Source organism: Malaclemys terrapin, chromosome 4 (genome assembly GCF_027887155.1).
Source record: "Malaclemys terrapin pileata isolate rMalTer1 chromosome 4, rMalTer1.hap1, whole genome shotgun sequence".
In the NCBI taxonomy this organism is placed as follows: domain Eukaryota; kingdom Metazoa; phylum Chordata; order Testudines; family Emydidae; genus Malaclemys; species Malaclemys terrapin.
Window position 1 is genome coordinate 145,378,266 of NC_071508.1, and position 144,179 is coordinate 145,522,444.

The 144,179-nt window shown below is 44.3% G+C and overlaps 1 protein-coding gene and 2 long non-coding RNA genes across 8 annotated transcripts; 2 read left to right on the plus strand and 1 right to left on the minus strand.

Moving 5' to 3' along the window:
* Window positions 1–11,510: 11,510 nt before the first annotated feature.
* Window positions 11,511–13,563, minus strand: LOC128837371 (uncharacterized). The gene is made up of 3 exons (XR_008444933.1): window positions 13,450–13,563; window positions 11,952–12,066; window positions 11,511–11,597 (listed from the first exon to the last, which is right to left on the minus strand). It is a non-coding gene; the product is annotated as an uncharacterized LOC128837371 (long non-coding RNA).
* Window positions 13,564–16,950: 3,387 nt separating this feature from the next.
* On the plus strand, window positions 16,951–114,702 carry FERMT2 (FERM domain containing kindlin 2). 6 transcript variants are annotated; one of them, XM_054025604.1, is made up of 18 exons: window positions 16,951–17,128; window positions 17,718–17,855; window positions 18,452–18,620; window positions 55,893–56,126; window positions 79,968–80,102; window positions 91,541–91,573; window positions 92,009–92,234; window positions 92,336–92,438; window positions 92,857–92,964; window positions 96,647–96,781; window positions 98,849–98,898; window positions 103,585–103,709; window positions 106,384–106,490; window positions 106,811–107,032; window positions 109,636–109,656; window positions 110,221–110,345; window positions 110,745–110,886; window positions 113,374–114,702. In XM_054025604.1, the coding sequence occupies exons 3-18, from the start codon at window positions 18,464–18,466 to the stop codon at window positions 113,545–113,547; spliced, it is 2,097 nt and encodes a 698-aa protein (XP_053881579.1). In that variant the 5' UTR covers window positions 16,951–17,128; window positions 17,718–17,855; window positions 18,452–18,463; the 3' UTR covers window positions 113,548–114,702. The 6 variants fall into 6 exon arrangements, with proteins under 6 accessions (XP_053881579.1, XP_053881578.1, XP_053881581.1 ...); XM_054025603.1 differs by lacking the exon at window positions 17,718–17,855 and having other exon boundaries at window positions 16,952–17,128; XM_054025605.1 differs by lacking the exons at window positions 16,951–17,128; window positions 17,718–17,855 and adding an exon at window positions 18,035–18,057.
* Window positions 114,703–123,853: 9,151 nt separating this feature from the next.
* On the plus strand, window positions 123,854–126,493 carry LOC128837397 (uncharacterized). The gene is made up of 3 exons (XR_008444935.1): window positions 123,854–124,084; window positions 124,972–125,129; window positions 125,224–126,493. It is a non-coding gene; the product is annotated as an uncharacterized LOC128837397 (long non-coding RNA).
* Window positions 126,494–144,179: the final 17,686 nt, after the last annotated feature.

A 144,179-nucleotide genomic window follows, 5' to 3' on the forward strand; every position in this document is an offset into this window, starting at 1 on the left:
ACTGTTTGTGTCATTTGTGTTTTTATATGGAGCTCTACTTCTCCCTTCTGCAAGTCCCCTCCCAATGGAGCTATCCTGCAGGACCTAGGGTCCCTGGGGCTGGGTTTCTCCAGCCCCAGAACCAGATGAACACACACACACACACACACACACACACACAATAACAGAGCAAGTCTGAGCGGACCGGGTCAATCAGCACTGTCAAGCTGACCCCTTATATGTCTCTGGCCTCACTAGCTGGAGGAAGCAGCACTTTCAAGCTGTCTCTCCTTATATGCCCCTGGGCTCCATGGACTGGGTCAAGCAGCACTTTCAAGCTGTTACCCTTATGCGTCCCAGATTCAGCACGTCCCTATCCCCACTCCCCCAACACAATTGTACTGGCAGTAACCTACTCGATGAGCAAACCCCACAGTATTTTGGGCGCTGCAGGGATCTTTAGCTTAGGTCAAAGAAGCGTTGCTGTAGAGTGAATGGGGGAAGCTAAAAACACAAACGAGTAAAGTTCAGCAAGAGAGAGAGAAGCAACCAACTTAACCATAAAAGTTATTTATTGAATACTAATGATAACTACACAAGGAGAGCTAAACCAACATAACATATATGATTAAAGGTTAATACCTAAGGTAGAAAGGAAAACAGAGAGAAAGAAGGGGGGATCTCACCCACTCCATGAGGTTTGAACTGGTCGGGGTTCCCAGGTGATGGTGGTAGCGGAGGGTCCTGAATGCTGGAGACAGGCAGAGCCCCCAGCACGATCAGTCAGAAGAAGATGGAGTCCCAGTGGAACTGATGCCTAGTTTGGATCTAAGCATCAGAACCCTGACTAGAGGGTGAGTAGGGATTTTTGTAGAGAAATTACAATGGTTGAAGGGAGAACACTAGATTTGTTTATAGGTAAACTGATGACTCAAGGGTTTTCTTTAGACTAGACAATAGGAGCTGATCACTCTTGGCTATGGGTGGTGTTTTCTTCCAGGGAGCTCAGAATGCAACTAGGCTGCTTCAGTATTTGGATATCAATTAAGGATTCATTACTAGAATTGGTCTGATAACTGCTGAGCTGGGTGTGTGTGCAGGTGTAGGTTCATTAGCATCTGGAGCAGAGATTCCCATGATGCAGTGCTTCCCTGCTTTTTCTGGTCCCAGAGTTCAGTGCGGTTCTGTGTTCTCCATTCTGTATCTAAATTGAGATGTCTTCCTGTCCCATCTTTCATGCAGATGAGGATAGGGGAGTTGTCTCTGCTCTCCATTCTGTATGCTAATGGAGATGTCTTAATCTTGTCACCCTTGTCAGGAGGGATCTAGGTGTGTCTCCCTACGCCCTTCACTGCTCTCTGCAAGTTTTTTCCTCTGATGGGTTTTCCTTTAAGCAGAGGCTGGGGGAGGGGGAGGGGTGTCTTTCATGAGTCAGGCTAGATACTGCACCCTGGTTCCCCAAAAACACAGAGGTGTCTGGTATCAGTCTAGGACAGTGGTGGGCAACCTGTAGTCCGCGGGCCGCATGCAGCTCGTCAGGGGAATCCAGTGGTGGGTCGCAAGACAATTTGACATTGACCGTCCACTGGGAGCACTGGGGGAAGGTAACTTGGGCAAGAGGCGTCGTGCTCCTCAGCAGGAGTCTCCAAGGGGTTTATCACAGGGTGGCTGGCCCTTTAAGGGGAGCTGGATGCAGCCTCACTGAATCGGCTACCTCGGCAGACTGATCAGCCAGGGATCAGGTGATTATAAAAGCCAGCGAGTAGGCCTGTTGGGGAGATTGCTGCCAGGAGCAGGCAGGATCTGGTAGGAAGCCCCTGTGTCAAGGTTGGGGGAGAGTACTACAGGAATCAGGCTGGGGCCTGGCACCCCGTCATGTCAGGCCCTGGAGTATGGTGACTCTCTCAGACACGGGACCGGTAGAGTGGGCACCTGTCGGGAATCTATCGGCCCCCTGCAGAAGATCCCAGGCTAGCAGGGAAGAGGTGACAGATGTGCTGAAGTGTGTTAGTTGGAAGGAACGAAGCTGAAGCTGTGAGAAAAAGGGCCTGATCCAGGCTTGGATGTGGTGCTGCTGGGGAGGCAGGCTGGCCCCTGTAGGGATCCACAGCAAGCCACAGTGTGAGGAGATCTGTGAGGCAAAATCAGAGAAGGTGCACGTCACCCCTGCCGCCGCCTCCTGCATGAGGGCTCGTACAGCTCGGGGATGGCTGGTCCCAGCTGCAGTTGATACTATAGTGCCAAGCATGGGATAACCACCTAGGGAGACACATCTACAGCAAGGCATTCCCAAGTGCCTGGTCTGTGAGCTGCAATGTGCTGCTAACCGGGTGCCCTGGTATTCAAGTCCTCCTCGGAGACCTACGAGCTGTGAGTTCAGAAGCATGGCAGAGAAGGCCGATAGCCACATGCTGAATCTGGTCCTGCAGTTGTCATAGTTGGCTGCAAATTGCGGGGACTTTCCCCATTGCTGTATGGCAGTAGGATGAATGGAACAAAGGGATAACTGCCATGCTCTAGGCGTCCTCTTCAGCTGAGCTCACGGCGTCTTCCAGCATGGAGGGAGGAAAAAGCCCAGATGCGTCAGTGCCTCAGGAGGACTACCTCTTAACGGAGCTCCTTCCCTTACAATTACCACAAACCTTCGAGAGTTTTACAGATCAGTAGCGCAGGCCCTTTAAAATGCTCTGTAAATGGGGGGCATCTAATTTCTGCCTGTTTACGGCTTTGGAAGATGAACATCCTGGCCAGATTTTCCAGGGGCTGGTCCTCAGCCCCAGTTAAAGATGGCCAGGACTGGTTGGAGACTAGAACTCCTGCCTAAAGGAAGGGGGCCAATTACCATTGCTTTGCAAACATGAACTCATCCGACCGGGCAGTGATGTGCTGCCAATATGGTAACTTCCTACAAAAATGTTCACTTTTAGCCTAAGATACCCCAATGTATTCGGGACATATGGGCTGCAAAGGGGGGGTGGGGATAAGGGACTTGGGAATCATCCCAAACCAGCTGCCCCCAGGAGCTCACTTCTGTCCAGCACATCACTGGACCTGTGAAACTGGCCAATCTTTTAAACCATTTGTCTAAGGCCTGCAGTTCCCATTTTGAAGCAAGTGAAACAATATTATTGAGCAAACATGGTTAGTCTGCTTATGTGGCATTTTAATGTTAGTTTTCTAAACATCCACACTGCAGAGCATGTTTATTCTGTTAAAAAAAACGGTTTTAGTCTGTTCTGGTGTTACAGTGCAACCTGCTGAACTTCCAAACAGTCACTTATTAACTCTGTCTAAAGGGGAAGGTTTCCCAATTCAATAGCCAGGGTTCTAAGTTACATAAAACCTTAAAACTGAAGACCCCCACAAACTTGTGTGTGTCATTTGAGATTAGTGGTTATATGAAATTAATACGGACAATGATTTGTTAAAGGGGCAGCACTGTCAATGCTTTTAAGAAGAACAATAATCTTGTGGTTAAACCACAGGACTGGAAGGCAGAAAATCTGGGTTCTTTCCACAGGGGGCTTTGCTGCAGGCTTCTTGTAGACTTTAAGTCAATCTAATCCTCTCTGTGCCTCTATAAAAGTGGGGATTGCAATACCTGCATCATGGACGGCTGCTATTGCCTTCGGTTACTTACATTTCTAAATCGCTCTGGGATCTCTGGATGAGGGGAATAACATTGCAAAGTATTAAAAATAATCTTTTAGTATGAATCCCTTTCACTTAGATGGGCCATTAATAATGTGGAAGCTTACAGCTGAAATGTGTCTGCAAATCAAACTGGTCTCCCTGCAGCCTGGCTTGTTTGCTATGCCTGGGCAGTTAATTTGCTTGCATGCTACATTACATGCGCAGAGGTGACCTCATCCTGCTCCTGAGCTGGGGCCTACATGAGCTCTTTGTTTTCTTTCCAGTCCTTAAAGGAACAGCACTTCTCTCAGCTGAGCCGCTCCTCCAGTGGTTTATGCTTTTGGCTGCTATACCCCCACCAAGCAGCCGTGACTGTGATGGAATATTTCAGTGCTGTTAAATGAAAGAGGTGGAGACAGATTAACAACCTCTGCATTTGCTCTTGGTTTTTGGTTCAACTTTTGATTTGAATAGGGTTACGACATTAAAGGTTTTTAAAAAGAGGACACTCCACGGGGCCCTGGCCCCGCCCCTTCCCCGCTCCAACTCCGCCCCCTCCCCTGAGCGCCCCGCATTCCCTCTCCTCCTCCCTCCCAGCCACGCGAAAACTGCCCGAGCGCTACCGGCTTCACGGTTTGCCGGGCAGCCCCCAGACCCTGCGCCCCCCCAGCGCAGCCAGAGCCCGGGAGGGGAAGCGCCCGGCTGGGGGCACAGGGTCTGGAGGCTGCCCAGCAAACCGTGAAGCCGGTAGCACTGGGGCAGCTCCGCTCTTCAGCTGCACAGCTGAGGTGTCTGGGGGGAGCTGGAGGCGGATTCCCCTGCGGCGGCGGCTGCAGCTCCCCCCAGACACCTCAGCTCTGTGTAGATGAAGAGCCGAGCTGCCCCAGCGCTACCGGCTTTACGGTTTGCCGGGCAGCCCCCAGACCTCCAGACCCTGCGCCCCCAGCCGGGCGCTTCCCCTCCCAGGCTCCGGTTGCGCTGGGGAAGCGCCCGGCCCGGGTCGCAGGGTCTGGAGGTCTGGGGACTGCCCGGCAAACCGTGAAGCCGGTAGCGCTTGGGCAGCTCGGCTCTTCAGCTACACAAAGCTGAGGTGTCTGGGGGGAGCAGCAGCCGCCGCCGCGGGGGAATCCGCCTGCAGCTCGCAGCCTGCCGGAGCCGCTCAGATAAGCAGGGGACTGGGGCAGGGATGCCAGCATTTTCCCGGACATGTTCGGCTTATTGGCAATTCCCCCCGGATGGATTTGAGCACCAAAAAGCCGGACATGTCCGGGAAAATCCGGACATATGGTAACCCTAGATTTGAAATGCTCACATGCATATTTGTTGATTCCTCACCTGCCCTCAAATACCAGAAGCTCCATTCCCCATCACTCTCCCATGCCCCCCTAAAACCCAAATGACATGAATCCTCAGATCCCCCTCCCACATCATACCGGGCTCTGCTCCAGTCTTCTCTTGGCCAGACTCCAGCTCCATGCAGCAAAGGACCCTTCCTTATCATCTGTACGACTCCTTGGAAAAGTGACTGGTGGCCCCTCACTCTGTTGATGCTCCTGGAGATCTGAGGTAGCCCATTTGGGGCCTAAGCTAATATCCACTAAAGTCACTGGAAAGACTCCCATTATTAAGGTGAGTGCTTGGAGCCTGCTTCCCCACCAGTGCTGCAGGAGACCTCCAGTGTGAAATGCATAGCTTGCTATGGAATCCTAGCATGATCCAGACATGCCTAGTTCCTAGAGGAGTCCAGGAGATCTTCACCTTCCTCACAAGATCACCTCTTCATGATCAGAACAGGAGGGGCTTAAAAAGCCACCAACTATATCCAGTGCAGTGGCAACAGGAAGAAAAGTGACATCATAGATGAAGTTCCCCGGGGGGACGGGGGAGACAAGCTTTGCAATTAACACCCCCAAAGAAGCCAAGGTCAGTAACTGCACCACCATTCCTGGCATGCATTGAAAGAACATCTTAGAACCTAAATGTTTGTTCCTAATTCTTCTACGGAGACCTCTTAAACTGAGGAATTCTACAGTCCTTATCCCATGGTAAATGTTGGGGGAGTAGGGAATAGTTTTGTTAATGCTGTAGGACGTTTTGCACTTTCAAGTGGTACTTCCCATACTGAGGAATTTTCCATTAACCTTCTATCTTGTCTATTTCAGCCTGAGTATTATGACTGCAGGACTAATGGCTACGTGTACAAGTATGAAAAGCTTGTGGAAGCCTCTGCCACCCTTCTGCATGTGAGGGTGAGATCTGGACATCATGTGCCCCCTTCTTGCAGGGAGGTTCTGAATACACATTGAACATCAGACTGTAGGACAAATGTAACAAGGAGTCCCTTGAAGGGACAGATAAGGTGAGCCTCTGGTGTGGTCATCCCTCTCTGTATGTGGCTCCATCCCTACCACAGATGGGCCTGCTCCCAGTCATGACAACAATTTGCTCTGGAATGCACCAGATTGCCTCAGGCATCAGGTATTTTCAAAAGCACTGATGGGGTGAATGGGCCTCCTGGAGTCGCCTACAAGGTCTCCACCCCTACCCCACCTCCAGATTACACAACAGGACAGTGTGCTCCACCATGGATTTGCCTATCCAGCAAAGATAAACATTTCCAGTCAGTGCAATTACTGATAGAAGCTCGTCTGCCTCCTTCCTTGATTACAGCCAGGAAAAAGCATTTCTGTTTACACAGGGAAACTGTCCCCAAGTCCCTAGTTTCTCTCCTCTGCAAACACAGGCGCCCTACTAGACAAGGTTTATCACTCCTTAAGGAGACAGGGTTTTGGAGGGTTTTTTTGTGGGAGACACTTGTTAAAATAGCAGAAGCCCGACTCTGCACACACCAAAGATCAAAACTGAGACTTGGATTCTGGCTTCAATGAGAGCTGAGCCCTGAGTCTCTGGGAACAAACCCTAGGCTTGGCTCTCCCCAGAGCTTCCTTCCAGGTGATTTGTGTAAACAGTTTGAAACAATTATTACATGACAGTCATCAGCCTAGCCTGAAGCTAAATGCATGTCCTACAAAGGTGGGTAGCCTGCTAACAACCCAGGGAAAACTCCAGTCAAGGGCTAACAGTGTGAGAAAAAAGCCCTGTTTGGAAGAACTTGGGCAAAAAGCCCATCCTAGAAGAATGTGGGGGAAGAAAAGTGATAAAGGAAAATGTGGTTTGGTTTAAGTGTCTTGGCTCTGCTTGCGTGTGTGCTTTTTAAATTGCCGTGCTTAATAATGTCGGCATTTAAGTGGACACCAAGATTTTCATGTTCACAACTCATTACAAATAATAGATGGACGGGAGGAAGGTAGGGTGCAAATCCCACGGCGATGGGTGCTGGATCTGATAGACTAGAACTTTACTTCCCTTGTTTAGCTGAGGCTGTTTTGTTTTTGCAATGCTGGTGAAGAATACTTCGGTGTTTGCTCCCCTGTGAAGGCGTGCAGAGCCTCTAGCTGCTATCACAGCATTCTCACTGGAGATGGTTGAATAGCATTTATGAATAATGTATTTGATGCATTTTTTTTCCCACTGGCTGCCCAACAAATTGTTTACAAATAGATGTTTTCCACTATTTGGTCAACTCTTTAGATAGCAGAACAACAGTCAGCAAATGACTGGTGAAGTTTTTTTGCTGATGGTCGGTGAATAATTATATTGATATTTTTTCCAGTCATCCAGTACTGTCAACTCCAGGAATTTTAGTGTGCAGCTCACAATAGTTGGTATTTTTTCTTACATCCACAGGAGCTGGGTCTTTAAGTTTCAACTTTGTTTTTTTAAAAGTCAGATAAAAGGAAGCCCTTACGGCTGTGGAAAAAGCTTGAAACTGTGACGGTCATAGGTGCAAAAATAAGAAAGCAAACAAAAAACATCACTTTTTTTTAAAATGTGGGTTGGCATTTCTGCTGACCTTCCAGCTTTAATTCCAATCAGCCACCCTGTAAGGCATTCTTGGAATCAGCTTTGAGCTGCATCTCTGCTACAGTATTTATCTTCTCATAATAAATGGCCATGACTGGCATTTAAACACTCCCTTTCAGGCAGAGAGCGCAACAAACTGATTTCATAGAGGGATTACATCATCAAAATGCAGCTCTCTCTGGGGTGGAAGATGGCAGCCTTTACGTGGTTGGTGTAGCAAGAATACACAATAATGCAAGACAGACTTTGAAAAATATTCCATAGTAATAACTGTCGGTAGACAGAATGTGGAATTTAGCCAGAAAGCAGAAGCGAACACCCCATCTACTATGGAGAATTCCATGGAGGTTTTTTAATAACCGCAAAGTGGTGAGGGCCTCAGTTTTGTATTTCAGCCTAGAGCCGGCACCTCCATTAGCAGGATGCGCTCTAATATCTGACAACTTAGAGCAGTGGTTCTCAAACTGTGGTCCAAGGTGGCTGGTGAAACAATGCTGGCTCTCCTCCTAGATCCCAGCAAAGAATATACAAATACCATCTTAATATTACTTTTCCAAGTAAGTCATTGCTGTAGTTTCCCTGGAGATGTTATGGTGTTGTAAAGAGGGGGAAGGCAGTCCTAGGGGACTGTCAACAGGAGAGGAATCTGTCCACACAACAATCTCTCTGAAGAGATGGTTCACTGTTAAAAATCCCTGTGCTATATCATTGGGGCAGTGTTGCAACCTGTTCAAACATCAGCACCACTTCCTGCAGCATATGAGGAGATCATTTCTGATCTGAGAGGACTCTTTATTTAGCAGACAAGGGCATAACAAGACCAGTGCTTGGAAACTGAAGCTAGACAAATCACATACGAGGTGCAATTTTTAACAGTGAGGGTAATTAACTACTTGAACAACTAGGGAGGAGGTGGAGTCTCTCTCATTTGACATCCTTACATCAAGGCACAGTGTCTTTCAGTGCTCACACAGAATTTGAGCTTAATACAAGAACCAGTCGGTGAGATTCTTTGGCCTGTGTTATGCAAGAGCTCAGACTAGATGATCATAATGGTTCCATCAGGACTTAAACTCTGTGATTCTATGGGCTGTCCTTTGAGAGAGAGTATCAATCACGTCTGACCCAAGGTGGTTTGGCTGAAGCCCACAACTTGACTCCCTTCTGGGAAATTGCAACAGCCCCACTCTCTAGCATTCGGGATTTTGGAGCTAGTGTTGGAAGTGCAAGCTCACATAGTTTCCATATGACAGCACATGAAAGACAAAGGAACTAGACTGAAGATTAACTTCGACAGTAAAATGTCTGAAAAATCTAAACTAAGTGTAGCCACTAGAGCTGTTCAAACTATTTGTTATGAACAATTTATTGGCAGAATTTGGTCCTGTCTTCTGTTCAGGAATTGTCCACGACAATTTGTCAATGTTTAACACACTGTTGAAGAACCTGGTTGGGTTTTCATGAACTGTCTGTAGCAAGCGATCCTTTGGATATTCAGTATTTTGAAGTAGGTATTTGGTCGTCAGAAGGCATGGTTTCTGTTCCATTTTATAAACAATGGTGATGCCTGAAGAAACCATTAGAGCTTTGAATGAGGCAGGCAGAGCCCATGGGGCCCTTTTGTGGTGAGAGCTGTAGAAGATGAGAAGGCCTAGGAAACGTTGGGATATTTAAAATATTTTCCTGACCTATTGCATGAGAGAACGTATTTGGCTGAAGCACTTAAGTTCTACTGATGAGATCTTACTATATACAAGCTAAGCATCATTATTATAGCTATAGATTCATATTTAAATATAACTGAGCTCCTTCCTAAGGAAGACACCAACCAGATTTATTGTCTAATAGATTTCACACTTATTTTTCTTGTGTCAAAATTATTATTAATGATTTGTAATACAGTGGCATCTAGGGGCACTTGAGATCAAGGCCCTGTCGTGCTACACACTGTACAAAACACTGTAAGAGACCGTCTATGTCCTAAGTAGATAAACCAGACAGGAAGTAGCATTATTCCCATTTTACAGATGGGGAACTGACACTTTGCAGAGATAAGTGATTTACCCAAGGTTACACAAGAAGCCTGTGACCAAGCTGGGGCTAGAAACGAAATTTCCCACGCCCCGTCCAGTGTTTTAACCGCAAGCCAATCCTTCCATTCTGTTACAGTGCCCTTGAATAATTATGTATGTAGGCAGAGCAGTGAATGCGCTTGAGCACAAGAATAAAAGACTCTCCCCTAATATTCAGGTGAACAAAAATCAGTCATACAAACATCTGTGAAATGGTAAAGTATAAAGCGGACAAATCTGGCTGGACCAAATGAGCTCTCGTGTTCAAAAATTTGTCACTATTCACCAGCTCTTGTCAGTAATACTATGAACTTCTGGCAAGTACTCTCATGCCAGACAGTCACCAGGAAATAGATGGAGCGATTTCCTCCCTCTGCCCCCCGTGCAAGGTTTAAGAGTAGGGTTTTCATATTACTGGTTAGCTCTGTTTATATGCTGCTGCATTCCACCCTGCAAGGTGTTCCAGTCAATCACAGGGACAACGGCACTCAGTTCAACCGTGTGCCAGTGCTGTTGAAAATAAGTGGGCAGCAGACTATAAACAGGCTGCAGAGATCATCTGGGCTCACAGAAAGCAGGTTTTGCAATCTGAGGGTATGTCTACACTACCCACCGGATGGGTGGACAGCGATCGATCCAGCGGGGATCGATTTATCGCATCTAGTCTAGATGCGATAAATCGAGCCCCGAGCCCTCTCCCGTCAACTCCTGTACTCCAGCACTGCGAGAGGCGCAGGCGGAGTCGACAGGGGAACGGCAGCAGTGGTGAAGACACTGTGGTGAGTAGATCTAAGTATGTCGACTTCAGCTACATTATTCACGTAGCTGAAGTTGCGTAACTTAGATCGATTTCACACACACACACACACACACCCAGTGTAGACCAGGGCATAGAGTACTTGGACAAGGCAGTAATTCCCTTGGAGGGAAAGGAACCCTAGCTCTCAGTGGTCAGCAGGGGCATTGTTAGGGGAGGAGGGCTGGGTGGAATATTTGAGGGACAGGGAGCAATGTAGCAGATCTGCTAAACCACTTACAGCTGCAGAATTTTCTTCTATTGATTCTCATTCTATCTGATTGGGGTGGGTGCTATTATTCCCATGCCTAAGCTCTTTTTACTTGCTACTCTTCCGAATTTACTCTCAGTATTACATTTTTTTTTCAAAATGTTTCCGAGGGAAGAAAGTAATGGTTGAAGCTAATTAAATGAAGTCTGTAAAGCACTCTGAAATCCTCAGATGGAAGGTGTTATGTAAGGGAAATATAAACACACAAATGAAATGATTATAGGAAGTAACACATTACAAATGCAAAAACGCCACGGAGAAAAAGCTTGCTCCTGTCTTCTCCTTTCTAGGATTTTTCACAAATGTTGCCTTTGCTGAAGAGTAAACTCAGCTCAGATAGAAAGGCAACAATCTAGAGTTGGGCGAATAGTGCAGTGTTCATGAACATTCCTTAGGATTCGAAACAGCGGTTTCCTTTGAGCAGGTCTGTGTCCTGTTAAATTTGCTACTTATGAACATTTGAGCAAACAAGATTTTGGGTTGTATTGTTTATAAACAGAAAAGTGGGCTATATTTATCTAACGAACCAATTGTTGCAGAGTCCAACCAGCGCCAGCGAGGATAGCTGTTTTCTAAATAAAACTGCCCGCAGAGTCACAGAGAAAGCATTCTACTTCGAGTTGCAGAAAGAAAAGGCAGAAGTCCACAAGAAGTGTCAGGCGTGGGAGCTAAACTGAAGGCAGATCTGGTAGGTATCATTTATGTCTAAATCTCGGTCCTGTGCTTCGGCACCTTATTTGGCTATTGCTGCTTTTCAAGAGCGAGCAGTTGTTAGGAACAGGGAGAAGAGCTCACAGCTACTTTACTGCTGCTGACGCAAGTGCCTCAGCTTTAAATTTTCAATCTTGCTTTTGAGTTTCAGTAGAGGATTTGAGATAAGACTGACTGCATATCTAAGCTCACATGGTTGAACAACAAAGTTCTAGGAGGAAAGGAAAAGTATTAGGGAAAATGTCATACAACAGCTCTATGCAAGACTAAGTTATAAGACTGTACAGATCAGAGCTTTGTCCAGTTTCATTCAAACAAACATGCAAAATTTGTACCGGAATACAATGGCCCATCCATACCATAGTATGAAGCTGACAAGGCTACAGCATTATTTGCTTCAACAGAGCTACACCAACTCAAGATCTAGGCCAAATTTTTAAATTGACACTATCCCATGTGTAATAACTATTACCCCAGTGTTTTCAGTTTGGAGCAACTCAACATAATGCAATGTTTCGAAACATCTAAATGTTAAAACAAATGCTCCTTTTTCTTAGTCACTCACTATGTAAACAAAATTCTGCAAGTCTCCGAACAAAGCAGAGGGCTAGGTACACAGACCTTGAGAGGGTTGAGGATGACTTGTTTAGAGGCTCCCAGAAACCACAGTTGTTGTAAGGCTACAGGGGAAACAGGAAAAAAAAGTTATAAACCTATATGGGTTTGTCTACACTGCATCGGGGAACAAACCTCCCAGCCAGCCTGGGCCTGGACTTATGTCAGCACAGCTTGCACTAGCATGCTCAAAACAGCTATGCAGACATTGCTTTAACGTTGCCGTTTGGGCTGCAGCTTGGCTCTAAAGCCTACCCCACAAGCTAATATCAAAGCACCATCTACGTCTTTTGTTTAGTGCGCTGGTGTGAGCCCCACCACCAAAAGGCTGTGGACTCGGCCTGTGTGGTGCGCTCCGAGATGCTGTGTAGACATATCTTACATGACTAATTTTTGTAATAGTAATAGTAAAAATGCTATAACAGATTAAAGCCTCTATTATAGGGCTTGATCCTGCATCCATTCACATCAATGGAAAAACTCTGACTAACTTTAATGGTGCAGGATGAAGTCCACACTCCTTTAGAAAGTATATTCTCTAGGAAAGGCAAGATCTTCTTGGAAGCTGGTGGGGACAAAGTTTTTGGACACAAAAGGACCTTTGAGAGGTGTCTGAGTCCCTCCCTTCTCCTGTTTTCTCTTATGAAGAACAGCGCAGCCTAAAGCCCATCAGTCTGACATCCTGCTAGGGTCACCCCAGACTATATTGCCTAGTTAGTAGCCTTGTTGGGACATGTGTATCATTGGATGGTGGAGTAAAGGGAGCAGAGAATTTCTTTTTTTTCGCTTTCATGTCAATTCAAACTCTAATTTAAATACAGTTCCTAGTTTATAGAGTGTTAGGCCAGAAGGAACAATTAGTCTAGTCTCTCCTCCTGCATAACATGGGCCATAGATAGAGCCCTGCACAGATACAAAATTTGTATCTGCATCCAATCCACAAACATGGTCTGTGGATATCTGCAGATTTGCAGGGCTCTAGCCATAGAATCTTATACTAAGGTGAGGTTTTTGCCTACTAAGAAATAGTTTAAAAAAATTATTTTCCTTATACCCCTCCAAGTCCTCTAGGAATGACATCTAGATATCATTATCTGTTATATGTTTACAGTTTCTGCATATCTGAATTACTGAATACATGTATGGGGGGACATGTGAACCGCTCCAAGACAATACATGCTGAAGGTTGTGCCATATGTTGTATGAAACATAATCTTCTAAAATACAGATTTGCACAATGATCTCTGATCTGCCATGAATTTGAAGTAATGATAATTTGGCTATTCTTATACCTAGGTATATTAAGATTGCCTAAATTATCCACGGATGCCACACACAGAGAAAGGTGGGAAAAATTTCTTAGAGTAGGAAAGTGTTTCTACCCACCCCAATTGCTCACAATCCAAAAACAATTTATCTCACTCTTTAAAAAAAGAAAAGAAAGTCACCTTTAGAGCTAAGCCTAAGCATGGAAAGTTTCAGCTCCAAACATTCTCCCTCTCCGTCCCAGCAATTTATGACCAACTGAAAAAAGAAGAGGGGTCTATAATGCAAAAATCTGATCTATTTTATATACATTTTAAACAATTAGAAATTTGATCATTTTATTTTTTGAAAACTGTTGATTTTGAAAATGGAAAAAAATAATTTAAAAAAAAACCTGCAGAAAATGAAAAACTGGTTAATTTAGAAATAAGAACAATGGCATGAGCATGCTTTCAAAATTCCCACAAACACAAAATAAAGTTTCAAGCAGCTCTATAGAAAAAATACCCTTTTGGGATCAGCCCACAAAACCACTTCCCTCTCCTCTCTTAAATCCTTCCTGCAGATAAAATTCTGCCACACACTCACAGGAAACTAGTTTAGGATTTGTCTAAACTGCTTGAACTACACTGCTATAGTTAAAGCAGTACAACTCTCCTCTTATGACAGTTATAATGGTATAAAAATGCTTACACCAATATCACATTTCCACACAGGAAGACCAATAAGCTACATCTTTATATGGATATGACTGTGTTCACAATAGGTCTGTACTGGTATAACTTACTTAAAAAAAATCACAACCCTAATATATGTAGTTAGCTCGATATAATTTTCCGTTTATTAAGCCTGCAAAGTTTAAAAGTCTGTAGGATCTGGGCCTAAGCCATCTACTTACTATTTCACTTACTTATCACATGATTGACTAGGGTCATCTTTATGAGGGAGGTACAGAGGGGCATAAAAGACCACTAGATTTGAAGGTGGGAAATGCTGTGGCGAAAGCAGAGAGGGCTAACCTGTGAAGGGAGGATGATCAGAGGGAAATCTAAAAATAAGCTACAGCGAAACACGCAATTCATCACTCTGCTTGCGTACTACATCCCTTTCCCTTATAGTTTGTCGTTTTTACACTGTAACCTCTTTGTGGCTGGGACCGTCTTCCTCTGAGTTTGGAAAGCGCCTAACTTACTGTGGGTGTCCCCACAATGTGCATAACAATAAAAGTGAATCCAGTTTTGCTTATGGTCAGTTTCACTTTCAGCTCCCACTTGCTGTAGCCTGCAACTTTCACACACCACCAGGTGGGCACTATTTGTTTGCTTCAAAACATATTTCCATTGGAATTTTGTGGGAATGCTGTTTTTAAGCAACTGTGTTAAAGTACAAACTGAGGAAGGCAGTTTGTGTTGCTATAAGGTTTTCTAAAAGCAGGTCCTTGCTTAATTTAAAACGGGGGCCAAATGGGAAGCAGACAATTTGCCTTTCACCCTCATATTTTTCAGGCAGTCCTTTATTTCCTTGAAAGCCAGGTTGTCACGCCAGTCCGTTGGCAGCCTAGACTGGTCGACATTTCAGTCCATCACAGTCCGCTTCCCGCCGCCGGTGAGAGCCTGGGGCGGTCCTTTCCCCAACCTGAACGACATGGCTGGGGCAAGGGAAGTGGAGCAGGCTGGGGCCGGGTCTCTCCACTTCCCACCGCTGGTGCCGGTGAGTGCGGGGTCGCTGGGGGAAGAGGTGGAATGGGAGCGGACCGGGGGTGGAGCAGGGGGGAAGGGTAAGAGGCAGGGTGGAGGGAGTTGTCCAGGGCCCCATGTCCCCCTCGGGGATGGCCCTGCCCCTTGCAAGGGGGCCGGACGAGGGATGGGGCTGGTGCTGCCGCGTATGCAGCACGCAGCTGCCTAGGGCACCATGAAATCCCAAATTTCATGGTGCCCTACACAGCTGCGTATGCCTAAGGACGGCCCTGGATCTGGCAGGGGGCGGGGCTGGCAGAGGGGGAGAGAGAGAAAGAGTAAGGCAGCCTGCAGGAGTGCTGCTGCCAGCAGGGGGCTGGTGAGTGCTGCAGGGAGTGGGAGAGATTGGGTCAATGGGTAGGTTGGGGAGGGAGGCTCTGGGCAGTGAGTGGATGGGGGGTACTGGGATTTAGAGCTTTGCTGGGGTGCTGCACCACCGCCAGGTTTTAGGTGGTGCTCAGCTGCAGGGGTTGGGTCCAGCTGCCAGGCCCCACACGAGGTGGGAGGGTGTCCAGGTCCGACTGCGGGCTGCCTGGGGTCCAAACACTTGGCCCTGCACGGTAGGGTCCCGAGGTCTGGCTGCCTGGCCCCACCCAGTGGGGTCCCAGGGTCCAGCTGCCAGACCCCATGCAGCAGGGACCAGGGCTCTGGCTGCCTGGCCCCGTGTTGCAGGATCCTTGGCTCCGGCTGCCCAGCTCCAGGGTTTGGGTCCAGCTACCGGATGCCCGGCTCCGCACTTCCGGGTCTGGACAACTGACCCTGCACAGCGGGGTCCCAGGGTCCGGCCCCGCATAGGGGTCTGGTGTCTGGCCCCTCTGCAGGGTCCAGCGTCCAGAGGCCCAGTCCCACTTGGGGGTCCAGGTCCCGGCTGCCTGGCTAAGCGCTCTGTTCCTGGCCCCACTCTTGGCGGGGGCGCTAGGCATAAGGGATTGTGGAGGGGACGGGGGAGGGAGACAGGGACGACACACACTGTGGTTCTCAACCTGCGGCCCACAGTGGTAAACAGGTTGAGAACCAGTGCTCTGAGTGGTTGGAAAGCACCAAATAACCACACTGTCCAGGCACAAAGAGCACATACCACAGCCCCCACGCCCCACCCCAACGTCCTGCTTCCCCACAACCCCTCTCCTCTGCCCCACACGTCCCTGTCCCCTAACTGGTCCTCTGATCCCTTTGCTCCCACTTTCCCTTGTCAACACTTCCTGGAGAGTCCTGCATGTCATCTCTCCCTCTCCCCATGATCTCCCAAGTCCCCAACATCCCCCTCTACCCCCTCCCACAGCCCTCATGACCCTCCCAAATCCCCAGCACCCCCTTCCCTTTTCATTCCCTCTCATAGCCCCCATGGCTCCCAAATACCCACTGCCGCCTCCTCCCGTCTCCTTGCATTCCCCTCACACAGCCCTGTGACACCTCAAATCCCCAACACATGCTCCCCATGCCCCCTTTCATTCCCCCCACAGGCCCCATGGCCCCCATCTCCGCCCTGCTCCAAAGCCCCCACAGCCTCCATGACCCCCATCATCTTCCCCTATTCCCCCCCTCTCCCACTCACTGCCCCATGCCCCCCACCCCCATTCCCCCTTCCTGCCCCAACGCCCCCACCCCCACAGCCTCCATGACCCTCATCCCTTCCCCTATACCTCCTCACTGCCCCTGTGACCCCCACACCCCTATGACCCCCACCCCCACACCCCCTCTCTGCCCCAAAACCTCCATGATCTCCACTCCCTGCCCCAACGCCCCCATCCCCACGGGTCCTTCCAGCCCCACAGCCCCCGTGACCCCCACTATGCCCCTTCTCCCCCACAGTCCCCATGACCCCCCCCCCGCAGCCAGGCTCGCTGCCCGCCGCGGGCGGGCCGGGGGTCCCAGGCCGGCCCCTCCTGCAGGCCCGGATGTTGGCTCCGCGCCCCGCGCTCCGTCCTTCGCTTCCATAAAAGGGCAGCGGCTCCGCGGCATTGGGCTGGAGCCGCCCCCCGCCCGCAGCGGCCCCTAGGCAGCGGCTCTGGGGGGCAGGGGACGCGGTCGGGCGGCGCGGGGAGGAGGAGGAGGGACAGCCCCGAGTAGCTCCTGCGGGACCGGACGGCCCGGGCCGAGCCGGGCTGCAGGCGCCGAGCCGGAGGTGAGCCGCGGCCTTTGGAGCCGAGGGGGGGTTGGAACCCAGCCGCAGCCCGGCCCTGGGGCCGCTCGGTCCCCTCCCGCCATTGGAGCAGCCGGGGGGTGTGTGGGGTGGGGGGGCACTGAGGGGGGACCCCATTGGAGGCAGTGTGTGTGGGGGGGTGGCAGTGTGTGTGGGGGGGTGGCAGTGTGTGTGGGGGGTGGCAGTGGGAGGTGGCCCCATTGGAGGCAGTGTGTGTGTGGGGGGGTGGCACTGAGTGGGGACCCCATTGGAGGCAGTGTGTGGGGGGGGGTGGCACTGGGGGGTGGCCCCATTGGAGGCAGTGTGTGTGGGAGGGTGGCACTGGGGGGTGGCCCCATTGGAGGCAGTGTGTGTGGGGGGGGTGGCACTGGGGGGGACCCCATTGGAGGCAGCCGGGGTGTGCGTGTGGCACTGAGGGGGACCCCATTGGAGGCAGTGTGTGGGGGGGGGGCACTGAGGGGGTCCCCATTGGAGGCAGCTGAGTGGTGTGTGTGTGGCTCTGAGGAGGGCATACACACACACACCCGTGGGAGCCCCAGGGCTTTACCATTTCCCTGCCCCCATTATGCAGTATAGGAGGATTTGGGACTCCAACCCAGTGTCCTGCCTGTGGGTACATACTTAGGCACGCACATCCCTGCTGCTGCATCAGCTTTATTGGAGTTTGCTGCCTTAAACAAAGCAATTTCTAGCAGCTCTTCCAAAGAGGGTGAGTAGCGCGAATAAGTAGCAAATGAGGGAAATCCAAGCAAGGGGTTAACAAGTGTTTGCCGGTCACGAAGGAGGGGGGGGGGGGAATGACTGCACAATGGAGCGATGAGAGGCTTGGGAGTATTAAGGAAGACCTAGGAAAATGCTAGTGACTCCTGTGATGCAGATGTAAATCTGCTGGAACTGTTTTCTTATGCAGTGTAGGACAGATAATCCTGCTTCTCGCTCTCTTCGGCTTGCATTTTTGTTACTGTATTTGTGTAGTTGGAAGTTATGCACTTGGTGGCAGTCAAACAAAATGTGCTTTCTGCACCCGTGTCCATTGCATAACTCAGATTTTTTGTAAACGGAACCCTGTTGTGAGCTCTGATGTTTCTTTGCAGCCCTGGGTGGGGAGCTCCAGTTCCCTGGGCATGTATCCCTTCGCACAGATTTTCTTTTCTCTCCTTTGCTTTGCAATTTATCGTGACGAGATTAAATGATATTTTTCCATTAGGGAGCGCTTACTTTCTAGATTGTGCGGGAGGGAAGAGACCCATCCCCTGAGCAAGCCCTTCTGTTGGCTAATGAATGCCATTTCCTTTGCTCTCACAGGAAGAAGGAACGATGGCTTTGGACGGTATAAGGATGCCAGATGGCTGCTATGCAGATGGGACGTGGGAGTTAAATGTCCATGTGACGGACCTGAACAGAGATGTTACCCTGAGAGTCACAGGGGAGGTGCACATTGGAGGGGTTATGCTGAAGTTGGTGGAAAAACTTGGTAAGTTGTAATTAGGGGAAAAGGTGTGGCTCTCCATGTAGCTGAATGGCTCTTCTCCATGCATGGAGGGGTTTACACATCTCTGTCACTTATGGAACAGACTTTTTTTTTTTTTTTTTTTTTTTTGTAAATCTGGTTACCAAAGCTCAGGTGTGTGGTTGGTTTGTTTGTTTTTTTAATGAGAAATCTGTTGTAACTCAAGTGTTGTCTATAATGAAAATGGCCCAAATTGTTTTTGTTCAGAATGCATAGTATTTACACATACAAGTGAACATTAAACTGTCATTTTACAAGTGAACCATATTGGTGTATTTTAAAATCTTAATATTGCAATTAATTTTTGCATCTCTTAACTCTAAGTATCTCAAAATAACTTAATGTGCCCCTGATCAGCTGCTTGATTTCTCTCAATCGTTAATCTGCTAGCAAACTTTTTGATGCAAAGAATTGGGGGAAACTTATTGTAGATGTGTGTGCATTCCTGTGCTCTGTATGCTTAACACACTCTAAGAGGTAGATTTAATTTTGTAATTTTAAGGTGCTGAATACATTGTGAAATGCGTTTGAAGTATTAGAGATCAAATCTACAGGAGAACGTCAGAGTTCTGAACTGACCAGTCAGCCACACACCTCATTTGGAACTGGATGTATGCAATTCAGCAGCAGCAGAGACTGGGGGGGGGGAGCAAATACAGTACAGTATTGTGTTAAATGTAAGCTTAAAAAAAGATTTGACATGGTAAGGAAACTGTTTCTGTGCTTGCTTCATTTAAATGAAGATGGTTAAAAGCAGCGTTTTTCTTTTGCATAGTAAAGTTTCAAAGCTGTATTAAGTCAATGTTCAGTTGTAAACTTTTGGAAGAACAACCATAATGTTTTGGTCAGTGTTACGGACATTTCAGTGTTATGAACAACCTCCACTCCCGGGGTGTTCGTAACTCTGAGGTTCTGCTGTAGATGAAAGTCCATTCATATTACAATTAGAAAGTTCACTTGGTCCCATATTTGTTATAAATCATAGTACTTTGCAAGGTATTATTAATATTACGTGCTTTGAGTGGGGAGAGAGGTCTGTTATACGTGGGGTTTTGTGGTATGTTTAGGCAAGTAAATTGTCTCAGATTATGAAACCCTATGGTAAAAGGCAGACGAGAACATTCTATGACTGGGCTGGCAAACCTTTAATGAGAATTTTTTTGGGATGTGTTTGAGACAAGGTGGGTGCAGTAATATATTTTATTGGACCAACTTCTGTTCTTGAAAGATACAAGCTTTCTGTTGTATGCAATTATTAAGCTTATTAAAGTGTTCGTTCTTTTCTGCCTGCTGGTATTTTGAAGGGGTGGGGCAGCATTTGACTAGTTTTGACTGTTCTGGAGGGTTCCAACTACACATGGTTTGAGTAGTAGTACATTAACTTCTAGGAAATTTTTGTAGACTGTTTCCTGGTTTTATAACTAACACTGATCCAATTTTTTGAATTAGACCATATCCTGAGGCTTTTCCAATTCTTCTTCCCATTAAAGTCCGCAGTTAGGGTGCTGGTGGGTAGCGACAACTGCCTGTAATGCTGACCAGTGTTGCGTTGTCTTGTCTTGTTTCCTGGAACTCCCCATCTGTTTGTATCCATTTGTTGAGTCTTGTATTATACTTAGATTGTCAGCTCTTCGGGGCAGGGACTGTCTCTTCTGTTTGTACAGCTCCTAGCACAGGGGTGGGCAAACTACGGCCTGGGGGCCGCATCTGGCCCTCCAGGCATTTTAATCTGGCTCTGAGCTCCAGCCAGGGAGCAGGTTCTGAGGCTTGCCCCGCTCCAGCACTTGCCCTGCCCTGCGCTCCAGATGGGGAGCGGGGTCAGGGGCTTGCCTCGCTCCATGCAGCTCCCGAAAGCAGCAGCATGTCCCTCCTCTGGCTCCTATGTGTAGGGGCAGTCAGGGGGCTCCGCGCGCCGCTCCTGCAGCTCCCATTGGCTGGGAACTGCAGCCAGTGGGAGCTGCAGGAGTGGCGCCTGTGGACAGGGCAGCGCACAGAGCCGCTTGGTTGCACCTCCGCAAAGGAGCCAGAGGGGAGACATACCGCTGTTTCTGGGAGCTGCTTGAGGCAAGTGCTGCCCAAAGCCTGACCCCCTCCCACGCCACAGCCCTGATCCCCCTCCGAACCCCATCCCGGAGCACCCTCCTGCACCCCCAACTCCTCATCCCCAGAGCCTGCACCCCCAGCTGGAGCCCTCCCACACCCCAATCCCCAATTTCGTGAGCATTCATGACCCGCTGTACAATTTCCATACCCAGATGTGGCCCTCAGGCCACAAAGTTTGCCCACCCCTCTCCTAGCACAAGGGGTTCCTGGTCCATGACTCCTAGGCTGATGATACAGATAATTAGGAGTAAGGGTTGCAGTAGTCCATTCAATTCAATAGAACAGCTCAAATGAATAAAGGTTTCAATTAGGACCAAATCCTCCAGGATCAAATGGAGACTAATATAGAGGGCAGCATCACAACATCCAAATAACCTTCAATTTCACACCTGGACAAAGGGCCCATTTGTGTGGGATACACTAAAAGGAAAATCTGAACCAAGAGGCGTAGAATAGCTGGTTGTATTTCAAAGAAGAAATGAGCTTTTGTATACGGGGTGAATGCCATTTTACAATATACTGTCTGTGAAACTAAATTTTTTTAATGTTGAACTTTCTGCCTTAGTAAGAATCTCTGAAATCTAATAGTCAAAATGAAGAGCTAGGTACATATTGTGAAACTCTTATCAGTGGCCCGCTTTTTTCTCAATATGGTTGAGGCAGATTAGTATAATCGTTCAAAGAAAATATTAATATGAATTGTCTGGCACATGGCTATGGTGGTCTAGTCACACTTAAACAGATCTGCATTGCTTTTTTTTTTTAATATATAAGCCATCCTGCACAATACTAAGATTTTCATACTGATATACTAATGGTTTGAAGTTGAAGGAAGGAAAAGGCAGATATAAATATATTTGCTTCAAAAGGAAGCAAGTGTTTGCATGAAGCATTCTTGTTCTTGAAGTAGCTTTGGCTCTGTAGAAAGTTTCAATAAGCTATTTTTGTGCCCTAGCTACCCAGGGATCTACTGAAGGTGACTGCAGCTGTTTTTAGGACTCAAAAAAAACCAGTCAATTAGCTTCTAGAAAACCACTGACTATCATGTAATGAATAAATAATGTTTCCCTCTATCTTTATATTGCATTGATTAGAATGGTTATAAACTTACAAGAAAGATAGAAAGCTGTTTAAATACAATAGAATGATTTAAAGCCTCCTATTCAGGAAAGCCAAATTGACTTCTGTGGGGCTATTCATGCTTAAAATTCAGCACATACTTAAGTGCTTGGCTAAATTGGGATCTAAAATCAGTAACCTCACTGGTTGAAGTGATTCAGAACATGCATAGCTCAAGCAATGAGTTGTCTTGTGTAAACTGCATTTTATTCAGAACCACAGTTTGGGACAGAGGCGTAGCGAGCGCCCTCTGTACCCTCCCACCGGAGGGGGCCCCGCAAGGAAGGGGGCCCCTAAAAGAGGCAAAATAAATACCGTATTCCAGTTTCTGCATTGTAAGGGGCCCCGCCCGGACATATGTTCAGAGCAGGCCACCATTTGGAAGGGGCCACGTTCTTTGTTGCTACGGCCCTGGTTTGGGAGGGGAAAAAAAAAGTGGAAACTGCCATTTTTCTGACCCCAGAGAAAGGTATGGATTTCATATCTGAACATGGGCTTATTTCTGGAGGGTGCACATACACCCATCTAAATAATTCTACTCCAACTCTGATGGTCACACCCTTCAGTCTTTTTTTTTTTTTTTTTTAGATTGTCTTCTTCCTTCCATCTCCTTTATAGCTTGGCTAAGTAACAACATATTTAGCTCCTTTAATCATTCTGCAAGTCAGTTCTTCTAGCTCACCAACTCTTCTTTGAATTCCCTCCAATTTGTCAGTAACTTTCTAACCATGAGGTGCACAGAACTAGCTGTGATATTCCTGGTACAGTCACAGCAGGGAGATACAGAAAAGGCACTAGTGCCTTTCTGTTCTGATGTCATTGCTTCTCTGCGTAGCGTGCTCACACACAGTTGTATTGGCTTCCCCAGTCCCCCTTGCTCATAGTAAGTCTATGCTAGCCTGTCCACTATCAGCCCTTGGTTTCTTTCAGTATTATTTTTTCCTAATGCCTCCCTTCCAATGACTTATCTGTATCTTGGATTATTTTCCCCCCAGATGTATTAGCTTACATCTTTCCAAGTTAAAATTCTCATCATGTTATGCCCATATTTTTAACCTCTGCAGGTTCTTTTTTAATTTCTTTGTCTTTGCTGGTGTCTGCAACATCTCCAATGATCGTAACATCCAAATGTTCGTAACATGCTTTGAAGTCCTTCCTCCAGATTGGTAATGGAAATCTTAAAGGGACTTCCTCTGCTTAAAAAAAAATCACATTCTGTATGAATATTTTGAGGCTTCTGTTATGAGTAATGTCTAAAATTACTATACACTGTCTTATCTGTTTTCCAGAGTCTTTTGGCTTTGTGTATTTGACAAGGCTTTTGTCTAGTCACTTAGCTGGGAGAAACTGGTTCCCTAATCCCGCAGTTGGACATGAAAGTGGATTCTGATGCTCACCCAGAGTTCCACTGAAGTTAAGGAGGCTCAGTATGGGTGTAGGGGCGCACCCACCCAGTCGATCCAGTTACAGGATGGGAGCCTAACTGAAAAGACTTGTCTAAACATCAGCAACGGAGCAGAACTAAGCATATTGTCGTCTTTGAGGAGCAAGGTAGGGGAGGAAAGTGTCTCTTCTCTTCTGCTCAGCAGCTTGGGGAGGAAGGTTGCAGAGGCACCATATTTATATCTGACCACAACTAGTGGGCTCTTGATAAGTCTTTGATAAGAACTTTTGTTCTTTGTGGCTGAGAGCAAGGTTCGTGCAGAGTTTCTTGGTGAAAAAGAAAACGGTTTGTAATATCTGGGAGGTCTGTATGTGTGCTTGAATTTTCACCCGGGTTCTGTCTTGGGGTGGGGGGTGGAGTAGAGGATTCTTCTCTTTCTTATTAGCTGAAAACCTGTAGGTCCTAGTGCCTTGTGTAAATTCATTCCTTGCCTGCAAGTATTGTGTGACTATTTTCAAATCTGAAAAGCTCACTGGGAGTATGCACAGAATAAAAGCTAGCTGCCTTGTTCCAGGCAATGATTTAAAAAAAAAAAAAAATCCAAGCAGCAGATGAAGATCCTGGTTACCCAAATGAATTACAACAGTTTGCTTGCCTGCTATTAGTGGCCCCCACTTGGATTCAGTCATCTCTGTAATGTGAAACATGCCATGTTTTTGGCGAAGTCTTCTCTGCAAAATAAAATGAAAATACTGACCCTTTAAGAATACCAGCATTTACTGCCTAGTCCAGACTATAATATGCTTCTAACCAGCTCTATAAATACTGGGTAAAAGCATAAATTGTAGTACAGTAAATGTGTCCATTAATCTAATCTTATTGTGACACATTATGCATAATCATGCAACTGTTGATTCAGCATATGATACTGGGTTTTATTAAATAATAGCTTATACCAAGTTGAGCCCTTGTCACAAATGACCGCGAAGTCCAGTTTTAGGCCTAGCTGTGCTTTTTTAATGGATTTGTATCCATCCTGTTTACAAAACGTCAGTTTGGTAAACCCCTAGAATACTAAAAAAAACCCAATCTAGAATGTCTGAAAAAGCTGTCCTCTGCTAGGAAACAACCCTGCACAACTCTTCTCTCCGTGCTATAAATATTGCATACTGATTCTTCAGTTTACTAGAACCATGATTTCTTTGTGGAGGCTGGGACTTGCTGTCAAAATGGCAGGAAACTCATGCTGGCCACTTTTTCAGTGGCTTTTGAGAATCGTGCAGTACTTCACTTTCTGCATATAGTTAAGCTTGGTGTCAGTGAGTGCAAAAGGGGAGGGAAATGAACAAAGATTTGAGACAACTTAATGATGCACTTAAAATACTTACAAATTAAAACTTTCCCAACTGCAAATGCATGCAAGAATCTTTCAGGGATGGCTCAAAATGAGAAGTATAATTAATGGATAAATTATATGTCCAGCAGAGACAGGAAGTGGACAAGTCATGTTTGGCAGATGTGATTTAAGACAGATAACTTAAATGTACGCTGATTAGATTTATAAACTATACTTACAGAATTGTGCAATGAAAAATTGTTGGGTCCCTACTCTTAAGGTTATGACAGTGAGTCTGTGTGGAGGTACATGCATGTTAGAATCAGAGGGTCTGTGTTTTGGGGTGGGAATGCATTAGCAGTGTCTAATAAGTTTGTTTTGTTTAAAAAGTAGGGTGTGGACTAAAGAGAGCTGTCTTTGGAATTTTGGTGCTTTTTTGGGGTTGAAAGTAAAGGGTCTAAACTTGAAATCCTGAAAGTATTTCTCATTCAGGCAGACAAATGTGATTAAGAGGATAATCCTGGGGGTGTGTATGTGTCTTTATGTATGTTGTAGTACCTCAGTCTGTATGGACATCTTGGGTCTGCATCTGCCAATGTGAAGTTGAGTACCATGCTGTTGACTGTGTAGTGGCTGTCATTTTGGTCAGAGGGAAAGATAAGGTCTTCTAAGACCTCTGCTTTTTGTGCATCAGGACCATGGTTTGTAGAAGTATGGGACACTTTTTTAAACCCGGTGTTCTACCTTGGCAAAATTTTGCCCTGTCTCTTCTCTTGATGAGTTGTCAGTCTCTGGTGTGGTGGTCGCTCCTCACTGGTGCTATATTTGTGCAAGGTTGTTTCCAAAATGAGTGGTGGTTAAATGTAAAACATTCTGTCTGCGTAACTGGTACTTTTTGGGTGCCAAAACTTTGAAATGTGACCTCAATTCATGAAATCCATGGAAAAATACAGCGGAGAATCTGTTCTTTGGAGATAGAACTTTGTTCTTTTTGCATATTACATTGCCAGTAAGTTTAGCTATACCTCTTTAGGAAGATCAATTGTGCAATTCAAAGCATTAGCCTACTTTGTGTCATGTTCATTTTTGTCTTAATGGAGCACTTAGAGGGTTATCAATAAAACACCAAGAAAGCGCAACATTATTGATTTACCAATTTTGTGTTTGAGGTTTTACAGTACTAGATAAGTGCTTGCAAATATTAAGACTTAATTCAGAAGATTGTCTTGAACTTGTAATAAATCCCTTTTAAACAATTATTTAAGATTAATAATAAAAAACAAATCTGAACTGATCACACAACAATTTTTCTGTTGCATAGGTTACAGAATACAATCACAAATTATTCAGTCTTTTCTATTTTTCCATATATGTACCATTTATTTTGAATTTCTATAAGATGACTTAAGGATAGTTGGGTGATCAAGTGTACTTTCCCATAATACAAGAGAGGGGCACTCGAAATCTAAAACAGAACAAACATAGTTTTCCCCTTTATAGCCATAATTTCCTTGTACATTGGTAATCTGCCCTGGTGGAATGAGCCAAAGCATTTTTTCAATAAAGATTAGCTGTTTCTAGGGGCATGTCTACACTTACTTCTGGAGCGATCAGTCCAGCAGGGGTCGATTATCGTGTCTAGTGAAGACATGATAAATCGATCGCCGAGTGCTCTCGCGTTGACTCTGGTACTCCACCGGCGCAAGAGGCGCAGGTGGAGTCGATGGTGGAGTGTCAGCGGTCGACTTACCGCAGTGAAGTCACTGCGGTAAGTAGATCTAAGTACACTGACTTCAGCTACGTGACTAATGTAGCTGAAGTTGTGTAACTTAGATCAATTCCCCCTCTCCCTCCATCCCCCCCCAGTTTAGACCAGGTCTAGGAGTAAGAGCATCTACATTTTTTTAACTTTGGACAAGTGGTGGTTTTTTTTTTTTTTTTTGTTACAAGAGCTGCAAACGTCTTACTTTTGGTCATAAGCTGATCATCAGCTTAGTTTTTAAAGCAGTTTCCTTCTGACCTAACAGTTTAGTCAGACCTTAAGACTGATATTGTGTACCTAAACATCTTGTAGATATACATCAGTTTTCTTTATATGAGCCCTGTAGATATATTTGCAAAGAACTGCTTATGTTCTGTTTGAGGCATAGTAGTAAGTTGTCTCAGTATAATGTGATAAATGGTTCAACGTGCTAAAATTCCATAAATTTCCTTCCTAAACAGGAAATGACTTGTGCAGTTTGGCATGCTCACTCTTCAAGCCGTATTTGCTGCGAAACACAATTCTAGCTCTTGAATCTGTCTTGAGCAAAAAGCATTCCTGAAAGATTCAGTACTTGTAGTGATTTGGATTTTCCTATATATTTTCATCTCAAGAGGTCACTTTTTAAATAACCGTGGTTAAAATGGTCTGTCAAGATGTATGTTAATGACCACAAAGGACACCTACCAAAGGCCAGGAATGGAGGACCAAATTAGTCTTCTTTCAAAAACTGCCCATTATGAGGGCAATGGTATCTTCTAAATATTCTTTAAACTGTCAGGTAGCACTTAAGCAAACAATTTTTGCTTTCAGGCAAGAAAAAAACCACTATTTCTAGACCATAATGGCCTTAATATAAAATGAATTTTAATATTGCCAACTAATTATCTTTACTTCTGACCCATGGTGAATCTCTCCCTTGAATTAAACACTTCAGTTTTTGGTATAAACAAGGCAGGCTTTATTTTTATAACCACTAAAAGAGTGAGATGAGAAAATGGAAGTATATCTTTAATGTAATCAGTTAATCATACATGCTTAGGGCTAGATCCTTCACATGGATCCAGGTGGGGCTCCCACACGGAGCCCTTCTGATGACTTCAGTGGACGGCCTTGCAGGCACAATGATTTGCATAGGCTATGAAGTGGGCTACTTGAGGCTGATGAAATGGGCATTTACCCACGAAAGCTTATGCTCCAATACTTCTGTTAGTCTTAAAGGTGCCACAGGACCCTCTGTTGCTTTTTGCATAGGCTATGTTCCTTAAACCCAGACTTTCTTACCACAAGGGGAATTGTTCTGCTATGTCCCCAAATGTCTGAGAAACTAAAAAAAAAAAAGGCGTTCAAAGAACGACTTAGCTTCACAAAGCTATGAAATTTTGGCAAAGCTATTAATTGACTTCACCAATATATTGCAGATGTCTATATACAACCTTTAAGTACCTAAACCCAAACCTGTTTATCAATCTGTCCTTTTTGGTTTTTGTTTTTCAATCCAAGTGGAGCCAAACAGACTAAAAGAAGTGCCTCAGAGTTTAGATAAGGGCCTCTCCTCCCTGTACCACCTGCAGAGGTGGGAGGAGAATTCCCACAGATCTCAGTTGTCTGCTTGTATTTGGTTCATTTTATTGTTAGCAAGATATCAAATGCTATCTATTTAACTTCAAATTAACTGCTTGCTTGAAGCAATGAGGTTTTGTAGTTTCCCTTCAACATAAAGCCTTGCCGGATTAGAAAGAAAAGTGGGAGCTGGTTGGCTTAAATAGGTTGCTACAGTCTCTCACGAATACCAAAGCACTAGTTTGTTATACCACAGACAGGAAATTGTTGGGTTACAGTTTAGACCCAGCCCAAATCAGTAGTTTCCTCTTAAGACTTTCGAGTTTCTGTTTTACGTAATGTGTTAGTCTGACTTATTTTAGAAATAGTTTTTAAAAAACCCTCATTAAAGCAATCCATGTTCACATACTTCCCTTTTTCTCCCTAGCCACTGGCATATCTAGCCATTGCATTTTCCAGCTTTCTAGTTTACTAAAGCACAAATTTCTATCAAACCTGCAAAAATACTAAGATTTTTATAGGAATACTGTAGTGACTGGTACCTTTTTTAAATAGTAGTTAGTGTTGCCACTAAATACAGGAAATGTGTGTATTTCATACCTTTCTGTGTGTTTAGAAATGTATATCAAAAATATTTCATTAGGGGACCATACAAATACCTCTATCTCGATATAACGCTGTCCTCGGGAGCCAAAAAATCTTACCGCATTATATTGAACTTGCTTTGATCCACCAGAGAGTGCACAGCTTTCCTTCCCGCCCCCTCCCCCCCCAGTGCACTGCTTTACCACGTTATAGCCGAATTTGTGTTATATCGGGTTGTGTTATATCGAGGTAGAGGTGCACATTTGTACCTAGATATGTATGTGGCTGGAATTTGTTTAGAAATTATTGAAGTGTAGCTATCTCCATTGTGGCATACTCTTTGATAATTTGATTAATAAGGATTTATATTTAATCACTTTTTAGATATGTATTAATATGGCTTGTTCAGGACAGCTATTTTGCTGATGCTTCATCATATAAGATGTCATGCTGGAAAGTAAATTGAAATGCACATCCACTGATAGTGGGAGGAAAAACTAACACTAGACTGCAACGTCCCTTTCCACACCCATGTAAAATCTGTTTCTCCTTCAGTCAACTGAGATGCAGACTGAGACAAAGTTTGTCTGGAGTCTTTATCCATTCATGGTTGATTTTTAACATTGACTTGTTTTCCCATGGAGTTGTGTGGGGGAGAAAGAGTACTTTAATTCTTCTGGGAGTTGGGTGGGGGGGATGTTTGACACGAACACTGTTCTACAAACTTCCCATTACAATTTCACTGGTAGCAATGGTTTGAGCACCAGTGTAGACTGGTTCCTAGTGTGTGAACTAGAGCTGGTTGGGATTTTTTTTTTTTTATATACTAAATGTTTATTAGAAAATGCTGATTTAGTTGAACTGAAGCTGTCCTTGTGAAAAGTTTGGTTTTGATGAGTTTTTGTTTTTGAAGTAAGTGGGGGGGGGGGGGGAAAGAGGGGAGAAAGGGAGTTGTTGAAACGTGTCCTGCTTCAACACATCTAAATGAAAAAGTTAAGGGGTTGTTTGGTTTGGCTTGGTTCAAAATGACTTTGCATTTTAAAATTTAACTATAAAGAGAAAAAAGTGTAGGTTGACCCAATCTGAAATTTCTTTTAATATGTGAAAACTTCCAAGAGTTTGACTTTTCATGGGACAAAAGTCTCAATCTTAAATTCTTGTGCACTGAGAGAACCATTTCCCACCAAGCTCTAGTTTTTCACCATTGCATTGTCAAGACCTGCTCTGACACTGTGGCAAAGATGCTGGTAGCAGCCTGTCCACAGTAGCACTCTGACTGTTGCTACTTTGAGTGAGTGCTAGGAATTGCAGGCGACTTGAAGAAGACTTGCTAGTGTCCATGTAGACCGCAAGATTGACATTCTCCTATTCACAGAACCGTAACAGCCTGGGCAGCAGCATTGCAGTCTTTCTGCAAGACAGTGTAGGGCACACAAAACAGTGGTGGTGTAGGTGAGAGAGCTGCTTGCTCTCCATAGCCATTCAGTCTTTGGCTTCTGAGAGGTTGTGTTACAAACACCACCCCTGTCTCTTGGGAACTTTATAGATCAAAAATCAATCTAATATAAACTATTAAATATTAATCTGTACTAGCTGTTTTTCTGTCAGCATGTATGCACTTTCTGGGAAGGCTTAACTGCTTAAATTTAAGTGAAATTTGAAAGGTCACAATCTTACTGAACTCCACTATTGCTGATGTTACATAGAGCCTGATTTAAAATAACATCCAACTTCAAAGTTTGGGCTGGAACATCACTACTGCATTGGCACAATATAAAGGCACGTTAAAGGACCAGTTTGTACTATAGACTTTACAACAAGTAACACAAAGAACTTGGTGCTGTGCTAGATTTGTGGGCTTGACAGAGATCCAGAAGAGGGGTGGTGGTGCAAAGCTATGTTTGCACCATGTTTGTGGCTCCAGATTTCTGAGCCAGCTAGGAACCACCCCCTGCTGAAGACCATTCTAACTTATGCTTAGCTACCTGCAGCCCCAAGAGGCTTTTTCAGCAGCCAAGAATAGCTATAACTGAGAAAGGGTCTGGCCGCACCTCCTTTCCCATGTCATGCCCCCATTGAGTTACCATGCCCACCCGAAGAAGACCTCAGCTAAAGTTAAAATGCACAACAATCTTCTTAGCAAACTGGCAGGCTCGTCATGGGGTGCTCGTGCTCCAACTTTGCAGATGTCAGCTCTTGCCACTTCGTATTCGGTAGCAGAGTACTGCAAACCAGTTTGGAGTCGATCATCCCACACCAAACTGGTGGTTACACGGTTACATGCTGCCATGCATATCATCTCTGGCACCCTGCGTCCGACTCCACTCCCATGGTTCCCAGTTCTGAGCAATATCGCTCCTCCTCACATCAGACGAGAGGTTGCCACTGGCAAGTTACTGGAGAAAGTACGCGCCAACTCCAGCCTGCCGCTGCACAATGACCTTGTTAAACCACCAGCTGCACGTTTGCTGTCACATCGCCCATTACGGTCTCATCCGCCACGCCAGCATGTTAGGGCAGAAACATTCTTGCCGAGAGGAATAGATATTTGTTATAATCCCCAACCAGTCCCTCCTCGCCAACCCCACAATTTGCCTGCCTGGTTTTGACCTGCCCCGTCGCCAATGATTCCTGTTGAACAGGTTCCGGACCGGGCAAGGTCTCTGTGTCGCTGGGGCCTTTGTGACAGCCCTTTGTGCAGCTGCGGCGCAACACAGACGATGACGCGCATTGTAGATGAATGCCTGCCAACTAGGTTCAGCAGTGGGCTAGAAGAACTGCATCACGCCACTGAAGATGCCATCGCTTGTCTAGAGGACTGTGCCACACGCTAAATAAATACACAAATAACAAAATACATGGGTTTTTGCAAACCCTTGTATTTTCTGTTACTTGTATTTGTCTCTTTAAAAAAAAAAAAAAAAAAACTGGATAAATGGTTTTTTAATTCTTGACAAAACATATTTAACAAGATGACCAACACAGGTTAATGATCTTTATGGCTCTCTTTATGTGATGTGGTATTTGTATTTCACTTCTTTACAAGTAATGCAAGAGTGTATTGAACCAAGACCTGTTAGTGTCTTAGTGAATTTGATTTCCAGATGTGAAGTGACTAGTCCTTTAACATGCAAAAAATGTTTCCTTTCTATAGCTTATTTTTAAAGTAACCATCATTCTCGTTTGAATTTACCCTCTTCCTCCCTCCAAAAAGAGAAATTGTGTGCAACTAATGTACCTAAATGTACTGATAAAGCTTCTCATCAAAGCCTGTGTTTGAAGTACTGTGTGAACTGGCTCATTTAACTGGCAGTAGAATACCGTTCTGTTACAGTGTGTATTGTAACCACTAATAGAAAGCAGTTTATTGAAAAGCAGCATTTGAGCTTCCTTCTACCAGCTGTCATTAGGCTGAAAATTATGATTTTTATAAACCGTGGCAGCATTGTGACATGTCAGAGATTCAGTATTCATTTTAGCATCAAAATACCTGTCCAGTTTTAAAATGGATTTTTCTATTCAATATTTTTTAAACAAATTTTTCCTCTTCTGCTTCTTAAAGCATTTCTGACTGTGAACAAAGGTATTTTGTGTGCTCCCCAGCTGTGTGCACAAAATGTTCAACACAAGTACATACAGTGTAGGCATGTGATAAAATTCACATCCATTTTTAGAAAAAATGGTGTGGCTTACAATTTTGATGTTTTGTTCCCATATGCTATGGTCATAAATAATGACACTTCAGCAAGGTGATAGTTGCATACTTGTTACAAAATGTCAGGCGGGATTTTTCTTTTAAGCTTCTAGCCTTGGCGGTTATAGATATACACTTCACAAAATGCATAGGTTTACATTTTTGTTTGGTCTACAAACGGAGTATAAGAACAACATCAACAAGATCGGGGTGGGCAATAATTTTCGCAGGGGGGGCCACTCCACGATTTTTGCTAAGTTGTCACAGGCTGCACATTTCTACTATATTAATGGAGGGGGTGCGGAGTGTGGGAGGCAGTTTGGGTGCAGGAGGGGAGGGGGTTCTGATCTGGGGCAGAGGATGGGGTGCAAGCTCTGGCCGGGAGGTGCTTACCACAGGCAGCTCTCGGCCGGCGGTGCAGTGGGGCGCTCAGGCAGGCAGCCTGTGTGCTGTGGCCCTATGCCACTCCTGGAAGCGTCCGGCTGCTGGCACCGTGGCAAGTCTCTGTGCGCCCCTTGGGGGGAGGAGGGCAGCAGGTCTGTGTGCTGGCCACCCCCACAAGTGCTGCTCCCATGGCTCCCATTGGCCGGTTTCCGGCCAATGGGAGCTGTGAGCACAGTGCTGGGGGCAGCGTGCGGTGCCGCCTCCCCTTTGCCAGCCAGGGGCACGCAGAGACATGCCAGCAGCCGGCCGCTTCTGGGAGCAGCATGGGGCCACGGTAGGCAGACAGCCTGCCTGAGTGCCCGGCTGCACAGCGAGACTTCTAGCAGCCCAGAGACCGTGACGGGTCAGCCAAAGAGCCTGGCAGGCCAGATAGAAATGTTAGACTGGCTGCATCCAGCCCACGGGCCATATTTTTTCCCACCCCTGAGCAAGACCGAAATCCGAATCCTGACATTTGTCACAAGTAGCATTAAGTGCTTTGTTACAGAACTGTGTACAGTGTGGACTTTTTTAAAATCAAAATTTACTTTTCTACTGCAGATTTAAAAAAAAAAAAGTTTCCAAAAGACAACTTAGAACACACGAGATGAGAAATATATTTGCTATATTGTAAATGTTGGCAATCAACCTAAATGCCACGTTGAGCTACTAAAGGCTAGTCTACAATTGAAATGCTACAGTGGCACAGTGGGGTTCTCCCATTGGCATAGCCAATCCTCTGCCTGAGAGGCAGTGGCTAGATCAAGGGAAGACTTCTTCTGTCTGCCTAGTGCTGTTTACTCCAGAGGTAGATCAGCTTAACTATGTTGCTGGGGGGAAGGGGGAAAAGGGGGGGGTGGATTTTTCACATCCCTGAGCTATGTAGCTGAGTCAACTTAACTTTTGAGTGTAGACCAGGCCGCAGTTCCGAGGAAATAAGAAGAATGGGGAAGGCAAGCGCTGCATTTGGCAGACTCAAAAACATCTCCCTCAAGACAAAAAACTGTACAAAGCAATTGTTATCGTCATAACATATAGCAGTGAGACGTGGCAACTTACCAAGAAAGATAAACTAAAGTTGGATGCATTTAATCACAAATGTCAGAAGAATATTGGGAATAACCTATAGAGATAGGAAGATGTATGAAGAAGTCAGAAAAATTACTGGACAAGGTACCCTCTCACGATTAATCTACAAAAGAAGACATCAGTGGCTGGAACATGTGCTGAGAATGGAAAAAGAACCCTTCCAAATACCACCCTTGAATGGAAACCAGAAAACGCAAGAAGAGAGGAAGACTGTGAATAACAGTTCTGAACAACATCAAGCACCTCAACGTGAAATGGGAAGATTTGGAGAGAAGGGCAGTTGACAGGCAAGGATGGCAAATGTGGGTAGCCCAATCTGTGGCAAAGCACGGGATGGTCTAAGGTCTGGGCGCAGTAGTAGTGTCCTCTCTAGGTAATCCGACTGCTCAAGAATTAAGGTGCTCTACACACTGAGTAAACATATTATCTTACTCCTTGGGTAGTCCCATTGGTACTACTTGAGTGAGTTAAGGGTATTACAGTCTGGCCCTATTAATAATAGTGATTGCTCTCTGGTAACAGGTGCATGCCTTTAGTCAAGCAGTGATTACCTTTGTCTTACTAAACTACATGGCTCAGATAATAGTGAGAATTTGACTTTTTTTTTTTTTTAATTTCTGATTTGACATTAACTTATCAAACTATACTCTATGAAAGCAACATTTTGTTAGATTTTAAATTAAAAATTCTCAGTAGCTTGTTTTAAGTATTTGAGGTTATTGGACAACAGTATTCCACACACTTGTTTGTGTGTGGTGGTTTTGTTTTTTTTAATTGCAAATACAACTTATGACACTAAAACTTTTCTTGTGGCAGTTCGGGTCACTTGGCTAGCTCTGCATTCTTAGTAGCATGTTTGTTTGTTTGTTTGTTTGTTTTTCTTTTCAAATAAATTGTTGGTGATACAGAATCCGTGAACATTAGGTAAAGGCAGAACAGGTTTCAATAAGCTGACTAAATAAGAAACTGCAAGTGGACTTTTCAAGCTCTTCTTTTGCCACCTGTTCTTGTTCCCTGATTATTACAATTTGAGAAGCCTGCTGTGTAATGAAGTAGTCCAAAATTGAAAACACTCGTTCTTCACCTGTGGCAAAGACCAGTGCAGGGGAAAAGCTGGTTTCTCTCCTGCAAACTGCATTGACCTGTCTGGCCACTGATATCCATCAGTTCAAAGGTTTTAGTGATCATCCAAGAAATAGATATGGTTGCTTGAGGATGGGGTTTTAGTGTGCATTTTTAAAAATATGCTTGGGTGATCAGTAACACTTCTCTTGCATCGTGGCATTTATCTCCTTCTTATTTAGACTTCTTCTTTGATACTATGGGTTGAGAATCTGAGATTGAAGAAATGAACAATCTCACTTCACTTACTGCTTGTGATGTAGACTTGTCCTTGGGTACGTCTTGCTGCAGAGTCTCCTGAAGTTCCTTCTGCATTTCAGTAGTAGCAGTATAACAGCTTTCTGTTTAGTAGAGCTGGTCAATAGTTTTTGAAAACTCAGTGACCAAAAAAAAAAAATCTGAAAGTTTTTAACAGATCTGTTTAGTTTGGAGCCTATTTCAACCACTTTAGACAATCTAATCCACATGTCTTCCACACTTGTCTCTAGTTCTGTGGTTTATTACTTTGGCAATGACTGTATCAAAACCGAGGGCGATGTTTCAGTCACAAATTGTCAGACAGGCTAGTTCTTAAACTGTTCAAAATGCTCGCTCACTAAATTCCACCACACAGTATATCTTCCGATAGCTTCACTTAGAGCAGATAGGTAAAAGCATTCTAATTACGTAAAGTCGACTTTAAATATTCTACAATTTCATTAAAAATGTTCTTTACTGGAGTATCAAGATTTTTGGCTAAAGATGTCAAGTAAGCATTGCAGCCACATGCAGTGAGTTTCATGCTTTGTCATTGGTCTCTACAAGATTCTTCTTTTCTGCCACGTTTGCAGGATTATTAACATCTGCGCCCATACTAAACAATTCTGTTGTTACTTCTTTTGAAGTGAGCATATCCTGATGTTTGTCAAATGTACATCCTCATCTCCTGTTATTGTCACATTTGTACAAACTATTGAACTATGATGGCGATAATTAAATATTTTATGATAGTGCCCAAAAGGCCCTTATTGGGATTGGATCCCCATTGTGCTGGGCAAGAACAAGAATCATTCTCAGTATCCCTCCACCCATTGAGACTTGAGTCTTTCTTTCCCCTTTGGAAAGCTTTTGCAAATACCTATCTCATTGTCGTTGTGTGCTGCATCCAGCAATTCTATATGAATAAGAGTCCTGTCCTGGCACTGCGGACCGCACTGCACCCCAGAAGCAGCCAGCAGCAGGTCTGGCTCCTAGGCAGAGGCTCATGGCTCTTGCCCTCAGACACTGCCTCCCCCCTCCAGTGTTTAGAGTGGGGGCAGCGCGCCTAGGAGCTGGACCTCCTGCTGGCCACTTCTGGGGTGCACCGTGGTGTCAGAACAGGTAGGGACTACCCTGGCAGCACCACCGATGGGACTTTTACAAGACCAGAGCCACCGCAACCCAGTGCCTTACATTTCGTGACCCACCACTGGGTCCCAACCCACAGTTTGAAAAACACTGCCCTAGGTGTTTCCATATCATAAATCCATCCCAAATGCCTAACTTCATCCAATAATAACTAAAAATATAATCTTCGGATTTGACACTCATGCTTGGTCTCAGCCCAAAGGGGTTTTGAAATACACCTCTACCCCCATATAACACTACCTGATATAACACAAATTCGGATGTAACATGGTAAAAGCAATGCTCCGGGGGGGGGCTGCACACTCAGGTGGATCAAAGCAATTTCGATATAACGCGGTTTCACCTATAACGCAGTAAGATGATTTTTGGCTCCAGAGGACCGTGTTATATTGGAGGTGTAGTTCAGTTATACTGATTGGGCTCTTGGTGGTAACATGACGAAAATGTGATTGCATTTAAAAAAAGTTGTCTCCAAGATGATTCAAATAGGTTTTCAAGCATCTGATTCTTTGTGGATTTGGTAGTCAATGAGGACTTTGTACCTCTGGCATATTTGAAGGAATTTGGCTTACAAAGGTAATTGAAATATGAGGCAAAGGAAGTACAGAATTTTGTTCAAATGGTGGTTTATTTATTTATTTATTTTATTTTTGCCCATAGTACAGTAAATCAACTTGCTTATTGCTTTACTACATTTGTCTACAGAGTATGTTAGCTCAAAATGAAAGTTCAGGTCCAGTTAAAAGATTAGCATCTCCGTGTCCAAGGCGGTCAGTCAGAATGGTTGATTGTCTGCACATCTCCACTCACGTTATGAAACTCAACCCTCTGCCATATCTGGTAATCTTTTAATGACAAATTTCTAATCTTCAGAGAGAAATTTTAAAGATGGATCCATTCCAGTAACATCTGTATAAACTTCACTCTTCATTAAAACCCACAAGTGAAAGGAAAGAGCCCAGCAATATTTAAAAAGAACTATTAATATTTAAATATCTTTCCTAAAGTCAATAAAAATGTCTACACTAATCACCAAAAGATCCAGACTTCTCACTGACTGAAACAAGGTCTTCATTAGCATTCTTGGCATTAAAATGTTTCATTGCTACTACCAAGCCGTGCATCTCTGTTGCACTTTTCACGTGATATGTAATCATTTCTACACACGCACGCACAACCGTACTGTGACTTATTGATGTAATACTGTTTTTAAAAAATAAATTTTCTGCAACACCTATGTAAAAACAGTTGCTTTTGATAAGTGTTAAACTGTTTTCACTCTAGATCCAGAATTATTCACTGTTCTAGTTTGTTCTGCATCTTGTAATTCTTTCCAGCGTACAGTGGCTACGTGTGCTACTAACAACTAGCAGGGCTTCAGCTCCTGGTTGTCCGGAGGTGTTCTTTCCCTTGGATCTCTTGCAGCAAAAATCCATCTCTCCCCCACACCCCACCCCACCCCAAACAGCTACATGTCAGCGCTCTCTCAAGTAATCTCAGTAGAAAGAGCCTGCAACTCCCTCTCGTCCCCACCCCATTTCCATTCCATGCATGCAAAAACATCTCTTCTTCTCTTCCCCCCCCCCCCCCCCCCCCCCGGACTTCTCAGCAAGGACTGTACACAGTCTAGGCAGCCAACTTGCCTTGTTGTTGTGTTTTTTAATATTTAAAAAAAATAATAACCCACCCCAAAACAACCTGCATTACATATAATGCAGGTATTGGACTAGGTCTTTGATCAAAAGGTACTTGAACTTTTGAAGTCAAAATGTATCTGATTTGTCGTCTGATCCTAGTGAATATCTTCAATATTTATCTTGGCTTGTGGCCTTGAATGTTGTCCATGAACCTTTAAAATATTTTAGGAAAGCGGCAGTAATTTTTTTTTTTAATCACTGCCTCTTCAAGAGCTAGAGTAGAATTTTTACCTCTTAGAATAAACTTTCCATCTAGCAATACTGTTACTAATTACAAGCCATCCTTGTTCCTTCAGTTCATGTGGGTGACCAGATGTCCCGTTTTTAAAGGGACAGTCCTGTTTTGGGGGATTTTTTTCTTTATGTAGGCATCTATTACCCTCCACCCCCTGTCCTGTTTTTTCCACAGTTGCTATCTGGTAACCCTACGTTGGAGCTGACGCTAAACTTCCCTGAGACTTCTTAGGGACCTCTTGGCAAAACCCAAAGTTATAAAAAGGCACAAGCCCAGCTTAAAATTTAAAAACACAAAATGTTAAGATACCTTTTGAAGGCATCCTACTTCAGAGGACTTACTCTTCCCTCCTGTCACTATCCGTACATAAATTGGAATTGCTGCATCACTTAATTCTGCCTGAAATGATATAAGAGAGTCTAGTTTTAAAAAAGCACTCTCGCAATACATGCAAAACAATCCTTGCGTGGATTGTACTGTAGTCTCTATCAAATATAAGGTGTAAAAGTGATTTTTTTGAAATTATTTTTAAGTGGAAATACATAAGGCTGGGTAGCATAACTTCATATATGTCCTTTAACTGCCTCTGAATAAAGGCCCTGATCATGCAACTTGACTCATGTTTGTGGACCTCTGTTACTTCATGGAGCCCCACTAGAAGTCAGTGGAACACCAAGGGATGCAACAGGCTGCAGAAATGGGGTTGAACGCACGGGTCCTCTTTGTGAGAAGCCTTTGCCGCCTTCACATCCCACAACATTTCCAGGTCATAGAGCAACCAGGCCCCTGCTTGTGCCATTTCCTCCTTCTTGTTTCCTTACTACTCCATATGGAACAAGAGGAGGCTTGTGGAGTTTCCAATCCCTGTGTGCTGGCTATGCTCATGGAGGGGATGAGCCAGGCCCATTTGTAGGGTTACCATTCGTCCGGATTTACCCGGACATGTCCTCCTTTTGTGTGCTAAAAATAGCGTCCGGGGGGAATTTGTAAAGCACTCACAATGTCCGGGATTTCCCCCTCCCCTGGCAGAGCAGAGCGAGCGGCTGGGAGGGCTGCAGGAAAGTCCCGGGCTGGACTCCGGAGCAGCTTCCTCCTCCCACCCCCCCCCTCTGCATTCTGAGCCGGCCGGCAGCTCCTCCTCCTGCAGCCCGCTCCGGCAGCCCTGTGCAGGGCCAGGGACCGGGTTTTGTGTTGTGCTGGGGAGCTCAGCCATGTGTCCGGCTGGCACAGAGCCCAACACCCTGTTCTGAGCAGCAGGGTAAGGGGGGGCAGGAGAAGGGACAGGGAGGTTCTGGATGGGGCAGTCAAGAAACGGGTGGGGGCTTTTGGAGGGGAGTGGAGAAAGTTTTGGGCAGTCAGGGTACAGGTAGGGGGTAGGGGTCCTGGGGGGCAGTTGGGGGGGGGGGTCTTAGGAGGGGGCAGTTAGGGGACAAGGAACAGGGAGTCTTAGGTAGGGGGTGGGGTTCTGGAGGGCAGTTAGGAGCAGGGGTCCCAGGAGGGGGCAGTCAGGGGACAAGGAGCGGGGGGTAGGGGGCTGGGAGTTCTGGGGGGGAGCTGTCAGGGGGCAGGAGTGTGGAGAGGGATCGGAGCAGTCAGGGGACAGGGAGTAGAGGGGTTTAGATGGGTTGGGAGTTCTGGGGGGGGCTGTCAGGGGGTGGGGAGTGGTTGGATGGGGCGTGGGAGTCCCAGGGGTCTGTCTGGGGGTGGGGGTGTGGATAAGGGTTGGGGCAGTCAGGGGACAAGAGGCAAGGAGGCTTAGATAGGGAGTGGAGTCCCGGGGGGCAGTTAGGGGCAGGGGTCCCAGGAGGGGGCAGTCAGGGGACAAGGAACGGGGGGAGGGTTGGGGGTTCTGGGGGGGCGGGAAGTGGGAGGGGCAGGGGCGGGGCTAGGGCAGGGCTCCTCCCGTCCTCTTTTTTGCTTGTTGAAATATGGTAACCCTACCATTTGCCTTGGTCACTGAATACTTATGAGAATGATTGCAGCCAATCCACAATTCAGATATACAAACTCTGTTGAATGCTAATATAAATTGACATTCCTCTGACTTCTGAGGCTGATTAGACTGAGTACAGTGATGCTTTCAAGGGCAGATCTGGTACATGGTGTTCAGCATTTGTGAACACTGGAATCGGGGAACCCATAACCTTTTCTAATGTGAATTCTGTGGACAAATAATTGGGCTAAGACTCTGGCCACTGCAGTTTTTTGTTTTTAGATTGGGATTTTGGGAACGACGGCTCTCTTGGCTTTTGTCTTGCAACCTTTCTAAATTTTTTCACTCAAGCTTGGAAGTCAGTGGTAGGGGCAGTGAAGGGAAAGTATTATCTTAACTAAATGTATTTGGGTTTTATTCTTAGCTATTAGAAACTTTTTAAAAAGTGCTATAACACATACTTGCAGAGATTTTGGCACATACTTATTCAAATGTATACAGAAACATAGTTCACAATGGCATTTTGTTCAAAAATCCCGTAAATGATTTGGGTGGTTAAACTGTCTAATGGGTTCATAGTATAGCAGTGGTTTCATCAGAGGCCTAGGCGTAAAATGGAACCTAGTGCTACTCTGCAGAAATGGCTTCCTGAGGTAATATTCATGGCTATTGCAGTTTCCTGTTATCTTATTCCACATATCAATATAGTGGAGGTTAACAGTTTGTTAGACACAGCATGCATTGGCGGGGAGGGGAATGGTATTTCTAGCCCCTGCTGGTTGAGATACACCTCTACCCTGATATAACGCGACCCGATATAACATGAATTCGGATATAACACGGTAAAGCAGTGCTCCGGGGGGGGCTGCGCACTCCGGCAGATCAAAGCAAGTTCGATATAACGCGGTTTCACTTATAACGCAGTCAGGCTTTTTTTTTTGCTCACAAGGACAGCGTTCTATCTGGGTAGAGGGGTGTGTGTGTGTGTGTGTGATATAGATAGATAATATATATTTTTTTAATCACACAAAAGTAAGATGTTCCCATTTTAAATATGGGATGTCCTAAAACAATGAGAAAATTGTCTGTTTAATGCAAGACTATTGTATACAATTACTGAGAAGTCATGAATTTTCAGAGTGCCTGTCAAATAACATTAATACCTTCTATAGAAGGAATGAAAATATATCCTGTTGAACTGGAGAGGAAAGGTTTCTTTTGAGTATATACCATGGCTCTCTAAACCTCTGACAAGGGGCGTAAATTGGCTGATGTAAATTGTTTTTGAACAGTTAGTCTTCCTGGAATAAATAGAAAGCTCTTTGCATATATTGATTGTAGAAGAGTGAGGCAGTGGCCTTCTTTTTTTTTTTTTTTTTTTTTTTTTTTTTTGTGGGCCATACAAGGGAATTTGAGTAACTTAGAGTTTAGTTCTGGAACCATGCAAACTAATGAACCAGTCAATATAACTTTCAAAACCCTTCTAAATCTCTAAAGTGCCACTAGTAGAACAAAGCTTTTTACTTTCATGGTAGAAATATTCTTGCTCCTTTTTTTTTCCCACTGCAACTATTGGAGCTGAAGATGACTTTTTAAATGCTATCTTAATTATGATATTTTGGTAGCTTATACATGTACCTCGTTCAAAAAATTAGTTTAATTTTGAAATACCTGCAAAGTGTACCCAGTGCGTTCAGGTTTCTCCATTTATATCTGCACTCTGAGTTTAATGTTGTACATGATTTTAATTCTGGGATTGGCAATCTAGGTTTATTTTTCTACTACATGAATTGTGAATATGAAATAGTTCTATCTTAAATCCACCACTGTCTGTTCTCATTGAGATGATGGATGGGCTAGCATGCCTATGATTGCAGTGGCAGACACCAGTATGAATTAATAGCCAAGGACATATTTTTAATATTTTATGCAGTAAACGGTCACCTTTTTGTCCTCCTGTCATAATGTTCTGCCCTTGGGGAGGTCTCTAGAACTACTGTGGGAATTGTAATGCTTGTCACATTTGAAAGGCTATTAGAATATATCTAGGTTTCAAGATGAACAGCAACAAAGTCTACCACTGATTCTGTTGTTTTGCTATATAAAGATGGCCTCAAGTCTTTTTTTTTTTTTTGTGCCTCTGTTCAGTTTTCCATCCACAAGGCTGGTCTTGATGGGCAAAAAAATCTTCTTTTTTTGTTTGTGTGGATGTTTTTGTTCTGGTTTTTTATCCAGTTGAGTTTAATAGGATTTGAAAAGCCACAGGAACAGAACCAGCTAATGCAGATTGACACTTAAGTTTAACCCAAGGGTTTCAAACACGTGGGCCGCATGCCCACCCCCGGGATTGCCCCCTGTGGCAGTGCAAGCCCCACGCCGCTCTCTGAAGCAGCTGGCAGCACACCCCTTCGGGCCGCGGGGGAAGGGGAAGGAGGCAGAGGGCTCCTACATTGCCTCCTTCCAGGCATGCCCCTCCCCCCCCCGCAGCTCCCATTGCCCGGGAACAGGGAACCGCAGCCAATGGGAGCTTCATGGGAGATACCTGGAGGAGCAGCACACGCACAGAACCCTGAGCCCCTCCCCCAGGGGCTGCAGGGACATGGTTCCAGCTGCTTCCTGGAACAGAGCAGCATGGGGCCAGGGCAGGCAGGGAGCCTGCCCTGGCCCCGGTGCATGCCGCTGCCACCCCGCAGCTGCTCTAGGTAAGCGGTGCTGGGCTGGAGCTCGCACCCTGAACCCCTCCTGCACCCCAACCCCCTGCCCTGACCCCCTGCCACATCCTGCACCCTAACCCCCTGCCGCATCCTGCACCCCACACACCAACTCCCTGCCCTGAGCCCCTGCCACACTCTGCACCCTTTCTGCACCCTGTGGGGGAAGGGGTTGGAATGGGGCAGGGAAGGGGTGGGAAGAGGTGGGATGGGGCCTAATGGAAGGGGTGGAGTGGGGACGGGGCCAGAGGCAGCAACGGGGGGATGTCAGTGATGCGGCTCTCTGGTCAATGCACTAGTCCTCATGTGGCCCTCATGGTCATTTGAGTTTGAGACCCCTGGTTTAGCCTGTCCTTTTAATGGGGTTTTCAAGTTAACAAACTATGGGGCAAAGAGAATGGGGATCTGGGCTGGATTAACCATCATCAGTGGGCTCTAGGCACAAACACGTCTGGGGCCCTACCTTCTAATATAAATAACAAACAGCAATACAGTATACACACAGCTGCTAAGTCTGCTTGCCAAGCTAGACAATCAGAAAAGGAATTTCAAAAATTCATGGGAGGGGGAACTTCCAGGCTCCTGTGACCCCCTGGGGCAGTGGTATTCACAATTGTGACCAGGTGGTGGTGGTGCATTGTTGTAATGTGGCACTTACATGGGTGGATCTTCTGGGAGCTATTGCTCATCCTGCTGCTCGAGGTGCAATTAACCATGATGGGGGGGGGGGGGGCGAGGAGGGAGGCAGCTGGGCTGAATTTGAGTGGTGTTGCTGCAGGCTTGTGCACCAAGTGGCATTGCCAGTCAAGTCAACAAAGTTTCTTTCTTTCAGTCTGTGCACAAATTTGCCCCCTTCCCCCTCCAATTTGGACCATAGGCACGTGTCTTAGTTTCCTTTTTTTCCCTCTCAAGACATAACCCCCAGACATCTCGGATCCTTATTTTCTCCTGTTTTCTGGAGAGCTCCAAAGAACTAGAATGAGTAAGATATCCCACAGTACGCTGGAACCTGAGATGCAGCTTCCGCACTTCTCCCTTGAGGGAAAGAAGAGAGGCTGGGACTTGAAACGCTCAAGTTTCAGCCTACTGTGATGTCCTGTTCTTGCTCAAAGTCTCTAAAAGAATCATCCAATAAAATGGAGAAAGTTAAGACCTGAGATTCCTTTTAATGCAGGAAAAGAAGCTTTGTTTTTTCCTTCCTTCCCCTCACCCCTCCCAACTTTGACCCAGTCTCCTCAGTAGCGTGGAACATAAGTGGGTCTGCTGTTTTGAGCACCTTCAGTTACCAGCTGGGGGTTCTAGGTATCTAAAATCTGCCCAAGAGGCTGTGCATGGTTGAACCTGACTTTGCCGCACTCTCCCTTGAAATTACTTGGCTAGAAAACTGCGATAAAGCAGTCTTCTAGCCAATTGCCCATTGAAGACAATTTAACGTTTCTCTTTGCTAGTAAGACAAATGGAAACAACAGGTATGCCCAGACAAATCACATGCTCACAATCTGAGCTCACTCTAGGGGTATCTTTTTCCTAAGAAGGGCATGCTGAAGGGTTATCTTTCTGTCAGACAAGGCCTTAGCACAGATGTCCTCTGTTACAAACTTTGGATGATGCAAGTTACGCTGATGTAAAGCCGCTGCAGTTTGCATATTGCTTGTATGCTGGCACACTTATCAGGAGTCCTTGTCGGTGCACAGTGCAGTGTGCCAATATGCAACCCACCTCTGGGAAGTTTTGGCAATGCATAGTGGGACAGAAACCAGTCACACAGGGGTGACTAGGAGCAAGGGGTCAACTTCCCAGTATGCAGCTGTCTTCATCCCATGTCTTCTATATCTCATAATTTTTTCCGCTTTTTTTTTTTTAAATCCCATGAACCCATGCAGCCCTCCTTTGTCTCCGCCATCTCTGACAGAAGCATGGAGCCCGTACACTATTGTCATAGGGTCACAAGCACAGAACGCATGATCCTCAGTATCTGCAGAGCCATAAGAAGAATTGAATTGGCGGGAAACATGTGACGATTTCTTGGAGGACAGATTGCTGTGGGACATAGCAAGAACCAATTAAAGGTTGTTGGTGAGGTTGATGGAGCAGCTGCAGATGGTGGAGTGCTGCTTCTGGGCCTGAGAAACAAGCACTGACTACTGGGATTGTATTGTATTGCAGGCTTGGGTTGATAGGTAGTGGCTGCAGAACTTTTGGATGCACAAGGCCACAATTCTGGATCTGTGTGCTGAGCCTGCCACAGCCTTCCAGTGCATAGTAGATGGGGAGCAATAGGTGGCAGGTCTTCCCCCGTTTTGGCACAAAACCACTTTGCCAGAGTACATCAACAGAGAGAGAGCTACTTTTCTATGGCTATGCAAGTGTTGATGGCTAACTGACATCAACAGTGGTTGGTCAGGGAAAGGGCATGACACTCACATCTTTTAAGAAGACAGAACTGTTCAGAAAGCTGCAAGCAGGGACTTCTTTCCCAACCAGCAGATTACTATGGGTGATGCTGAAATGCAAATAGTGATCCTGGGTGACCCAGGCTACCCCTTGCTCCCCTGGGTCAGGAAGCTGTACGTGGCCACCTCGACCATACTAAGCAAAAGAGTCAAGTACTGGCTCAGCGGGTGCAAAATGACAGTTGAATGCTCTTTTGATTGACTGAAGGGAAATCTGGCATTGTCTAATCACAAGATTCGATCTCCGGGGGGAGGGGGGGGGAATTCCCAATGGTTACAGCTCCCTGCTGCGTCCTGCATAATAGCTGGGGGGGGAGTTGCTTCTGGGTTGCAGGGTGGAGGTGGAGCAGCTGTCTGCTGAGTTTGAACAGCCAGACACAAAGGCTGTTGGAGCTCAACGTGGAGCTGTACAGCTCTGGGAGGCTTTGAAAGAGCACTTTAACAGTGAGCCACAGTAACGTGTTGTGGTGTAGTGCCTCTCGGCTCTCTCTGAGGGGTGAAAACATGACCTACCTGGCCCTGGTGGTTTGGGGCCCGTTAAGAATTGTAGAGTGCTTGGGGTGCATCTATGAGTATAACGCTGACCACGTACCTGTTGATTTTGAGGTGCTTGCTGTACATTTATGATTATTACACTTTGTCACTGAACCTATGAGTTCTCACTCTGTACAGTAACAAGTCAGAAGGGGCTTTCAGAACTGCTAGGCACTCTGCAGCATGTGTTGTGAACTAATAAAGATTAACCATTTTCCAAATAGAATTTTACTCCATAACAAAACCAGTGCAAAGAAAACTCTTCAATTTAAAAGCACATCCATTTAAAAATGTAAGTTCTGGTCACTAATTTATTGAGATGGAACATTCATGTTCATCTTACGTACACACGCTCACCTGTGAAAACCACGGTTGCTGTATATGTGACGTTGTAGTTGTCGTTAAGTCCCCCAGTGTGTAGGGGTAGGGATGTGGCCGCTGATGCCACATGGAATATTGAGGGTGGGGTACGATGTAGGGCGGTGCTGTAATGGACTTCTCCCTGGACTGCACAGGGAAGCGAGCCTCTGACTGAGCCTGAGTGAGACTGCAGCATCTGTTTGCTACTGGAGAAGCCCCATTATGTCCTGGTGAATCTCCCTCTACTCTTCCAGCTAGGATGCCTAGATCTTTCTGCTGTCTGCTCTTCCTCCTCCAGGCTGTCTGCAGTGTTCACCTTCCAGGTCCTTTGCTCACAGGGTAGTAACCCTGACCCTGGCACTAGCACCTGCTGCAGCTGTCCCAGGGTGGGGAGAGCCTCTGAGCGGGAAGCTTGAGTTGGGGGAGGGGGCTTGGAGTCCACCTGAAGGAACAATTGGAAAAACCTGTTAGGGAAGGAGAAGAATCAAGATGCTGAGCTACCGGATAAGCTGGAGTAGGAGTTGAGGTGATGATTTTATTATCCAGTTCTCACTTCCCAGTCCTTTAAAATTAAAGAAGGGAGAAAAGGAAAATAGGAAGTTTCAGGTCAGGAAAAGCGGGCTACTCACATACCCAGGTGTATTTTTTTGCTGCTAGAGAAAGAAAGTGGAAGGAAACTACATCTACAGACATATTGAAGGGAATCAAGGGAAAATACTGAAAGGAAATATTTTTGATGAAAAAGGGAATTGCTCAAAAAGATGTTAGATGAAAATAGTTCCTGAAAACAGTACATGAGAAACCCACTCACAAAGGACCTCAAGCATATGAATAGAGAGAATGAGCTATATTCCATCAATAGGCACCTCTGACTGTTTGGATAGCTAATGGACATGTGAGGGCCTACTAGGTGAGGAAACCCTGCTAGTGGATAAACTTGATGCAAAGAGGTACAGCCACAGGAACACTGAATCTGTGCAGCACTTCAGGCCAAAGAGAAGCGAAGAACAGGACCGCAAGACTGAAGCTGGACTTGCAGCCAAGGAGCTGAAAAGTTGATTCTTCTCTGAAATGAGACCGCATGTTGAGTAATCTTTTGTTCTTAAGAACAATGCTTTGGCATTAACTGAACAGAGTAAGGAAGAGTACCATGTACAAACTCACAAAGGTTAATGTGTTGGTAACCTGAAGCTTCTTATTGTAAGTGGTAAGTACTTGGTAATGGTCTGTACCCGTGGTTCTCAACCAGGGGTATGTGTACCCCTAGAGGTACACAGTGGTCTTCCAGGGGGTTCATTAACTCATCTAGATATTTGCCTGCTTTTACAACCGGCTACATAAAAAGCACTGGCAAAATCAGTACAAACTAAAATTTCATACAGACAATGTCTTCTTTATACTGCTCTATATACTATACACTGAAATGGAATAGGAAATATTGTACTTCCAATTGATTTATTTTATAATTATGGTAAAAATGAGAAAGTATGCAATTTTTCAGTAATAGTGTGCTGTGCAGTTGTATGTCTGTCTGATTTTTGTAAGCAAGCAGTTTAAATTGGTGAAACTTGGGGGTATGTAAGACAAATAGGACTCCTGAAAGGGGTACAGTAGTCTGGAAAAGTTGAGAGCCACTGTTCTATATTTATCTTCCTGGTACAGCTTTTGGGTTTTCCCCTATTAAGTTCTAAAAACTTAAAATTATCTCTTGTTTTGTATTGTGGTTTGCCCCTCTCTCTCTCCTTACAGTTAGCCCAGCTTAGCATAGCTGGATCACTGCAATGGTCTGCAGCATGGGCTTGTAGGACGTCTTCAAACATGTTATCCTAAGTCCTCTTCTTTTTCCTCCTTATCTGGCCTCCGGCATTGCACGGGTGCGGAGGGGCAGCTGCAGATAAAACACACACACAGTTACAGTTGTCCATATAGTCAAAATGAAAAGTGAAAGTGAAGAAGATTCAGACCACCCTTCAGTTGCTCCTGTAAACTTTTTAAACCAGACATGCTTACTGACACTTTTGCTTTGGAGTGCTTGTGCACGGTGCGGATGGCCCTCCAGGAGTGAGGGGAACGAGGAGGAGGGAATTGCTCGGTTGCATGAAACTGTGTATAAAGTAAGAGCACTAAATGCTGGCACCAGTTTCCACAGGTAGTGATGGCTTTAGCTGATATCTCACTCCTGAAGCTAACAAAGGCAGAGCTGCTGCTGGCGGCATCCCAGAGTTGCCTGGTCCTGTATGCTGCTAGCAGAGGTGAAAGTAAGCCAGTACGGGCTGGTACAGTGTACCAGTAAGGAAGTGGCTGAAGCATTCAGTAATTAAAAAAAAAAAGGGGGGGGGGGGCAGATTTATCGCTTGAATTAAATATATTTTACGTTCTCTAGAAACAAAATGCTCCTTTTCAGTTTTTACTTCTTGTCAGGTGGAAGACGTTCATGTAATTCAAAACGTTAGCTTTTGAGTGCCAGCAGGGTAACCGCTTGCTTCTTATTGGTCACGTCTGTCATGTCAGGCACGCAATTTACAGTAGAAAGCACGCGGTGTGACAGTCCCCTCCATTGGAACATTATAATTAAATGTAGTTGATTGCAGAATCTCACACTGCATAATTCAGCCTTCGCTAAGAGGGAGCAACTCGCCAGCAGAATGGATTACAGTAAACCTCCCTCTCTGCAAGCCAACAGACCGCCCCTAAGCATCATTGGAGAGGGAATCAGAGCTGATCTTGGAGATTAGGGGAGCTGAAAGGTGGCAGGTGGGGCAGTCCTAAGGAGGGCAATGCGAGCAGGACTCAGTAGTATGATTGTGAGGAAACCCTTAGGTGCCAACTTTCCCCAGTGCCAGTGGGTGCTTGCACCCCCTGGCCCCCCCCGACTCTACCCTTTCCCCACCCCAGCCCCGCTCCTATTCCAACCCCTTCCCCAAACTCCCCGCTCCAACTCTGCCCCCTCCTTGCCCCTATTGGACCCCTTCCCCAAATCCCCACCCTGGCCCTGCTTCTACCCCGAGCACGCCGCATTCCCCCCCCCCTTCTCCCCCTCCCTCTCAGCGCTTGCTGTGCCCGCAGCTGTTTCGCAGCACAAGCACTGGGAGCTGGGGGGGGGGGGAGTGGGCACCCACCAATTTTTCCCCGTGGATGCTCCAGCACCTATGAGAAAACCCCTTGCTCCCTACCCAGTTTGCTGTTGGGCTGGTTTTCCTGTGGGCCACCCACTCTCCAGCATGCAGATCCACATGCACGGGCCCTTGGGGAACGAGGCAGCTTGTGGGGGCGAGTGTTGTGTGCACACTGCAAGACAAAGAGGTGGCTTTGTACTCCATGCCCAGGGCGCTGTGCTCTGCTCCCAGCCCTTGGGTTCATTCATTATCCAGCCAGCTGCGGAAGGGAGAGCTCACCTGGCTGCAATTGAGGAGAACCAGAGCCAGGGATCCTCCTTCCTTCTCCTCTACCCTGGCTCTCTGGGGGAGTCTCTGCAGCAGTCCCTGTTGCAGGTGGCTGGGGGGTGCCAGAGGCAGGAGCCAGCAGCGAGGGGGGCAGGGAGCAAGGCATGGCACTTGTCAGAGCACAAGCTGGGTTCCGAAGCAGCTAGTGCCCCGGATGAAACTTTTGTCTCCCGCCTCTTTCCCACTGGAGCAGCTTGCTGTTGTTTGCTGGTCTGTGACACCCCCCACCCCCAGGCCTCTGCCTGTCTTACACCCGAACGGGCATGTTTAAACGTGAAAGTGAGGCAATGGGGGATTGTCCATCAAAAAGAAGAGCAACAAATGAAGCTGAAAGCCCTTCACAAAAGGGTATGGCTACACAGTGGACATTAAAGTGCTCCTGTAACGTTTCAGCACTGTAAGTGGCAGTGTAGACAGTGCTCCCAGCACTGGGACCTATTCCCCTCACAGAGGTGGTTTTATTACAGTGCTGGGAGAGCTCTCTCCCAGCGCTGGAGTCGTGACTACACAGTTACGTCAAAGCGCTGTTGGCTGTGTAGACATACCTTTTAAAGTTACTACCATTGCTCTAGAATAAAACTAGTAGAGAGCTACTGTATCAGTCGTGCAAAGGGATCCATGAAGTTCAGTGTGTAAGAGGGGAGGTGGGAAGGGAGGGTTGCGATACGACCGTACCAGTAAGAAATTTAAGTTACTTTCGCCCCTGGCCGCTAGGCGGTGTACTGAAATGGTGCCTGCCAAAGTTCTCATTGACTGGGGTGGGAGAGAGCCCTACTGTGGAGAAATAGGGCTGCCATCCCTAGAAACTTTCGGAAGAGGGTTGCAGAATACCTCCATGAAACTTAATGTAGACCAGGCCTAAGAGTTAGAGACCAGGAGAAAGAGAGTGTGCATGTGTGCGTATCCTCGCATATTGCACCAGTGACTCAACCTGGTTCAGATCTGCTTTGTAATTGCGGACAAATGGACGCAGCATGTAGTCCTGTTCTTGGGGGGATCTTGCCTACTCATGACTAGCACCTTTTAAGCAGGGTGAATACAAACTGATTTAAAAAAAAATAAAGATAGGATTTTTGGACCTAAATTAAATACGACATTTTAAAAAATAAACCTTATTTGAAATTGACAACTTATGTTAAGGCCTAAATTTATTGTAATGATTTAAAATAAATATATAATACATATTTGCTGCCAAGTTTTTTTAAAAAAAAGTCAGGCCACTGAATGGGTGGAAGTCACTGGCCACGCACCTGGAACCAGAGTTAGAAGTGCTAAGGTGGATTTTGACCGCAGTAGCATCTTCTGCATGTGCACAGAGAATATTTTCTTCACTTCAGTTTATGCCACTAGTTCAGGTCAATATTTGATTAATTCAAAGTTAAGAAACCCATTGGGAGTGGGAAAGAGAGATGCTTGTTTTTCCTCTTCTAATCTATGAATAAAAAATAGGTGTGAGAAGATGAGGTTCTAGTTCTAATATCTTGAACATTTTATTTCTTGTCATTATCTGGTCAATTCACTAATTGCTTCCTTTTTGTTTAACAAATCGGTTTGTTTTAAATGCAAAACATGTTTTGATTAACTTTTTTGTAGGTGTCCAGCACATTTAACATAAAGTAAAAATTAAGAATCTGAATAAATATAAATTAAGCTATATAATTGTTTAATACCTAAGGATAGCTCTAGTGTATCCTCTTTCTGGTAGAAAAAAGAAGCACCAATTTAGCTGAAATACTGTATTTAGTTGCAAATCAGCATGTTTTATTGGTTACCAACTAATGAGAATCAGCAGTTCTGGAGAAAATAACTAAAAAGTACAAATACAAGACATGATTAAAATCAACTATTTATCATCAAGACTTCTGCTTGTTGATTTAACTTCATTAAAACCACTTTGAAAATCAATCCATCCTGATCTTAAGGGTCTGTGCCTTTGGTGATACTTGTCCAGCTAGTCATGCCAATAAAGTCTTATTGAGTTTAATTGTTTATACTTTCCTTAACATGACATGGTTGCTGTACAATCGAGTACATTTAATAGTTAAAGCATGCTACTGAAACTCAGGGCTTCTGGTTCTGTTCCTACCTCTGCTGTGATTCGTTGTGTGACTCTGGATGTGTGATTTTTAAACACTCAGATTCAGTATTTGGAATAGTAGAAGGAAATGTGTTCATTAATTGCAGTGCATAGAAGCAAAACCCCCTCTCCTTACTGGTAACAGCTGTTACCAGTAAGACAAATTAGTAGAAAATTGAGACATTTTTAATGAACATTTAGAAACCTATGATAGGACTTAATTGAAACACTTTTAAGTGTCTCTCTGCAAAACTAACTTTAACAACTGGTTGCATTTTATAACTTGGATCTCACATTTTGTTACATCAGAAAACACGAAAAATTCCTAAACCTAACATGGCCATTGAAGTCTGACCTAATGGGGCTATTGCTAAATATAGTTTTATCCAAGCTGTCTTTTTAGAAACTTGCTGTTTTTAAATGACCACGAATAGAACTGCATTTGTAAATCTAGCAAGTTTTGTTTGAATAAAGAAAGATAACTATCTGTAAGATAGCCACAAGATTCTTTGCATAACTGTTTGATTTTTATCTTTCTTAATGCACACCATTTCTTATTATATGCAGAGCATTCGTCTCGGCCCAAAAGACAATCAAAGTCCACCTTCTATAGCACTGAAATTAGTGTTAGAGATTCAAAATGATTCTATTTTCAGTGTCAACTTCATGAACTTTCAGGATAGCAGAAGCTGGACTTCATGTCCAAAGTTCATTGTAATGATGTGTCAGATTTTTTAGAGTAGCCAAGGCTTGTGTAAGTTTGCATGCTTTTCTATATTTGGTTTTGTTTAATTTGATTGTACAAAGCTGCTGAAAAGTTTAGCTGACATTCTCACTTTCTGGCTGCAGTATTCTACCAATAGGATCCCCCCCCATGCTTAAAGAAACTGTCCCTTTATATTCTGTGAACTTTCTTAGTGATCCTGAGATCAAGATAGTATGAAGGTATAAAGGAGAAGGAAGATGCATTGTAATTCAGATTCTTCTTCCATCTCTCCTTGCCTGAGCATCAGTTAGCTTCAGAAGTTCAGAGATGTGCTTGTGGAACTGTGGGGTGGTTTTTTTTTTGTTTTTGTTTTTTTAAACTCCTAGAATAATATATTCAGTATACAGCATTTGTACTGTTGGGCATCTGCCTTTTGAGGTTGGCTATTTTAAAAATGCTTGTTTTGGTGCTTGCTTGTTAGCTAGTTCTTTAAACTCCCAGATTTTAGAAGTGGAGAAGACAGTCTTTTTACAGTAGATGTTAGCTATCCGCTGTAACTCGGATCAACTAATTCTGCTATACTTAGCAGTATATGATCACAAGAGAATCTGCTTTTAATATAACACCAGAGGATTGGCAAAGCCTTTCCATCTGTGGATGTACTTTGCAGCATAATTTTAGTTAGCTTCCTTTTCATTGTTGATAAAGTCTGAAATCTTAGCAAAGCTCGAAAGGGTTCTTTGTCACTGGAAATTTTTCAGTTGAGACTGGATGTTTTTCTGAAAGGCATTATCTAATTGACACAGGAATTTGGAGGGGTAGTTCTATGTCATGTGTTCTACTGGAGGTGAGATGATCACTCTGGTGCCTTCTAGCCTTACGCCTGGCCTACACTGGGGGAGGTGGGGGTCGATCTAAGTTAAGCAATTTCAGCTACGTGAATAACCTAGCTGAAGACGACTTACTTAGATCGACTTACCGTGGTGTCTTCACTGCGATGAGTCAACTACTGCTGCTCCCCCATTGACTCTGCTTGCACCTCTCGCCGAGCTGGAGTACAGGAGTCGACGGGAGAGCGCTCGGGGGTTGATTTATCGTGTCTAGAGTAGATGCGATAAATTGACCCCCGCTGGATCGATCATTGCCTGCTGATCCGGCAGGTAGTGTAGACATACCCTTAGAGTCTGTCAGTCTATGAAATACATAGGTGATCATACTCTTAATATTTACTTTATGAGTAAACCTCTAATTTTGGTAAACCTTTTAGGACTCTCATGCATACATGTACATGACCTTCTGTGGAAGCATTTTATTTGCAATAAAAATGTATATAGCAGACATTCATTTTTGATTGAACTTTTTTATGCCGACACATAGCCCATCATCTTCAAAAAGTGAATCCAGTGCAGTGGGGCAGCTTGCAACACACCAGTTGAGGGTGGGGGGAGCATTTTTGTCCCTAGTCTTGGCAGCTGACCTGACCCACAGCATAATTTAGAGCAGCCTCAGAAACCTCTTACATGCTGTTTTGCTCCAGTGATCCTTGCTGGCAGAGCACACTGTGTGGCCCGGCTGCTTAGGTTATTGTGAGAGGGGAGGGATTAGAACTGTGTAACCAGTTCTAAACCAGCCAAGCTTGGGACGATCCTCATTTGCTCACTTAAGGCAACTTTAAGTCCAGGGACGTCTCCAGGGTTTTTGCTGCCCCAAGCGGCAGGGGAAAAAAACACAAATTGCGATCGCCGGTACTCTCGTGGCAGCTCCACTGCTCTGCTTTCTTCTTTGGCGGCCGGTCCTTCCCTCAGAGAGGGACCGAGGGACTTGGTCGCCGAAGAGCCTGACGTGCCTCCCCTTCCCCTTGGCCACCCCAAGCACCTGCTTGCCGAGCTGGTGCCTGGAGCCGGCCCTGTTTAAGTCCCCTTTGCACCACTTAACCAGTGCAAATGAGATTTGGCAATACTAAGGATCTACTTTACCACACAAGATGTCAAGAAAGACAAGGGGATAATAAGAGGATTGAAGAAGGAGAGAACACTGGATACCCTTTAAGCAATCAGAATCCTAACATGGTTCATGAATTGCGCTCTCCCTTGCCTCATGTCAAGTAAATCTTACTAGCTTGTTGGATTCTGAGGAAAGAGCTATGTCATTATTCTCTATGTATATTCTCCACCTATGGAACTGTAGACAAATGTCAAAGTGGTACAGAGTAGCACTTGCATTGTTGTTGATGTACTTATCTTTAAAAGTGTAATGGGGGAAACCGCATTTGTCATGTTTGAAGCACAAAAGAATCCGAGACCGTGTCATGCAGCAAGTGGGAGTGTGGACTTCCATTCTGCGTTTTGCAACATACAGTATGTGCTGCAGGTATGTGTGTGTAGGTTATTCTCTATCTGAGATGCCTTTTGGGGTGTGTGTGTGTGTGTGTGTGTGTGTCCCAATTTGACCTCTTCTATAAAGAGGCCTGATTTTCAAAGGGTCAGTGATCTCTTGATGTTAGTAGGCGCTATTTGTGATTGTTAGGGGTAGGGTATGGGGTTAAATCACTTGTTTTTCACTAGATTACTCTGAAAGGGAGGTTTTAAAAAACGATGCTTCTGTTTGAAAACCTCATACCCTTACTGTTTATAAGTAACCAGTGAGGAAAGTATCTTTCTTGTTTTATTCATTTAAGGGCACTTTGTGTAGAATCAGTTAGACTTTCGTCCCTGTATAGGTGACCCGTTTCACCTTTTGGTTGTGTGGATCTCTTGTATTGCAACCTGGGAGAGAAAAATAGGCAATAACTGTAAAACCTCAAAAATTGACAAGGGGAATGAGCAGCAGATGCCTTCAGTATGAGATCTTGGCTGTGAGATCCTTAGTAAGTCACTTGAACTTTTTGTGCCTCTGTTTTCCCTCCTAGCCTTTGTCTTGTCACTAATAATTAATATCGTGGTGGTGCCTAGAAGCCCACTGTGCTAGGTGCTGTACAAATACATAACAGAGACAGTCCTTGCCTCAAGGACTGTCTTCCAATCGAAGTAGAAGAGAATAGACAACAGAGACATATAACAGACAAGGGAAGCACAAAGAAACAATGAGACAATACTGCTTGCTCAAAAAGCAAGTGGTTACAACACACCAGTTTGCTAACTGCTTAGGTGCTGCCAGAAAAAATGTATAACCTCTCACTGTATTTCTACAACATCTGAAATCGCTGTCCCATTGTGTTTGTTGTGGCCACTAGGTGCTATTGGAATACAAATAATGCATCTTAAAATACTTATTTGAAATTGACTAGATTTCAAGTTAGAGAGAGGTGAGTGAGGTAATATCTATTATTGGACCAACTTCTGTTGGTGAAAGATACCAGCTTTTGAGCTGTACCGAGCTTGTCAGGTCTGGGAAAGGTACCTACACTGCATTTAACAACAGATTTCATGTTGATTGTCACTTTTTTAATGAATACATTTTTAAGTAGAAGTAAAAACTGTTCTTAATCTAATTTTTTTCAAATTACTTTTCCCCCCCCCCAGATGTCAAGAAAGATTGGTCAGATCATGCACTATGGTGGGAAAAGAAGAGAACCTGGCTCCTTAAAACTCACTGGACCTTGGATAAGTATGGCATACAAGCTGATGCTAAGCTCCAGTTCACTCCTCAACACAAATTACTCCGCCTTCAGCTTCCAAATATGAAGTACGTGAAGGTGAAAGTGAACTTCTCTGATAGAGTCTTCAAAGCTGTCTCTGACATCTGTAAGACGTTCAGTAAGTATCAGATACTTAGAAAACTAAGAGGCCTTCTTCTGGTAGCTAGACAGCTGTAATTGTGTAGTCAGTTTAAAGTGGCGTTTATCTTCAGTGTCAGCCTTGTAGAAAATCAAACATGAAGTTTAACTTTTTCTCCTGTCTTGGGTTACACATGCTGATGCTACCTGATGTTAGTCTGTTTTACTACCTGGGAATAAGATAACTTGGTTTTTATGAAAATCTTGTCCTGTCAGTGTAATTACTTAATTGACGGTCCTTAAGTTTGTAGACTTTCAACTATCTTAATAGGTAAAGAAATCTTTTGCCCATCAAAATCAAACATAATTTTTAACAAATACAGCCTAGGGAAACAGTCCTTATTAAACAAGGATGTACTCAAACTTTGCCATTTTGTTAAAATTGTTGGTGTTACCTCTTACTTTGTATGTAAAAGCACACTGGATAACTTTAAAAAAGCCAGTTTCAATTTAGAGGCTTTGTTTATCTGCCAGGTTCTCTGTTCTCCAGTGGAGAATCAAGTTAGTGACCAAATGAGGGTATTTCACCACAAAACTGTCTGGTGTAGTGAAAGCATTGGTTCCATCTTCCCTTGTCTTGCTGAAAGTACTTTTGCTTTGCTCTGCCTGATGCATGTAGAAGAGTGTTCCCAAAGCCTGTGAATGGCATTGAAGAATACATCTATCCCTCCTCCCCTTGGGTGGGAAAGAGGTTCTAGGAACCCTGTACCTGTACACTAGGCTTACCGCTTGTGTGATTGCATTTCACGTCAAATGTGGAGAACCCCCGCTACCTATCCTGGCTATTGGGTGTTCATGGTCTCCAGGGTCTAGTCCTTCTCTCTCCACTCGCCAAATTGTGCATATTAGTAATACATTCTGATTTGGAGGAAGTATGTGTAAGAGGTGGTTATCTGTAAATGTCTAACTTTAGTTTAATGGTTACCGCCTTCTAGTTACCATCTCCTCATAGCAGTCTGTGTTAGTCTTGCTTATGTGGGAGGATTGTGTTGTTTTCCTTCACTCCAAGGCAGTCTCGGCTCCAAAAGAAAATGAGCATCAGAGTGCTGTCTTCCTAACCGGAGTCTGCAATTTGAGCTCTGTCATAGTAAATCTATTTTGGTTTTCAAAAAGAAGATATAGATTACTCATTCATGTCATTAGGCAGGAAGTGTTCAGCTATAAGTGAACTGTTATGACATAAATAACAATGTTATGCACAAATTATGAAGCTGATTAAGATTCTTTATAGTAGCCTTTTTAGTGCTGTTTTAATGGCAACTGAAAATTGACACTTTTAAAAAATAAAGCTTACCCAGCATTATTTTAGAATAAATGCCCCCTTTTTACTTTTTTTAATACCTTATCTATTCAGGTATTTAAACTTTTTCTTCCTAAAGATGTGACAAACTCCTGCTTTGTTGCTAGTGAATTTTTGTAGCAATGAGTCACATCAGGAGATTCTGATGTAGACAGTCACCTAAGGAAAGATTTCTTCTTACTAGCTGGTGCCACAGAACATTCAGAACCTTAAAAGGGCTTAAATTGTAGTACTTATTTTGTTGGGTTTTGGTATATTTTAAGAAGGAAATTCTCAAACTAAGGGAGTGTTGCGAAATAACTTTTTCCTCCATCCTACCCAACTAACCTAACTGCAACCGTCTGTGAATGAGAGGTAACTCTTCATTGCAGCTGGGCGCTATGCAGTTATTGGGAGTTACTGTTTCCTGAGTCCCTTCTCTCTCCCACTCCCCCCCAAGCTTTTGAAGAGTTTGAGTACTGAGGCATGTTGGTTTTGCAGAATTTCTTCCCAGTCCAGGAGACCACAGAGAATGCCCACTGGGTAAGTGGGCTGATTGTTTTGTCTTGTCAAATCTGCCCAGGGAGTATTTGTTACTGAATGTCTGAGGGGAGAGAGCCAGTTATCCCAAGCATGGATTCACATTTTTCTTACTCAGAAAAGAATCTGAAAGGTCCCCTGGGTGTGAGAATGGGGTCTCACTAGAAAATAGAGTGCCCTGCTGTTCTTGGCATCTGTCTGGCCACTTAGTGACCAAACTAGTTATTAGCTGGTTAGATGAGGTGAAGGTTTTTGTTTTTGTTTTCATTTCCCCTAAAGGGTGTGGGTAGCAGGAATCTAACTAAGCCCCTTGGGCAAACAATCTGAACTATGTTGCTCAAAACATTAAGGGCTTCCACCAACATCCTCTGTTCTTCCCTAGCGGCTCCTGAACATTAGACTTGGTGTTAGGGGGGCTAGCTCATCCCAGCTCTTTGCAACACCTCTTCTCCTGGGGCATGGAGTTGTGGGGGGGGGGGGGGGGGGGGTTCTCTCTTTTTAAAGAACCCCTGGATTTTACCCTACCTGACATGTCAGGCAACAAGTTTAGCTTCCCAGAAAAGAAACCTACATCTAGTTCCAGTTTTGGGAAACAGAAACTGTTTCCTTTTACTACCCGGTATACAGCCCAAGCCTTCCTTCTCAGCCCAAGCATGGGCTCAAAGGCTTTGAGCAATCAGCTAGCTCCCTTTTACTTGCATCAAGGCAAATCTGAAAGAGGTTGCATTTTATTTTTCAACCCAGTGGGAAGCCATCTTCTTGGCTTCTTGAGTCATTTTCCATTATTTCCCAAGGGTATCCTGTTTGTGTTTTTCCTCGCGCTTCCTTTGCTCCCCAGAATAATATCTCCCCTCCACTTTTCCCAGGTCAAGAGAAAGAGAAATAGACAACATAAAACTCTAAAAGGAGATCATGGCTTAAAGCATTTCCTATGTTGCAGTTTTCTACGGCTTGCCAATCTTTGTAGTATTTGAGTGCCGATGGGGGAGTGGCTAATTCTTGTAGCCAGTATTTTGCTGATTATTTTGAGATTTGTCCAGTTTAGCCCTGAAAACAGCAGATAGTAACCACACCAGTGGTACTTACCTACCTGCAGTGTCCCTTTTTTATCTGACTTTAAAAATGGAGCAATTTATAATCCAGTGTTGTCTGAATCAGAGTGCAGGAGAAAAACTGTCTGACTAAATCACTCCCTTGTGTTTCGGCTGTACTGGTACGCTCTCTTTTAACCCCCAGAACACTTAAGATCCACTGAATTGTATGGTTAAGTATGGAATGATTAAGTGAATGTAATCCTTGATGCTGTGAATCATAGTGAGCAAGCTAGTTAAGTAGTTATATTTTTAGAACATTACATGTAAACAGGTGTATTGTTGGTGAATTTATTTATTAAAGTTACGAAATGCTAGAATTAAGGTTGTACAGGGTACCTTAATTTGGCCCCTTGTATGCATGCATTATGATAGTTCTTAATTACATGATCACATATTATTTTTCTTTTCCAAACAACCCCTGTTCAATTCAGTGCACAGGATGGTCAGTGCTCACTTAATGAGCAGTAATGGAATATTTTTGTTTTCTCCGTGTTCAGTGTGTCTCCATCCCTTATTGATTGCACACTATACAATCCCTGCCTTCAGAGCGGAAGTTTTCATTTCCTCATGAGGGTTTCTGTGGTGCTTATCATTGCAGTATCTGAGTGCGTCACAAATAATATTTTATTTTCACAGGCCCCCTTGAGATGAGGTGGTATTATTTTATAGATAAGGATCTGAGGCATGAAGACAAAGGTCAAAAGTATCCACTAATTTTGGGCTCCCAATGTCTTGGATCTGCTTTCCCTCCTCTTCCCCCCCCCCCCAGGTTTACTTAGCATTGTAGGGCACTTTCAGAGCACAACTCCCACTGATTTCATGTGCAATTGTGAGTGTTCTGCATGTCTGCAGGTCAGACCCCACAGTCTCAATTCAAGCATCCAGAAAATGAGGAATACACAAATAGTGACCACCTCTGGAAAAATTTTGTTGTATGTTTTGTTTGTTTAAGCAATTTGACTAGCATCACGTAGGAACTCTGGAATAGGAAACGATAGGATTCAGTTCCCCAGGGCAATATTCAACTGCCTTACCCATGAGACCATTCTTTCTCTTCCTCTAATCCCCTGTGTCGTTCACTACACGTCTTCCAACCAGAGACCTGTCTGAGCTACTGGTCCTTTTATCAGGACCTGGAAGCTAGTCTCCGCAACCAGGGCCGTAGCAGCTGCTGAGGGGGAGGAAGTCCTAGCAGGATCCCTGCTACACAATTCACACCATAGTGTGCAGGTGGCGGAGCCCCCATTGGTGCACCAGAGGATGGTTCTGGCTGGTGGTATCAGACTCTCTGACCTCCTGGACTATGATGTGAGAGAGTGCGTGTGCTTCTTACCATCCACTTCCTCGCCGTGGTGTCCTGCTCTGACACAACTGGCGGGATCTGCTGCCGCCTGAGGAGGGCAAGGAACCACTCTGGACCAGCCGTTACTCCACACTGGTTCCACAGCCCTCTAGGGATATTAGTAGGCAGCTTCTCCACAGAGCCATGAGTGCGGGCATGTACCTGGCACAGGCTATGAACTCCCCTGACATCAGCCTCTTTTGCGGCGAGAGGGAGATACTGTCACACCTCTATGTAGGGTGCGTCAGGTTGCAGCCCTTCTTTTGGCTCCTCCAGAACCTCTTGCTGAGGTTCAGGCTGTACTTTTACCCACACCTCCTCATTTATGCACACCCCATCCATGGCCCCACAAAGTTGCAGGATCTCCTCAACCTTCCTCTGGCGCCAACCAAGATGGCCATCCATCAGTCCAGGAAGAGGAAGCTGTGGGGGGAGTGCGCTCTATGACTGACTGTGGGGCCTATTTCTGTTCCCTTGTTTGGTCACGTGTCCAGGCAGAGTTCCTCTGGGTTGTGTCCTCTGACTCCCTAGTGGGCACTGTTACAGGTTCTCTGCTTGGTGTCTCGCTCTGGATCCTTGGTTTTTCAACCTTTGACATCATTCCCGCCCCTGTTTCTTCATTTATTGTTCCCAGAAATCAATTGTAGCCTATGCTTGGTCATGCCTCCCCCTTAGCTGAGGAGAAAGGCCTTCAGTTGTGGGTGGGCTTAGACTTGTCTGTCCCAGTACTACAAATAGTACATATCTTCCAAGTTGTGCACAAAATTAGACACCGGTCCTTCAGACAACATCCCTAATTCATCCCCAGGTCCATCCTAAGTACTGAAAAAGGCAGGTGTCTATTTTAAAAAATCATGTAATTGAACACACATGCATGTGATATGTAATTAAACTCAGGTGGCCAAGGTAAGATTGCAAAAGTAATCTGAGTTCTGGCATTTGCTAACTTGTGAGTGCTTAACTTTTTGCATCTTACTTAATGATGTGTTTTTTAAGTGTTTGTAATTTCGTAGCCTTTCTAAAAATATATAAATAAATAAATAAATAAAATCAAACGGAAGAAACAAATTCCATCATGTGACATCAGTTGAGAACCATAAAGGTCACCAGCAGGGTTTTTAATCCTCTGCCTGGACTTTGCCACTTCTACTGCTATCGTTTACTTCATTAGTTTAAAGTTGTAATCCTCTGTGGACCAGCACTGAGAAGGATCACAAGCCCTCTTTGCCACAAGGTTTCACAGATACTCGCTGACAGCAGAGGAACAGTGAAACTCCAGAATCCTGGGTTCCCTAGAAGGGAATGTGCTCTATTTTTCGGGTACAAACTCTTCTGCCCATTTTCCCCCCACAAGCTTGACCCCTTCTGCTTTTATCTCCCCCCTGATCTCAGTCCCAGCCTCTACTGCTCAGCCTTCTCATTCCAATGCTAGTCTTGTTGCCCATCCGTTCCCACATTCCCCCACTCCTGGCTTCTCATCTGGTAGCGCTCTTCTTCCCCCCACCTTCTGTCACCTCCCCCCCTACCCCCCCATACTCTCTGTCACTACTGGCTTTGTCTCCTGCCTTAGGCTTCTTCCCTGATTTGTGTGCCCACTGCCACCCAGCTTCTTGTCCCAGCCAGTTCTAGTTCTCAGTCTGTATCCTGGCTCTGTGTCACTGATCTTCATTCTGCTCTTCTTCTGGTCTCTGTCTCCCCTTCCTGGTTCTCAGTCCTCTTGTCCCCCTTTAAATTGAGCAGCTTTCTCTTCCACACTATGTGGGTGCCAGCAGGTAAACATTGAAAGCACAGGAGAGACCGATCCCTTGCTTTTGGTTCTGGTGTCCAGATTAGATAAGTCCCGCTCAGCCCGAGGCTGGAGCATACCCAGTGTGGATGGAGTCTTCAGGGAATCAAGCTGCGAAGCTCTATTGAGTCTCTGAGCATGTGCAAACTGATTTTTCTCTCTCTCTCCCCCCTCTCCCCCCAAAGGCTTAACTTGGACAGATTTTCATGGGGATGGCGAAAGGCAGATCGTTGACGCAAAAGTGACCACCTGCTCCAAAGCATGGGGCCGCCAGTGTTGTTCAAAGGAATAGTTGCCTGAGGTTTTTTAACATAGGCAGAACAATACATTTTTCCCTAGCCTCATTCTTGGATACAGCCAAATTGTTGTGGCTAGAATTTCGCAACCCTCCTCCCCCACCCTCCCAAAGAAAAAAGAACCTGACAGTTTTATAAGCCTCTGAAAACAGGAGCTGTTTATAATGAGTAGTGCTGGGCAATCTTAACTAGAGGCTGTGTTACCAGTTGTGTGTACAATAGAGATCTTCTGTTTGCTTTACCTCTGAATATTTTCTGCTTGCTTTCCTCATGTTAGAAATTTAGCTTCTTGCCATCTTTGTTCAGAAGGACCTGAATAATAATGGCAAAAAGCCGTAATTTGAACTGTAACTTCTCCCTTAGGGAGGGGATGTTTATTTTAAACCTCTCCCATGGAGAATTATAGCACCGCGTGTCATCACTATCCAGGTCATCAAAATCTTGCTAACGTTGTCCAATAAGAGACTGAATCGGGGGCCTGACATTCTAAAAATTCCCATGGGGGGAGGGGGAGGAAAGAAGAGAGCCATGTTTGAGAGAGTGTTACAGAACAGAGAAGAAAAGGGGCCAAAAAGATCCACTTTAGCTAGTATGGATATTTGTTGCTTGAATGTGAAGACTCCGTGATGGGCAGCAATGTTCAAAAACTGACTCTTGGAACATGGGGAGGGCCACTGTTCTGTGCCTTGCAGCAATGCCTTGCAGTTATCTTAAGTGGCTTGTTTGGGTGGTTTTTTTAGTCACTGTTGAGGGGGCGAAAGGGGAGATTTCTTCCTCAGAACAAAAACGGTAAGGCTAAAAATCTTGGGTAGAATTTACTGCACTAGAAGAAAATGTGTCAAAAGAGTAACAGACCAGGAATGTGGTGGTGTGGGTTGTTTTTAAATCAATGGAACTGCGTAGCTAGGCATGGAATAACTAGCTGTTGCACTCTATACTGTTAATGGTAGTTCACAAGGTACTTGCACTATTTTCTGCGGTATGCTGCGTGTCATGGCTGACAGTGCAGTTACACTTAATATAGATGAATTACTTGGACTTGAATGTTTATTATGTCAGAGTGTCACCATAACTCTTCTGTCTTGCAGTGAATGTGATAATGCAGTGCATGACTGATTTTGCTATGAACCCATTTTCTGGAACGGGCCTTAATAGTAGGGAACTATTGTCTTCCAGCAGTTTATAAAATGAATGCATTGTAAACTTCTGGCACTGCTTCCATTACAATTACAGTCTTTTTCGCAATCAAGGTCTCGAGGGGCCTAGCATACTGGTTTCAATACAGTCAATTAGCTATAGTTTCTTATAGCGAGCAGCATCATTTCTATTACAGTAGCCACTTTGTTTAAAAAAAACAAGAGCTGGAACTTGGTAGACTAGCTCATGCAGTCTTGACAAAAGTCTTTTGTGACGATATGTACTGGCTGTCCTCTAGACTTCTAGAAACATTTTTAAACTCCACTTTTAAAACCCCTGCGCCCTTCTAGTGTATTAATATAGACAGGTAATTGATTCCTATTTATCTGGTGCAGCCTAAAGTAATTCCCAAGGACTACTACTGTCATTGACAGGTGACTTCTACCCCCTCTTCTTTTCCTTTGATGCTCATCTGAGACAGCAGGTGTTGCTTCCTCCCCCATTGGATCTGGTGGACAGGTCACCTCATGAGAGCAGCTATGCACATATGATCTCGTGAGATTGGAAGGTATGGCAGGAGTCCTGACCCTTTTGTCTGGGTGCTAGCCCTTGGACTTCTCTAGCAGCTTGCCCAAAAGATTTGGGACACTTTTTACTTCTCAGTTCTGGCCTCTAGTGGCAGGAGTGAGTAGAATTTGCTGCTGCAATGTGCATGAGATCTGGCTTCCTGCTATGCTGAAGGCCCCGTGGAACTAAATGGGCTTTACCAGACAAGTGAAGGGTCTAATGGCCCAAAGGGTAGAATTTGCCAGATGCCTCCCCAATTACCCCAAGACACGGGAATATAACTTCTATTCTCACAGGCCCTACCCTAGGAATGAGACCGATCTATAGGACTGGGCAGCGGAGTGTCTATCCCTACCTCCCGTTTGGGGTGGGGACCTGAAAGCTGAGGCTGTTTGGGGGAGGGGGAGTTGTGAAAAGAGGGCTCAGGCTATTCTGCCTTATCCTATTTTCCCCCCCTCAGAATACTAAAACGGGGGCACAGGATTTTGCTTCTCCAGCTGAACGAGCAAAGTTCAAGCAACTTTATATAACCGTTTCTGTGTGTGCCTAATCTCTGCTTGCCCTTGATAAATAGACTCTACGTGTCCAGCGATAGAATTTCTCAGGCAGGTGTTCTTGCTGACAGTTCATTTTGGAACAGAGCCTGTAGGGCAATAGGGTGCTGAAGACTAATTTTTCAGGTGCAAATTTCAGTCTCGCAGTAAGGACTATAGCGAAAGTAAAACTCTGCTTTTCAAACTATTTTTGTGTGCCTGTGTGAGATCCTGCCTGTAAGGATAACACCTTTGCAGTTTTATATTCTTAGCTTGCCCTACCCTAGATACAGATTGATGGGAGATGCGGTATTGTAGGGTACACTATATTTGAGTCAGATAAGGAGAGTATGTGCCTTCTCCTATCACAGCCTCATCTGATGGACCTTTCTATACAGCAAACAACTCCTAAAATATTCTGATGAATTGTAGGATATAGCTGTGAAGTTTGGACAGCCTTTTCTTGTGCAGGAGTTTGCAGTGTGAGTGGGGAAAATCTCTCTCTTCAATTTAGACTGTAAGCTCTTCAGGGCAGAGAACGTGACTGCCGTGCATTGTACAGCACTACTGGTGCTCAAGAAGAAATAACTCTGTATATAAGATTGCAGAAGTCTTAGTCTGCCCATAGTTCTGGTCCTGGAGCAGTAGAGCGAGGCTGACTGTAATATCATCATCTTCTACACAAGGGGAGATACTATCATTGGGGGAACCAAAATATAAGAGGAGACTGACCCAACTAGAGTGAGGAGATGTACTGTAAGGGGACTGCAGCCTTGAAAAATTCTTATCCTTCAGTAGTTCAGCCCCAGAACTTATCCTTGGTGGAAGATGAAATGTCATTTGTTCCCTGGGTCAGAAATAACTGAACGCTACAGGGATGTCACACTTCTCCACTGGGAGGAGGGGGTGTTTGGCTATACGCTCCCCTTTCTCTTCCTTAGCCTTGGAAAGGGAGGAAATAAATAGGAAGTGGAAGTGCCTAGAAGAAAATTCCCTTCCCCTTTTTTCCCCCCTGAAGTAGGAAATAAAATTGGAGAGGGATGATGCATGGGCACAGGGAGAGGGAAGCTGTGCAGAAAAGGCACATAAGGGGGAAATTTTCCATGTTTGTTCAGCTACCTGTATTAGTGCGATTCTTTGATAGAACTCAAACACATCGCTATTAAAATGTACATCCTCCTGTATTCTGCAGAGGCACTAACTTAATCCAGCAATACAGGTTAGTTAAATGACTGCAGTCTACTCGTGCTAAAATTCTCACTGCTGACACGTCTGTTCTTTTATTAGTTCTTGTGTTGCAATCTGCTGGGGGAGGACACTTAATTTAATATAACAAGCTGCCGTAAACTGTATGATTGATGGACAAGGGGAAAGCTAAGAGGACTAAAATCTGGTTCATTCCTAACAAACTACTGTTGCATCTGACCACTAAACGCAACCTGATGCTGTGTGGCATGGGCATTTTGAAGGGCAATGATGCAAGCGGGGCTGTGGAACACAAATCTTCTCAAAGGGACACAGTCAAGTAGTCTTGACCAGGGATTGGCAACCTTTGGCACACAGCGCACCAGCACAACTCTCTGCCCGCGCCGCTTCCGCAGCCCCCATTGGCCTGGAGCGGCGAACCGTGGCCAGTGGGAGCCGCAATGGGCTGAACCTACGGATGTGGCAGGTAAACAAACTGGCCCGGCCCTGGCAAGCCGCGTGCAAAAGATTGCCAATCCCTGGTCTAGACATCAAATTTGACCTACCTCTTTAAAATGGTGTCTCATCCAGTATAGAATGTCCTCTGAATTCCTCCAAAAAAACCCCTATTTTTATAAAATGTAAATTGCTCGGTGCCTAGAAACAAACATGCGCTGTTCCCGGAACTTTGCCCATTCTTGCTGATAATACACAAATAAGCAAACATGAAGTAGGTTTTCGCTGAAACTGGAAAAGCTATATTTGCAACTTTTATAAGTCGTGCTCCCCATGGAGAGTTAATATAAAACCAGCCGGTGGGGGAGAATGTTATACAGTACTTGTCCTTCTTCTGTTGCAAACATAAGACTTTCTAGAAAGTCTTGTCCTTGATCTCTAAGTAGCATGTTGTTTCTTTATATCTTAGGATTTTCCAACACTGGCTCAGTCTCTACTTTTCTTAAAGACTGCAAATGGCCTAACTGATTATAGGTGCAGTTCCTTCCCTAAAACTGCTCCAAGGGCAGCCTTGTCCTGGTGTTCCCATCTTTCAGTTGCTTTCTGGAGACAAAAATATAAGGCTTTCCCCTCTGCTCTTCTGCAGAGGTAATTTAAAACTTCCATTGCAAAGTGGGAAAGGCTAGAAAGCCATAATGACCATAGCCTTGTTCTTCCTTTCCCTGTTCAATAATAGGACATGTTCCTATTGTATCTAGTGATCAGTTCTTGCACCATCACTGCTTCTGTCTTTCATCGCTCATGGCTGTAAATATGCTCTTAAAATAAATTAATGGAGCTATCCCATCTCCCAGAACTGGAAGGGACCTCAAAAGGTCATCAAGTCCAGCCCCCTGCCTTCACTAGCAGGACCAAGTACTGAATTTGTCCCTAAGTGGCCCCTTCAAGGATTGAACTCTCAACCCTGGGTTTAGCAGGCCAGTGCTCAAACCACTGAGCTATCCCTCCCCCTTCTTCCTAGAAGGAATTCCAGTTAGCTTCAAAAGAATGAGGTGGTATTTATCCTAAAATGTCAGGACCAAAATGCAATCCCGAGAAAGCTTTTTGAGTGCCCCAGGGTATATAGCATGGATCTAATGAAAGTCCTTATGACCCTGAGCAATTAATGACACTGGGAAAGCCTCTAAAGAAAAAAGCACTTGAGAACTAAAGAGTATACCACAGGGGTCGGCAACCTTTGAGAAGTGGTGTGCCAAGTCTTCATTAATTTAAGGTTTCACGTGCCAGTAATACATTTTACGTTTACAGGGGCCGGCGGACGGAACCCCAGACTGGCAGCAGGCTGAGTATCTCAGCCCGCTGCCAGTCTGAGGTTCCATCCCCCGGCTCCTGCCAGCCGGGATCCCGGCCACCGGCCCCGCTCAGCCCATTGCCAGCTCAGGGTTCCATCCATCCAGGCCAGCAGCGGGCTGAGCAGGGCTGGTGGCCGGGACCCTGGCTGGCAGCAGAGTGCCACTAAAAATCAGCTCACGTGCTGCAGGTTGCCAACCCCTGGTATACCAGTTTCCATTATAGACCGAGACTAAATAAAGAATTAACAACTCATATGTTTGCAGTCTTGCTACCAGGAGAGGATCTGGTAATAGTGTAACAATTTCCAACCGTGTTGGAGGGGGATAGGAATGGAAGAAAAACTTTCCATTTAAAGGGCCACTGTCCACTTTAAATTTAGTCTGTTTTTTAAATTCTAAGTAGTAAATCTGCCCCCATCAGTTTTTGTGGCTTTTGCAGTTGCATTTTCCTATGTTTAGATGGCTTTTTCTCTCATGTATTGCTGTGTGGAAAAACTCAGACAAACATACAAAACATGACAAAGGAAAATAATACAACTGACTATCCACAAAGTAACCAAGGTGGGGAGCAAAAATAGATTTCCTTCCTCTCCCTCTCTTCTTCCTGTCAGGTAACCTTAGGTTACATGTAACAAGAATCAGTGGAATTTTTTTCTCCCTTACTATGAAGTTGACATGGCCTGTTTTTAAAATAGACTGTGTGGCTCATGTTCTGAAGGCACCAGTAAATGCTGGCAAACTTGGTATTGTTGCAGTTCTTACGATTCTTTGTATGGTCTGGTGCAGAGAAGAACTGGATTTATTCACTTTGTTTACTCTGACAAGAGCTTAATTTAACTCTTAACTATACTTTAAGAGGTTTTTTTGGTTGGTGGTTTGTTTGTTTGGGTTTTTTTTAAGCAAAAGGGGATTTTGCGGGGAAGGGACAGATGTGTGTGCTCTCTAAAAGGCATCTAGCTAACTTGAGGTAAAAAACTGGGGATCTTATCCCACTTGTGGAAAGCATCAAAATGTTTAACAATAGCAGACGATTCTATTTCTGGACCTTCTTATGATGTGACATAATTCACCTGGCATTGCTGCAGTCCTTCTTTTCTCCTCCTAAGCCCCTTTTAATTCTGTGTGGCTCATGGCTTCTTTCTTCACTTCATAGACAGTAAGAGGCAGGAATGGCAGATTTCAGTATGGCGCGAAGGGGAGGTATCTTAATAAAATAATTTAAAATTCTATTATAACTGGTGTATTACAACAGCTGTAGTGAAACTTCCCTAGGCATTTCCATTCTGTTTAGAGTCTCATAACTTTGAGCCTTTGGGGCTAAAATTTTCCACTTCTGATCTCTGCCCAAGTGTGAACTATATTCTGCGTGTTGAACTTTGAGCAAAACACCTGCTATTTTTATATGAAAAGATAGGAAGGACAAAACTACTTTCCCCATTATAAAATTAACATAATAAAATCTTGATGTTCATGCGATCGTCTCCTCCCTTCCTAATGATCTAAATGATGGACTAGGAATATGATGGCTATAGCTTTTTGAATTGACTTGAGGAGCTGCATGGTTGCAGTGTTAGAGGCTGGAGAGAAGGAGGAGTTTAGAGTACCTGTTCTAGTCCCTCTCTTGCTCCCCTTAACCTCATCAGTCTTCTTACTGCCACATTTTTCATGCGGTTGGAACCAGATCCAATTTGTCCTGCATCCTCAGAGGTTATTGGACACTTAAAGAGACCTTTCTTTGGAAGAACTGTCCTCAGATTTCAGAGTAACAGCCGTGTTAGTCTGTATCCGCAAAAAGAAGAACAGGAGTACTTGTGGCACCTTAGAGACTAACAAATTTATTAGAGCATAAGCTTTCGTGGACTGCAGCCCAGCTGCTTCTACTTTAGAGGCAAGGGAACGGTTGGCCTTAGCCCAAATAAATATCTAAACAGTTGGCCAACTGCACAATCTATAATAAATGTACGGAGTACAGTGCGGCAGTGCGCATCAGTGGGGTGTGAATTCTGAGGTGCACCATGTTGTGCACTAAGTGGCCCAGGTAGACCCTGCTGGCATGCACTAAAAGTTCCTCAGTGCGTGGTAACATAGTCCCATTTTGAACAGTACTATGTTATCATGCACTGAGGAACTTAGTGCATGCCAGCAAGGTTTACGTGGGCCAGTTAATGCATGACTGGGTGCTCATTAGAATTCACACCCCACTTATGTGCACTACCCCACCGTCTATTCAAGCCCTGTCCGTTACTATCTCTGACGCTAGTAAATCTCATTAAGAGCATATTGTGACCTGTTGTATGGTATAATAATGTACAACTTCTAACATAGCTACAGTCTTATCACCTCAAGTGACTTGAAAAGCAATTTTTTTTTGCCTTTGGCATGTACTGTAAAACTTTATCCAGTACTATTTTATTATAAAGACCAGTCCATAACTCCATAAACTTAAGCCATGAAATATGATCCATAGAACTTCACTTGCATTCAGAAAAAGCAGAGTTTTAAGTCTGAAACAGTGAGGGTGGCTTTTGAGGTTTCATTTTTCTAAGAATTGTCATGCTGATGTGTAACAGCGTAACTTTTATGACTCACTGGTTCCAGACAATGGTGACCTAGCTGAGAAACATTCCCACTCCAAAACACGCTTCCTATTTTAGGGAATGGCTTCAGCACTAAAGTGAGGATTTCTCCTAGACACTGACTAACTGTCTGTAGTCTATAGCTTTGAAAAATAAAGTTGTAGAGTTTTTGTATGTCTAACTATCTGGACACTTTCTTGTCCTTTAGAGATCCCAGGCATGGGGAGTCTTAATAAATTCATACCGTGGAGAAGATTTTTCTCAAGTTCATTTTTCTAACTAGGTTTTAAGCTATAAATGTTAACAATTTCAAAGTTTTGAAGGTTCTTCTTGGTATATACTCAGACTGTAGAAATGTGTCATCAGTTGAATGTTCATCTATATTTTCAACATCACTTACTTTGATTTGTGCATGCACATTTAGACGAAAACTCTGTACGAAATAGAAATACATTGGGTAGTTGTATCTTTATTTAAAAGTAGCTCTCTTTTCTCCCCTCTCCCCCCCTAGATCTGACGTGACTTATGTTTGCAGAGCTTCTAAGATAAGATTTTTGTCTTATCAAGCATGTTAAAATCTGCAACTAGAGTTCTGTTAATCTTCTCATGACTGATAACCTTGCATATTCAGGCAGGCAGTTCGAATCAGACGACCCTTGTTTCATTTATTTTCACCTCTCCTTTCCCAAGCCCTTATCACAAATAATACGAGAACCTTGCAAGTCTGCATGCAGGGATTTCTCAAACCAGGGAGAACGTGGGCCTAAAGACTCAGTTTAAAAAAAGCACACAGTCCTCTCATCGCTGTCCCTTCATATTCCTCAAACAATGTGTTTCCTCAAACCTGGGAGTAAAGGGGGGGTGGGGTCAGTGCTTTGCTATGTGCCCTGAAAGTTAACCAGTATAGGCACTATCCGATTGGAGGGAGGAGAGCTGGTGTAGAGAGAAGGCCCTGCCACTCACCCCTTCCCATTTAAACCAAGGGTTTCTGCTTAAACCCTTCACTGACAGCAAAGTAGCGGACATCAGTAAGAGGGAGGTGCGAGGAGGACCAGTCTGTTAGCTAGGCAGGTCCCAAATGACGTAGACTTTAAAAGTCTAATCCCAACACCTTACTCTACCCAGAAGCATTATCTAAAATTCATATACCAAGTCTACACTCTGAAGGTCCTTTTTTCTTTAAATCCCATTCCCCTGGAACTACTTCGGTTGGTGGTCCATGAAATTACAAATATTGGTAATAGCACTAAATACTTGAAATTCTGCCTAATATATAAGGTATGTGGTTGAAGAGAAATTCTCACCATAAAGGCTCGAAAATAAATTGAAAAACTAAACAAAAGGCAAAGACTAAGGAAATGTCTCCCACTGGAGATGGAGCCTCTGGTCAGTCATAAGCCATTTCAGGCCCTTGGAAATCAAGATGCAATGAAGGGGAAGGTTAAGCCACTTGACTCAAAGGCTGAAGAGGATAATAAAAGCATGAGCATTTTGAGTTGGTGGGACATCTTCCCACCAATATTTCTGAAATGAACACTCAGATGTTTGTACTCCCCTCTTGTAAAAAAAGTAATCTTTCTCGTTTGAAAAATGAACGCTCTTCGTGTGTGTTGTCTTTTGGTAATCATGCTTCTTTTTCTTTTTCTTTCCTTTTAAAATATTTGAGTAGCATGGATTATTCTACTCAAGCCAAATGGCTGATTGCTGAAGGGATCTGGCTTGTGAACATCTCTTTTTTCCCCTATTAGTTTCCCTGCTCAGGCCCCTATGTTAAATTGTAGTGTTCTAAGACACTATTTCTGTTGCAAACTAATCATAGACCTTTACAGAAGTATAGTGGAGACTTTTAAACAAATAACTGATATAGGCATCTGTAGAAACCTGTGTCCAGTTTTTCAATCCACAACTTTTTCATATTCCATGTGCACTGCAACATAATTTTGAAGATTGTTTTTAATGGCAGATTCACAACATAATCTTGCAGGGTTTGCCAGCATATCTGTATGAGTGAATTAACATCTGGCCTTTCGTACATTTACTTAAAAGAATAATAGTATAGTGTAAAGCAACAAGCCCGTATAAACATACAAAAATCTAGGTAGAACTTAAGCCAATTCTGAGTGAACTTTGTCTCGTACAATCCTGTTTCTTGTGCACAATGATAGACTTAAAAACCCCCACAACCTCATGGTGACAAAATTGCAACTCATAGAGTAGGACTGGCATAGCTTTAAAAATACTAGTCCTTTCAGTACAGCCACCTCACAGATGATCACAATGACATTTATTCTGACTTGCTGACTGTTTACCGGAGCACTGTCCCTTCAAAGTGACTTTATGCGGGTGAGATCTTGCTTCCACTGAAATAAAGTGCAGAAATCCAGTTGACTTATTCACTTCCCATTGAGATCATGCCTTTGATATATTTTACCCCATTCACTGGATATATTAATAGCAAATTATTTCAGCAAACCAGCCTATAGAAGTGTCAAGTGACCTGAAACTTGGTTAAAAGTGCAAACCTATTTGAAGGGCTTAAAGTGTTTTATACCACTTCTACTCATTAAGGGAGTCTCTCTTGCTTTATATGGTTAAAATAAGTACTGGTATCTGGATCTAGAGCTATATAGCTACTCCTTGTCCCAGTTTCTAATTAACTACAGTACTGCCATCTGGTAGTCCTTAAACTCCTGGAATTTCTTTGCTTTAGCTACAGAAACTAAACACCATGTTTGCCAAGACAGTTTCTTTATTCAAAACATGTTTTAAGATCTTCTGTAAATGTATTAATCATATGTGATAGAACACAGACCTTCCTCTTCCCCCACAACCCACCAATAATTTACTGAATGATTAAAAAGTACTTCCATAAAATGTGTTGTTTATTGATTGTTGCTTTCTATGTCAATTTTGTTTCATACTTCTAACTTAAGTTAAAATCATGTCGCTAGCTTTTCCTTAAGGAATTCCTTTTGAATTACTTGTTTGGGGGAAGACTTGACTTAATAGTCACATTGATGCTATTACAGGTTCTGAGGTGGAAAAAAATTCACTGAAAATGGCTATCTAATGGGCTAAAATTCCTAGAGTTTCTGGGTAAGCAATGCTAAATTTATGAGGCTGCTGAGAAATGGATATAATGTCTGTGGAATTTGTGCCAGTAGTTGACAACTTCTAGCACTGTTCAAACTTTTAAGGGTAATAAGATAATAAGAATACCATTTTAGGTTTTGAAATAAAAATCTAGCTTTGACTAGTGATCTGGTAACACATTTTTAAGACCGCTTCCTAAAACTTTCTATATGTAATCTCAGTAATATTGCCATCTGAAGAGAGTCTCATAAGCAACTGGGAGAAAACTGTAAAAACTTGGCTTTGAAATCAGATGGTCAAAGTTGGTTAATTTCCAAAATGAATTGCTTTCAGAAGACTAGGTTGGCTTATAGCCCATCCTTTGGAAGCCTCTATTTGTCTCTTGAATCTCATTTGAATGATTTCTTGCTCCAGAAACTAATGCTAGCTTTCAGCTGAAAGGGAATACTGGTCGCTAATGTACTATAAACAAACATAGGAATATAAAATTGCAGTTGCCTTGATTTTTTTTTTATGCTATTTCTAAATTAACGATCTCTTGCACAACAATCTTACACTATGCAAAATCTGTTGGCATATCTCTGTATTTATACTGTGTACAATAATGTCATACATATATACCCTAGTTACCTAGTGACTTTGAATAAGTCACAAAATACATGTGTTTAGTGATGCTAAACTTAACTGTGTCAAGGTAGCTAAAGCATGTGTGGGTGTTTCTTTAGGGTTTTTTGTTTTGTTTTTTAAAGTAAGAATAAGTAAATTAAGGCGGCTTAAGTCAAGGAAGAGGGGAAAATGGCAAAAGTAGACTGATTTAAACCTTTTCAAAAAGGACTAAATATGTTAAAGACGACTAAAACTCAGAAATACTTTACTACCATTTTCCATAGAAGCAGTTGCAGTGTTTACCACAAGGATGTTGCACTATCATAAATAGGATGTATGGTGGTCTGAAACAATCTTGTATGCTGTGGTCCACACAATGACCGTGTTTGGGAATGCCTTGTGTATGCTAAGCAAATTGTCCCACCTAGATATTTGAGAAAATCTAGGACAGAAGGTGGCCTCGTGTGGTTTTTGTCTAAATCAGAGCCTGAAAACAAAAAATGCACAGAGTGCTTATAGTTCACGGTGGCTTACATAAAAGAAACTCTGCTTCTAAAAGTGTTTCATTCACACAGTTGGTTGTTGGAGCCATTACAGTGTTATTAATGTGTGCTGCAGGGAACTCTTAATCCTTAAATTGACATGATGGAACAGAACAGCTTCTTCATAACTATTGAAGTCAGTATTTGGGGTGCTTTAATAGTCAGATTATTGGCACAAGAAGCCCCAGCTTCAGAGGAAACATGATCTATCCTGTCATTGGGTCTGTAGCTAAAAAAAAAAAAAAAGACAAAGACAAAAATAAAATACAAATACTAGATATCAAAAGGCAGACCAATAATAGCCATCTTACCTAGGAGAATGCAGTAAATATTTTTCTTTAATTTGTATTTTCTCTTTATTTAACTTGTATTTTCTTCACTCTTTTTTTCCACTGAGTACTGCACAGGGGAAAACCCCAACAGCATCATAATAGCACTATATTTAAAATGCAAGACACAAAAAATGTGAATAAGTCGTTAGCCATCTTACTTCAAATGTGATGACAAGCACGGCTATTTATACTGGAGAGTCAGGCCTGAAAGGAGCAGTCCTGGGGTTTCAACACTTAGCCCTGGTCTACACTACAAACTTATGTCAGTATAAGTGTGTTACTCAGGGGTGTTTGAAAATCCACACCTCGGAGCAACACACTTATACTGACCTAACTCCTGGTATAGACAGCACTATGTCGACGAGAGGGCTTCTCCTGTCGACGCAGCTACTGCCTCTCAGGGAGGTGGAATACCTACACTGATGGGAGAAGCTCTTCCACCGCCATAGATAGTGTCTTTGGTAAGCTGTGCCGCTGACGTGCTGTAAGTGTAGACAAACCCTCAGGTTAGTTAGACAGATATAGCTAGTCTGCACCAGAGTACAGCAGCTATCTGATCCTCAACTGTGATTGATTGTTGTAAAGCAAACACTGGGCAATTAGCTCAGAATGTGTCCGTGATTGTTACTTTTTATCCTGGTGTTTCACTAGCAAGTTTCTAGTGCAGGAAGATGCCAATAAGTATGGAAAACAACCAGAAACACCTAGGTCTCAATGGAGCATAATGCAGATGTGCCAACTCATTATGTGGTGAGGGCTAAATTCCAATTTTAATTATAGTGCTGTGGCTGAGGTAACCTTCTACATACTATCCACAGCAAACCACTAGAATTAATGGGAAGCTTGTACAATGATCAGAGGTAAAACTTGTTTGGGTTTCTTAACATTTAAAGGCTGGAAGTCTCTTCCTGAGCACCCTATGTGGTGCTAGAAAAAGAAAATGTGGTTGCTTTCCTTACTACTCTTAAAAACACGAAAAGTCCTTGTGGCACCTTAGAGACTAACACATTTATTTGGGCATAATCTTTCATGGGCTAGAACCCACTTCATCAGATGTATGAAGTAAAAAACTACAGGAGCAGGTATAAATACATGAAAGGATGGGGGTTGCTTTACCAAGTGTTAGGTCAGTCTAATGAGATAAATCAATTAACAGCAGGATACCAAGGGCGGAAAAATCACTTTTGAAGTGGTAAGAGAGTGGCCCATTACAGACAGCTGACAAGAAGGTGTGAATAACAGTAGGGAGAAATTAGTATTGGGGAAATTAAGTTTAGGTTTTGTAATGACCCAACCACTCCTAGTCTTTATTCAGGCCTAATCTGATGGTATCTAGTTTGCAAATTAATTCCAGTTCTGCAGCTTCACGTTGGAGTCTGTTTTTGAAGTTTTTTTGTTGAAGAATTGCCCCTTTGAGGTTTGTTATTGAGTGACCAGAGAGATTGAAGTGTTCTCCTACTGGTTTTTGAATGTTATGATTCCTGATGTCAGATTTGTATCCATTTAGAATTTGTGTCCATTTACTCCCCATTTTTGTGAGTTGTTGTGTTTTTTTTGTTTTGTTTTGTTTTGTTTTTGCTAATACAGACTAACACGGCTACCACTTAAACCTGTTACTACTCTAAGAATTCAGTCTTACATGGTGCTATCTCCGTATTACCTGCCATTGTCATGCAGGGTCTGCTGAAACTAGAGTTAAAAGCTATCAATGGAGTTCAAAGCACAGATAGAGCTTTTCTGCAGCTGAAACTCCACTTTCCATGCTTATTCGTAATCTTCACTTGACATATTTTATAGCTTAGATCTGCATGTTGCAGTCTTTCATCCTTACATTAAAATGGCTTCATGCCCACGTGAATGCTTTTCCAGCTTAGTTACTCAAATATCAATCCCATATAACTTCTTTTTTTTTCTTCCGGTTTCAGCAAGGGAATTCTGAATTCCATCTAATTTGTTTATGGATTAGTTCTATGTTCTGACAGATAGTGGACTTCATTTTCTTATAGAGCTGTTTCCCAGTAAGAGTTTGTTGCAGTTAGGTATAAGAAAGCACCATCTTTGTCTGAAATGATCTTCTGGTTTAGTGTGTATATTTTGCTGACGGCTGCTTTGGGCTAGACATTTTGGCTGTGCCTGCGTTATCATTATTTCTAAAATCTTCCTGTGGTGCAGCTCTGCCTATGGTAGTATTAGTGTATATTACCAGCATTTTAATTAACCCTGCTCAGGATGGGTGTAGATGACAGGTTGGTTAACATCAGCCTGTCTAGTGCTCTGACTACGGATACCTCTGGTGCAGTTCTTTAGTCAGTTAACAAGGGAGAAGTTGTTGGCTAAATGAAGACTCTTAAATACCAACAGGGAAACAGAAAAAAACATGTTTCTCAGGGTTTACTCTCTTAATCTTATTGTACCATAGAGCCCCTTTGATATCAGAAAATTAAATCTTTGGAAATTTGTCAAGTCAAAATCGACATTTTTTTTTTTCACGCAACGCACTGTCAACTTCTGGAACTCCTTGTCAGAGGATGTTGTGAAGGCCAGTACTATAACGGGGTTCAAAAGGGAGCTAGATAGATTCATGGAAGATAGGTCCATCAATGGCTATTAGCCAGGATGGGCAGGAATGGTGTCCCTAGCCTCTGTTTGCCAGAAGCTGGGATTGGGTGACAGAGCATGGATCACTTGATGATAACCTGTCTGTCTATTCATTCCCTTTGGGGCAGTGTCAGAAGACAGGATATTGGGCTTGATGGACCTTTGGTCTGACCCAGTATGGCCGTTCTTCTGTTATATTCACGATTGCTTTAAATCAAATATCTGTTATTGAAACAAGCGTTTGGATTGGGAGGGTTTTCTATGTAACAGAATTACTAATTGTCAAATTAAATCAACTTCTCCTCTCTAATTCAGAATCATCCAGTATCCTGGTCGCACACATGGATGAAGGAACAAATGGTTATTTCTGTGCTTTGAAAGATGAGTAAATCCTCAGTTGTGTGGACAGAGTAGAGAGCTTGCCTTCCCTTTTGTCAGCCTCACCTGAAATCCTTCTCTGTACATTCTTGTCCGGTTCATCTTTGTATGTTCTTATTTAGATGTATGCAGTGTAGTTGTAGCCATGTCGGTCCTAGGATATTAGAGAGACAAGATGGATGAGGTAATATCTCTTATTGGACCAACTTCTGTTGGTGAGAAAGACAAGCTTTTGAGCCACAGGTCTATGGCTTCAGGTCTGTGGCGAAGAGCTCTGTGTGGCTCGAAATCTTGTCTCCCTCACCAACAGAAGTTGGTTCAATAAGAGATATCACCTCACCCACCTTTTCCCTTTTTCAGATGTCAGTTTGCTTGTATTGATTTCTAGGGGCTAAACTCGCAAAGGGACTCAGGCGAGGAAATCACAGGAACAACACTGTGACTCTCAGAGCCTGAGTTGGCACCTCGACTCCCTATACAATGAAGGTAGAGAGAGAGCACCTTAGACTACGATTCACAAGCTACCCAATGGGAAATGATGACAAGGGTGTGTGCTAAGCCCCACCCCTCTCACAGAACTAGGTGCTTAAGGCTGGGTTGCAGGGAGGAGCCTAGTTCTGCTTGCGATTCTCAGGTATGAACCCTCTCCTGGAGTTAGGTGCCTAAGGAGCTTCTTGAAAGAGGCCAGTGGGAGGGGGGGGGAGGAGGAGACCTCCTGCATAACCTTTAGCCCAGTGATTCAGTACTCACCTGGGATGCGGGAGACCAGTTGAAATTCTCCCTTCACCTCATGAGAAGAGGTGGGATTTGAAGAGGCATCTGTATCTGCCCCCTCTCAGGTAGGTACCCTAACCATTGAGCTATGGCGTATTCTCATGTGTGTCTACCTCAGTCTCTCCTGGTGAAACCATTCCACTTTGGATAAATCGTCATTAAAGCAGAGAGACTGGACCCTGGGCCTCTCCTCGCTCAGGTGAGTGTCCTGCCCACCAGGCTGTACACTCATTCGCTCTGGCTCTGGATGTCTTTGGGTGGAGTTAGGTGGCCTCTGAACACACCTATTGGCTCGGGCCCTGCAAGTGAGTTAGATGGAGTAGTGCCTGTCTTCTCTTGGTGCATGGGTCGCTCTGGGGCTTAGGCAGGCGCCTGAATGTCTAGAGGGAAGGCAGTATACGTGCTCACAGGCAGAAACCTAGGTGCCGAGTGAATTTCAGTGTCTACAGGGTTAGGTGACGGCGGAGTGGGTTTTTTTAATCTCAGTGGTGCCTCAAAATTGGATGTAGGTGCCTAAGTACCTTTGTGAATCTATCCCTTGGTCTCCTCTGCAGCCGATCAGAAATGTAGTGCCCCAAAACATCTCTTGGCCCAGAACAAAGTCAAAACTCACCGTAACTAATATCAAAGTACATGTAAAGCCTGCATGTTTGTCATGGCCATAATTTCTGTGGCACAAACTCTGACTCTTAGAGGGGCTTCATTTAAAAAATCATAAGGTTTTGTTACCCCGTTTTCTTTGTATAATGTGCTTTAGAGATTATGGGAAATCAATAAACCCATGTTACATTTTGCTGATTTACAGGATTTATCAAATTGAGGCATAATAGTCAGTGTTTTATAAAATGCGGGTATATATTCTATAGGTATTGTGGAGTGTTACTTTTATAATAGAAAATAAACACAATGGCCAAGATTTTTAAAAATTGGTTCTTCAAGATAGGTTCCTAAATCTGTATTCCGACACCTAAATAAGTGATTTTGATTTTTCAGAAGTGCTGCTCTGGCCAATCATTTAAACCATTTCTTAAAATCTTGGTCAGTAGTTGAAATGCTTTGCATCATACCATGAGTCTCTTTTTTTTTTGGCACAACAACCAGTCTGACTTGCGTGCATTTGAAATGTTTCAGCGTAATGTACTGTACCTATTTATGTGAAAGGTGTGATTACCTGTACAAATAGCACAGTTGGTTCAGGTAATTCCATACTGAGAAGTGTTACCAAAATCTCTTTATTTCCACACACACAGCCTTGTTTGCAGGACTATTTCCCAGGTTAAAATCTGCAAGTTATTTGAATTTGTCAATAGTGGAAACAATTTTTTTCTTTATTAAAATGGTAATTTTCTCCCCAGACATCAGACATCCAGAAGAACTCTCTCTCTTGAGGAAACCCAGGGATCCAACAAAGAAAAAAAAGAGAAAGATAGATGACCAAAGTGAAGATGAGGCGCTTGAACTGGAGGGACCATTAATCACTCCAGGATCAGGTGAGCCTGAGCTCTTTCTGGAGTTATTTGGGGGAAGGTGGCTGGGAAGGGAAAAGAGCAAGAGGAAGGGGGAGGGAAGGTCAAGTAGTTCTATTGAAGCAGATGTTAAAGGGAAAGATGTATTGGTCACACCTAATCCATTGATGCCTGCACAAGAAATGTATTGCAAATAAACTTTGCAGAAGTCATCTGAGAGCTATATAGTATTTAGTAATCGTTCTATGAATGAATTCTAAATGCTTTTACATATGTAAAATAGAACAATGCCAATTTTTTTTTTTTTAAGTTGAGCCTGATTCTTTTAGTGTCTAGGGCAGGGGTGGCCAACCTCTGGCTCCGGAGCCACATGCGGCTCTTCAGAAGTTAATATGCGGCTCCTTGTACAGGCACCGACTCCAGGGCTGGAGCTACAGGCACCAACTTTCCATTGTGCCGGGGGGTGCTCACTGCTCAACCCCTGGCTCTGCCACAGGTCCTGCCCCCACTCCACCCCGCCTGCCGTGCCCTCGCTCCTCTCTCCCTCCTCTCCCCCCCCCCCAGCCTTCTGCATACCACAAAACAGCTGATTGGTGGGGCTGCCGATGGATGGGAGGCGCTGGGAGCAGGGGTGGAGGGAACTGATGGGGGGGCTGTGGACGTATTACTGTAGCTCTTTGGCAATGCACATTGGTAAATTCTGGCTCCTTCTCAGGCTCAGATTGGCCACCCCTGGTCTAGGGTATGTTACGGATGTGTTTTCTTAATTTCTAAGCTTTTTCTTGTCCCATATTCTCACAAATACCTGGCTGCACTTGGATATAGAATGATTTACATGTTGGCTTTGTCACTGTTACTGCAGGAATTATGTCTTTGTATGAATTATGGAAGGCTGAACAATGGTTGTTCTCTATTATAAGCAGATTCCATAAAGCTTGAAAGAGTTTTAAGTGTATTAGTATTCCTTATATAAAGGCACAAGTTTCAGACTTTTAATATTAAAAGTAACCTCCTGTTCTTTGTTCATTGTATAATTTCTAATGGTGGAATAGTTTGCATATCTGGTAGATTGTTTGAACAGTGGCTTACAGAAACAGAACAATGCCACTACAGAGAAAGTATACTTACTATGAGTGGTAAATTGAGCCAGACTTAGTCTGTTTGAAAAATTGAACTGTTGTTCATCAGATCTGCTTTCACCTTGGTGGTGTTGTAAATCCAGTAGCTGAAGGAGAATATTGCACCAGTCGTGAGAACCTTAAACTAGAATGGACCTTTACAAACACTTTCAGCAGTACATTCTAGCTCTCTGCATATTTCAGAACTGCATGTCTTCTAAAGATGGTGCTTATTAATCAAGTAAAGGAAGGGAAGTGGAGACAGGAAGTTACACTTGTAACATCTTCCTTAATTGGTCTTAAAATACCAGAGGTGGACATAACACTGACTGTATCAGAACCACCAATGATTCTGGACTAGCAAGGGAATCAAGTGAAAATAGTTTGTTTCCTCCCCTTCGCTCCAAAGCGATTAGCTACCCAGGTCTGGTGTAGAGTTAAGGCATCTCTGCATCTTTAATTGCTGCCTTTAGTTCAGCGTATGAACCTATGTTTGTTTGCTGAGATTTAGTTAAATGCATTTAACTGTAAATTTCTATCCCATTAAATAGAAATTGCATATGTTTAACTTGAATAACCTCACCGTAATTAACAGTTGTTCAGTTTGCCCTGGTACTGCACTGCTATCATTTCAGTGCTATTGAGTAGTAACGTGACATGAGTAATCATTTCAGGTCATGCCTATCTCTGTGCTTACGGATTTACAGAGGTACATTCTGCATATTGAGATACCCTGACCAGTAGATGCTGGACTTACAGGCAGATCATTGTAGGCAAAGCTGATAGCGCTGCTGCTATCTAAGGTTGCCCGACATTTATTATAGAGGAAACTCTAGCGCCTCCCATGATTTGGAGCAGGAACTTGAAATTTGGCAGAGGTTATGGCCTTGTGAGGACTGTGCTTCTTGCCGTCCCTGAGAAAATCTGCTCAAATTTGTCCTACTTACAAGCATTTGAAAAATCAGTTCTGACGTATTCAGTAGCAACTTGCTAGAGCTTTGCAGCTTAATTCCCTGACGTTTCTATTCACGCTGGGCATGTTTCAGGCAGTGCTGCAGAGGACTAAGCAGAGCTTCCGTGTAGTTGAAATTCCCAGCAGTTCGACTGTGGTGGGTCCAGACACAGAAAATGAAAGCAGAGAGCTTGTCTCTTTGCTCTTAATGCCCCCCTTTTGTTCACACCCAGTCAGCAAAGAAGAGGAAGCCACCTGATTCGAATTGAGAGGGGGACCAAAGCCAGTGAGGGAGAGAGTAAATTTAGGAGCCTGGGAATACCCAGACTGGAGGTTAATGGGAGTTGAAGAGGGGAACTGAGAACCAGAGGATGAGACACTTACTGGCTGGACAAGGAGACTGAGACTGGGTATCAGTGGGTTAGGAGGGAGGGGAGCCAGATCTTGCAGGGAGTGGCTAGGCAAAGAGTGGGACAAGGAGCTGGAATTGGAGGAGGCACTGAGATATTGGACGAGGTGTCTGGGGGAGGGAGATTGGGACTCGGAGTCAGCGAGGATGAGGAACAATGGGCAGAAGAGTCTGTGCCTATTAGACTACACTCCACTTCAGAGCTTGAAATAAAACCCACAATCGCTGAATCTCACTGTTCCTCTGCAGTCAGTAAGTATCTATGAAATCCTCTGGCAAAGAGTCTCACCCCTTTCTGCTACTGGTGCACATAGATGATTACAATCTGGTACTGCTGTTAGTTATGCCATTAGCACAAGAGCCAAGGTCTGTGTGGTGGATCTAAAAATTCCAACCCTGCTGATATCCCTTGTGGGTGTCAATATGATGACACACAACGGAATGCTTTTTTGAAGAAAGGAAAGAGTACATTAAGAATGCAAAGTCAAGCACTCAGAAGTTAGGAAATGCCAGAACTAAGGTTGCCTGGGTAACCTTAATTTACCCCTTTGTGCAGATACATTATGATACTATCTTTAGTTACGTGATCACATAGTCTCTCTTCCACAGGAGCCCTGTTTCATTCAGTGCACAGAGTATCCCTGGCAATGGGATGTATACCCATTGTAACTGCTGGGACAGGCAGGCCTAAGCTCAGAGTTGTAGAGTCAGTTGTCTGAAGGATCGCGGTCTCATTTGTTGCAGAAGTTGTAAGGTGAATGAGGCAGGGGGTTGCAGGAAGAGAAAGGATGGGTAAGTAGTTAAGGCAGTTGAATGTTGCTCTGGGCAATTGAGTTCTATGCCTGCCTCTGTCACAGAATTTCCGTGTGATGCTATAGGCAAGTCACTTAAACCAAACTTTTCACAGGTAGCCACTAGCTGTGTGTTCCTCATTTTTTGGGTGCCTTTCTCTGGGTGCCTTACACCTATTCTGGGTGTCTGATTTGCAGGAGTGCTGAGCATTCATAACTGTAACTGAAGTCAGTGGGAGCAATGCTTTGAACATATACAGTGTTCTATAGTACTACATACCTCGAAAAATCAGGTTTTCGGTGTCTCAAATTGGGTGCCCCAAATTCGCATGTGAAAGATGTGGAATTGCTCTCTTCCCCCTCCCCAGTGTCATTGCTATATATTAACCTATGAATGCTGATGTGTAATCGTTTTACTGACATTGATGTGAACTGGTCACTGAGGTGTAGTTCCTGTATAGCTGTGTTTCAGAGTAGCAGCCGTGTTAGTCTGTATCCACAAAAATGCATATGCATCCGAAGAAGTGGGCTGTAGTCCACGAAAGCTTATGCTCGAATAAATTTGTTAGTCTCTAAGGTGCCACAAGTACTCCTGTTCTTTTTGTGTATAGCTGTGGTGGTTGGTTAGAATTTCCTCTCTGAGTTTATTGATCTAGCTTAATAGGAGGCCGTGGGAAAAGCAAGCAGAAAAGCAACTTAGTAGAGCTAAATAAGGACACCTTAGTATACTCTTGAAAGACAATGAGGCAAGCGATTACCTTCAGTAATGGTCTCCAAGGCATTGCAAACCTTGTTTCTCTATGATGGGCACTGGGAGATGAAAAGAACACTAAAGGGTTAAAAAGCACTCCTAAGGGAGGCTACTTGTCAGCTACTGTCTCTAGAGAGAGGAGAGACTCTGTGGAGGGTGTCTAAAGAAGTGGAGCCAGGGAATGGTAAGCCTTAAGGAAAAGCTGTGTGTACAGTCTGCTTTATTGGTTTTAAGAGATCTTTTTGCTGAAATGTCTTTAATCTAAAAATAAATAATACTTTGCTTTAAGGAAGCTGTCTGGTCCCTGTATTGATCATTGCCTTTGGTCTCAGAAGGGATAGAACTGCAAGATCTGAGCCTAGGTCACACCTGCTGAGGTGATAGGTTAATTCCAGGCAACTGCAATCCAGGGCCCAGTCTGGAATTTGTGATTTCTCTTCTCTCCTCCCTCCTCCTCTACCCCCCAAGATGGTGGTAACAGCTTGATCCTGAGCGGGATAGATTAGGAGCAGTGTTTCCTCTAATTTTTTACGTCCATGTGCGGAATGAATTTTATGTGCGCCAATATGGAGGTGATGTGTGGTGGGGGTGGGGCCGAGGGGTTCAGCGTGTCGGAGGGGGCTCAGGGCAGAGGGTTGGAGTACAGAAGGTAAGAGCTCTGGCTAGGGGTGAAGGCTCTGAGGTGGGGCCTGGATTGAGGGATTAGGGGTGCGGGAGGGGGCTCAGGACTGGGGCAGAGGGTTGGGGTGCAGGTTCTGGGGTGGGACTGGGGATGAGGAGGTTGGGGTGCAGGCTGTCCCAGGGCTGTGGTGGGGAGAGAGGACTCCCCCCCCCCCCCCCCCCCCAGCCCTCTCTCCGCAGCAGGTTGGGCGGGGCACCTCTCACCCAGCCACGGCAGCTCCGGCGGGGCTGGGCCGGACTGGGGGAGGGGCTCCTCTCCCCACTTGCCTGCGCGGCCCTTGAGAGCCTGTTGCACGGTTTACAGGGAACATAAATCAGGAGGTGTCAGAGGTGCAGTTTGCCCAGTAACTGACATAGTGTATACTTTTTACCTTAATCTCTCTGTGCCTCCATTCCCCATCTAAAACAGGGTTAGTATCATGGGGCATTGTGAAAATAAATTAATGTTCGCAAAGCGCTGAGACTCTAGTGATGAGCACGATAGACAATCCTGTGTGGAAACTAACAGTTCTGTATTTGGCACTAGTGTGACCACTACTGAAATACCATGTTCAGTTCTGGTGTCTACACTTCAAGAAAGATGCTGAAAAATTGCAGAGGGTTTAGAGAAAAGCCATGGGAATGATTAAAGGACTTTAAACCAGGCCTGACAGTGAGAGACTCAAGGAACTAACTCTATTCTGCTTACCAAATAGGAGGTTAAGGGGTGATTTGATTCCCATATTTAAGTACCTGCATTGGGAACAGAAATTTGATGCAGGGCTCTTCGATATAGCAGAGGAAGGAATAACAAGCTCCAATGGCTGGAAGTTGAAACTAGACAAATTCAGACTAGAAATAAGGTGCACATTTTTAACAGTGTGGGTAATTAAACATTGGAACAACTTACCATGGGTTGTGATGGATCACTGGAAATTTTAAGATCAACACTGGATGTTTTTCTAAGCGCTTGTCTGCATGGCCCCACAGTGTGGTTCTATAGGGTGTTAGCTGTAGAGCGCTCTCCTGTGCTTCACTCATAATTGCCTGTGTAGATCCTGCTGGTGAGAATGAAAAGGTACCTAGTGTGTGTTAATACAGTCCTATAGGACTACATTCAATACGAACGAGGTATATTTTCATTTGTTCATAGGGCAGTTACAGCGCCACACATTAGGGCGCTGCACATTCACATCCTCATAGACCACACTGCAGTACTCTGTAGACAAGCCCTTAAAAATATGCTCTAGTTCAACCACAGCTATTGGATGTGAGGCAGAAATTAATTCAGGGAAGTCCTATTGCCTGTGTGCAGGAGATTAGACTAGATGAACACACAGGACCTTCTGGCCATAAAAGTCTGAGTCTGTGAATTCCTTATTTACTGCCCACTATTCAGACCCTGCTCTGGAGACAGAAGTAATATAACCTCCCTTCTCCTATTTGAAATTCCCCTGTTTATGCATCCAGGGGTCTCATTAGCCCTTCTACCCACAGTGTCGCACTGGGAGCCCATGGTTAGCTAGGTATCCACAATGATCCCTAAGTCTTTTTCAGAATCACTGCTTTCCAGGATAGGATCCCTCCCCTGCTTTGTATGGCTTCATTGTTTGTTCCTAGATGTATGACCTTACATTATGGCTACATTGAAATGTATATTGTTGGATTATACCTAACTTGCCACGCAATCCAGATTACTTTTTATCAGTGACATGTCATCTTCATTATTTACCACTCCCACAATCTGTGTCATCTGCAAACTTTATTATTGCTTTTGTTTTCTTCCAAGTCATTAATAAAAATATTATATAACATAGGGCCACGAACTGATCCATATGGGACTTTAAGAGAAACGCACCCCTTCGATGATTCCTCATTTATAATTTCATTTTGAGACCTCTGTGCCATGCTGACTTTGTATGTTATAGTTTCTTAATCAAAATGTTGTGCAGAACCCAATCAAATGCCTTGTAGAAGTCTTGAGTTTAACATCAACCAAACTTGTAATCCTATCAAAATGATAGTTTGACAAGATCTGTTTTACATAAACTCATGTTGATTGGCACTAATTATATTATCCTCTTCTAATTCTTTATTAATAGAGTTCCGTATCAGCTGTTCCATTATTTTGTCTGGGATCAAAGTCAGGCTCAGAGTCCTATAATTACCCAGGTCATCCCATTTACCCTTTTAAAATATTGGTACAACATTAGCTTTCTCACAGTCCTTTCGAGCTTCCCTAGTGTTGCAAGACTTACTGAAAATTAACATTAATGGTCCAGAGTTTCTTGGCTAGCTCTTTTAAAACTCTTGGATGCAAGTTATCTAAATCTGCTGACTTAAAGATGTCTAACTTTGGTAAGCGCTGTTTAACATCTTCGTTAGTTACAGTTGGAATGGAAAATACTTCGTGGCTGGTACATCTGGCTTTTTTCCAAATTCAAAACAAAAATATTTATAGAACCAGTCTGCCTCTTCTGCATTATTATCGATAGCTCTACCATTTCCATCTAATAATGGACCAGTGCCATTCGCAGGGTTCCTTTTGTTCCCCTTCTGCTTTAAAAAACAATCAAACAAAAGCAAAAACAAAACAAAAAACCCTCTCTTACTGTCCTTAACTCTACTGGCCATAGAGTCTGTGTTCTTTTAACAATTTTCTATAATTTCTAACTTCTAACTTACATTAATTGCTATCAATTTCCCCTTTTTTCTGTGTCTCACAGATATAATTTTTATTATTGCTGCTCTCACTTCCCTTAGCCAGGTTTGTTTTTTGGGCACCTAGCAAAATGTTCTTAAACCGTTCCCATTTATCATTCACATTTGTCATTCTCATTTTTCTGTTTAAACATGGATTCAGCAGGAGGCAGGGGTGCACGGAGGCAGGAAAAAATAGTGAAATAGTTTGCACAGAAAAATTGAATTGTATTTCCTACTATTTGAGTGCTTGACTTTGCAACCTTAATGAGTTCTGTGTGTGTGTCCTCACCTGTGCGTGTGGATGCAATTTTATATATATTGTAATCCCTTAAGGGCAGATGGTGTCCAAGCCCAGGTTCTGAGCTAGGGAGAAAAGGAATGCAATCATTCCCTAGGCTCTGGTGTGGCAGTAGAGCTGTACCACAGCTGCTGTTACTACCTTGCGGCTGCAATAGCTTCTTTTCTCACTGTTTGCCGTTCCAACAAGGGATGCAGCCAGCTTTTCCATGTAATTTTTGATGCCCTGGTCCTTCTGCATTCTAGGAGCCTTTTGAGAAAGGATCATCTAGGAGCTGCGATTCTGTGGCAGGCTTTGAGTGTAAATCCCCTATGCAGGTTCCCAGTATCCAACAATATCCCACTCCACCGACAGCTCTACTCTCAAGGCTCTTCCATGCCCGCCAAAAAAGTGGGAAGGGAGGAAGACGAGCACAAGGCTTGCCTCTTAGGCAGCAATCCAATGAATAACTGCACACACTCGCTCCAGCAGTAAGCACGCTTCCCGTTGTGTATATTTGTATTGCACATTGGAACAAATGTGTAAATCTGATGGTGATGTATTTTAAGAAGGTGTATATTTAGCACACATTGGTGAACAATATCCTAGTGTAAACAACACAAGTTTGTAGCTTTAATTTGTGGTAGTTGGTCAAGGTAAACCTGAACTCCCCATTATGGTTTCCTTTCAGCCAGCTAATGTATTAAAACTAACAAACTGCCTTGTCTACATTAGGGTTTTAGCATGTGTTAAGACACGCCTTTTTTCCTAGTGAGGGCAAGGCTTTAGATTGGGAATATTTTCCTAAGAGCAGCGGAGAACTGATTGCTTGAGACATTTTAACGTGGAATTTTCTCCAGTGGTCAGTGTCTGATTCCGTTGAAGTCCATGGCATTTGCAGGCATGAAAAGAATCTGGCTCACTCTGCTGTAGCAGGATCTCCTCCCCCGCACAGATAGTAGTAGTTAGGATGTATGTGTGACAGAAATCAAGGGGATGTGACTGAGTACAGGGTGTGGATCTGCTAAATGGCACTGATTTTACACAATCATTCTTCTGACCATAGAAGCACTTTGAATCTGGTTTAATTGAGTGCCTAGAGCATGAGGGTAGCCTTACGAAACTACATTCACAATGGTAATACTTTTAAAAGAAGGCATGAAAAACAGTGAACAGAATGACTATTGGGCTATCCGTATAGAAGCAATAAAGAGCTAATAATGGAATTTAATCCTCAGACAAAAAAAACAGTGGGTAGATCTATACTACCGCTTAAGTCAATTTAACTTGCATCACTCGGGTGTGAAAAAGACACCCCCTCCCGGAGCAATGCAAGTTACAGCTATCTAAGCGCTGTCCACGCTGGTGCCATGTTGATGTGTAGTTGTACCTCAGTTTTGAAAATCTGGGTCTTAGTGTGATAATTGCAGGGATAGCTCAGTGGTTTGAGCATTGGCCTGCTACACCCAGGGTTGTGAGTTCAATCCTTGAGGGGGCCATTTGGGGATTGGTCCTGCTGTGAGCAGGGGGTTGGACTAGATGACCTCCTGAGGTCCCTTCCAACCCTGATATTCTATGATTCAATTAAAAGGAATACCTCAGTGAGAGAAATGGAGACTGAGAAGTAAACAGTTATTTCCAGATATCTGCAGACTTGGGAAGCCAGCTCTACGTCAGTTTCCTCCTTTTCACATTTGGAATCTTTCCTTTGCAACCTTTTGAGCTAGAAAACTTTTTGTTTCCTTTTTAAAAGGAAAACCACCCCCTTCCCCCCCCCCCCCCCCCCCCGAATCTAACATAGGGGCCAGTTGCATATCTTAAGTAAGAAAAGTTTATTCTGAAGAGCAGGTATTTTACACTGATGAATTAAAGAAAGGACAGTACTGTGACAGCTGGATTTGGAGTACACAGAATAGCTTTTTAAAGAATTCTGGACCAGAATTGAGGAAAGCATCTTGCAATATGAATGAATGACCTAACTGAAGACTGAAATAGACATTGTTTTAATACAAATCCAATCTCTCATTTCTCTCTCCTTTCATTTCTTCACTCTTGCCCTTTCTCCATCCATCTCCACCTTGCAAAAAATTCCCTTTCCCCCCCTCCCCCCCCAACCTCACAAAATGAATGAGTAAAATAACCTCTGTACTCTTGACATCCTGCTTTTAAACAGGTAGGAATGTTTTGTTGTTTAACTTTTCAGGGAGCTGCTTAAGCTGACCCTTAAATTCTACAGGTTTGTCTCTCTTTTAGAAGGAGATATTTTTTTCCCAAATAAACCCCCTGAGGATTGATGCCTGTAATTGCAACATAAATAATATTCTGAAGTTGAGACTTCATTTGGTCTGTGTGCCGTGATGAAAGCCAGCCTGCCAAAACATTGTCCGTTTATTTATGAACATTCTCTAGAACGACAATAAGGAGAGAGTATTTTTTATCCAAGTATCAGGTTTGCCTGAAAGTGCAGTGAGAGAAAACCCTTCCATGTACTATTGAAAGTTCTGCAAGAACCAGAAGTCTTAACTCAAATAGTTGAACCAAAAGACTCAATTTCTCTCTGCTCTTGCTGGGACTTGGCTGAAAAGTCTAATTGTTTTATATAGCAGCTTTCATGCTGAGCTCAAACCTGCCAAATACTACACACTTTGGAGGAATATGCATGTCAGATTTACTGTTTTCTACAAAAAAAAAAAAAAAAAAAACACCCACTTAATACACACATAATCTGACTCGCACATTTTCAAGTGAAAATAAGCAGCCTTTACAGAGTGACTTGTTGGTTTATTTAAAATTCTGCTTTTTTGAGATATGCCAAGGATTGGAGAAAGGCAAAGAATACAGATCAACTGCATATTTCTTCCCTTTCAAAAACAGCTGAGATGATCAGAACACACTGTGGCAACATGAACAAGTATATTGAAAACTACTAAATAGGAACTGCTTTTCATCTGGGTATCTGGACTCGACTGCACTTAATGCTGGCGAAAGAGGCAAGACAATTTGCAGTAATGTTGAGAAATCTTAACTTTCGGTCTCTCGGCAGTTCAATAAACTGTTCAGATTGTCATTACAGAGTTCAGAGAATCCAGGCCATTGGTGTATAATCAAAGCCATTTTATTAATAAATAAATAAAAATAAAGCTTTTTGTATATCCAGTTCACCACATCTTCTCTAGTTTTTAAGACAAAGAATCAGTTTAAATATATCATTCCCAGGTTTACACCTTTGTTCCAGTGTGCAATACAAATAAACACAGTGGGAAAAGTGATCACCGCTGAAGAGAGCAAGTGATGATCAGACCTAACAGACTTCATAATTTGTTACACAGATGTGAAGAGTCAAAATATCAAAACTGCGGTGAATGACCCATACGCCACTCCCAGGGTTATTGAAAACTTCCCTCAAATAGAATTTGTGGGCTTGAAAAATTTACCAGACTCAATGGAATAATTATCAGCTATTTTTAAAAGGCAGGTCTTAAGGCTAGGCGACCACACACTGTTCTGAAGAGTAAGCAGCACATTTTAAAGTTCAGTCAGGAGATAGCAACAGCTACTCTTACTGATACATCTCACATGTATGGAGACTGTCAAAATTTGGCTTAATTAGCGCATGGTTTAAACAGGGTAGTTTTGGTTTCAAGTCCAACTTGTGAAAACAAATGAATATGACAAACGTAACCAGAATATTCGAAGTCTTTTACAGTTGTGCATGTTTTTCACTTTCTGTCCCTTTTTGTTTCTGACTTCTCTCATTGTCTCCCTCTTGCCTTCTCACTTCCTTTCTTTCCTTCTCTGTAGGCACTGATGTTCTTTACATCGGCCCAGTGAAAGGTGAGCCCCACCTCATTAGGACTTTTGTCCCCGTCTTCTGTAATTTCTTTGGCTGTCTCCTTATTTTCCTACTCCTCTAAACTTTGACTTTCAAAATTCATAAGCAACAGATTACCTACGATTATTGTCTCCAGTAGTACCCCCAATGTGCTAGATGCTGTAGAAACATAAGCAGGCACAGTTCATACCCCTAAGGGTGGATTTCTGACAATTTTCACATGGGTTAAATGTAAAGTGAACTTTCTATCTGTCTTGTTTATCAAGGATAGTTAAAATAGTTTAGCTTTTCATAGGAAAACAAGCATTGCAGTGTCTGGGGGGTTTTTTTTGTTTTTTTTTTGAAGTCACAGGATTTTTAAAATCTATTTACTGTTAGTTTTGCATTGAGTGTACAGAACACAAGCTAATGTCACATGTTTATTCCTGTTCTGTTAGGAAGCATATATTCAAGTCCAGGACTTTATAGCAAAACCATGACGCCCACCTATGATTCTCACGATGGAAGCCCTCTGTCTCCTACTTCAGCTTGGTTTGGAGATAGTGCTTTATCAGAAGGGAATCCTGGTATACTTGCGGTCAGCCAGCCAATTACATCCCCAGAAATCTTAGCAAAAATGTACAAGCCACAAGCACTTCTCGATAAAGCCAAGATCAACCAAGGGTGAGTTAAAGACATATATTAAAAACTTAAGCTGCATTCTTAAAACGGTTACAAAGACTCAACCAGACCTTTTTTTGTTATCTATTGTTGACAACTTGCAGATGGCTGGATTCGTCGAGATCGCTCATGGAACAAGATGTGAAAGAAAATGAGGCCTTACTGCTCCGGTTCAAGTATTACAACTTCTTTGACTTGAATCCAAAGGTACTGAGTTATTTCTGTCTTGTACATATGTCCAAACGTTCAAAAAGTGGAGACCAGTGTCTGCATTCAGAATGCTTGCATGCCCATTTGTATGGGCAACTGCTCAGCTGCCGGTCTTTGAAAATGTGATCCTGTGTCTTGCATTGTATGTATCATTTGAATCTGTTTGTTTACACATCAAGACTCTGCCAAATGAACAAAATCAGATGGTTGCCTGAGCATCTGTTAAGGGAATTCGGGTTGTTTCAGTGTCAAAGTGGTTTAGCGTTTAAATCTCAAGTAGAAATTTGGATGTAAAAATAAGTCTCGTGATGTTTATTCTCTTTTAATTTGATATGTTTGAAGTGTAAAGGGCCCCAGGCCGCCTTTTGCAGGTGCTTTATATGTGTGTGGTGTTTTTTTGTGTGTTTCACTATAGTACGATGCAATCCGAATCAACCAGCTTTATGAGCAATCTAAATGGGCTATTCTTTTAGAAGAAATAGAATGTACGGAAGAGGAAATGATGATGTTCGCAGCATTGCAGGTAAGAGACGGAGTCTTTTTTTTTTAATTGAACTCAGTTGCAATTTTGTAGCCTTCTATAGGCTTTAAATCAAGGGGTGGATTGAAGCTAAACTGCATTGCAACTAGTTCATTAAAAGCCTTGCTCTATCTTTGTCAGGAAGCTGAACTTTCTGTTCTAATGAAACTTGGCTGGTTTCCTATTCTCTAGTGTTTACTTAAACTTTTTAGGTAATTTAAATATTTGCTTCATATTACTTCACATGAAAAGGAATTTAGATTATTTTCCCCAAAGTTGTTTGTATCTATCTTGACTCTTATTTTTGCCCTTTTAAAAAAAAAAAAAAATACAAGTAAGTACATTAGGTTACTGAACTGTATCTTTCTGGCTCTTTGCCCCTAGAACAGCTGGTGATAATCTGTGGGTTTCCTAGAACTATTTATTTATCTGTTGTGCAGAATATTATGTGCAAATTTGGCATAGGTAATACACCTGTGAATGCTTTTACCATTCATTTCCATAAGACTGATTGTAAACCAAGTCTAAGTGTGGTCCCAAGTCTGTCTGGCCTCCAGGCTGCTTCTCTCCTCCTCACCCATGCAGAAACATCCCTGGCCTAGCAGATCCGGGGCTATATGGATTTCAACCCATAGCGGTCATTTTGCAAAAAAGAATAAAGAAAGCAAGAATGTAAAAGTTCGTCCTCCAGTTTCCCTGTAAGAGCAACCCAAGATGCATGATGTTTGACATCCACTGTGACATTAACAGTTTCAGCTTTGTAGATTTAATTGTGGTATCGCTGTGGTAATTCTATCCTTTCTGGATTATAATACTTAGTCACAAGTTTCTGCCTTCAAAAATACTTATTGAATGAACACCAGAGAAAATAGCTCTCCCCTAGAAAGATCACTTCTATTTTAGGGTTTTGTACTGCCGCCCATTACCCTAGTGCCCGAGTGCCTGCTGCATAAAATAGATTGGGAGCAGCAAAGTCCCTAGTGGACTTCATGGAATTTCTGGCTCTCGTTCTTCCTCAGGTTATAGAAGGCTCTGCTTGGGGGTGTAGGATTTTTTTGTTTGTTTTTTCTGGTGCGGTAAAAGAGGGAGCAGATCATGCTATGAATGCCATTCTGGTTATGATTAAAAAAAAACTGTATCAAATAGATTTTGCAACATTTCCTGAAGCTGGTTAGACTCTGGATTTGTCAATACTCCTTTGGAAGTTCATTCCACAACCAGATCCCCCTCAGCTGAGATGCTTTGTGTGCTTTCTGCTGGGCTCTGTGATCTCTATTGACCCAGAGGCGCGCAACCATCTTGGAGCGACATAGCTGGAGATGCAGTCTCTAATGCATCTGATCCATTAACTGCTTTGAAGAATTGCTTCTAGTATGGTAGATTTGTTCTAGATCTGAATGTTGTTTCTATGCCACTATCTTTAAGGAGCACGAATACTTTTCTGAATGTGCACAGTGCTGCTTTTATTGCAAGACAATACAAAGAAGGAATTTTAGATAGTAGCAGTTGCTGAAATGGCAATCCAACCATTGTTTTTGTTATAATAATGAAGTGTGTTAGCAATACAAGCACTGGTATAGTGTGGGTAGATGGCAAATACTTAGGAAACCAAGACTTTGCTGCTGATATTGTGCAACTAAATGACCCCCACACACATCCCAAAAATTACACAGACAATATGGCAAAAATAGCAGGCCAAGTAAGGCTCAAAACTAGTTATGCTAAAACAAACATCCTTGAAACCCAGCCATCAAGCAGTAATATAAAATTAGAAGACAAAAATATCAAGAAAATAGAACAGTTTACATACCTGGCCAGCATCATATTGGCTATTGGAGACCTCAAGAGGGAAGTGACATCAAGGATAGGAAAGGCACCCCCAGCATTTATTAGACTCAGCAAGATATGGAAATCAAAGATATACAGCGCTAGAACATAACCAAGGATTTTTAATGTAAACATAATCTCAGTGCTAGCATATGGCTGTGAGAGCTGGCGATCTACCAAAATATTAGATAGTAAACCAGATTCCTTTGAAAGTAAGTGCCTAGAAAAGATTCTGGACACTGTTGGAAAGACTTCATCATCAATGGAGAGAGCTGAGAAATCACCAATCAGCAGCTCTTCAGGAATTGCTGGACATATTTGAGGCATGCACTGTGGATGCTAACCCACAGATTCCCCGTGAGGCTGTCAAGTGGAAACCAACTGATGTGAAGAAACAAGGGTGCCGAAGAGAAAACTAAGACCCCTAGCCGGCAGGGCAGAACAGTTGATCTCTCAACACCTTAGAGCAGATGGAAGCAGCCACAAATGACAAAGATGAATGGAAGAGACTAGTTTCCACCCTGTGCCCCAATATTTGTTTGGGAAGTATGTGATAAGACCAGCCATTTACACTTCAAGTTTGCATTTTCCATTGCACCTTTCTGGTATAGAATGAGTAACTGGATAAACTTTGTAGTAGCCTAAAATAAATTATTAGGTTGTCGTTTGGGGTTTTTTTGGTTATGTCTGTCCTGCAAAATCCAGAGAAGACTAAAACAAGAGTTGAGATGTGCCTATGTCTACACTGAATACAACTCTGGTTTGTAACTAGGTCATGCTTTACTCATTGGACCCTATTACAAAGTCCATGTTTGAGGTGTCTGCACAGCAGCCTTTTCACAACAAACTCACATGTCAGCTGGGCTTGCATGTTCAGTTATCACACAATCTAGTTGAGCTTTTCCCAAAATAAACTGGGACAAGCACTCTGGTTGCCATCCCGTACTGCCTGGGAGATAGAGCTCCCAGAATTCACAGAGCAGCACTTGAAGCAGTGCATTCTGAGATGATCTGTCACACGGAAAGCTAGAAGGGATGAGGCTCATCCAGACTAGTTTCATTAGCACTATACAGCAAAGTGTTTTATGGTTACACAAAGAGCTTTATGCCATCGTCTGCCACACATTAACCATGTTAGCTGGACCCAAATCTGTGTAGAGCCAACTATGTCATTCATGTACTATAAACTGAGTAGGGAAGGATGGGTTTGTGATTAAGACCCTGGATTGGGTTCAGTTTCTGACTCAGTCATGGTTTCCCTGTGATCCTGGCCAAATCACTTCCGGTGGAATTTTCAGAAGCACTTAGCATTGGCCTGACTCTGCTCCCACTGAAGTTAATAGTAAATCTCCTATTGACTGCAGTGGAAGCTGAGTTAGGCCAATGCGGAGCATGCTTTAGAAATCCCACCCATAAGCTCTGTGCTTCAGACCTCCATCTGTAAACTCTGTTGTACTGGTGATAGACTGTAGCCTGTTTTTGTAACTGGCTAGTCCATTGTTTGCCCAGTAGAGTCTACGGAAGTTTGTGCAGTTGTGCTTGTAATGTTTTAAATGGGAGCATAGGGCAATAACATAGCTGTATTATCTTCTGGTTACTGTAATGTAGAACACCATAGCACTCATCTAAAATGGATTGCCAGCCTCTTCTCCGAATGTTGTTGCTGTGGTCATGCAAAGTGTGATCCCTGTGGCTCCCCTGTTGTACCAATACAATATTACCATTACAGCTATTTAAGTGGATGACAATGAATGTGACAATAGTGAGATTTCTGCTAGGTCAGATAAGTGTTTTATTATTCTGTTAAATTTAAGTACAGTGTATTTAAAATCAACAGGGTCTCTAACTTGTGTTTCAGTACCACATCAACAAACTATCAATCATGTCATCAGAAAATCACTTGAACAACAGTGACAAAGAAGTTGATGAAGTTGACGCTGCCCTGTCTGATTTGGAAATTACTTTAGAAGGTGGTAAAACATCAACGACTCTGGTAAGAGTTAATGACTTCTTAAAGTTGAATAAATGCTTGTGATCTGGCAGACTTAACAGTGGGACTATAGGAAGTTTGCTGATGAAGCAACATTCCTTCTTTGGTCTCTTCTTATTTGTCTCCTCTCTGCACTAAATAGGCCAAATCTTTTCCATGCCTCTGATCGTTTTTGCTGCCCCTCCCTGGACACTGTTTCTGCTGTACTGGATATAAGAAGGGTTGATGAGAACTAAGCATAGGGTTGCCACGTAGTGTGAAGGTGTAGTATTTTTGGCATTGTGCTCTAACCCTTAATGCAATATAATACTCTTTGACCAACACTGTTATTGAGCAGATGATTTCACTGAGCTGTTCCGATACCTCCTTTCTCTGTCCTGAGTATTTACAGTTAACTTAGAACCCATTGACATGCATCGTTAGCTCAAGTTGTTTGTTCTAATGTGTATCCCTTTACACTGAATGTTACCCGTCATAATGCCCAGTCAGCTAGCATATAAAGATCCTCCTGTAGAAACCAAGTATAACAATACATTTGTAGCTATGGCAACAAACTGTGAGGCATGAAGATTATTAGATTCTAATCCACTATGAACCACAAGCAAGTCACAGTGGCCTCCTTATACTTTAGCTTACCCAGCTGGAAAACTGGGCGAAGTAGGGCCTCGCTAAAACTTGAGCCATTATACGTGTGAAATACAGCAGTGTCAAGGACAACTCAAATGGAATACATGAATTTCTGTTTCTTCTAATTGCTTAAAAAATACTCAGTTCTGAATAGATTTAGTTTTTCTTCCGCTGTTCCTTAGTTAATGAACAAAGCTTTACAGTGCCAAAAATATAAATTCTAAAACTTCTGAAACACAGTAATATTGTAGTAATCTGGCTCTTCCATAGAACAGCACTGTGAAAGAAGAATTAAGGCCAAATACCTAAACTTTTCAAGATCGGCATCTTCCTTCAGAGGAACAACTCCAGTCAGTGGAGCATCACACACTTATGCCGGGTTTGAATTCACGTGTTTATGTTCTAACCTTTTCAAGACATAAAAGACCGAAACCTTCAAATTTTGTTTTATTTTTCTCTTTTAGCAGCCATCTTAAGTATATTTTTAAACTATTTGTAGTGATCTTTGAAGTTAACATGGATTTTTTTTTTATTTTTTTTTTTTGCTTGCTAAAGTATCGTTATTGATAACAGAGCTTTAGAAGTATTAACTTGTGCTGCTTCTGATGGATGTACAGTGGGAAGAAGAAAATTGTCAGGTGCTATATAAATAGTGGCTTTTTAATAGGAGGAATCTTCAGATTTCAGTGCCACTGAAAGTGATTTAAACCATAATATTGAGGAGCCTACCCTGCCAGATAAGAATTAAGAAATTTAGAAATGACACATTGGTTGAGACTGTCCATTTAGTATCTGCCTCGGGATGAATATTTTGTTTGTTTTTGTTAATCTGAAATCCATAGATATGTTCTAGGGATATAGTCAAATGTGAAAATACTGAAAGATTGCCATTTTAAACAATTTGAAAGCAATTCAAGAACCCTCTGTGATATTTTAAAGCAACATCCTTTATTTTATTTTATTTTTTGGCTCGGATTCAAGGAAAAAGCAGTGAAGTCATAAAGAACCTATGCTTATTCTCAAACAGCAGTCCAGTCCTAAACTACTTCAATTGTGTGTGTGCAGAATCAACTCCAGAATTTCAAGTGCAGTACTGACCTTTTAAAAACCTATATTAATGAGTCAATTGTCTCCTCCTACTTGTGTGTTGAGAAAAGAGTTTCAAAGTAGCACTTCTTTGGAGTGAATTTTCTTCTTTCTCAGTCTGTGAAATAAACTGTAGTCTAATAAAGTAGACTGATCTGTGAGACCTTGACATTTGACAATGAAGTTTTATCAAGCTTTTTTCCCCCTCATCACTGAGGAAATTGCCGTTGAGTAATTGCATGGCATTGTCCTATAAACTGAATCACTGTCCCCAGTGCCCTGTTTTCGGATCCTCCCATCCTAGAACTGAGTCTTGTGTCTGGCAGACAAATCAAATGAATGATCTTTTATTTTCAGGGTGACATCACTTCGATTCCTGAGCTTGCCGACTACATTAAAGTGTTCAAGTAAGTACTGATGGGAAGAGGCGCTTGTGAAACAGATGTCAATGAATAAATAATGACAGTACTGCATAATTCCCTTTCTACCCTGCTGTCTGGATTCTTAGCTGCACGCCACTGCTCTGGTTTGTGTGAAATGTCTTCTAACACATTGACTTCATAGCTGCAGTCTAGCTAAAATACCACAGTGCTCCAGATATTAAAACTTCCTGTTTATTTCCACTTTATTTTGCACCTATCCTATACACTGGCCACTTAATGTTAGCTTTACTACATTTTTTAGTACAGTGATTCAGTTCTTCAGATGTATAACTGCTGTCTTTCATTGCTCCATGCCCCTCCCCATACCCCACTGGAGTTGGGGGAGGGGACATGCTTTGGCTACTCTTCACCAGTAGCTGGTGCTGAAATGTTTATATTCTGTTATGCCAGTAAGTTAATCAAGCTATCCTAAAATTAGAACTGTCATGTAACTAGAAACCTTACTCAAGTGCTTTTCTTGGTTTGAGAGACTAGATGAATAATAAACAAGCGTCCTTCTAATCTGCCTGTTCTGTTCTGGCTGCCAAAAGGAGCCTCTTCCAGCTTATGTAGAGCTTTTTTAGTTATAAATTGGATCATGGTATGTGGAAACTGGGACTAGTCATGTTTGAATCTTGACTAATATTTTGGCAGTCAGGGCCGTCTCTTGCAATTTAGTATGCACTGCGTTAGGGAGATGATGAAAGTTCTGGAATCTTTGCATAGATCTCAATGAGACTTCATGGGTTAGGAGCAGAAGAAAAGCAACTGCATGAGAACAGGGTTGTAATTAACCTTTATTTTGTAATGGTTTGTTTTCTTGAACCGTAGCCTGTCATCTGTTTACTGAAAAAGTTTTTGTCCATCTTGTAATGCATATTTATCAAGTTTACTATAGTACCTGACTCAGTCTGGGTCTCTGGTGTATTTTGATTACTAGAGCACAGTTTCAGGACTAGTGTGTCTATCCAGCTATGTGAATTCTTTTTAAAAGAGAGAGTCTGTTTTTGATACAGTTTGACATACTTAATTGTTAATAAAAAAGGCATAACTTGGGAAGCTAGCTGATTGGCTAACTAGAGCTCTAGTTGTGGGACAAACCTCATTTATCTTTTGGAAGGTGTTAGACTCACTAGACTCTCTTGGATCCATGTGACTAGGGAAAGAGACGATGAATATTTAAATTGATTTTTTTAATATACAGAAAGGTTAAACAAATCTAGAAAAATCAATAAGACCAAGCACTGGGTGGCCTAGGATCCTAAATTCTCCAGACCTTGATATAATCATCATCTTTGTATTCGCTTGAGTTACAGCATCTGCTTCATTTTAAGTAGTTGCATTTCAGTCAAATTTGTTGCTGCAGTTTGAACGAACCGGGGCTTTGTTTCTTTAGCCTTCCACCAAAGAGAAAGCCAAGTGTGTCTGAGGTGCTGAGAATGGCTTCAGCTCAAGCTGCCACTACTCAACAGGCAGTAGATGATATAGATTGAAACCGAGGTGTGTTCCTATAGGCATCTGGTTTCCTAAATAGAATACAGAAGCTCCCCGACTTACGCAAGCGGTCCATTCCAGAACACCTTGTGTAAGTCGAATTTTGCGTAAGTCGGGAACGTATCTCCGACAATTACGCGCAAAAAAAAAAAGCGTACAGAACTTTTTGCGTAAGTGCGAATCTCTGTAAGTTGGGTTTGCATAACCCAGGGAGCATCTGTATCTTAAATGTAAAGGACTCACCTCACCTATAAAGAGACTGGAGTGTATGTGAGAACTTACTTTAAAAAAATGGGGCCAGGCAGTATGTTACAAGAAACCTATTGAAATGACTCTGTGGATAAATTGGCCCCATCTTGGATGGGACATGTCCTTTGCATTCTTCGGGCATGTTTTACAGTGTAGAAGTTGCAATACTAATTCATGAAAGAAGCACTGTTGTCCCTGGGGCTTGAGAGACTTATCTCACACCTACCAGCCTGATGACTAAGCTTAGTAGCCCCCGTGCCCTGCCTTGCCACTTGCAGGTTAAAGGAATAAAATGAGGGTTGCAAAGGGAAACGTGGATCAAGGCACGCAGACAAACGATGGAAAAACCTGCTCGCTCTTCTTCTCTGGCTAGAGGCTGAACATCTTAAAATGAAAACTGAGGGGGTGGTGGCAAACTTTTTGAAACTGAGCCGCCTTTCCCACAACCACACACAGGGCTATTGTGGTGTCTTAGAACTTGAGGATGGAGAATACGGGTGAAGGCAAAATCTGAATGAGACCAGACATCTGCTCATCCCGAAACCAAAACGTCATTTAAATGTTTGGGAACAAATCATCGAGACAGCTGGGCCTCCTGACTTCCTCCTAACCCTTCCCCCGCATTTCCAGGCTTCCTCCAATACCAAGAACTTCTCACTCCCTACAGGCGTTAGACTTGACAGGAGGAGTCAGTTGTTTTCCTGCTGTTTCCTGGGCATTTCCTCTTTACATTTCACATGTTGGGAATTGAACAGTGCAGTCCATGGCTTATTGAGTGCCATAGTGCTCTCTACCCTTAAAATGGAGCCGCAGGAGAAGCAGAGAAGTAGCTGGTGACTTGTGGGAGGGTCACAAAGGGTCAAGTGCCCCCCCCAGCAGCCAGCTCTGGGCTGGGAGGTGAAGGGGCGGGGCCAGAGCCTCTTCCAGCCACGCTCCCCGGTGCAGTGCAGCATCCCGGATGACTGAGAGTGCCTGGCTACAGCAGTAGCAGGCTGCCCCCTGCCCAGGCTCCGCTTTTGAGGACAGTGGCTGAGTGAGCCGGAGGGGGGCCCCCCTCGGCATGTTCCAAGTCGGCTCCTGTCCCCAAAAGCTGCTGCTCTTCCCCAGCCTAGCTGCAGGCGCTCTCACAGCCAGCTGCTGCTGCGCCTAGAGCATACTGGCTGCCAGAGAGCCTGACTGGGGAGGGGCAGCAGCCCGCTCCCTGCCCAGGCTCTGCTTCTAGGAACAGACGCTGACTCTGAGCATGCTGGGAGTGGGCGGGGGGGGGGGGGCTCCGAATTGCTCAGCCACTATCCTGGAAGCCAAGGCTGGGTGATAGGCAGCCCGTTGCTGCCACATCCAGGCGTTCACCCGGGCAGCTGCTGCGCTGCACCAGGTAGCATCCAGGAGTGGCTCTGTCCCATTCTCTGCCCATCTCTGGCTGCCAGGAAGAGCAGCTGAACATGCTGGTGGGGGCGGGGGAGAGCCGGTGCAGCAGGAAGACAGAAGCAACACACACACACACACACACACACACACACACAATGTGGGGAGAGCACAGGGGCCCCCAGGCTGGGAGTGGTGGGGGAGAGGAGATGTGAGGCGGTCATGTGTCCTCCCCTTCAGCTGGTGCCCCCCCAGTATGGGGGCGGGGGTACTAGTCGTCGTAAGGAGGCAGAAAGTCGATGAGCGCTATGCTGGGTGGTGAAATGGGAAGCAGGTACGCTGTGGGAGGCCAAAATAGGTGCATCAGTGCTTTAAATATCGGAAGTTTTATGCTGGAATGAGCCTCCTAAACCTTTCTTGAAGTTCACCCATTAGCAACTAAAGTACTTGATTCACTGGAGTGAAAGGTAAAATCCGGTGCGGTGGGGATTAGAATTCTGTGGGTTTCACTCATGTGGATGGCTGCTTCCACATCTCCTTGTGGCTTGGTGGAACACTATCATGAAGGGCTTCTGTGGACCAGCTGCCATTTGCTGAGTGAAGTGGCCAGTTGTGGAGCTAGCATCCATGACTCCCACAGAGAGGGAACCGAAACCTTTCACTAGACCAACCCCTTTGTAAGGGGCAAGCAAGAGAGACCGCTGTAATAAACCATGTGAGATCAGGTGCCGAAAAGAGATTACATATGGTTGGCTGCTGCTATTTTGTTTAACAAGCATCATGATTTTTAATTAAATAGCAAAGCATTAACTTTCAAAGTAATAAATAACTTTCTTTTAATATTACAGAAGAAAAACCTTTTTTCCATGATTCATGGAAGCTTCTTTTTATAGGCATTGTTAGTGGGAGCTACCCTGACACTTGTCCCCTATGGAAGTACTTGGATTCAAAAGTCCAAGCTATTAACCTTATTTTATTTTTCTTGAACAAATCTTCTCTGTAAGAGGGTAATGGAAAACAAGCGTACATATAATTGTGCAACTCAGTTACTGATCCAGTGGGATCACTCATGCATCCGTTTGTTTACTGTACATCATTGTAAGGTGAGGGTTTTAAATCCTGCGGAAGCAAGATTTGGTTGGGGAGGTAAGCAAAGGGACAATCTGTGTATTCTGAATATAAGAACCAGGGGCGGCTCTATGTATTTTGCCACCCCAAGCACGGCAGTCAGGCGGCCTTCGGTGGCATGCCTGCGGGAGGTCCGCCGGTCCCCCGTCTTCGGCGTACCCGCCGCCGAAGCCACGGGACTGGCGGACCTCCTGCAGGCATACCGCCGAAGGCAGCCTGACTGCTGCCCTCATGGCGACTGGCAGGCCGCCCCCAGCATGCGCTTGGTGCGCTGGTGCCTGGAGCCGCCCCTGATAAGAACTTCAATATGAGACATGTTCAAAGTACAGAAGATCAGCTTAAGAGCCCAGCTACCTGTGGTGTCCCTTAAACTAATCACTGTTACCCAAGTGAATTGCAGATCTAATGTAGTAATATCATCAACCTGTCTGGCAGGCCTAAGAAACTGACGCTAAAAGGTTACAAGCAATACTGGTGCACCTTCAAAGATACATCCATTTCCTGCTATAAAAGCAAAGATGAATCCAGTGGGACTCCAGCTCACCAAATGAACTTAAGAGGTAAGAGAGACGCATGCCGTTCTAGTAACGTTATCCAAACAAGTCTGTCATTGTCACCATTTAGTTCTACATTCATTTCTTTTGTATTACATTTCAGATGTCATTCTAGTGTTGAGTATTAAAGGAAAAGTGACTGAGGTTTCTAAGTATGATGTAAAAATACACTTCTAAATAAGCGATTGTGGTAATAGCATAAATAATGCTGTATGGATCAGAAGGCTTGTGGAAAACTTAGCCTCGGGTGACCAGACGTCCCGATATTTAGTTGTTTTTCCCGCGTCCCAACCGATGTACATTTGTCCCGATGTTTTGGCTCGGGGCTAGAGGAGTACATTGGTGAGCACTCACCTGGGGTCCGAGCAGTGCTATTTGGGGTGGCTCCTAGGAAACAGCAGGCAACAGGACCCTGCGGCCCCTAGGCACACGGGTGGCCGTGGGGATTTCTGCATGCTGCACCTACCACAAGCGCTGTCTCCATCGCGGCCAATGGGAGCTGCGGGCGCGGACAGGGCGCAGACCCCCCTGGGCTGACCCTGACCCTGGGGCACTGCGTGCTACTCATGTAAGTCCCACCCCCATAGCTTCCAGCCAATGGCGGCAGCTGGAGCCAGTGCTTGTGGCAGGCGCAGCACATGGAGTGGAGACCCCGCTGTCCGCCGCTGACCTTAGGAGCCAGAGGAACCTGCAGGTGCTTCCCAGTGGGTGGGAACCATCCCCCAGGTAAGCGGCGGGGCTGCACCTGGGGCACTGTGCCTGCAGTTGGGCTGCAAGCGGGAGCCAGGGCCATGTGCTTGTGGCAGAAGCCGGGGCCATGCGGCCCCAACCCGCGGCTTGCAGCAGGGCTGGAGTGGGGGCCGTGAGCCTCCGACCCGCAGCGGGGATGTAGCCGGAGGCGGGGCTCTGTGCCCCCGACCTGTGGCGGGGCTGCGGCGGAAGCCGGGGCCCTGCACCCCCAACCCGCGCCAGGGCTGTGTCCCGATCCGGGGCCGTGCAACCCCAACCCGCAGCTTCCTCAAGCTTTGTATCCCCCTTCCCTCATGGCTCCAGTGTGAGGTGTGGGAGGTGAGCCTGTTGCTGCCCCCCCATGTGTCCCGATATTTTGTTCTTGTCATCTGGTCACCCTAACTTAACCTGTTTTCACACAGTAAAAATATTCAAAGTTCACTGAGATCTGCATTTATTTTAATTGATGGTTCGTGTGTCTGGCTTTTAGAGTGAAGCAAAAATAAGTTAGAGCATATAGGAGCTATATATTTTGTAATCCTATTTTTTTTTTTGATGGATTTATTGAAATAAACAAGTTTAGACTTCAGCAAATGAGTTGTAAATAGCAATATTTTCCTCTTCAAATGCAACCTTTCTTCCTCTCCCCTGTTATGTAAACACACAAGTCTTAGGGCACGTCTTCACTGGCAACGTTAAAGCACTGTGGCTCTTTAACATGGCTTGTGTAGTCACAGCACAGCGCTGACTTGGGCTCTCCCAGCGCTCTAAAAAAACCACCTCCACGAGGGGCGTAGCTACTACCAGCGCTGGTGCACTGTCTACACTGGCACATTACAGCGCTGAAACTTGCAGCGCTCCAGGGGGTGTTTTTTCACACCCCTGAGCGAGAAAGTTGCAGCACTGTGAAGTGCCAGTGTAGACAAGCCCTTACTCAAACACAGTCTGCAAGACCTGCACATTACGTTTAAAATTCCTAAGGCTGCTGGCCTTTCTTATATTCAGCAGTCAACTATACCAGCTCAGAGGGCTATGGAACAGCAGAAGCTACTGACAGCTTTAATTTTTTACCGTGAAGGCAACAACAGACAGGCTGCCAAATGACCTCAGACTATAGTTACGGAGATGTGTAGCCTGGAATACCTTTTTGGGAGCTTTTGACGTTGCTGCTTCTGACTGCATTTTAAAAGAATCTTGGAGACTGAGTTGAAATGAAGCCCACGTTAACTTGGATGTTTTCAAGAACTGGAGTTCTCAAAATGCCTAACATCTAATATAAACATTTTAAGACTTTTCAGCAACCAAATTTGAAGAAAACTAGCGCCTCACTGCTGAAGATATAAGCAGCACACCCAACCCACATAATTTTTACAGAGTGATAGTTTTGGATTAGTGACACCCAACCTGACCCTTGGTTTTGCTGTTATAAGAGAATTATTAGACTAGGTAATTCCATTCAAAATTTTAGTCCATTTGAGAGGAAATGAAGGGTCAAGCAAATTGTGTAATGCCAAATTTAATTGAACTTGTATCGTGTTTTTTTTGTTCTCCCTCAAAATAGATCTTGCTTTTCATTTTTCCTTCCATCGTCTTGGAAACGATTCACCACAGAAGCTGAAATGTTATAGCCTAGATTGTAATTTAAACCATTGCTAAATCCCGCAATGTGCTCTTACGTTATCTGCAGTACCACACCCTTTGCAACCAGGCAGACTGCTCTGGCTTTAGTTGCAAGACATCAGCTTACTCTTAACACCATGTTTTGTACTTTTTCCTCTGATTTCCCTTAATTTTTTTACCGGCTTTAAAAACAAAGCATGGTGTACATTCTTCAGCCAGGTTATAACACATCATATCCCTGGGACACTGCTTTAATACCATTAGACTGGAGTGGTTATTTTTTTAGAGCACGTGTCTCCATACACACTAATCACTAGCTCTTTTGTTACAGGGTGCGAGGTTACTCCTGATGTAAACATCTCTGGTCAGAAGTTTAATATCAAACTTCTGATTCCAGTTGCAGATGGTATGAATGAAATCTGGCTTCGCTGTGATAATGTAAGTCTGTGATTGGCATTGTGTTTTCTCGTTGCCCCGAACATACTCCTCTACCACAGCTTGCGTTTTGATAGGCGGCTCATATTCTTTTGAGAGACACACAGCATTGTGCGTATATAGATGTAATGTATAAGACTGGCCCTTACTCCTTTTCCTTATGTACAGTTGTTATATCCTACACTTTGGTCGGGTTTTTGGCTCATTGTAAGTCTCTTAGTATGTTTCAGTTCGATTCTTGTACTGAAAAATTCGACAGAGCTTTGAACAGAAAAAAGAAAGATTTGCCTTCCTTTTGAGTGCCCCTTTCCCTTTAATTGCAGGAGAAGCAGTACGCACACTGGATGGCAGCCTGCAGGCTAGCTTCCAAGGGCAAGACCATGGCGGACAGCTCGTACAACTTAGAAGTTCAGAATATTCTGTCATTTCTGAAGATGCAGCATTTGAACCCAGATCCACAGTTAATCCCAGAACAAGTCACAACTGACATTAATCCAGAATGTCTGGTTTCACCTCGCTACCTGAAAAAGTACAAGAACAAACAGGTACCAGTGTTTTAATCATTTTCCAGAAATCTTGCGTTTAACCCAAAGAGTGAAATCCTGGCCCCACTGAAATCAATGGGAGTTTCATCATGTCAGTAGATGACTTCAGTGGGGTTAAGATTTCATCCTAGGTACATCAGATGTTGATGCATTTTAACAGAATTTGACAATCCTAATACTTTAAATTGTGTGTAAATCTAATTTGTGGTTTTGATCCAATATCAAGTGATTGGAGCATGAGGTCCCAGTGATCTTACTCTGAATAAAAACAAACAGTTATGTATGTCAAATTTGCAATGAGATAGCAGACGTTGACAGTCTCCCAGAGTCTGAACAATGGGAGCCGGTTATTTTACGCACATTTTTGAAACTTCTTTTTTGTGTACCAGATTATAGAACATCTGCACATCAGTCCATTGGTCAATTCTGCGTACCTCTTAATATTCGTGTAATGGTATGTTTGTGGCAGAGTAAATCAATAGCAGGAATTGATCTTAGTTCAGTTTACTTGCACAAAGCTCACGAAGAAATTCTTGGGATTAATTTAGGTTCCCATTGTTTACAAAGTGTTCCATGCAGGCTTTGCTTTAATGTAGTCTGTATTTTTTATTCGCACTGTTCCAGCACTTGTAAATAGATGAAATACCAGCCATTGAAAATATATATTTTTAAAGAACTGTGACTTAATTTTTGAGTCGTAATCTATATCTAGTCAGTGCATGGTAGAATCCGATTATTTCTACCACAAACAAACACATACATGGGTTGCACAAAGTCACACAGTATTTGGCTAAAGTTGCAAAAATAACTAAAGCATTGCTCAGTGTCTCTTTAATGATTGAGTAAACTCAAGTACACTGATTGTTAATCTGTAGTTAAATTACTGTGTCTGAATCCGATCTCTGGAAATCAGAAGGAGGGTTGCCATGCAGAGAAGCGGGAAAATGTAGCTATTTATTGGCACAGTATGATTTCCTGGCAGTGGAATTTCATTTTCTATAACCCTTATTATTCTCTGAATAAGCCTTTCTATCCATGGGGACAGGGAAGGATTGCATATATAACACATTATAACATATAAGGCACTGTAGACTTGAGCTTCGTAAAATAGACACTGGGGAAAATATTAACTTGTATTATTTGCCCAGTGTGTTTATATCTTGGTTAAGAAGCAATAGGTGCAACACTGGAGATGGGAGATAGCAGTTAAAGACTTGTAAAAAGCCAGGCCAACAATTCTGAAGCCACAAATCCCTTTAGAAGATTAGTTAAGTATAAATAGATCCTTTTATTTAGAAAGGCAGCAAGAATGTTCCGCAGTTTTGCTCCCTTTGCATTTTATTGGTTTCCTTCTTCTTGGTGTCCTGGAGGTTGTGTAAGTTGCATTGAGACTGTTTATCCCACAGCATCATGTGATGGGGGAGTAATGGAGAAAATGCTGCCCTCAGGGAATTCGTGGAATGTAGACTGCCAGCTAAAAAGGAACACCAAGCTACTGCAATATATTCAGTTGAGGGTAATTTTGAGGGGAAAACCACTCACCAAGTGCAAACTTATCTGAAATGTACATTTACAATAGCCATTGATCCGTTAAAGATAAATGTCAAGTTTTCACTAACCCATACAGTCTCATTATTGGACTAATGATCTCAATAGGTCAATATAAATGTGAATGTCATTGATCGTGTTAAATATTGTATCAGCTGGATGAGTTGGTCTGCTTAGGGCTGTGGGGATATGGACACTTGGTTTACAACCAGCCCTCTAACTGGTTCATGGTTTTACTGTAAACTGACATTTGCAATATTACAGGTTTGCAAATGGATTTCGGAAGTGCTAAGACAGAAACACAATAGATTCATAGTGTTTAAATATTAATATGTGAATTCTGATTCGATTTTGTGGCATTTACTCTGCTCAGAGCAATGAATTTCTGTGTTTTTACATCTGGGAAACATTCAGTCCAATATAAACAGAAGACTGCATTGATGGTTGCAGTCCTTAGTGTAGTTGTATCTTCAGGAAAGAGGATGCATAAAGCAGATGGCAATTTTAATTTTTGCTTTCCTTGTGTAATTTTAGAATCTTTGTAGTCAGTGAACTGTGTTGAGCACTTTTTAAAAATGTATTCTCTGAGAAGGGTACTATGGGGATATTTTCTTCATATCTAAAGTGACAGAAGCTACTGGGTTTTTAAATGGTAAATGGCTTTGCACACTCTGAAGAGGAGTGAACTTGAGTCTCATTCAACCAAAGACCTTGAAAGAACGCTGAGGATGGGAATTTTCACTCTATTTTTGACTTTGGCCACCGATGGAATTCTGAAATGCCTATAAAACATACATAAATCATTCTAGATGAATGAGACATTACTGATTTTTGATGGCTGTAGAATGAGTGATGGTTCTGTTTCCTTGTTCCCTTTTTCATGCTTGCATTCACTTTTTGCTGTTTTCCTTCCTAAGAAAATTTGCATGTTTTTTGCTTGAACTTCAGTTTGCAGATAATTTGCACTTTTTTCTTTGCTTTGTTGCCATATTTCTGATTGCTTTTTTTTTCTTTCTTTCTGCTTCCTTTTCCTTTATTCGCATTGTCATCTACAGCCAGGCTATATAAGAGACTTGGTAAGTGCTAGTAAAAATAAATCAATTAAAATTCAGATAAATTTAATTGAAAAAATAGTTTAAAATCCTTTCACATGGAGAGTAGCCCTAAAACAAAACACCTAGAGGAACATAATTCTTTTAGTTTTAATGATCCCCAGTGATTTTATCCTGTCAATCTGCTAATAAGAATCCTTTATACTAGAAATGTACATTTCAGGAGTTGATTCTCATTGTGCATCTTAAAACTGAATATGTTCCCAAGACATTTGCATCTATAATCATACCTGGTATATAAAAATAATACACACAAATATTTAGTGGTGCTTAGGTAAAAGCAGCTATTTTCTGTGACATACTCCATTTCATGTCCAATGACGTATGACGCAGTTTCTAAACTGCAGAACATCTGTTTGACAGTGTAATTGACTTACTAAAATTCCCAACAGGGAGTCTGACATTTTATGCATGGTTTTAGGTGTGTAGGTTTTTTGGTTTGGTTATGGTTTTGGGTGGAGGCATGGTTTTCATAATATTTCAAACGTACAACGGTTGCCTGAAGACTGTGTGTCTAATCACATTCAGATCACAGCCAGGATATTGGAGGCCCATCAGAATGTAGCTCAGATGAGTCTAATTGAAGCCAAGATGCGATTTATTCAAGCTTGGCAGTCTCTACCGGAATTTGGCATCACACACTTTATTGCAAGGTCAGTGGTTCTGCTTAAGTAATAAGGTAAAATTTCATGTACAAATGTGTAGATTATTCTCTTCTATTTAAAGCTACCATGAGATATTCCTAGCTGGGAACGGTGTAGTTTAGACAGAAACAACTTCTTGTAAAATGCTTCAGTATGCATAATTACAACTTCACACGCAATATTATTTGCATGTAATAGTTAGAATTCGATTTAAATGTCTGGGGAGGGATTTTAATCTATTGCTGCATTTATTGATTCTCTCTGTCGATCTGAAGTAATAAGTTGTGTCAGCATTGGAAAGAAAAATTTTAAATTACATTGGTTCAGCTTGTTTTATGAGTCAGTTCAATCATTGAACGCACAACATTTCTACATAAGGTTTCCCTTTTCTAAATCTAAATGTCGTAGATTCCAAGGGGGCAAGAAAGAAGAACTGATTGGAATTGCCTACAACAGACTGATCAGAATGGATGCAAGCACAGGAGATGCAATTAAAACGTGGCGATTCAGCAACATGAAACAGTGGAATGTAAACTGGGAAATAAAAATGGTAAGCAAGGCCACATTTACGGAGCTGGGGAGACTGTTATTTGCCCAAATGTCCATTGTAAGACGTCTTTTTGATAAGAACTACACATGACTTAGATTTAGCCTGAGGGTTCCTCCTGATTTTGTTACATGGGAGGACACTGCTTGGTTTCATAAACTATTTCTCTTTCTCTCCTTTGAGTCCAAAATTTCTTTTTAAACTATTTACAGTTTGTGTAGGGTTTTTGAGTGCAGTTCAGTCTTGTGTGAGCTAATTCATTTACAGCATCCCCAAGAATTTCTTATACACTATAAGGAATCCACTTAAGATTTTATTACTTTCTTGGAAATAAGGACTGTATCACACCTCTCTCTTCCCCCAGGTGGGCCTGGTGATTGTCTAGATTGGGTGGCTATGTGTCGTGGTGATCCAGTAAAGTTTCCTGATTTTATTTTTTTATGAAGCTGTTTCTAGAAAGACATTTGGCTCTAATGTATAATCAATGTTTATCATTTGGGGACCTATCCTACTTCAGTTAAAGTCAGCAAAAAGGCTCCTTCTGACTCCAACAAGAGAATCTTTAAAAAAGTGTCTAAAAACTATTCGGTGACCTTTTTTCACTAAACCCCAATTAGACCCTTATTACTCAGCAGATGTTTCTAGTCTGTGTGCCAATACGCAGCCAGATACCGAAGCATAATCAAATTTCTGGGCTAAGAGGGTAATACGGGACTGCTCACTGCGTACAGCTAAATTACCTAGATTTTGTTTTGTTGTTTTAGTTTTCACTTTTTTATTTGCAGCCCAGCTTAGCGTTCGGTGGAACTAACGGGCAGTCAGTATCAGATGCTGTTGTATAAACATTGAGCTGGTCCTCTAACCAGCTTTTACTCGCACATGCACAAACTCCCACCAGCACTTTGCAGGTGCAACGCCTGGTTAAAACTTCCCGCTGTTGTGGTGGATTCTTTAAAGGGCACATGCCTGTGAATACCCAAGCAGAATTAGAGGCTGGGGGCTGAAAATATGTCCCAGTAGCTTTTAATTTTGGGGCGGTTTGGATTTTTTTAACCAGTTCCTTAAGCCACAGTACAGTAACTCCTCACTTAACGTCCTCCCGCTTAACATTGTTTTGAAGTGACGTCACTGCTCCATTAGGGCACATGGTGGTTTAAAGTTGTGCAATGCTCCCTTATAACGTCGTTTGGCTGACTTTACAAGGGAGCATTGCACAAGTTCTTCTTCTCCGCCTCCTCCCCCTCCCTTCCTCTTCTCCCTCCCTCCCAGCTTTGTTTGGGGCTTTAGAGCTGCAGGCCAGGGCCCCGGGGCCCCCTTAGGCCAGGGCCCTGCAGCCCCTACGTTCTGGGTGGCCCTGCCTGGGGAGGAGGGCAGCTCCCAGAATCGCGGCCATGGGGGCGGTGCCGCGCTGCGCAGAGCCACCTGCACACCCCCTGCACCAAACAGGAGCTGCCCCAGGTAAGTGTTCTGCCCCTCCTGCCTGCCCCAGCCCTGAGCCTCCTCCCGCACCCTAACTCCCTCCCAGACCCGGCACCCCCAGTCCTGAGCCCCAGGGGTAAGCCAGGGGCACCTCCCCACCACAGTACAGTACTGTACAGTGTATAATGCCTTTTGTCTGCCCCCCCAAAAAATTTCCTTGGTACCTAACCCCCCACATGGGAAAATTGGATTGGTTTAGCATCATGTCACTTAAGGTTCCAGAGGGGTAGCCGTGTTAGTCTGAATCTGTAAAAAGCAATAGAGGGTCCTGTGGCACCTTTAAGACTAACAGAAGTATTGGGAGCATAAGCTTTCCTGGGTAAGAACCTCACTTCTTGGCATCTGAAGAAGTGAGGTTCTTACCCACGAAAGCTTATGCTCCCAATACTTCTGTTAGTCTTAAAGATGCCACAGGACCCTCTGCTTTTCACTTAAAGTTGCATTTTTCAGGAACATAACTACAATGTTAAGTGAGGAGTTACTATATCTCCGGTGGTTCAGACCAGATGCTCTGCAAGGAACTTGTTGGCTTCACTTATCCCAGAGTCTGACTGGTGTGGGCTAGCAACCCTACTGGCCTCAAGAGTTAATAAACAGTGCGTCACTGGAAGGAGATTTTTCTGAAGACTTCAAATGAGAGACTTTGTTAATAAAACCACAATAGGCTTCTTGGGGGAAACTAGTAATTTGGGGGGCGAATCCTTCCCCCTAATAGTTTTCTATCCAATCATTTTTTCTCTTCAGAAAATAGACACAGAATGTCAAGCATGAAACTTTAAACAGTTGTTTGCTACAAGGAGACTTATTCCCTCAGGGCAAAGGAGTTTTAAAATGTTTGGACAAGAAAAATATTTGCTTCATCTTAAGCTACATAACTGTTTGCTTAGACAATACAGAATACATCTGGGCTAATGGAGAAGCATAGAAATGTGGAGAGGGGGAACTCCTGAAGTTGGTCTAATTTAACACGACCATCTTGTTGATCCTAATCCAGTGTGTTTTGCGCTGTAGGTTACCGTAGAGTTTGCAGATGATGTAAGGGTGTCCTTCATTTGCACTGAGGTGGATTGCAAAGTGGTTCATGAATTCATTGGTGGCTACATCTTCTTGTCAACGCGAGCAAAGGACCAGAATGAAAGTTTAGATGAAGAGATGTTCTACAAACTTACCAGCGGTTGGGTGTGAGTTTGATGTACTGTATACTGAGAGAAACCCCGTGGCCATATTAATATTTAACTTTAAAAGCTGTTATTTGAAATATGCTGCTTAATAAAGTAAGCTTGAAATGTATCTCTTTTTTTTTTTTTTTTAATCATGGACATTTTGCATTACCAGCCAGTTAATGTATGTGCACTAACGAGCACTTCCATTAATCTGCTATGAAGAGACCGTTTAGAGGCTACATAATGTAGCAAATTCTGCCTCTGGTCTTTAGACACAATGGGCAGATCACGAACAGATTTGACTGATAGCTAAATTATAAAGAGAACTCTAAGCCATCTACTATAAAGCTATCCAGGGCTTAAACTATATGAAGTCTATTTATCATGTTTAATGCATGTTTTTTCTTTAGTGTTTTTTTTAATACTGTAAATTTGACCTCCTGTTTTTGAAGTCCTCCACCCTTTGAGTAGAATTTTGATCTCTATTTTCACACTACATGAGTCAGGACAGTTGCCTGACATTATTTTGAAGATAGTTGTGTGGGGCCTTGAAGAACAGTCCTCTGTTAGTCTGTTATAGTTTGGTTTATGTGTTAACTTTTTCCTTTGGATAATCGTTTATATTGTCTCTTTTCTTTCTTTTTTTTTTTTTTTACTTTTACACTGTATTGTATTACAACACTCTTAGTACTCACCAGCATACTCACTGTCTGCCTATGATATGCAAATTTTTTCATTACAATATGAAGTAAAGGTCTATGAAGTATAGGTTTTGTGTAACTTATGTAAAAACACAAATTTTATAAAATTGTACAGTTTTTTTAACTAGTCTCACAAGTCAGCTAGAATTTTGCATAGATCTAGTGTGTCAGCATTAACTATATAGTGCTTTTAAAAGATATGGATAGCAATTTAGAAAAAAAAATTGCCGTACAATACATTTTTATCTAAGTTAAGTATGACTTTATTATAGTTGTGCCACATTGTCCTTAATAACTCTAATGCCTGGAGTCTGGGTGTCCCCATACGTTGCACCGGTGCAGAATTAACACTATTAAGGGAGCTCAGGCCCCGCCCAATGCCAAGGAATAACCAGTATTGTGTTCCGATAGTCTGTGGGTTAAAGACTATGTACAAATGCATTTTATTTTAAATAAAAGTCAAACCTTTTATTTAATGTTCAGTTCCACTTCTGGTTCTTGTGCCTTGTGTAGAGTAATCTTAATTTCATACCCTACGAAATAGATTTACCGGAACGTTCTATAGGATTTCACAGGTTGTCCCTGTTGCTAATAACTTGTCCAGTTGCATAAGAAATCACACCTTTTGCTGTGATCCCATCCTAGCTCACAAGCCAGGTGTTGTCTGGGTGGGTCAGTACTTGGATGGATCACCTTCAGGGCAAGCCCAGGTGCTCTAGAAACTAGTACTGGTGATTAGGTAGGTAGCTCTTTTCTCCTCCATGCCAGTACTGAACAGATATTGCCACGTGGTACTGCAGGGGGACTTTTTGCTGCTAGACAGTGGTGGTGTCTTTCAGACGAAATGTGAAATGGGTGTCTTGGCTATGGTCACTAAGGACTTGTCTCCACTTCAAAGTTAACTCGAGTATTGTCCCTAACTCCAGTCCCATCCCCACACACACACCCTTAACTCAAGGTGCAGTGGTGCTTGAGTTGGCTGGCCTGTCATGGGGTGTAGCCTGAAGCCCGAGTCAGCAGCTGGTGAGCTGTGCTAATACAACCTCTCTGCAGTGTGGATGCAGGCTAGCTCCACTCAAATGCCACTGGTCCTGCAGTGCCTTCCTGCAGTTTCCCATGCGACAAGCACAGACAAGTTCTCCTACAACTTACCGGCCAACAATTCAGAGGGATTCTGCTTCCTGCAGCACGAAGAACCGTGGATATGCCCCCAGAAGTCTTAGCACCACAGATGAATGAGTACAGCACCAGTGTGGATGCAGCGGCTCTAGTGTTCCTTCCCACTGTAGCCACTCTCTCAAGCTAGGCTAACTTGAGAGGAGTGACTCCAGGCTAGGTAACTCGAGTTAACTCTGCAGAGAGGACATTCCCTCAGTATCCTGCACCATTAGCCAGGTGGTTGGGTGTGTTAACCCCCACTGTCCCGCCTCCCTAAATGCCCCCTGCATTTCCGGTGGGCTACAGTGTTCTTTTCTGATCATACGCTGATATGTAGCATTGCCATATGCGGCGAAGGAACTGCTGCATTTCGCAGTCATTGATCCTTGTAAACCACTTACCCGCCTCCTGTGTGTGGTGTGAGTGTTAATTATTGTTTGTGACGTGCTTGGCGGTCTCAATAAGGAGTGCTTATTCGTTCCTGGCTGCTGGCATGTTTGCATCCACCAGATGCTCACAACACTGTTCACAGAAGCCCAGAGCTCCCCACTCCAGCAAATATCAGACCGTCTGCACTAAACTCCCAGTTCTGGTGGCTGCTGCTGGACTCTCCTCCCAGGCCCATGTGTGGCAGTCTCCTGGCAAAGGGTAAAGAGGCTGGGCTGGAAATCTTGTGCAGTAGTGACCTCTCCATGAGCACAGGCAACAGGAGAGGAGGAGCTCTGCCTGGATGACAGTGCTCTGTCAAAGTCCAGGTGTCCAAAAAAAAAAAATCATGGCTGAGGGCGGGGGAGATTGGGAGAGAGATGAAGAATCTGGGGGTGATAGCGGATCACAAATTGAATGAGTGAACAATGTGATGCAGCTGCAAAAAAGGCTAATACCATTCTGGGGTGTATTAACAGAAGTGTCCTATGTAAGGCCCAGGAGATGGCTCTTCCGCTCTACTCAGCACTGGTGAGGCTCCGCTGGAGGAGTGTGTCCAGATCTGGGCACCGCAATTTAGGAAAGATGTGGACAAATTAGAGAGTCCAAAGAAGAGCAACAAAAATGGCAAAAGGTTTAGAAAACCTGACCTGTGAGGAAAGGTTGGGAAAACTGGGCATGTTTAGTCTTGAGAAAAGAAGCCTGAGGGGGGACCTGATAATCTTCAAACATGTCAAGGACTGTTATAAAGAGAAGGGTGATCAGTTATTCTCCATGTCCACTGGTGGTAGGACAAGAAGTCCCGGCCTTAATCTGCAGCAAGGGAGATCTCGGTTAGCTATTAGGAAAAACTTTACAACTGTCAGGGTAGTTAAGCACTAAAATAGGCTTCTAAGGGAGTTTGTGGAGTTGCCATCGCAGGAAGCTTTTAAAAACAAGTTAGACGAACACCTGTCAGGGATGGTCTAGGTTTACTTGGTCCTGCTTCAGCACGGCGGGGGAGGGGGATTTGATGACCTCTCAAGGTCCAATCTAGTCCTACATTCCTATGATCCTATGAAGACTGGAGGGCTAGAGAAAGTCAAGGATACAGAGCAGGGTGGAGGAACAGCTGAGGCAGGAGGCAATAAGGCTAAAGAATAAAAGGCACACTTCAGGAGGGGGAAGGGGAAGGGGCAAAGGAAAGGATTTAATACAAGGGCAAATTAAAACAATTGTCAAGGAGTGAAGAAAATAAAGTGAGAATGAAAGAGGAGAACAAGTAAAAGCAAGACCCAGCTACCCTGTGGTGACTGCAAGTGAAATGAGCTTAAACACCTCATCACTCATGTGCAGATATGTAAATACCTTTAACAACGGTGTGCAGCCCCCTGGCTCCTGGCAAGCTGCTAGCACGGTCCTTGGTGGTGCAAAGATTGTCACGCTGGCTTAGACCTCCAGGCACCAAGATCTGGAGAAATTCTGCTCCTGCTCTCTGTGGAAAAGGGATGGAGAGATTTCCCCACCTGTGCACACAACACCCTGCCTGCTGCCCATAGGCACACACAAGCACCTTTTACTGGTAAAGAGTCTGCTACCGTGTTCTCCCTTCCGCCTTATTCCAGAGACCCTCAGCCTGAGGTAGGGCAAACAGTAGCTGCCACCATGTCTATTAGCATCTTAGCTTGGCAACCGTATTTGCGGGCTGCTGGGAGTACAACCTCTCCCATGGGCCACCCAAGCTCCTTCGTGCTGCTTCCTCTTCCCCCACTGTGGTGAGCAAGCCAGAGGCTAAGGGCTGGTCCACACTAACCCCCCAGTTTGAACTAAGATACGCAACTTCAGCTACGTGAATAACGTAGCTGAAGTCGAAGTATCTTAGTTCGAACTACAAGGTACTTACCGCGGGTCCACATGCAGCAGGCAGGCTCCCCCGTCGACTCCGCGTACTCCTCTCGCGGAGCAGGAGTACCGGTGTCGACGGCGAGCACTTCCGGGATCGATTTATTGTGTCTAGACAAGACGCGATAAATCGATCCCAGAAGATCGATTGCTTACCGCCGAACCTGGAGGTAAGTATAGACCTACCCTAAGAGATGCCCCTCTCCGGAGGTGTCAAAAGGGAGCTCTGCTGCAGTTGTTCTCTGCCAGAAGAAGGGGCTCTTGAGTCGGGATGGAGGTTCCATATCCACACCACCCCCCAGCACAGACTTTGCTAGGGATGCCTCTGCAAATTCAGGCCAGTCCTCTGACTTTAGAGCGCTTCAGACGGAGTGCTCCTCAGTGGTAAGTAAAGCAATTCTTACCACCCCAGGCCAGCCTCTCTCTCTAAAAGGAAAAGCTCCAGGGACTTCTCCCATAGTTTGATCATCTGAGTGACTCACCAGGAACGTGGCCTGCTAGTCAATTCTCCTGCCCAAGAGGAGGATCAGGGCAGTTACAAGATCTCCATCTTGCATTGCCTCCCCAGTGACGGATCACAGGATGAGCATCACGGAAGCACCAGACCTATGAGCTAAGCCCCAAGCGGTGCTAAGCTTTTTGATTTTTTTCCACCAGCACCACCCGTCGTGCATCAAATCTACGTGTGTTCAAACCCCTTCTAAAGGGGGTGGAAATACCACGAGCAATTAGTGGCATGCGTGATCCGATAGATCTTGCTCTGGTAGATGCTGGATTAAATACCATGTGCAGTAAGGCCAGGTAGAGGAGGGCACTTAAGAGCGTGAATGTGTTATGTTAGTCCTAACCCTGATCCCGCTCTCTGCCTTTTTAGACCGTGAGCTCCCTGGGGCAGGGACTGTTGCTGCGTCCGTACGGCACCTGGATCTGGGCTGCTACTGCGTGTGAAATAGTAACTAATCTGGAGAGGGGGAAAGTAGAAGTCATTGCGTAAGGAGGCCTGTTCCTGTCCATACGCTTGTCGGCCTTTGCTTTCCCTGAGTGTGAGGGGCGCTCTCGCTCTTGGCAAGCGTGTAACTGGAGGTACTGTGCAGAATACCGCTTCCTTGTAAGGCTTGTAGGCTGTTGAGCTTCCTCCGGTTAAACCCTGTATGCACGAATGGGGCCTGGAGGAATGAGGAAGCCTTTTAACAGCCAGCTCAAGGGCTGCAAGCGTAGCAAAGCAATGCCCTACAATGCACTAGCTAATGCATTAAATATTAGCATTTTAGTGTCTCTATGGGAAACACACCAATCTGGGCATGCTGGACAGCCTGCTACAGCTGATTCTGGTCTGTCATCCTTCTCCCATGTTATGTTGCTGTCAAGAGCCCCTGGCCAGTCCTTGGGGAAAGGCCAAGGGCTTTATGCCTCATCATTTGTCTTCTGATTCCTCACCCACCCAGCTCAAATTCTCATGTCACTTACCTGTCCCGGTTGCCCCTCCTACAAGGGCCTATGTGTTTCCAGCTCAGCTGCATAAAAGCATTCCACCACACACTTCACACACAGCTGTGACTCCTAAGACCCCTGTTAAAATTAATTTATGCATCTGCATCTGCCTTGGCTAGAACTGTATCCTTCCCACCCATCCCCCCGCCAGCTGTTATGCTCTGGCTAAATCCTTCATTGCAAGCTCTCCGGACAAGACTGTTTTGTCGTGCAGTGCTTAGTACAAGGGGGCGGGCCTGACCCCTAACTGGAGCATTAAGTGCTACTGCAATGGAAATAACACTTGCCATAACAACAAAGGTGGCCCAGATGGTTTTGTGTCTTTTGCTGCCAAGCTTCCAATGACCTGCCATTGCAGATACACATGGTGGCATGCATCTTGGAACGGAAGGTGTTTTCCAAAATGGAATGAGAGCGAGAAGAACTACCTCGTCAGGTCATTCATTACCGGCCACCTAAACTGCCACAACTGTGCCTGGGACTTGCTGCCAGATTCCTTACGCCACCTGGCATTCCAAACAAGTTATCTTGTGTTGACAGCCTGTGGTATTTCACCTCCATCCCAGGCCATCAATGGATGTCTGATATTTCCACGCTGTAAAGAAAATGTTTTGATGAAAGGATTCAGTTACTCTTTGTTTCTGCCAGACCAATACAATACAGGCTTACATTTAAAAAAAAAAAAAGTGACCTCAACTCTCTGCAAAACAACTCACTGTAATTTTTTTACATGCTACGATTGTAATTATATCAGGAGGTTATTTTTTGCAAGGACTTTTCAATATGACAATCTCCCTGGCATAAGTGCACCAAGTTCAATGCTAATTATATTTGTGTGAGGGAAAAAATGATCTACTTACAAGCCAGACTTAAAACGTTATGGGGTAAACATTACATTTTATCCTTTCAATTGGTGGCATAATGAAATTTAAATACAATGTTATTAGTATGATGAGTAAAGATCGGTGCAATGGAAGGGAAAATAATACTTCCTGATTAGGACAAAACTCAGTTTACAAAATTATAAGAGGCTTTCACAATTATTATTATAGGACATTTACAAAATTAATGTATTCAGAGACTAGCTGGATTGCTATAGATTTATAATAAAAGATCTTGAGTACCTAGTAATATTGCACTATCATCTCCTCTGCATGCCATTTGGTCCAAGGAAGAATGCATCATAGTTATGAAGTCCATTCTCAAAACTAATTTCCTTAATACAGCAAAGTATTTGTTAAAGTGGAACCCATTTGATGGTTCCCAAAGCATGTGGTCTTTCCAATGGTTTCTTGATGCAATTGCATTTGCAGAACCACGCACTGTGGCATGTGGTAGGTTTCTTTTTTTGTTGGTCTTCAAAGGAAAAATACTTCTAAGTCAATAGAGGTTCCCTCTGGCAACAGCAAATCAATTACATCAAAACCTGTGAAATGAGACCTCCCTCAGGAAAATGGGTATCGGAAATATTGGATTCTCTCGCTGGACAGTGGAAAACTGGACTCTTCAGTATGTTTGATAGTTGGGTGGTCCTACACCGTCTTCTCCAAGTAACTGATCTGTAGGACTATGTATGATATATGTAAGCTGTGGCTTTGTTGTGCTGACCGGCACTCGCTCCATTGAATGCAACTACATAATTAGTCTTGATAGGTCTAGCAAACACATCTTCACTTGCACCGACTACTGATTAATAACACCTGTTTTTTCCATGTTAGCCTTCATGTGATTAATAAATTCATGTCTACGCTAAAAGGAAATCTCCCACTTCTTTCTCAACGCAAAGCAGTCAACCATTTGGACGTGCAATCTTCATTTGTAGTTCATATTGGCACAAAAGTAAGTGGGGGAAAAACCCAAATAGAGGGTGATGTTAAAATATGGTGGTCATTGGTATGGCACAAAACACTCAAAGAATTTATTCAACGCTGCTGGAAAAAGTCCATCTCTGCCTGCACAGTTCCACTATCTTCATCTGAAATGAGCTCGTGTGTGAATTTGTTACTATTTACCTGCAAAACGTGGCGGTTGTATAAATGCAAAGGAAAAGCAATAATAGAAATTATCCAGCTTTATTATCATTATGGTGGTGCCTAAAGGCTCTAACTGAGATCCGTGCCGCACTGTGCTAGGTGCACTAAAACCAGTTCCGGCCCGAAGGAACTTCAATAAGGTGGGAGGAGAAACAAAGACAGGAAGTGACGTGTCCAAGGTTACACAGCAGCTTAGTGGCAGAGCTGGATCTCCTGACCCCTAATCCTGTGCTCTATCCACTACACGACACTGCCTCATTTCAAATGAAAGTAGTGTTTCTAATTTACTAGTTTTGACTCTAGATAGAGACACCCAGTCCCTAATGTTGTCCATTTGCTAACTGAATTTCCTTGTCATTAAGTGTACTAAAGAAGCTATCTCAATGAAGCTATCAAAGAAGCCAATTAAGCTAATAATTACCTCCCCATTGCAATCTTTTTTTTTTTAATCTAAAACTGGGGTTGCAGACGTGTCATTGAATAAACTCTATTGGCCAAAATAACACAAGCTGCAGCTGTTCCTTTTTCGCACAACTTTGGGATCCAAACCGGGATCACAAAACAAACATCAGAGAGATCTGATGGCTACACCAGCTGGGGGGAAAGCCTGGCTCAGAATGGAAAGATGATTCCAGTAAGCGTGTACGAGGCAATCAAGCCAGACAGTAGGGGCATTGTGAGGAGCGAGCAGACAGGAAGCTCTATGAAAAGGCCACTCCATGATTAATCTGGAGGTTCTGCTGTCTGGCCACATATGGGGGCGGGAAGTGAGGGGAATAAATCAAGTGATCAGTGTGTGGTCCTGATGGAGCTTTGCTTCCTGCTCAATATGCAGACAGGATGTGCATTAGCAGATAGATACCACCATGCCCACCGATGAGAGAGGTGGTTATTCTCGGAAAGGAGAGCCTGGTCCACTTTCCAAAACCCTCTGGGGATGGCAGTGAGGAACCCCCTAGAAGTTCACTCTACTTTCTGAAGACGGCACAATTCTCTCACATGCCCATGGTCGGGAACTCCAGAGAGCTCCTTTGCTTCACCTTGCTGTAGGATGGCGCCTTCTTTTACCAGTACCCTGAGAGAAGATGTCTGGTGTTACATGGCTGTTTAAATCTGACAAAAGCAGAAGACGACCCAGTGATTGGCAGTTGATGCTAGACAAATTAGAAATACGGGCCAATTTTTTAACAGTGATAGGAATTAGCCATTGGCACAGATTACCAAGGGAGGTGGTAGGTCATCCATCAGAGGCAATCTTTAAATCAAGCTTTGTAAAAGACATGCTGTAGTTCAGCCTTACTTTTTGGGCCAGATTCAGGGCAGACTTCTCCAGCCTGAATTATGCAGGAGGTTAGATTAGACAATGCAAGGTCCTTACAGGCGATGGATTTTTAAAATTGAAATATGGAATGATAAAGAGGGGAAAGGGATTTTCTGCTAGATACCAACATCTGACCTTTCTTAGATGCAGATATTAATAAAGGACAACTGTGCCATGTCTTATTAGTCAGCAGGACTTTCACAGGGAACTGCTGAGCATCTCTCTTTGGTACTATAGAGAACCTTCAGGAGCTAAGCTTTTTGGGGTCTTATTTTAAAAGGAAAAATTTAATTACTTTTCCTGTCGCTAACTAATCCCCAACTGATTTGTGTACAGCACTCTGGGATCTCCCTGATCCTATCACCAAGCTGTAAAAAATATATTGTGAGGGCACCTTCTCTCCTGACTGACTGACAAACTCTGTGCCACCACTGCCATTCCCTGTGCTACAACAGCTACTCTGCCATTTGTGCTCACACACTTTCATGGAGCGAGTGTGTGTGTGTGTGTGTGTGTGTGTGTGTGTGTGAGAGAGAGAGAGAGAATATCACCCTGCCAATTCGGAGTGGAGACGTAGGCTTATTGAGCCGTGAGGCAAGTTTGATTTTTAGTTTCAAGGGGGCAAGTACAAATATTTCCTCGGTGGAATGCAGCTACCAGATAAACCGTGTATAACAGAAAAGACCTGTGCACCTTTAATCACTGGGGTCTCTGCACCATAGTGAGTGGCACCGCTGGTTTAGGTGTAATGTTGACTCACATGGGGCGACAGCAGTGGGGATCAAACCTGGGACCTCAATGCACAAGCTAAAAGGAGACACATGTCACTTAGCTCAGGCTGTAGCCGACTCATCACTCTCCAGCTGGCCGGCCTAGCCACTAGAGGGGGAGATGCACCACACTAAGCAGGAGGTTTCAGCCTCTCGCTAGGTGTAGACAAACCTCCCCAAGTTTCAGAGACTTCCAGAGCAAGTCCCTGCTTGCCGGCACAGCAGGGTTCGAACCTGGGGCCTCTGAAACTCAGTGCAGGAGCCTCTACTGCATGAGCTACAAGACACATGTCACGTAATTGTGGCAGGAGCAGGGCCATCAATCTCTCGCAGGCCTAGCCACCACTAGAGGGGGATGGAGTGCCGCTCTGAGCAAGCCAGGGTTCCATACCATATGGTATGTTTCAGAGAACAACCACAGACTTCTCTGCACTTACGGCCCATCTGACATTTTCGCTTTCGCTATTTCTCTGCCTCCTTCGGTTCCATTTTTCTGTGATTGAAACAGGCAGCACCTGCCGCAGATAAGTCAGGAACCCCACTCAGTTTGGCTGACCTGTGGGGGCTGCACCACCGGAGGTGTCGTCTCCTTTCTCATAAAGGAGAGCAAACCATAAGAGTTGTACGTATCCAGCAAGGCTGCACTTGTACTCCAGAAAGCACCGGCAGACTGCCAAATGACTTGGTTGCATTGCATTGGAAAAGCCTGGCTAATCGCTCCGAGACCTGTCCGGGAAAGCAACCACGGGAAGGAAGTTAAGCACATGCTTAAAGTAACGTAAGTGTTTAAGAATCTTAACAAAATTTTCAAGGCAGTGGATATTTGTATGAATGACAAGAATGCCTAGAGTTAATGCTAACGAAACTACTGGAAGGGAGGTTTTATGGAACTTCCATCGTTGGAGGTTGTTGTTTTTCTGGGCTAGAAGACCTCTTGAGGTCCTTTCCAGCCCTATGTTTCTGTGGTCAGGTCTACACTACAGACTTATATCAATATAACAACGTCACTCGGGTGTGAAAAATCCACACCCATGAGCGACATAGTTTTACTGACCTAACCCCTTGCCACGTAGATAGCACTATCTTGGTGGGAGAGCTTCTCCCATTGCCATAGCTACCATCTCTGGGGGAGTTGGATTAACTGCGCTGACAGGAGAAGCTCTCCCGTCGGAGTAGTAGTGTCTTCAAAAGTGCTACAGCCGGGAAGCTTCACCCATACAGCGCTGTACGTGAAGACAAGCCCTAAGATTCTATACCTTGGGCAGCTGAGCGCAAACCAATCTCCATCAGAGGTCAGGATAAGACCTGTATGCAGGCCAGATAACCCCACATTTGCTCATGGGTGGTTTCTCCACCTTCTTGACAAGCATCTGCGACTGGCCATTGTCAGAAACGGGATGCTGGCTTAGATGGCTCCAGTCTGGTCGTTCCAATGTTCTTGTGGTTCCAGTCTGGTCGTTCCAATGTTCTTGTGGTTTGCTGGATCAGGGCCCAAGTTAGGAACATGATTTAAAAAAAAAAAAAAAACGTTCAAAAATGGAGAATAAAAGGATGATTACAAAAGCATGTAATATAAACGACCTTGTAAGTACAAAAGCAGAAGGGGTCAGTGAAGGGTCATGGGAAGGCAGACATTGCTTTAAAAAAATAATCTTCGCTTTACAGGACAATGAGGAATGTTCGCCACAAACTGACAGCACATACATAGCTCCGTCCTGAGGGCAGGAAGAAGAAATACCAGTGGAAACGACTCATCCCAGAGTAGGGAATGATGAGAAATGATAAAGAAAGTGACAGAAGAACCATTGGATTCTTTAGCAGAGGTACTTAGACTATCTCTGGAGGAGAGCTATTGATGCTGATATAATGCTTATGCTTAAGAATGTATTATTATTATTATTTATTATTTATTTGTAGTATCATAGTGCCATGGACCATCCCCACTCTGTTAAGCACTGTACAACCAGAGCACAGAAAAGATTATCCTGCCCCAAAGAGCTGCCAATCTAAGACAAGAGACAACAGATGGACACAGACAAGTGAGAGAGAACTAGGAAACAATGAGACAATGTAGCTCAGCAGGATGGACAGGGATCTCAGCCCACCTGCAGTCTAATCACTGTCAAGTTTTTTTTAGCATCACATTAAAGGAGAGTTTGAAGGAGGAAGTTTTGTGGATGTTAATGCAGAGTTTCCTCCAGGCAAGAAGGGGCCTGAGGGTAGTCTAGACCTGGACACTGAAACGTCAGCCACTGGAAATGTGCAGAAGTCGCAGAATAGGGACAGAACTAGGAAGTTACAGTTGGGCTGAAGATCAAGAGGAGCAGACGCCCAACATTGGGGGACTTTTTTTTCTTTGAAACAGCTGCTGAGAAGAAACCATCAATGCACTTTGCCTTGACTTTAGGGAAGCAATAGATAAAATATGGTATGAAACCCTAATCTCAAGAGCCAGGGAGTTTGGTGTGGGGTGGACCTGGAGCAACCTTGGGCACAGAAGACCTGTGAGTGGAAATAGAATGAATGGGAGGTAATTAGCAGTATTATGGCCCAGTAACTTGCAAGCTAGCGTATGAAGGGGTGACCAAATGCACCCTTGTATGCACATCCTCCACACCATTGTAATAATCTTTGTACAAGATGTCCCTTGTTAAGGTATCATGTGAAAACTAATAACTCACTGGTCAGTAATATGATGAAATGTATGCAGCAACATTATATGTAAAGTTATGAATTCCCCTGACCGATGTTGGTGGCATATATTCAAACCCATGTTAAACAAAAGTGTGTGTGTTTACTTACCTCAAGTTACATATAGGTTGTAAACCGAGTCCTCAGACAGCAAAAGGGGGAAGATGGGAGACAAGGAAAATGTGCATTTCAGCAAACAGAGGTGAGAAGAAACAGCGTACAGCCTCTTTCGCTACCAGACCCCATGTCTCCGTCCTCATAGCTGGAAGGACCTTTCTCTAGGTATGACCCTCAGGGAAATGCATTTCAAAAGGTGACTGAACTGTAAAAGAAAGGGGCAAAAACATGGTCTCTCCCTCTCCATCGCTCTCTTTGTCACCTAAGAGGACAAAAGAAACAGCCATTGGACTTTGGGAACACGTCTTGGCCTAAGAGTTTGGTCAGCCATGTTACTGGAACCTTCTGGTAAGGGACTTCCTTGAACCAAGTCTAGTTTGTGAAGTTCAGGAGGCGTTCTATCTTTAGTTCTCCTGTAACCATTTCTGACTTTAATGCCTTGTACTCACGTGACACCTCTCTCTTTGTAGTTAAATACACTTTTTATTCTTTAATCAAAACAAGTCCAGTGCTGTTTTAAACTGAACAGTGTGAGTAATTTCCCTTCAAAGTAGCAGACTGTTGTGTATTGATTCCCTTAAAGAACTGTCCAGGAGAGGGCTGGACAGTGCAGAACACACGTTTTTTGGGGGAAATCCAGAACTGGGCGTGTGTTGGGGGTCACCCTGCAAGTAGTAACCAAGGCTGCTGGAAGCAGAGTGTGACGGGGGGTTGCTGACAGGTAGCTGGGTCAGAGTTGCTGGCCCAGGGCTGTGGCTATGTACAGACACTCCAGGTGTGCCCGGGTTGCTGTTTGACTGGTTGTGAGTGGCCCAGGTAGGAGCTACAGCAGCAAAGCATTGTGAGGCGCCCAAAGTTGCAAGGTAAGAGATGCCCCAACCCCTCACTGGTTTGGATTGCACCCTGGAATGTCTGAGGAGGAAGGGGCTAAAAGGTGCTGATGAGGATGGGGACAATCAGTCTGAAGGAACAGGTCATGTGGCTCGAGAGAGAGCCTGGAAAAATAAGCAACTTGGCTGTTCAGTGTTTGTGGGAGAAGAGAACAAGTGGGCAGTGGAGGTTCACGTTCTTGGCAGAGCCATGACAGAAATCAATAGGATAACAGGACAGACAGTCAAGGCGGGGCTAAATTGCGGAGGGCTTCAGAGGTTAGGACCAGCAGTTTATCATGGAAGAGGGAGGGATGTGAGGGGGAGGGGAAGGCAGCCATTTCTAGTCTACACCCATGCCACTCTATGGGGGGAACCCCAACATACACAATGCTCGTGGGAAAGCCACTGAGCCTAGGCCTGGCTGCTGTCGAGGACCTCCCCATGCATCGCCTAATTAGTCAGGAGCTAAAGGAGAGGATTCCCCCAAAACACCTATCCATGTAGCCAACCTTCTTCTCTTTCCTATCTAATATCCTGGCGATAGCTAATGATTCTGGACAGATGGGTTCTGGGGCCTCCATCCCATGCAGCAGAATAGTTTGAAATGCATTTTGTTGTTGTTGTTTGTTTAAAATATATAATGATGACTAACGGCCAGAATTGTCATTAGTGGCCACTGAGTTCAGAGGCCTCCATTTTTGGGTGCTGACCTTTGGCCTGATTTTTCTGGAGGGGCCGAGCACCTCGGGCTCAAGGTGGGCACCCCAAATCCGAGAACATCAGTGGTGGTTTTTAAAGCAATTAAACCGAGGGTTCTCAGAGATGGCAGGACCGTACGCGTTGGTGATAGATGGAAGAACCAAAAGCCATTGGCCAAGATGGGTGCGTAACGTTAGATTGATAGATCCGTGCAGAGTCGTGGAAATGCAGAGCTTGAAGGGACCTTGAGAAGGCAGCTAGTTTGTCACCCCATACTAAGGCAGGTAAAGACAGCATGATCTCTTCTTATGTAGTCATGGATAGGGCACTGGACTGGGAATCAGGTGACCTGGGTTCTATTCCCCGGTCTAGCTCTGATTTGCTGTGTGATCTTGGGCACATCTCTTCATTTCCATCTGCCTCTGTTTTCCCGTCACACTTTGCCTCTTTGGGGCGGAGATTGTCTCTTTGTATGTGTTTGTACAGGGCCTAGCATACTGAGCTTCTGCTAGGAGTTAAAGTCGTCTATAGTTGCTACTGCAGTAGAAATAACAATAGTCCATTCTCTAGAGGAGAGAAATATGGGGCAGAAACAGTGCCAGCTCCAAAGATGAACCAAACAAAATAAGAATTCATATACATGTGCCCAAGCCAGCCTGTGGGGTGTTTTTTGCCATGTGACTGTCTGAGCCAGGCAATCACCTTGCATTAAAAAAGAAAAAAATTGCTAATGGGAACAGGCTGCCTGAGTGCAAAACCACTTTGCTTAATGCAAGGGGTGGGGGGAGGAGTTGTATGGTTGTCTGCTGGCTGGGTCATCTAAAATTCATATAGCTTTTTAAGTCTGAAGTAATTTAATAGCCAGCAGATGGGAGATTTACATGCCCTTTTAAGCAAGGAATTGCACAGCGTTCTACCGGCCCTTCATAGGCCAAAATGAATGAATAATTAACAGTGCAAAGAGCAAGTGCTGGTGTGAAGTGCAAGGCTCTGTAGCCCGAGTTATCTCATGCTATAGCATAATGCTGAGTATGTCACACGTTATCACCACGGAGGAAAATGGCGTTGCCGGCTGACACTTAATGATCCAGAAGACTGTATTTATAGATCACGACATAACTCCTTTCACCACTGCTCTAAGGCCCACGCGCAGATTCCAGTGCTGTTGAGATGCTGTGTCGGGCTGGCTGGCAGAGGAGACACGCTGCTGGTGAAATCCCCATCGTTTGCCAGAATAACATTCTTGGCTTCAGCAAAGCTTAAGAATCAAGACGCAGCTACTGGCTGCACAGACTAGACCTAGCCAGCGTGGGCCACAGTCCAAACAGGGGAGCCCTCAGGGCTGATGGGTCACGACATGGAGTCTGTTGGAATGAACGGGACTGCGCTAAAGCAATCCTCTCTCTAGCCGCTAGCCCTCACAGTACGGGGAGAGCATCAAATTTGCATGCAATATAAGTAAATTTGGGTCTGCAAGAAGGGAGGGTCATCATAATGAGAGACCTCTGCTTGGACCTTGATATGCCCAAGGAGGACTTTGCTTCAAATTTCTCTTGCTATTTGGACCACCTCAACCTTCCAAGAAACTTATCTCTGAGCTAGTAACCCCTTCTCATAGTTACTCAAGGTTCTGGGGCATTTTGATGCTGAATCCTATTGTTTTCCAGAGATTTTCTGGATCCTGTGACAGCCATCGGCATTACCCAGCTGCAGAGCATGCTCCCAAAGGATTCACTTGTTGGAAGAAGTCTTTTAGAATGGATCTGGATTTGGGGGGGATGTGGTGCTATGGGCGCACAATTACTCAGTGGGGTTTGGTGATCGAGCAACTCAGGTTCCATGGCCCAGCTCCTCAAAAGGGTATTTGGGCACCTAACTCCAAAATCAATGGGAGTTAGGCACTTAAATACTTCTGAGGAGCTGGGCCCATCTGGCTATATGGCCCCCAACATTTCAGCTCACCCTTGGAGGCTCCTGGATCCAGCTTGTTATCAGGAGCTCCTGAGAATGAACTGACCAAGTGTTGAGTGGATGAGACTTTTAAGGACGTGTCAGGGCGGTAGAGAGAGACTCCAGACCCAATTCTAACTCACTAAGCAAGAGAACCTATTCGCTCCCCTATGCTTCTGTATGGCTCCGTTTCATTCATGTTTTCTATTGTATGTTTCCTCACCCATTATCTGCATCCCAGAAGCTAGCATTCAAGAGTTCCTTGGTGGCCACCTCCTAAGACACATTGTAATTGCACCTAAGCCTTGTGGGTGTCTCTCTCTGAGCCCAGCAAACCAGCAGGCGTGGTTTTGGAACACAAGGCCTAGTGCAACTTTTGCCTGACCCCCACTGCAAACTGGAAGAGAGTGTGCCAAGAAGGGTTCAAACTGGGGGCCCTGCTGGGTTTAAGGCTGAGTTTTAGGGCCAGCTCTGCCCAAACACACCATATAAAGGCGTCTGTGGCATATTTTACAACTAAGCTTTGCACAAAATCCCACCGAAAGTCGACATGTAAAACAGTGGTGACGCTCATTTTACGATGTAGTACAGTAGTACTTTGTATTTACATGGAACCTTTCACCCCAGGATCTCCCCGCACTTTGCAAAGAAGGGGATTATACCTGGGGTATAGATTAGGCAACTGAGGCAGAGAGAGGTCAAATGAGATGCCCAAAGTGAGTGGCAAAGCTGGGTCTCCACGTCTCAGCCTGGGTCTCCAACTTCCCATGGCCATTCTCTAACAAGTAGCCCTCTGGTTCCTCTTAAACCGCCACTGTGTCTTCCTGAGCGATCGAGGGCCCTCTGGCTGCACGTGCAAAACTTTCTTTTAACTCTGTTGTGATAAATTGAGAGATGGGGGGGGGAGCCACTCGACAAAACAGAAAAGGAAAGGATAGTCCTTTCCACATGATAAACGACTGCTTTCTATATTCATCAGAGTAATCTTCAAGAGGGTCATAATTTACTGAGCCTGAACAATTGCAGAGAGAACTGTCGTTTCCTGTTACATATCTGAAAGTAACTTACAGCAAATCAGCGGCCTGCGATCAGCACTGACATTGACCATATCCTCTTGCCCAGCGGTAATCCCCATAGCAGCAGGAAATGCAAGAATGATTTGCTTGGAAATCCCTGATCCAAGACTTTGGTGTGACCATTTAGGGCTCAGCTTTGGCTCTTCAAAGCAGAGGTGCACAGGGTTGAACTGTCCGAAGGTCAGACCTCAACTGCTATTTTGAAGGTGTATCTCTGGCAGGGGTTGGGGGCCCTCACTCTGTGGGGGCCTTTTGTGACATGGTGCCTGGTGCGACGCCATCAACCATGCTCACTCTGGCTGGCACAATGGTCCTTGGTACAATGTGTTTGATGATGATGACTCTGTTCCAGGAGGCATTCAACTCCTAGCCCTGAGAGTGGAGTTAGCCGTTCTGACCCATCTCGGTGATTTAACAGTGCCTGAGGAAATGCCTTGACATTGGCCGGACAATGTTTCAGGAAGAATGATTGGAAAGCCCTTTATTTCTCCCCCGCCAGCTTTGCTGCCCAGCTCAATGAGTGGGGTCCTCTGAGGAGCAGTTAGTGATGAATTGGGTAACACTAGCATACAATAAAGCCAAGCCGCGCCAACGGGATGAGTCGGCTAAACATGAAAGAGCCTGAGCTATGTTCTCTCCAGGTTCGGTACTTTCCATCTTTAGACCCAAGAAAGAACTACTGGGTGACTTTAGCAAACCTCTCAAACATGTCTCATGAAACCACAGCTTTCAACTCCTTCATGCTGCTTGGGTATTGACTGAAATCTTCCATCACTGAATCTTTCCACCGACATAGTGATTTCTTCCCTGTGTTCTCGGTCAGATGTTTTCTGTTTCTCAATGAATAATGGTCTGGTCTGAATCTGGATTTAATGAGGATTACCTTTTGGTTAAAAGGGAAAAAAAAAAGATAGCACTGATACCAGCGCTGAAGTCTTCAGGTTTATGACACTGTTTTTCTAAAAAAAGAACAGGAGTACTTGTGGCACCTTAGAGACTAACACATTTATTAGAGCATAAGCTTTCGTGGACTACAGCCCACTTCTTCGGATGCATATAGAATGGAAGTATTCTCACACTTCTTATCAAACTGTCTGTACTGAGCTATCTTGATTATCACTTCAAAAGTTTTTTTTCTCTTAATTAATTGGCCTCTCAGAGTTGGTAAGACAACTCCCACCTGTTTATGCTCTCTGTATGTGTGTATATATATCTCCTCAATATATGTTCCACTCTATATGCATCCGAAGAAGTGGGCTGTAGTCCACGAAAGCTTATGCTCTAATAAATTTGTTAGTCTCTAAGGTGCCACAAGTACTCCTGTTCTTCTTTTTGCGGATACAGACTAACACAGCTGCTACTCTGAAACCTGTTTTTCTAAAGTAGATTAGAAATACCATAGAAAGATGTAATCTAAATGAGATGCACCTCTTAACCTCCTCCAGTTCCATCATGCTTGACTTGGACTCTCCATTTTTCTCCTTCAGGTCGTGAACTCATTAGGTAAGTGAAAAGCCTGTAATTCCACTCCCAGGCTCTCACACTAGGTAGCAATTTGAAAACATGCTGACAGTTGCTGTTAATCAGGCTAGGGGTTCCATCAGGCCCGTGCTGAGCGCCTCCTGGGAAGTCCTGAATGTCTGGGGATAGGGAGGTATGCTGGATCAGGCCACAAATATCTGCTTTTCCCATTGATTGAAGTCCAAGGCAAACAGGAAAATTGAAGTCAGGAATGAGTCTCTGAGAACTGTACAGTATCAGACACTGTCTTTGTCATGGAGTGTTCCAGTTCAGGGCAACAGAATTCATCCCACAAACAAAAGTATACACAAAATTAAATTATCCTTATTGGTGTCCATGCAGGTTGCCAGATCATGGTTGGTTTCCTTGCTTTGATGGCAGTAGAATCAGGAAGACGTGGATTGGTGTGAAGCTTTAATCTGTTTCTCATGTCAGGTAATGTTGCGTTAGACTAGAAATCAAAGAGCGACCCCCTCAGCTCTCAACAATACATTGCTCTGCTTGAGGTGCAATGATGAGCTTGGAAAGATTTTCAGATGGTGGCCACGAACCTGCCTAGTTACGTTAAACTGGGCTGAGCCGTAGCCATGCGTGTGTGTTCCTTAGGGATACATTGTTTTGGAATATGCTGCATGTATTTATTTTAATTTGCTTTACTGTGGCATCTAGCTACTATAGTGATAAATGATCTACAAGTAGGTATGACTGATGGTTTTTTAAATGCATAAAATAAAGCATTACAAGAACATTCCCCATTCCCATTTTTCCCTTTAAACACCCTATAAAGTATAGCATAGTCAGTGTAGTGCAGACACATGTATTCTCCCATTTTCAGTGGCATCACAGACAGCCCTTCTCAACTTGCTGCATCCATCCAGCTGCTCAAGGCATTTCAGGAGTCTCCCCCTAAAACTACTACTTCTATTTGCTTAACCACCTCATCTGATTTTCATACTGGTAGAACACAATTGAGGCCTTTTCCCAGGGTATTTTCAAGGACGGGCGTCTGCGCACAGCCTGCAATGCACTAAGGAATGCTGAGGAGGCATTTCCCATGTTACGCTTGGAAAACCTCTCACTAGCAATTGTATCCCCTAGTAGGTACACATGAATGTACCCCAGGGAAAGCAATATTGCTAGAACTGGTTGGTTCCTAAATTTTCAATCTGGCGAGAAGTTTGGGGCATTTTTTGTTTGTTTATTTTTATGATTTTTTGTCAACATTTGAAATGTTGAAATAAAAAAAAAAAACCTTTTCAAAGGTTCCCAAGTGATTTAGGAGCCCTGAGTGTCTAAGTCACTTGGCTGCTTTTGAAAATATTATCCCCAATCTATAGTTGGTTGAAAAACCTCTTTGAAATTAAATTTCCCTTTTTAGTTGTATATGGAGATAGACCTGTCTCCTAGAACTGGAAGGGACCTTGAAGGGTCATCAAGTCCAGTCCCCTGCCTTCACAGCAGGACCAAGTACTGTCCCTGACAGATTTTTGCCCTAGCTCCTGAAGTGGCCCCCTCAAGGATTGAATTCACAACCTTGAGGTTTAGCAGGCCAAGGCTCAAACCACTGAGCTATCCCGCCCCCTCAACATGTTTTTGACAACGTTCCCATTTGTTGTAATGAAATTCAAAATAGTGGCACAATTCTTCATTGACATTTTCTGGAAATTCAAAAAGTTCTGACCTGCTTTAAAAATTGTACTTAGAAAATGAAAGCCAGAATAATTCCTTCCTTGGCCTGCTGTCCCCAAATGCAGAGGCCACAAAGGTGTTTTCTCTGGTTACGGAGGCAACAACATTCATAACTCTCTTCAGCATTTCACCTCACACAAAGAAGCGTCAGCGTCCCGACAGCCTTTCTTGGACTGTGCTGCAAGGTCTGATTTAACAGGCCAGACGGATGGGAAGTCTCCGACATGAGCATTCGCACTCCCCCTTGGCCTAGAAATGAGCATCTCGCTCAGCTGGGAATGTTGCTCTTTACTGGGTTTGTCAGCAGATGGTTTGCCCCGAAAAACAAGCTGTGGTTTTATTTCCTGTACGAAAATGAAAATAAATAAGAGCATCCCGCGTGATAGAAATGTTACTTACCCTGGCTGTGTGATTGCCAGCCTCTGGGATATGTGCTGGAAATCACGCTCTTGTTCCTAGCTCCGTGAAATGTACTGAGGCAGACATCAGTGCCTTCAAGGGACAGATGCAGGAATACACCGGGTGGGAGACTTTTCAAAAGAACAAAGAGGAAGTCAGTGCCCGGTCCCCATTGACTTCCAGTAGGAATTGGATGCCAGGCTGCCCTTTGTGCCTTTGAAAGTCTATCGCCTCCAACTGTTTGTTTACCACCTGCTCTCTTTGTGCAACAGAGGCTGGCTGCATACTCACACGGAAGGACATCGTACTCTTACCTTCACTCCTGCTGTGTAGCACCTCGATCCTGGAGCAGAGCCATTGCTTTCCATTGTTGTTGTTCTTTAAGATTTATATTGATGTGCCACCTACTGCCAACTGGCTGGTGGCACCATTGTCCTAGGAGCTGCACATCTGCAAGATGTATGTATAGTAAATGACCTGCCCCGAACATAAGAACGGCCATACTGGGTCAGACCAAAGGTCCATCTAGCCCAGTATCCTGTCTTCTGACAGTGGCCAATGCCAGGTGCCCCAGAGGGAATGAACAGAACAGGGAATCATCAAGTGATCTATCCCGTCGCTCATTCCCAGCTTCTAGCAAACAGGCTAGGGACACCATCCCTGCCCCTCCTGGCTAATAGGCATCATGGAGCTATCCTCCATAATTTCTCTAGTTCTTTTTTTAACCCTGTTATAGTCTTGGCCAGGGGTGACAGTAACTTACCGGGGGGGGCGCTGAACTGGAAGAGGCGGGGCCTTTAAGTCATCGCCAGGGCCCTGCTGCTGCTACCCCAGGGCTCCAGCAGTGGGGCTTAGGTGGTGATTTAAAGGTGGGCTCCAGCTGCCGCTACCACCCCGGGCCCTTTAAATAGTCCCCGGAGCCCTGCTGCCGGAGCCCTGGGGTAGCGGCAGCAGTGCTCCGGCGGCAAGTTAAAGGGCCTGGGGCGGTAGTGATGGCTGAGGCCCTGGCCCTTTAAATCGCCACCTGAGCCCCACCACCGCTACACCAGGGCTCCGGCAGGCTCCAGGGACGATTTAAAGGGCCTGGGATGGTAGCGGCTACCGGAGCCCCGCACCCTTTAAATCGCTGCCTGAGCCCCGCTGCCACTTCCCCAGGGCTCCAGCAGCAGGGCTCTAGCAGCAATTTAAAGGGCTCAGGGCTCCAGCCGCTGCTGGGAACCCCAGGCCCTTTAAATTGCCCCCAGGGGACGCCGATCTGCCCCAGTACGGCGCATGGGCTCTTGCTGGTATGCCGTACTGGGGTTAACCGGCTTACTTTCACCTCTGGTCTTGGCCTTCACAACTGTGAAGAGCTTACAGCGTAAAAGACAAGACATAATAGGTGGCTACAGCATGCATGTCAGCTGGGACAGGAAGAGGGGCGAACACAAATAGTGAAACATGTGCCGCTCTTATGCAAATCCTGCCTTATGACTAAACCCCGGAGATAAACATCCGGCAGCTCATTCAGGAACAGGCGGGCAATCACAGCGGGCAGTAACAGGCGGCAGCATCTACTGGCTGGGAATGGGGCAGGGAAGTTGAAATCTGCGAATAGCTCTCACCCACAGGAAGAGTATTGAAGGACCACAGAGCTTTAGTTCTAGATCTATCCTATGGGATGTTTTGAAAGGATCAGTCCCATGTCCCTTCAAGTCAACAGGCAGATTTCCTTGATTTCAGGGAATTGAATCAGTGACTGTAAAACTCAAGTAGGTTTTAAAGGAGTTCGTACTGATGCTCCAGCCCTCCTACAGGCTCATTGGTTTTAATGGCACACAGTGCAGAATTAAGCATTGCAAGGACTGCTCGGCTACACGCTGGCAATGCTGTGCTTGGCTGCCAGCAATCCCTCAGCGCTGAGCGGCAGTATTCTCAGGGCTAGCTTGAACAGCGGGAGGGCAGAATTGCACCTGGAACATCGGCAGGCAAGTGACCAAGATTCTGCCCTAGAAAGGACTTTGATGGTGGGCCGCTGGTTGGAGCATCGGTTTCCCCAGGTACTCACAGGGTGCGCAATGAGAACGCTAGTCCATTAGCCACACAGACCTCTTTGACAACTCAAGAGTGTGACTGTAAACCAGGCCAGTTGGGGTCACAGGGAGCGACACGTGAAGGGGAGAGAACATAAGAACGGCCATACTGGGTCAGACCAAAGGTCCATCTGGCCCAGTATCCTGTCTTCTGACAGTGGCCAGTGCCAGGTGCCCCAGAGAGAATGAACAGAACAGGTAATCATCAAGTGATCCATCCCCTGTAACCCATTCCCAGAGCATGGGGAGAGACTGCTAAGTACCCTGTTCTCCTGTACCTTATCCTGCCCTGTGCATTGGATGGGAGCCAGGGTCATTAACCTACCTTGGACCAGGTAGCATGGGGTTGGAACACAATCCCCCTCAGATAAAGGCATGAGGTGCCCATGTGATAGGAGGTCATGTGACAGTTTTATGACCAGGTGTGACTGAAATGCTTGTGCAACATATGCATTGTGAGGTATCATTTAAAAACTAAGAGCCCCCTGATCATCAATATTCTTGTGTGATGTATGGAGGAAATGCATATTAAGAGTTATGAACATAAGCTGAAGTTATGACTACAATGGGTGTACAAGTCTGGGGAGGAGGTAAGTCGGTTTCTCAAAGACAAAGGACAAGCTGATGCCTCCAGCCAGGTGTCATCCAAGTTGATTGGCCATCACCTGTCACATGGACATTCTTTGTCAAGTGAGGTGGATCTGCATTTTAGCAAACAACAGCCTTGAACTTCTTTCACCAAGAGACTCCATGTCTCTGTCCTCCCAGCTGGAATAAGGTTTATCTAGGGGAACCCTCAGGAAAATGCAATACAAAGGGTGACTGGACTATAAAAGTGAAGGGCAAAAACACCCCAATTCATCTTTTTCTCGTTCACCTAAGAAGACAAAGGAACCAGCCTTTTGACTTTCGGGGGAGATCCTGACCTGAGAAGTTGGGAACCTGTGCTAAGGATTTTACCTTGAACCCAGTCTAGCTTGTTCAGTTTTGGCTGCTAGGAAGCATTTTATCTTTATTTCCCTTGTACCCATTTCTGACTTTAATACCTTATACCTGTACTCACTTAAAACCTGTCCCTTTATAGTTAAATATACTGGTTTTATTTTTAATCTAAATTAGTCCAGCGCTGTGTTTAAACTGAACTGTTTGGTCACTCCAGTTAAAGCAGCAAACTGTTCAATATTGACCCTTTAATCTCAGAATCCAGGAGAGGGCTGGGCAGTGCCTAACACACATTAGTGGGAAAATTTGGGACAGGTAGTGTGTTGGGGGTCACCCTGCAAGTAGTAACCAAGGCTACTGGAAGCAGAGTGCGCTGCTGGCAGGGGTCAGAGTTACCGGACCAGGGCTGCAGCAATAAACAGACACCCAAGGTGTGACCTGTAGGCTGGTTGTGAGCGGCCCAGGTTGGGAGCTACAGTGGCAAAGCGTTGTGAGGCACCCAAGATTTCAGGGCAGGCGGTGACAACCCCTCAGTGGGCTGGATTGGCACCCTGGAATGTGATAGTAGGGGTCTATGATGGGGATGCCTGTGATAGAAGGGGATCGGCCCTGATGACCTAGGAGGTCCGTTTGAGTCGTGCAGCCCATGTGCCTGGGAACGGCTTCACAGCACAGTTCACAGGAGCCCTCTGGATACTGGCGCGCTCACTCAGCAATTGACTTTAACCCAGCCAGGACCACAAAACCCACAGCCAGACAGCAGCAGCAGCAAGGAAGCCTGTTGCTATCCAGGCTGTCTCTGAAACATTTGATCCTTCCCCTGATCACAGGCATTGGCAGGAGAACGAAAGGTGTGAGTGCGGTTTGGGTCTCATCGTGGGTTGATACGGCCAAAGCGGCGGGATGGGGGTGGGGATGGAGATGGGGCCCAGAACCAGGATGTGCCACAAAGTTCCCTTCAGCTAGGTTCCCATTGCTGCTCATCCCTAGCGCTTATCTAGCGCTTTTCAGCTGTAGGTCTCCAAGCGCTTTAGAAAGGTCAGTCTCATGTTCCCCATTTTACAGCTGGGGAAGCTGCCCCTGAGCTGTGGGTGCTGTGGGGAGTCAGAGAGGAAGCACTAGGGGAGTGGCCTCCACATCCTACAGATGCCAGCGAACCACAGGGAAAAGAGAAACTGACCCCACTGCCTCTGTCTGAGGCTGGCCAGTCTCCCCTACCACCAGCACTGTGGACCTCACCTGATCTGTGTTATACAGACGTCGGCAGGGAACGACCGACTCGATCACGCTCATTTTCCAGGTAGTGGCGTTTTCCAGGAAATTAGCCGACAGGCAAAATACATTTGTAAGCAGTGGTGCAGGAACACTTTTTCGAATGGGGGTGCCGTGCCCCCCCCACACACAAACCCCTGTCCGCACCCCACTCCTCACCCCTTGAGCTGGGGCCGGGAGCAGGGCCCTGGCTCTGGGGGGGCGGGACGCGGACAGAGGCAAAAGGACTGAGACTGGAGCCACAGCTGGGGGCGGGGACGGAGTCCCAGGTGTGGGGCTGGCAGCCGGGATCCCACATGTGGAGCTGGGAGTAGAGCTCTGGGCACAGGGCCGGCAGCCAGGACCCCGGGCGCGGGGCTGTGAGCAAAGCATAAAACTGGGTGGTGCTGCCACCGTGCCCGCCCCCCTAGTTCCCAGGCCTATGTTTGAGGCCTCCATCAAACTTTTCACTGTCCCCATCAATGCTGCCGAACTCTTCCTCTTAGTGGCTCTGTGATGTCCTTCCCCGGCCCTCGCCACAATGCCAAAGGGACTCCACACACCGTGGGGCAGACCATCAACTGGTGTAAATCGAGGTCACTCCATTGCATTCGTGCCAATTTGCATTTCTGCCTGGTTGCCTGTTAGTATTATCTGCAGGCAGCACGGCCATGCTTAATAAACAGTGAGGGCATGTTATCAGGGAAGCAGTCAGGACACGGGGGCGGGGGTGTTTGACGAACAACAGACTCATCGGCCTCCATCCTGAGCTGCGTGGTACAAGCTGCAGCACCAGCGGAAGCATGTCTGAGTCAGAGCTATCACCAGCTCGAAATCACATGTCAAATGAATAGAACGAACCCATTTCTGCGCTTACACATAATTTAGGGCCCTGCCCTTGGGCCCATGGAAATTGATGGCAAATCTCCCATAGTGCTGGGTGAGGACTTAAACCCGCAAATTGATGGTTTATTTCGTGTACAGTTTGCAATCGCTTCATAAACAGGGAGACAGGGAAACAGGAGCGGAGCAGATCAGTGGGTTAGAATAGAGAGGAAGGCCCAGCACCTCCAGGGGGCTTAGGTACCTAAATACCTTTGAGGATCTGGGCTGAAATGACTAGGGGTCAATTTTCAAAGGAACCCAAGTGACTTAGGAGTCTAAGTCACATTGTTCAAAAGTGACCTAGTCACTTTGGGTATGTCCGGACAGCCTGCAACCGCTCACTTACAGCTGGAGGTGACAGACTCGGGCGCTCCGGGCTTGCACTCATCATCATCATGTTCCTATTACACCTCTGGCATTTAGAGCAGTGACGAAGTTCCTCCACTCCTGTCCGTTTCTGGCAAGTCTTTCAATGGTTACCCGGCTGTGCCCCAGGTTTTTCAGCTCGGCTTTCACAGCTCTTCGGCATGTTGCTTTCGGGCGGCCTCGTTTTCACTTGCCTTCAGGTGTCCATCTTATTGCCACTCTGATGATGGAATCAGTTTCCATCTGAAGCACATGGCCAATCCATCTCCAGCACCTCCTGGCGATGATGGTGCGCAGATCCTCTTGGCTGCACTGTGTCAATAGCTCTTGGTTTGAGATGGTTCTGGGCGAAAAGATACGGAGGATTTTTCTGAGGCAGGTTGTATGGAATGAAGACAGTTTGGACATGTCAGACTTTCTCATTCCCCAGCATTCTGCGCTATAAAGTAGTGTTGAAAGTACGCAGCTCTGATAAATCTTGAGTTTGGTTTTGGTGTTGTACTTTGATGATTTCCAGACTGGATTTAAGCTCCTGAAGGTGTTCCTGGCTTTATTGATTTTATTCCAGATGCACTGGCCCATTCCACTGTGCTGGCTGGTGGTGCTGCCCAAGTATGTGAATGTTTCTACGTTGGTGAGAACATAATCCTCTGTCTGTACTGGTGATGGTGAGGCAATATTAAAGGTCATGATATCTGTATTATTCCGGTTGATTTTCAAACCAATTTGCTGGCTGAATGCATTGAGTCGAGTTGTTTTTCCTTGTATATGGTGTTTTGTTTGTGATAGGAGAGCGACATCCTCTGTGAAGTCCAGGTCTTCAAGGGATGAGAAGGGTGTCCATTTAAAGCCTCTTGGCATGTCTTCTGTTGTACGCTGCATTACCGAGTCGATGGCAGTGTTGAAGAGGATTGCAGACATGACACACCTCTGACGTACTCCTGTTTTGACTTCAAAACTGAGCTCGCTGTGATCAATGCTGCATGTAAAGTTGAAATAGAAGCTTTTGATGACGTTGATTATACGGAAAGGGATTCCATATACCCACAGAACGCGCCATAGGCTGGTTCTGTGAATGCTGTCAAAAGCCTTCTCAAAGTCTATGAATTTTTTGTAGAGTTGCCATTGCCATGCTAAGCTCTGTTCTATTATGTTTCATAGAGTGAAGATCTGGTCTGTGCCTCCATGCCCTTTCCAAAAACCGGCTTGCTCTTTTCTGAGAACGCTATTGACTCCCTCCAATATACGCTGGACTATGATCTTACACAATACTTTGCTTGGCACAGATAAAAGTGTGATACCACGCCAGTTATTACAATCACTGAGAGTTCCTTTCTTTGATATCTTCACTATAACCCCATTGGTCCACTCATCTGGCACTTTTTCCCTTTCCCAGACGGATGTAAATAGAGGGGCCAGGATAGATGCTGCTAACTTAGGATTTACCTTGAACAATTCCGCATTCAAGTTATCCTTGCCAGGAGCTTTCCCATTTTTTAAGGAGTTGATGGCTTGAATGGTCTCTTCCTTAGTTGGGGTGTCTGTGTTGATATCAAGATCTTCTTCTGTCTCCTGGATGTTCGCTTCCTCTTCAGATGGTTCCCTGTTCAGCAATTCTTTGAAATGCTCTGTGCAGCGCATTTCTTGTTCTTTTTCAGTTGTTAGGAGGTGTCCTTGTTTGCTCCTGATGAGAGTGTGTGTTGGTGTCTGCCGTTTACCACTGATAAGCTGTGTCATTTTGTAACTGGTTCCTTGTTCACCACAAACAGCTGCATCCTCTGCGTGTGTTGCCAGATTATTAATAAAATGCTGTTTGTCCTTTCTCACAAGGCGCTTGACCTCCTGGTGTGCCTGGTTATACTGCTTGGGGTATTTGTCCTTTAGCTTCTGGGATTTTGTGTATAAAACTTTTTTCTTCAGGGCTTGTCTGGTTTCTATGGCGTTCCATGTGCTGGGTGTAATCCACTCCTTCCGTCTCTTCTGCCTGTAGCCTAGACAGGCGTCACTGCTCTGTTTATAAATTCCTGTTACTTTGTCCCTCTTCTTGTTGATCTCCGCATCTGCATGCCCCTCCTCTTCATCAAGGTCTGCAAGGGCTTGAAACCTGTTCTTTAACTGCAGAACAAAACCTTTCTGTATTTCAAGGGACTTTAGCTTGTCCATGTCATAATGTCTATGTCCCTTGTTTGGTGGACCCACACTTCCCAGTTTTAGCTTGATGGAGGCTGTAACAAGGTGGTGGTCACTGCCAACATCTGCTCCCCTTCCCACTTTCACATCTGTCAGTGAGCATCCGCATTTGCCATTGATCATGATATGGTCAATCTGGTTCTTATCTCTGCCATTTGGAGAACACCATGTCAGCCTGTGAATTTCACAATGTTGAAATAGGGTTCCGCCGATGACTAAGTCATTCATATTACAGACATCAACAAGCCTTTCTCCATTTTCATTCATGGTGCCACACCCATGTCTTCCCATTGCTCTGTCATTGTTTGTGTTGTCCTTACCGACCTTGGCATTCAGGTCTCCCATGACGATAATTAGGTTGTGGCATGGTCCTCTCTTTACTTCTTTATCACTGTCATTTGTTGGAGCATAGCATTGAATCAGGGTGATAATATTATGTTACCCTTTCAGTCTGGCTCTCATAAGTCTGCTGCTGATAGACTTCCGCTCAAGCAGGGAACGCTCCACTCCCTTCTTCAAAAGGATGGCAACGCCCTCATGGTGTTGTCCATCATCCCGTCCAGAAAACAGCAAAGTTTCTCCTGGGGCTGCTGTTAATCTTCTTGATCCCGTCCATCTGCTCTCCCTGACACCCAGGATGTGTAAGCTGTAGTGTCTCATCTCTGCTGGGAACTGAGCTCGTTTCCCTGTTCCGTTCATTGTCCGTACGTTCCAAAAACCAAGTTTGGGTTTTGTCTTGGTGTTGAGCACTTCAGCCTTCATGCCCATGGCTTCCTTTCGGCTTTCACCACTGGCAGTCGTACGGGTCATTGACTCCTGAAGGCCATCACACACAGTAATGGGCGATTTCTCTGTCGTTGTTTCTGTAACATATTTTGTTTTTTACCAGACAGGGTTGTGAGCCCTATGCCTAACCCCCAAGGTGGAGGACCAGGGTGTCTGTTCTGTCTGGCCCCTCTCCCACAGACCAATCCAGCATGGTTAACCTACCAAGAGCAAAAAGCCCCTGCCGACTCTGGGGATCATTAGAGCGTGCAAGCTGTCCTGCCCCGACACAGCACAGACACCAGAGGACACGGCTTGCACTACAGCACTAAAAATCGCTAGGCAGATATCATAAATGTAAAGGGAAGGGTAACAACCTTCCTGTATACAGTACTATAAAATCCCTCCTGGCCAGAGGCACCAAATCCTTCTACCTGTAAAGGATTAAGAAGCTCAGGTAACCTGGCTGGCACCTGACCCAAAGGACCAATAAGGGGACAAGATACTTTCAAATCTGGGGCGGGGGGGAGGCTTTGTTTGTCTGTTCTTTGTCTGTCTGTTCTGGGTGCTTGCCGGAGTCAAATCAAGAAAGCAAGCAATCCAACGCCATTAGAATGAGCAAGTACTAGCAAGGGAATGCATTGGCTTACTTTTATTTTGGCTTGTGATTTTCTCTGTGCTGAGAGGGAGGTGTATTCCTGGTTTTCTTTTTGTAACTTTAAAGTTTTGCCCAGAGGGAAATCCTCTGTGTTTTGAATCTGATTGCCCTGTGAGATTATCTTCCATTCTAATTTTACAGAGGTGCTTTTTACCTTTTTTTCTTTCTAATAAAGTTCTGTTTTTTTAAGAATCTGATTGGTTTTTTTAATCTCCTAAAAAACCCAAGGTTGGTCTGTGCTCATCTTGTTTATTCTCAAGCCTCCCCAAAAAAGGGGGTGTAGGGCTTGGGGGGATATTAGTGGGGAGTAGGAACTCCAAGTGGTCCTTTCCCTGAGTTTTGTCTAATCACTTGGTGGTGGCAGCGTTACCTAATCCAAGGTACAAGGGAGAGTTTGTGCCTTGGGGGGTTTTTAACCTAAGCTGCTAGAAATAAGCTTAGGGAGTCTTTCATGCGGGTCCCCACGTCTGTACCCCAGAGTTCAGAGTGGGGAGGGAACCCTGACATGGTGGCTTGGGATAGAGCTCAGGTCCTGAAGCTTTGGGCGGGGGTGGGCTTCACAAGCCCAACCACTAGCCTGAGCTGCAGCTTAAAATCACTGTCTTTCCGTCTGTTCTTAGTGCATTAGTGCAAGGCTCAGCAGCTCACGGCCATTCCCTTCGAGGCGCCTGAATGTAACTGAAAGCCAATGGGACTTAGGTTGCAAGGGTATATCTACATTGCAATAAAA

Coding starts and splice junctions, on each gene's coding strand:
- FERMT2 (XM_054025604.1), top strand. CDS start 18,464: ATGGCTTTGGACGGTATAAGGATGCCAGATGGCTGCTATGCAGATGGG. Junction 56,127..79,967: donor TGACATCTGTAAGACGTTCA/GTAAGTATCAGA, acceptor TTTTCTCCCCAG/ACATCAGACATCCAGAAGAA. Junction 92,235..92,335: donor AAAGCCAAGATCAACCAAGG/GTGAGTTAAAGA, acceptor GACAACTTGCAG/ATGGCTGGATTCGTCGAGAT.